This window comes from Oryza sativa, chromosome 3 (genome assembly GCF_034140825.1).
Source record: "Oryza sativa Japonica Group chromosome 3, ASM3414082v1".
Classification (NCBI taxonomy): domain Eukaryota; kingdom Viridiplantae; phylum Streptophyta; class Magnoliopsida; order Poales; family Poaceae; genus Oryza; species Oryza sativa.
The window spans coordinates 23,666,684-23,808,741 of NC_089037.1; the positions used below are offsets into that span (position 1 = coordinate 23,666,684).

At 42.2% G+C, this 142,058-nt stretch overlaps 11 protein-coding genes, 3 long non-coding RNA genes and 1 other non-coding gene across 23 annotated transcripts in view; 5 read left to right on the forward strand and 10 right to left on the reverse strand.

Moving 5' to 3' along the window:
• Positions 1-9,730: 9,730 nt before the first annotated feature.
• Positions 9,731-10,519, reverse strand: LOC4333418 (peamaclein). The gene is made up of 2 exons (XM_015773719.3): positions 10,280-10,519; positions 9,731-10,209 (listed from the first exon to the last, which is right to left on the reverse strand). The coding sequence occupies exons 1-2, from the start codon at positions 10,368-10,370 to the stop codon at positions 10,016-10,018; spliced, it is 285 nt and encodes a 94-aa protein (XP_015629205.1). The 5' UTR covers positions 10,371-10,519; the 3' UTR covers positions 9,731-10,015.
• A 4,211-nt stretch (positions 10,520-14,730) lies between these two features.
• Positions 14,731-14,802, reverse strand: TRNAP-CGG (transfer RNA proline (anticodon CGG)). Its single transcript has one exon. It is a non-coding gene; the product is annotated as a tRNA-Pro (tRNA).
• Positions 14,803-15,464: 662 nt separating this feature from the next.
• Positions 15,465-19,380, reverse strand: LOC4333420 (metal transporter Nramp6-like). The gene is made up of 4 exons (XM_015774476.3): positions 18,622-19,380; positions 17,537-17,673; positions 16,791-17,443; positions 15,465-16,179 (listed from the first exon to the last, which is right to left on the reverse strand). The coding sequence occupies exons 1-4, from the start codon at positions 19,260-19,262 to the stop codon at positions 16,003-16,005; spliced, it is 1,608 nt and encodes a 535-aa protein (XP_015629962.1). The 5' UTR covers positions 19,263-19,380; the 3' UTR covers positions 15,465-16,002.
• Positions 19,381-20,146: 766 nt separating this feature from the next.
• On the forward strand, positions 20,147-25,716 carry LOC4333421 (uncharacterized). The gene is made up of 6 exons (XM_015776952.3): positions 20,147-20,533; positions 22,020-22,225; positions 23,207-23,498; positions 24,546-24,653; positions 24,811-25,061; positions 25,155-25,716. Exons 1-6 carry the CDS (start codon positions 20,291-20,293, stop codon positions 25,270-25,272), a joined length of 1,218 nt encoding a protein of 405 aa, XP_015632438.1. The 5' UTR covers positions 20,147-20,290; the 3' UTR covers positions 25,273-25,716.
• A 906-nt stretch (positions 25,717-26,622) lies between these two features.
• Positions 26,623-27,092, forward strand: LOC136355524 (uncharacterized). Its single transcript, XR_010739794.1, has 2 exons — positions 26,623-26,690; positions 26,828-27,092. It is a non-coding gene; the product is annotated as an uncharacterized lncRNA (long non-coding RNA).
• Positions 27,093-37,887: 10,795 nt separating this feature from the next.
• LOC4333422 (cyclin-A3-1) lies at positions 37,888-40,474 on the forward strand. Its single transcript, NM_001418363.1, has 8 exons — positions 37,888-38,600; positions 38,698-38,930; positions 39,024-39,099; positions 39,223-39,299; positions 39,399-39,432; positions 39,539-39,688; positions 39,775-39,909; positions 39,996-40,474. Exons 1-8 carry the CDS (start codon positions 38,256-38,258, stop codon positions 40,065-40,067), a joined length of 1,122 nt encoding a protein of 373 aa, NP_001405292.1. The 5' UTR covers positions 37,888-38,255; the 3' UTR covers positions 40,068-40,474.
• Positions 40,475-43,702: 3,228 nt separating this feature from the next.
• LOC4333423 (zinc finger protein 1) lies at positions 43,703-44,712 on the reverse strand. Its single transcript, XM_015773135.3, has one exon. The coding sequence runs from the start codon at positions 44,581-44,583 to the stop codon at positions 43,846-43,848; it is 738 nt and encodes a 245-aa protein (XP_015628621.1). The 5' UTR covers positions 44,584-44,712; the 3' UTR covers positions 43,703-43,845.
• Positions 44,713-49,451: 4,739 nt separating this feature from the next.
• Positions 49,452-52,257, reverse strand: LOC4333424 (WD40 repeat-containing protein HOS15). Its single transcript, XM_015773656.3, has 3 exons — positions 52,070-52,257; positions 50,280-50,416; positions 49,452-50,192 (listed from the first exon to the last, which is right to left on the reverse strand). The coding sequence occupies exons 1-3, from the start codon at positions 52,143-52,145 to the stop codon at positions 49,977-49,979; spliced, it is 429 nt and encodes a 142-aa protein (XP_015629142.1). The 5' UTR covers positions 52,146-52,257; the 3' UTR covers positions 49,452-49,976.
• Positions 52,258-56,234: 3,977 nt separating this feature from the next.
• Positions 56,235-56,809, reverse strand: LOC4333425 (uncharacterized). Its single transcript, XM_015774519.3, has one exon. It carries the CDS (start codon positions 56,721-56,723, stop codon positions 56,451-56,453), a length of 273 nt encoding a protein of 90 aa, XP_015630005.1. The 5' UTR covers positions 56,724-56,809; the 3' UTR covers positions 56,235-56,450.
• Positions 56,810-66,574: 9,765 nt separating this feature from the next.
• On the reverse strand, positions 66,575-69,730 carry LOC107280218 (uncharacterized). Its single transcript, XR_010740411.1, has 2 exons — positions 69,453-69,730; positions 66,575-67,356 (listed from the first exon to the last, which is right to left on the reverse strand). It is a non-coding gene; the product is annotated as an uncharacterized lncRNA (long non-coding RNA).
• On the reverse strand, positions 67,934-68,332 carry LOC136355869 (uncharacterized). The gene is made up of 2 exons (XR_010740412.1): positions 68,196-68,332; positions 67,934-68,083 (listed from the first exon to the last, which is right to left on the reverse strand). It is a non-coding gene; the product is annotated as an uncharacterized lncRNA (long non-coding RNA).
• Positions 69,731-85,145: 15,415 nt separating the features above from the next.
• On the reverse strand, positions 85,146-88,242 carry LOC4333426 (uncharacterized). The gene is made up of 3 exons (XM_015773657.3): positions 87,943-88,242; positions 85,997-86,817; positions 85,146-85,510 (listed from the first exon to the last, which is right to left on the reverse strand). The coding sequence occupies exon 2, from the start codon at positions 86,812-86,814 to the stop codon at positions 85,999-86,001; it is 816 nt and encodes a 271-aa protein (XP_015629143.1). The 5' UTR covers positions 86,815-86,817; positions 87,943-88,242; the 3' UTR covers positions 85,146-85,510; positions 85,997-85,998.
• A 15,834-nt stretch (positions 88,243-104,076) lies between these two features.
• Positions 104,077-111,282, reverse strand: LOC4333427 (protein ALP1-like). 7 transcript variants are annotated; one of them, XM_066308726.1, is made up of 5 exons: positions 111,139-111,282; positions 107,102-107,156; positions 106,956-107,013; positions 104,838-105,168; positions 104,077-104,759 (listed from the first exon to the last, which is right to left on the reverse strand). In XM_066308726.1, the coding sequence occupies exons 4-5, from the start codon at positions 105,159-105,161 to the stop codon at positions 104,250-104,252; spliced, it is 834 nt and encodes a 277-aa protein (XP_066164823.1). In that variant the 5' UTR covers positions 105,162-105,168; positions 106,956-107,013; positions 107,102-107,156; positions 111,139-111,282; the 3' UTR covers positions 104,077-104,249. The 7 variants fall into 7 exon arrangements, with proteins under 7 accessions (XP_066164823.1, XP_066164821.1, XP_066164822.1 ...); XM_066308728.1 differs by lacking the exons at positions 104,077-104,759; positions 104,838-105,168; positions 107,102-107,156 and adding exons at positions 105,321-105,951; positions 106,036-106,261; positions 106,353-106,859; XM_066308729.1 differs by lacking the exons at positions 104,077-104,759; positions 104,838-105,168 and adding exons at positions 105,321-105,951; positions 106,036-106,261; positions 106,353-106,859 and having other exon boundaries at positions 106,956-107,156.
• Positions 111,283-123,061: 11,779 nt separating this feature from the next.
• Positions 123,062-129,901, forward strand: LOC4333428 (uncharacterized). Of its 3 annotated transcripts, none has more exons than XR_001544804.3 (10): positions 123,062-123,370; positions 123,480-123,590; positions 124,002-124,129; positions 124,202-124,485; positions 125,160-125,229; positions 125,315-125,445; positions 128,813-128,933; positions 129,023-129,109; positions 129,234-129,399; positions 129,486-129,901. XR_001544804.3 is itself a non-coding variant. In XM_015777321.3 (10 exons), exons 1-10 carry the CDS (start codon positions 123,241-123,243, stop codon positions 129,508-129,510), a joined length of 1,212 nt encoding a protein of 403 aa, XP_015632807.1. In that variant the 5' UTR covers positions 123,062-123,240; the 3' UTR covers positions 129,511-129,901. The 3 variants fall into 3 exon arrangements, 2 of the variants coding, with proteins under 2 accessions (XP_015632807.1, XP_015632809.1); XM_015777321.3 differs by having other exon boundaries at positions 129,275-129,399; XM_015777323.3 differs by lacking the exons at positions 125,160-125,229; positions 125,315-125,445 and having other exon boundaries at positions 129,275-129,399.
• Positions 129,902-140,283: 10,382 nt separating this feature from the next.
• The window catches only part of LOC4333429 (uncharacterized), a 3,077-nt gene continuing 1,302 nt past the window's right edge, over positions 140,284-142,058 (forward strand). Inside the window, exons 1-4 of the mRNA XM_015773931.3 lie at positions 140,284-140,568; positions 140,695-140,838; positions 140,926-141,107; positions 141,963-142,058. The exon at positions 141,963-142,058 is cut by the window's right edge and continues 726 nt beyond it. Coding sequence (XP_015629417.1) covers positions 141,963-142,058 — 96 coding nt within the window. The 5' untranslated portion in view covers positions 140,284-140,568; positions 140,695-140,838; positions 140,926-141,107. The remainder of the gene's footprint in view (positions 140,569-140,694; positions 140,839-140,925; positions 141,108-141,962) is intronic.

Sequence of the window (142,058 nt, forward strand, 5' to 3'; positions counted from 1 at the left end):
AGGCCAGTATTCTCCGTCAAATCAGGCAATGCATCTATGTCACGCATCCCTTTCCCTTTCCCGGGGCCCCTCTCTCTCTCCCTCTCTCTCTCTCTCTCGATGGAGACAACGAGAATTGCCATGACGGCCCACCAACGTCTCGAATTCTGGATTATTTGCCACCTCGGAGATTCCCTATATTTGTTGGTTTATCATGATCGCACGATCCGGGTGTTCGATAGAAGATCATCAGTGGCAAGTGGGGCTGGATATCGAGCCAGCTCGGCTCGGCTCGGCTCGCTCCAGCTCGTTAGGATAACGAGCTGGCTTGAAAGCTCGAGCTAGCTCGTTTAGCTCGTGAGCCAGAGCAATAAAACAAGGGATGAGCTTAAGCATAGAAAAAAACATAGCAAATCCTAACATCAACACGCACATAGCAAGCACAAAAGCATTCGCATCACTTCATCACATAGCAAGCACGCAAGCATCAGCATCACTTCATCAAGCAAGAAGTCAAGAACATATAAGGCCAACTAGAAACAAAAAGGGTTGTAGCTGATGCAGTCGTAGCAAGGTCGGCAGGTTTGCTTGACCCTGCCGAAGCTTGCTCGTCGTCGACGCCATTCATGCCGACGCCATCCTCCATCCGGTGGCCTCTCCTTGTTTGTTGCTTGTTGCCCACCGTTCTCCGCTGGTGTTAGGAGGGTTGGGGGATTGGGGCGGCAGGCAGGAGAGACGATGTCACGATCTTGATAGCCTGAGGGGAGAGATGTGGGTGGAGGGCTGGCGGTGGCGGCGCAGCGAGGGGAGAGATGGCGGGTGGCGGTGGCGTGGAGAGTGGCGGTTGGCAGCGGAGAGTGGTGGTTGGCGGCTTGGCGCCTTGGCGCGGTCACGCTCACGTGGCGGCGCCGATGCCCGATGGCGAAGGGGGTTGGCGGCGGCGGGGACCGGCGTCGATGTGCACGATGGGGAACGGCGCTATGGGGAATCAGGCAATCGGCAAGGGGATGCACTGGTCATTGGTGGCAACTAGGGGTATTACCGTATTAGGGTTAGGGTTTTTGATGCAATATATATTTGGGCCAATGGGCCTTCCGTGTGTGGGCTGCCTATGGATCTGTGTGGCCTGGTTACCCTAGCTCGTTAAGGCTCACGAGCAACTCGCGAGCCAGCTCGAGCTGGCTCGTTATCTCTAACGAGCTGAAATGCCAGCTCGGCTCATTAGGAATATCAAACGAACCAAGTCGAGCTTGTCATGAGTCGAGCGAGCTAACGAACCACGAGCTTCCTGTCCACCCCTAGTAGCAAGGGTGAAGGCGCTATAGCGTTAGGTCGGGAGAATGGCAATGGTGAGCTAGAGCCTGACTAGGTGGAGGGCTGCGGCCTTCCTCCTATGTCGGAGGAGAGGCGCTGGATTGCATGGGTATGGAGCAATCCAACTATATTAAAGAAGGGGCGTATGCTCTTTTTACGTGCCAGAATATGACTACACAGCTAGTGGTAGCTGGTTTGTCTAAACCAGCTACCACTCCATCTATAAGAGACACCATACACCTATACTTTAAATACAATTTTCTCTTAAACTACTCATCCAATCTACGATCCGATTACACCGTTGTATTCGTACCAATTAAATCTTTACAACAAGATCTCACATGACTATATTTTAATAAAAAATCACAAATTACTTTTATGATATGTCTAAATTACTTTTAGATTTCACTAAGTTACTTCTAAGACATACAAAAGTAAATTTAGTAAAGCTTAAAAGTAATTTACATATATCATAGAAGTAACTTATAACAAAAAGAAAAAGAAAGTAACTTTAATTAATATTTTTTTTCATTGAACAAATTATCATATATATAAGTTATTTTTATATTTGATTAAAATACTTCCTAAAAGCTCTGAGGTGATTACTTTTATTATTGTTTTTAGTTAATTCCATAATTTGTGCTGATTAATTTAATTTCTAGATAGAGTCATGTTTTTATCTCTACAATGGATTTACTTCAAATGACATGCCAAAGTTACATTCGTTTTGTTCTAAGTTACTTCTATAATATATGTAAATTACTTCTAGGCTTTACTGAATTTACTTTTGTATGTCTAAGAAGTAACTTAGTGAAATCTAAAAGTAATTTAGATATATCATAAAAGTAATTTGTGATTTTTCATCAAAATATAATCATGTGAGATCTTGTTATAAAGATTTAATTGTTACGAACACAACGGTGTAATCGGATTATAGATCGGATAAGTAATTTAAGAGAAAAATTCATAAGAAGAAAAAAATATGCACAACCTAATAGCAAAAACTACTTACATGCATGTCTGTAACGCTAGTAGTACTTCTCACGTAATTATCCGTGTCGCTCGTTAAGTCAAAATCGAGATGCCTCTCGAAATAGATTTTACGGCCAGAATATGTAAATGAAATATAACTGATGGTTCTGTCGATATTGGATTGGTTCAAGCACGTGGCACGATAATTTACGAGTGAATTGGAGAATTCAACAGTATAGGAAAGAAGAAAAATAAAAAGGCACTCTAGCGTGTGTGTCCGCTGGTCGGTGCCTAACTGGGTAAAAGCTTAAAAAGGTCATGCGTGCCTGTCCTAATTGTGTTGCACCCCCTCACGCCATTCGTGCTAGAGTTTCTTGTGTGTGACCGCCTCGACTAATCGTGCATGCAATGGGTAGATAGAAATTAAATACTTCCTCCATTTTCCATTTTATATTATAAGATCTTTTAACATTACCCACATTTATATATATATTAATAAATCTAGATATAGATGTGTGCCTAGATTTATTAACATCTATATAAATGTGAGCAATGCTAGAAAGTCTTATAACCTGAAACGGAGGTAGTAGCAAGTAAGCAAAAATAGCGCAAAGTTTTAAAAAGAAATGAGAAAAAGAAGTTGGAATATTTTTTAAGAAAGAAATCTTTGCATAAATATAGTATACACTATATTACGGGTTAAATCTGAAATTAAGATGTTGTTAGCTTCATAGTCTCAACTTGCCACGCCTGAGTTTAGTTGTGCCACAACTTATTTGGTAATCGTTTAATTGTTTGCCACAACACTCACCACACTTATAGTCCCACCTGTCAATAACTTAATTTGTAACAAATTTGTATAAGGCGTGGTTAAGAATTTGCTAAGCACAACTTTTATGGCAAACCACAGCTTACCTCAAATGTGGTTTTGCAAAGTTAATCACTACTCCCACCATTCAAAAGTCTTGATTCTATTTTATTTCCTCTTTTTCCCAATAAAAAGAGCATGTTTGTAGTCTCCATGCATTTAAAACTTAAATGGAGTTATCATTTTGTTTTGTCGTGATAAATTAAATTGTTGACTCAACACGAGCAATCGTCTTAATATTTATTGGTTGCATGCTTACAGTTTCTTGGTTTTTGTTACACGATGATGAGAATTTTTTTTAAGTCTTGTTGACAAAAGAAATACCATGAATTAGATTTTTGAATAGAGGAAGCCCATAAATATGGAGAGAGCCCACAAATGGAAAAAGTACACCGAAGGTCCCTCAACTTATCATCGAATTACAAAATCGTCCCCCAACCTAAAACCAGATATATAATATCCCTTAACTTACAGAACTGTTCGTTTTACATCCTTTGGTAGTTTTGACCTTGGTTTTATCCTACGTGGTGGGTGAGTCAGCATGGGACCCACGTGGGCCCCACATGTCAGGACACCACATCATCACCTCTCTCTTTCCCCTCCTCTCCCTCTCTCTTTCCCCTCCTCTCCTTTCCTTCTCTCTCTCTCTATCTCTCATCTTCCTCTGGGCAAGTTGGCCGGCGGTGGGGAGGAGGTCGGACGGCCGGCTGGTGATGCGGCGGCGGCGACGTGGCGGCGGCAACACGGGAAAGGGGGAGGGAGGTGGCTGCGGGAGCACGGGGGAGATCGAGCATTGACGAATGACGCCGTCATCGCGAGGAAGGAGGAGGTAGGGGGAAGCGGGCGGCAGTGGAGGAGCTTCATCGTTGCGTTGACCGCGGGTGCGACGAGCTGCGTCAGCGGCGGTCGGAGGTCTCCGCGGCGAGGGAGGAGAGAGGAGCGGTGGAGAAGCGGGAAAAGGGGAGGGAGGCGGCGACGGGAGCACAGGGGAGATCGAGCACAACGGCCGGCGGAGCGGCACCGCGCGAAGCCGGCTCAGGTCTGCCATCGCATTGACGAACGACGCCGTCGTCGCGAGGAAGGAGGATGCGGGGGGAAGCGGGCGGAGGTGGAGGAGCTCCGGCGTTGCGTTGACCCCGGGCGCGACGAGCTGCGTCGGCAGCGATCGGAGGTCGCCGCGGCGAGGGAGGAGCGTCCTCCTCCTCCTCGAACCTGTTGCCATCGTCGTCATCATCATCCGCCACCGCCACCGCCCTGCCCCGCTCCGCGCCGCCGGCTTCGCGCGCCACCGCCTCGCCGGCCTTCTCTGCCCGCCGCCACCTCGCCGGCTTCACGTGGTGCCGCTCCGCCTCGCCGTTTCCCCACTCTGTTCGCTGTCGTGCTCGATCTCCCTCGTGCTCCCGCCGCCGACTCCCTCCCCTTCTCCCGTGTCGTCGCCGCCGTATCGCCGGCCGGTCGTTTGACCTCCTCGTCCCAGCGACCTCCTCCCCACCGCCGGCCAGCCTGCCCAGCGGGAGATGAATGAGAGAAAGAGAGGAGAAAAGGAGAGGAGAGGATAAAGAGAGCTAATGATGTGGCGTACTGACATGTGGGGCCCATGTGGGTCCCGCGCTGACTCACCCGCCACGTAGGATAAAACCAGATTAAAAACCGCTGAAGGATGTAAAATGAACGGTTTTGTAAGTTATGAGATGTTATATATCTGGTTTTACGGTTGGGGTACGATTTTATAATTCAATGACAAGTTGAGGGACCTCCGGTGACAAATACGATGCCAAATGGGCAAATTGGGCCAGAAAACCAAGCACGTACCGTACCAGCTCCCTGCCTCCCTGTTGCTGCTGTTCGCGAGATGGACCAACGCCCACGGCTTATCGGTGCTGGTGCCGCTTACCTGATGCAAGCTATATCTATGGCCCAAGACCAATGGAGCCCAAGCAGCCCAACAGCTCTCCTCTAATCTTCTTTGTTTTTTTTTCTTTTTCATCAATTATTTCGAAGCATCACAGAGCTCCCATGAACTGCTTGAGATGTCTACCTCCGTGTTTTTAGTATACGACCGCAGTTGACTTTTGCATAGTTCATTTGACTATCTGTTTTTCATAAAATACTTATGACATACTCCTTTTTCCCATAAAAAAGTCAACATAGTAAAAGATATGACACCTTATTCTGGATAGCTAGATTGGTTTTTTATAAAATAGAGGAAATATATGCTAAAAGTATTTTTGAGGATAGATCTAGACGACGCCAATCAAGAATATTATCATAAACAACTCTATGGCATACTATGGTGAACCTTGAATCGAAACATTATTTTATTAGAGAATTTTAGAATTTTGTCTGGGTCGATTAACCCCGATGAAAAGATCTAGCTAGCTTCACCCTGTTTCTTTTCATTTTAAGTAATTTAATAAATATCATTGAAACTACGTCATAAAATTATCATATATACTTAAAAATATTGGTAAAATCGGAAGGTACACTAGAAAGTAATGAAGCCTAGCTGCTAGATTTGCCCCAGAATATCCTATATTTCTAGAAAAAAAAATCAAATGGTAGAAACAACGTAAATTAAAAGATTGTATGAAACTTTGTAATCCTGAGAATGATTTTCACAATACGTTTTTCTTTTTGCAAAATACTACAAATCCAGGAATTATATGTAAAACTTTCGTGCTTTTTGAAATTTCTGTAATTTTAAGAAAACATACTTTCCTTTTTTTTTTAACCCTAATAGCATCCATAGTAGCTCATCAATGTCGAACAATCCAGCCATTCAACCCAACAATCACTATAAAAAAACGACTTTTCTATACAAGAACCCTTACTTATAGGTTGCAAGCGGATCGCAACAGGTCACGTCCGCAAAAGTCAAATCACCATTTTCGCATACGGCTCCTTAAAAGACCCGTATGTAAAAATCTATTTTTACACGAGGGTCACTTAGGGGCTGCATGTAAAAATAAGCATATTTTTCTATACAGTGCTCTTAAGGGACCGCATGCAAAAATAGATTTTCGCATGCAGGCCTCTTAAGTGGATCGCATGGAAAAATACCTCCCTTCTCCACAGATATTTTCTCCCCTCCTATCTCTTTTAATTCTCATAACTTCAAAATTTTCAACTCTTCTCCTCTCTCTCTCTCTCTTCCTTTCCTCTCCTCTCCCTCCTCTCTCTCTCTTTTTCTCCTCTCTTCGCCTTCTCACCGAGGGGTAGGCGGTGTTGGCGCGTGCGCGAAGAGGGCTGGCGGCGACGGCAAGCGGGCAGCGGCCGGCGTGCGGATCCGTCACCCTCCAACCTCGGGAACGGGCGGCCAATGGGCGGATCCGTCATCCCGACCTCGGGAATGGTGACAGCGGCAGGCAGTGGAGGCGGGAATCAGGCTGCCTGCGCACGGATCCGCCGCCCCCGACCTCGGGGGCAACGACAACGTGTGGATCCACCACCCCTACCTCGGGAGCGACGGCGGTGCGCGGATCCGCCGCCCCCGACCTCAGGAGCGGCGGGCGACGATGACAGTGACGGGGGGCTAGGGTTTTGGATTTTTTTTCACCAAATTTATTTTCACATATGGTTGGTATTTATGGCCGCAAAGATTTTCGCATACGGTTGCGCTGGCCGCATAGAAAACTTCAAATTTTACAGACATTTTGGTGCAAGCGGGCCACTCATCTCCATACAAAGATCAGATCTAGCCGTATGGAAAAACGACTTTTGTAATAGTTAACATTATTGACCAGCATATATGTTATTAACCAACAGCTTTTTTTATTTGTTTCAACCAAAATTTAAATCCATTAAAAGTTCGTTTTGAAAGTATGTCATAAAAGATTATATAAATTTTCTATGTTTTAAATGATGGTTTATGCTTTACAGTATGCTTAAAGCCAACAGTCGCACTGATTCTTACTAGGCTTAAGCCGTTCACAATATAATGTTAAAATATATAAGAGACATTGTATAAAGTGACATTTTGAAGTGTGTAATCATGCTAGAAATTATGTTCGGAGCTGAACTTACCAAAAGTTGCCATAGATTTTAATCTAACTTGTTTAAGGTGTGCCTAATAAAATTGAAGCCACAATTTAACTAGCAAGAGAAAACCTTGCTATACTTTTTGTGCTATTGACATGTAAGACCAATTTGATGAAGAAGAAAATGTCCCCCAAGTGTGGCTATGAATCAAACACATGGCTAATATGATGTGACCATCAAGTATATACATACAACGAAGCATGAGAAATATAAAACATTGCCAAAGAATACATCGGATAATTGGAGAATCTACGAGATATTAAAGTCTAATGAGTTTTGAAATCCAGTTTGACCTCTGGAGACAGTACTGACTTCAAACGGACCTAACGCCTTTATGCCAATTTCGATTTGGGTGATCTTGGACTTCGTGGAAAGCTTATCTCGATACCTTTTAAACGCATCCGGTCTCATGTCCAAATTTATCTCGAGTCAACGGGAATCACCAAAACAAGCTAGTGCTGTTACTGAAACCGAACTTGGGCCTTGGGCCTTGTAATAAACTAGGCCCATCTCGAAAGTGTCTCCCTCCACCTCCACGAATTAGCACTTAGCCCTAGCTTTATTTTCCTCTATAAATAGCTTTGTACATCCTCAAAAACAATTGGGTTTTGTTTAGTTGAATTTTGCCAAGTGCCATTCACCTTGTCTCTAGTCCTCGTTCGATTAGTTGGCGACTATTGGTTCAGAGCCCCCAATAGTTGGTGTGTTTATTTGCCGGGTCGATTAGATCTACCACTTCAATCGCAACTATTCCTTTGTGCTTAATTACCTATTCGCAATATTTAGATTGCATCTTATCTTGTTCTTGCAGTGTTCTCTCGTTTGCATTGCAGGAATCATCAACCGCGCGTCACGGTTGGTACGACATCGTTTGTGGTGTAGCAATTGTACGGCGTCCTGGACTTATTCTGGTTGGTAGCCACGTCGCAAACGTCGTACTCGATCAAAGCGAGAGTTATCCCCTCACCAGAAGATCGGGCCACAAGAGAGAGCGTCATCAGTTTGGTATCAGAGCTGGGCCCTTGTTAAGGGGGTGGGAATGATGAGGACATCCTCCACTATTACCCGCTGGCAAAGACGCAAAAGTCGGACGGCGACCGTGCGAGCCTCTGAATAATCCCACCTTGCATAGCTTGGGAGGAGGAAGCCACCTTAAAAGGGAGAGCCACCCTTCCCCTATTGGACTAGTCTTTTAGGGTGATTGGGCCTTTCCCCGAGTAGGTGTGCCTATGAACTGTTGGGGTCCGGGCAACCTTAATTTGTTGGGCCTCGGCTAACCCTATATGGGCCGGATTGTTATCATAATATGGTCAAACATCACACTAAAAAACAGCTATAGGTGCTAGTTTTCCCAACCGACACCCATCCTTTGAGATTCTATGAATAAAAAAAAAGCTGGCTCGATGAAGCTCTCTCCATCTTTATCATTTCTAAGATCAACATCATCCCCATCAACCAAACACAATCAAAATCATCAGCAAAATCATCCAAACACAATCACAGTCACTAGAATCCCCTGGCTTCCCCATTGTCGTGCCGTCAATCTAGTTGAGTTGTCCCTATCGTCATGTCAGCCAGCGACGGACAGGAGGTTGCGCCCCACCGCGGTGGAGAGGGGAAGAGCAGCAGTGGGACGCCGGGGAGAGAGAGAAGAGGCGAGGGACGGAGAGGAGGAGAATCGCCGTTGTGGGGAGCCCATTGCCTCCCCTCTCGCTAGATCTGGCGAAGGAGAGGGCGCTGCCACTACCGCCGCCTCCCCTGACCAGATCTGGAGGAGGGGAGCCCGCGGCCTTCCCGCTTGCCGAATCTGGTGGAGGGAAGAGCGTCGGTGCTACCACTGCTCCTCTCTCGTTGGATCTGGCAAAGGAAAGCCCGCCATCGCCAGTGGAAGCCGCCGATGCCATTGCCTCCGCCTGATCCGCCGCCGTCATCACGGAGGCCACTGCATCCCCTCCCACCACCTTCCCTTTCGCGCAGATCTGGTGGATGGGAGGATGTGGCCGCTGCCTCCCCTCCATCGGATCTGGCGAAGGGAAGCGCATGGTCGTCGCCACGAGAGAGACGTTAGAGAGAGATAGAGACGTGAGAGAGAAAGAGAGAAGTGTGGGAGAGAGGGAGGGCAGGTGCTGACGAGTAGATAAGGTCGGTGCTTGGCTTGCTGGCTCGGTTCGTTTTGGTAGCTTTTTCAAAAAAAACGACATCTACAATATGGTGTCGGTTTTTGTCAGGAACCAGCACTTCCAGTTGTTTAAAGGTGCCAATTTTTTCTATTTTCAGCAAATGGAGATGGTAAAACACTACTATGTGTCAGTTTTAACTGTTTAGGTACGTATAGGCCCGATCTCTAATTGTTTTTTTATAGTGCTTGCCTCACTTGAGGTGTGAAATTGTGGCATATTATTGTTATCAACAAAAAAAACACCTAATATTTTATCAAACCCCGTTCTAAAAACTAAAAAGTAGCATTTCATTCATTTTTTTTCCTCAGGTAAAGCGCATACGGCATATCCCCTGTTCATAGTTAACACGAAATTTAACAACAGACAAACAAACAGTACGTGCGCTGCAAGTAGTACAACTACCTACTAGTACAACTTTACAAATCGACACAGGCACACAGCTTAGCTAGCCATACAGCCATATTAACAGGCATCAACACGTACGTACTGGAGTAGGTAGGACTACTAACTATAACTACGCAGCATGACAACATACGCATATATATACATACATACATACACACCTGCGACGTATACACAACCACGTACTAGTAGCTAATTTCAAGTACAAGAAAATGAGATGAAGTTGATGGTAATCGATGAGATGGAGATGGATGGGGAGGATTCAGGGGCACTTGGGCCTCTTCCTGGGGCCGGCGGTGAGCATGTCGCGGTAGCAGGGGCACTCGTCGCGCGTCGACCCACTCCCCGTGGGCACGCAGTTGCACTCCTCGCAGCACAGCCCGCACGACCTCAGGCACCCGCTCCCCCGCCCCCTCCCCCTCCCGCACCGCACCGCGCACTTGCTCCCGCAGAACCCTGCAGCAAACGCCAATTTGTAGGCAACGGCACCACGCACGCATCGCAAACTCACAAATCGATCGGTTACCTGAAGCAGCGTCGCAAGGCTGCGGCCACGAGGCGGCCGCCACCACCACCAGGAGGAGAAGCATTAGCAGCGCGGCCCGGCGGGTCTTCATCGTTCGTCTTCGAACACACTCACGCAACACACACCTGAGACCAGCTCTCAGCTCGATCGATCTGCTCTTCTCACCTTGCAAGCCAAGATGGCTAAAGTCGTGGAAGGGGAGCAAAGCAAATATGCAATGCAGCTCAGGTCCGGAGGAGTACTAGTACAATTACTACTATCCCACATAAAGAGGCCGCTGGGCGCTGTGGGTCTGTGGGCAGGGAAGCATCTGGAGAGCGAGCGACGTGTCGAGCAGCTCGCGTGCCCGGCCTTGGCCAAAGGCGCCGGTGTGGTGTGGCCCACGCTTGCATGCTACTACTCCTCCAAATGTTGTGCCTGACCGGAAACGCTCATCGGTTGCCGCACCGCAACAGCGCGTAATCCGGTCCGTGAACGAGGGCCGCCGGATAATAACGCGCGCGTGACGCGTCCAGCCAAAAGCCCAAAGGTGTTTTCATCAGTAGACGTAGCGTACGACCGTCCGTCCCCGGTGGTAGCTACCTACTGTAGCATGAGACGGTACGGTGTGAAGTGCGACGCGACGCGCGCGGCCGGCGGCACGGGTTCTGGCACCTGCTCTTCAGCTCGTGGTACCTGCTGCGCCATCCGGCTTTTGGTCGCGTCGCGTATCGACTACTATTATTGGGAGTTACTACCACACCAACGGTCCAAAGCAACGGACGATCGATGTGGCAACCGATCGCGTGCCGTACGTCGGCCTATAGTAACTGTACAACAGTAAGAACCAAAAGCTCAGGAAGGATCGACGGTTTTCAATATACGGACAGTGTATTCTCTCGTCGCGGAGATTCGCGAACTAGACTCACCTCTAGTCGGCTCCGCCCCGATTACGATGCTAAGCAGGCGTTATTGAACAACGGAAATGTTTGTACCGCTGGCAGAGGTCGTTTTACTCATTTTGCTCTTCGCAAGGGAGTTGGAGCTTTATGGCTCCCATATTTCCCATCGATTGAACTACAAATAATAAGACAGCCCTAAAAGAATTAATGAGTTCTACTTTTATATTTGTATTAAAACTAAAAGCTAGACGTATAGATTGGATTTAGTCTTATGTTTATAGAATGATATATATGACATTGTAATTTATGTTACCAAATTTTTCCGCCAATATTTTAGGTGTTATGCAGAGTACGAGTGCATAATAAATGCTTGAGTTGTAAACTAATTTTCCCTACTGCTAAAGCCACACGGAGTGGTTTAATAGCTCCAATCGCCATTCACTGTCTCACGGCTCACCCCTTGAGTCCAAATAAATCGATAGGGTGGTGAGGCAGGATAGAACGAAGGTTAATGGTCAATACCTCAATGATGATGATTCATCAAGAATGTGGTGACTAATTAGCTATTTGGAGGTTTATGACGTCATACACTGCACTTATAGATCAAGAAATGGCTAGATCAAGAAGTGGCACTGCAGGATGATAAACAATAATTTTGGATATTCCATCTGTGCCACAATGTAATTAGTTCTGGGTTTAAATAATGTCCCAAATCTTATGACTTAAGTTCTCCTTTTGCCACTAAACTACCAATTCTTCCCCTAGAGTATCATCATCACAACTCACAAAAGAATGGCTCCATCCTCAATCCATCGTCGAGTAGATAATAAAGGCACACTAACAATAAACTGTTTTCAAGAAGATTCACGCCCCTCATCAAGGTGCACAGGTTGAATGGTAACTCTTCTATTTGATACAATAATCTCGTATGTGCACTCAACAAAGGATAAATCATCATGTTCTATAGCGCGCATGCTCTCTCTCTAAGCCAACCTATCGGATGTGGAGCAGAGCATGAATAAAGGAAATCAGTAGTCGTACATAGCTTATATATTAAGTACATTGGTGGGGCGAGGTGTATTCATTTGTGGAGGAAAACAAGTGAATTGCATGTGAAAGCACGCTCTACGGAAACATGGGACAAAGTTTGTAAACCTAAAAACAAAGAGGAGCATTTGCAATGTCAAAACATTCCAGTTTCATTGAAGCATTTGCATAAATTTTACAATACAAAAAATCTGCAATAATGGGTTTGATTGGTGTGGCTAGAGGTGAAGACGGGGCGGGTACGGTCGGATCACAACATTCCCATATCTTAACTCACATCTTACTTTAAATTCAGAATCGGGTACAGGTAGTATCGGATAACCCATCACCCATCCCGTATCCTATCTCATATTACTTTTATCGAATCGGATTCGGGAACAAATATTTTTTTATGTCCACTTCATGGATATTTAATGTAAGAAGACAATTAAAGTGCTAAAAAAAGATACATCAAGGAACAAATTATATAATATTACATGTGAGCTCATAAAAATAGTGATTAACTAATCTTTTATCATGTTTATAGGTGAATTTAAAATAGATTTTCACATATGTTTTATAATATGGGACATACGGGCGGATACAACTCTTCCCGTATCCTAACCCATATTTTTTACGGATTCAGGTTAGAACTCGGATAATATCGGGTATTCCGTTTTCTCTCCCATATTCCTCCCGCAATCCTCAGGTCGGTCAGGCGGACGGGAAATATCCGCCCCGTTTTCAGCCCTAGGTGTGGCAGAAAGCCACCAGAAGTATTCCTCAGGATCTCAACCGCACGTGCTTGTAAAGAAAAGGGTTCTTTTTGGGGAAGTATACACATATCAGAATTTTACTAAGTGATGTTGTGAAGATTTAGTCCTTGAATGGTTGAGAAGGAAGAAAATAGCAAACCCAAGACTAATTGTGGAAATACGGCATCAAGACTCTATGGTAAATGTAATTTTTCGATTTATTGAGTCTATGGTTATCGTACTATTGAGGGAATGCCACGAATTAGCTACGATTCAACCTTAATGTTCAGCGAACAATTTTTAAGTTTTCTTTCATTTGGCATCCAAATATTCAACGTGTCGGAATTTCCATTTTTCGTATGAACTAAACTCTCATATTATCACTTATCAAAAGTGATCGGAATATTTGATCCAGTATCAGTTTTTCCGAATAACTTAATTCTATGTTTGCGCATAAATTAATTGTTGATTGAAATTTCTGTTATGCTTCTCAGAATATCCGATGGATTGGACAATCTGTCTTTCAAGGGAACTGAGCTCTCTGTTTGGCTCAACGTGTTTTATTGGAATATTCGACTTAGTATTCGGAATATCCGATCGTCTGCAAAAATAGCGAGGCGCCTATAAATCGGGCATTGTTCTATCAACTAGATCGGAATGATTTCACTAAGTAGATCAAAAATGTTTCAATCGTTTAAAAGGCTGAAACACAACCAAATCACCTTATGAAATATTTTGCTAGAACGTATGAAACAACGGTTTTTTAAATATGTTTCACCATATATAAAAACAATGTTTCAGCAAATAGCGAAAGAATATTGCAATTTACTACAACATTTTATCTATACATAGTGAAACAACACGAGTATACTTGCTGAAACATTATTGGTGGAATAAAAAAATGAAACGGATTCCTTCAACAGAGCATTTCCGTAATATGTGGGTGATTTGTTGGAACGGCACGTGTGGTGGGGACGGCGCGGAGGCGCGGCGCCCGATTTTTTCAGCAAGGCGCGGGCACCCGATGCATGCGCACCCGCATCGGACGACCGATTTAAAGAATTTTCGGAAAAATAGGTCTGATCTTTCGTGTTTCTTAGCTTATTTTTTCAATCAAAGTTTCCTATTATATCATAATCGGAATATTTGACATGTAGTTTTTAAAAGACCGGAGTAGGCTTTTATCCGTTGACCGTTAGGAGTGCTTTTGAACTGGTGGGAACTTTTCAAGAAAACTCTTCTGTTTCAATCTTGGATCAGGTCGATCAGACATATGTGAACTCTATCAGTATCGTGGTACTCCTCACATGTACAACGAGATCTGAACTGATCTAAAAGAAGAAGAAACAGCTGGAGCCCACGCCAGGTACAAAATGCTGCTGAACTAATTATGGATGATGGCTGCGCGACTTGAAATGCACGTTCTAATCGCGTGCGTGCAGGGAGAGATCTTTACATACAATATCCATCGATTGCGACAAACTAACACTCAAAACAAGGAATCTGAATGTTAACACACAGGATGAATTCAGAGCAATTCTGAGAGCAAGAAAAAAATTCTTAAAAGATGAATTCGGAGCAAGAAAATACAGGATTAATTCTTTCAGAGCAGTTCAGAGAGTAAGTTCTTTTTTTTTTTCAAAAATGAATTCAGAGCAAATTTTGAGAGCAAGAAAAAAAAAATCTTAAAAAGATGAATTCGGAGCAAGAAAATACAGGATTAATTCTTTCAGAGCAGTTCGGAGAGTAAATTTTTTTTTTCGAAAAAAGAAATGGATACAGCTTACACGGGGTGTTGGGAGAATCGAACTCCCGACCTCTCGCACCCGAAGCGAGAATCATACCACTAGACCAAACACCCAACCTGAACTTTGGTTTTTCAAAAATTTAATTGTACTATTTTAGCTGTAACCTACTGTTTGTCTTAACCTTTAGCACCAATAGCTACATTTACACGGTTTCAGCATTTAGTTCCTTTTGCCTCTGCTACCCGTTCTAAAATATAACAAACTCTTAGAATTTAAATTTTATATCAACATATAATATTATTCTTCTCAATCAATTGTAACCTCCCATCTCTTAATATTTCCACCTACCTCATCTCGTAAAAACGTAAACTAATCACAATTAATTTCCCGCGTTAAATTTCACGCACTTTCTTTTTACCCGGATCTAACCTTTAAACACCTTATATTTTGGGCAATGTAGGAGTAATACTTCTAATCAAGAAGGGGTTCTTAGTTAATAGCACTAGGTAATTGTTGCATTTCTGAATCTGTAATAATGGCATAGGTTTAAAAAAAAAACATCGGCAACGGCCAGTCGTTGCAATCTATCGGCAACGGCAATGTGCAATGCATGTCGATCTACAGACTACAGGTCAGTCTGTCAGTCAGAGTTAGATCGAAACATGTCACCGTGGGAGAGAATTGAAGACATGAGAGATCGAAGAGATCGATTTATGAGATGAGATGATAATCCGTGACGAGAGAGGTCACAGCATTTGGAGGGACGCACAGCTCATAAAGTGAATAATCTTGCATTTGATCACATTAGTTTCAGACATGCGTCATTACACGGAGTAACTGAATACTGTAATCAAATGCAACAAAAGGTTATCTGCTTATATACATCCCCGTACTTTAACTTCGACACCTGCTGCTCGGTCGGCCGATTAACTGCATTGCACTGGGTGTTCAATCTACCAACATGCAGAGGAGCAGATGGTCTGTGTGCCTTTGCTCCATTCTGTCTTTCTATTTCACTACTCATTAATCCATCAATTCACACATCAGACTAAAGAGTTTCAGGATATACAACTAACACTGGATAAAAAAACCTCCCCAGTGTTTCCATCTGCAGCCAGTTATAACGGCACAACAGCAGCTGCACTTCTTCCCAACAAACTGAATCATCTCCGTCCTCTGTACAGATACAAAATGGTCATCCCCAAACCTGTAAATCTCCTCAATTTTACACCAGGCATCATCACAAATGGAGGTTTTTCATCTAGTCATGTATGTCCTCTTCTTTATCATGTCAAACTGTTGGTATGTTTGTGCTATGAAAATACGGCAATACCCCGGAAGATGAGATACAGTAGGAACGAGACATAAGCAAGCACCGCTGCGAAGAGAACTAAGCCGGATAATAGGCCTTTCACTTCTGAAGAGAAGAAATCCAACAAGAGGCAGCCATTGATTATTATCGGCACGGATGCGACTGCCCAAGTTGCAATCTGCATCAAAGATGACAGAATTCAGAATGCTCTACATACATGTGTATCTGTAACAATTAGGCAAAAACTAAACCTACTGAAACAGTAATACAATTGGCATCTGCTGATGATACAGAATCATAATGCAAGATCTAATAGATATTACATAGTCTTGGATTTACATAGGCAAATCAATTTCAAACAAAGCAAGAAAATCCAGCAGATTTCCATGACATAAGTGAGACTCCATAAGAAAACTCAAATATCACCAACCCATGAAGAACCTATTCAGAAGCTTGCAACTTAACTGGTTAACTTTGCGGCATAGAAAGATCTAGCACTCATGATAATCACTAGAAATGCTGTAAGGTGTGTAGCTAAGGCATATAACCTACAAGTACACCCTAATCATAAAGTGTCATCAGAAGTCAGAACCACAGTAGTCCTATACCACATTGATATTTGATGACTGCTTATCTTGACAAAAGAAAACTCTTAAGTGATTTATATAGTTCAACCAATTTTTAGCCTAAAAAAGGTTCGACCAATTGTTGCTTGTCAGTCACAAGTTTAAAATTTTAAATCCTGAAATGTGTTGATTTCTTACAAACATCAACACATGAAGTACTTACTTGCGTTCTCGGACCTATCTTAAACACTCCCATTACTTGCTCCTTGGATACCAATGTTATCAATGGGATGAGTGCAAATGGGATCTGAATTGACTGAAGCACATTAAGCCACTCATTCAGAACATCGAGTGCAGAATCAGATGTGTTAAAGTATACAGCAACAGTTATAGTTGGCACAATCGCAAAGCTTCTCGTGATCAATGCTCTGATCCATTTTTTCAACCGCCAGTTCAGGAATCCACTCATTATAAACTGTCCAGCGTAAGTTCCAGTTATGGTACTACTTGTGCCAGCTGCTAATAGCCCAATTCCCCAAATATAAAGGATAGGGAAAAAATCTTCCCCAAACTTCTCTTGTAGAAAATGTCCAGCATTCTCAAGGCCAATGTTACCTGCTTCTTTGGTTCCATAAAACCCTTTTGCAAACACTGTTGTGACAAATAAATTTATCATGAAGGGCACTACCAACGCCATGGTGGATTCAATGGTATAGTACCTCAGCGCTTCACGGACTTGATATTCCTTGTGTGGATCGATCTTTCTTGATTGTACAAGAGCAGAATGAAGGAAAACATTGTGGGGCGTGATAACACATCCAACAAGCCCAACAGCTTGGCTTATCACTCTTGAACTCAGCCTAGGAACCAGAATACCTACAGTACATAGTTTACATCACGGTCAGCTCGAGAACAATAGTACCAGAGAAATGTAGTCAAGCAAAGGATGCAAAAGAGAGAGATACACACCAATAATTATGTCTTTCCCGTTAGGCTTAGTTTTAAAAAACATCCAAGCAAACGACAAGGCCATTGTTGCTATCAGAACGGCAAATACAGCTTCCAACTTCCTCACCCCATAGTTTTCCAGGGAAAGAAAAAAAAAGCTGATGAAAAGTAAAGTTAGAAAGGAGTTTCGTAACTGTAGTGGAACAAACCCAATGATTCTTCTTCACAAAAGAAGAAGAAGAAGAAGAAAAGGAAGAAATACTACCATTAGTTGTTACAGGTGCTACATGCATTTATTCAGATCATATGCAAGAATGTGAACTCGATTTTCAGTTCTATTCGTATACGACAAGTCAACGTTTGGCCTCATAATGTTGGAGACTAGGGCTGTGTTTAGATCCAAAATTTGGATCCAAACTTTAGTCCTTTTCCATCACATCAACCTGTCATACACCCACAACTTTTCAGTCACATCATCTCCAATTTCAACCAAAATCCAAACTTTGCGCTGAACTAAACACAGCCTAGATAATGACTCTTGTCTAGAAGTTGTCTAGTATTTAAAATATTCTAGATAAAAGTAACTACTGTACATTTGAAAAATGCAGACAAATAGTTTCGTACGTGTGCTTTACGTTCTGAAGTTTAACAAAATGCATGTATGTTTTAAAAAATTGGGAAAAACATTAGGAACCTTTTCTGGACTATCATTCAGTGAACAAATTAGTTTTCACAATTCACATTCACCACTATGTCCATTTGTTATATTGGAATCACATGTAAGTGCATAAGCATAGCTAAGCTAGACCAGGACATAAAAACGGAACTACTGATTGTACAAACTGAAACTTGCTCGATCACGCTTAACATTTCGAAACTTATTAATGCAGCGGCATCGCCATTTTTTCTCTCTGTTTTTTAAGAATCACACTACAAATATGCAATGACCTAAATCTCAAAATTTTGGAAATATTGAGATGTAGTAACAAAATCTCCCGAACATCTCATCGTTTGGACAAAATGCCTACCAATGTTCGATAATTGGAAGTTTTGAACTCACAATGGCATCTGATCAAAAACCCAGAGAAAGAGGCGACAAAGCTTACCAATCCAATGCGGTGATGACAACGCCAACCCAGATGGGCAAGAAGCCGTTGCTGAGGATCTTGATGGCAATGGCGCTCCCGATGACCTCCTGGATGTCGGCGCTGACCATGGAGACCTCGGCCATGAGCCAGAGCGCGCGGCGCGCCCAGTCCGGGTACTCGTCGCGGCAGAGCTCGGCGAGGTGCTTCCCCGTGGCCACCCCGAGGCGCGCGGCGAGCAGCTGCACGAGCAGCCCCATGGCCGTGGCCCAGAAGAGCAGCCAGAGCAGCGTGTCTCCGGCGGTCGCGCCGGCCTGGAGGTCGCCCTCCAGGTTGCCCGGGTCCAGGAACGCGATGCTCATCAGGAACCCGGGCCCCGTGAAGAGCCACAGCTTGCGCCACGAGAAGGGCGGCGCGTGACCGCCGTAGTAGAGGTGCTCGTCGTCGGCGTCGGGGTCGTCGGGGTCGCTGGAGATGGAGACGACGATCTTCTGCGCCGGCTCGAACGCGCGCTCGACGAGGTCCTCGTCGGAGTAGGCGGAGAACAGGGACGGGTGGAGCAGGGAGCGCTCCTCGGCCGCCGAACGGCTGCCGAGTCCAGCGCCCGCGGCGCGCTCTCCCGCGGCGTCGGCGTCGGCGGCGGCGGCGGCGGCGGCGGCCATTGGACGAACAGGTGACCCGAACGCGCGAATGGTGGTGCCCCCCCGTCTGCCCGCGCGTGCTGCTCGTGGCGCTAATCAAGTGGTGGCTACCTCCGCTCCGCTCGTTTCGGCGGGCACCTATTTTTGGTGGAAACGCATGCTTGTTTTAGCCTCTCCAATGCTATCTCAAGCCATCTTCTCCGGCGCCGGCAACACGGGGGACGGCCGTCGAGTCGTGAGTCGCCGAAGAAAATTTGAAAATATACCGTCTATTTTTTTCTCTCACAAACATCCGAAATGTTATTTTATTCGCACAAATATATCGTTGATGTTACAGTGTCGCATGATGACGCGAGACCGCTTGCGCGCGGTGAGTTCGTGAGACCGAGTGGTCTCGCATACCCAAGCAGCGATACCGCTAATCACTGATTAATTATCTTGATTAGTGATTAATCTCTAATCATTCAATTACCAAAACGCTCTTACGAGGTCTCGTGCCGTCTGCTTGTGAGACCGTTTGGTATCGCGTCGCTGCCACGCGACACCACGGTCTCGCGTTATCATCGTGCGAGACCGTCGCATAACAGTTACCATAGAATATTTGTGCAAAAAAATGCATCAAAGAATATTTCTGAAAAAAAACAGAATTGCTATAAATATAACGCTATATTCCTTCCGAGTTTACTGTCGATTTTTTTCACCGTGCAATTAGTTTAGAGATTCGTTCATGTCCGGTTGGCGCTGGCGTGGACGAACGAAACAGGTGGACGGCGTCATCCACGCAAATCCACCCACACACGGCCGGTCCAACCGCGGCCGTCCACGAGTTCGCGCGGGGGTGGCCCACACGTCAGCGACGCGGGGTGTGGGGGGGAAAACCTTGCGAAGGGTAGGAATCCGAGTCCAGCTTTTGCCACCACACCACCACAAGAGCTAAAGAGGCCTATCGCCACCGGCGCGCGCGGCCCCGAGGGAAGCGAAGGTAAGGAATCGCTCGCGTCGCGTCGCCTCGACCCCCACCCACCGCACGCCGGCGACGGGAGGCCCACATGCCGACCGCCTCCTGCCTCCGCCCGCCGCTGCCCCACTCCTCCGCCGCCGCCTCCGCCTCGGCGGCGCGGGGGCTCCGCGTGCCCCTCCCTCCGCCGCCGCCGCCGCCGCAGCAGCAGCTGTTCCAGGCGGCGCTGCGGCTGCCGCGCAGGAGGCTCGCCGGGGTAGGGGTCGTGGCGGCGTCCGCGTCGCCCTTCGACGAGCTCTACGCGCGGGGGAGGCCCGCCCATGGCTCCTCCAAGGTAGTCATATTCCCCCTTCCTTGGTCGTATCGCCCACCCTCTGTCCCCCAATTGATTGAACAGTTCGATTGGTACTATTACCTGTTTATTTCTTTAAAAAAAATTCACGGGTGGTTTTTTTTGGGTATGGAGAGGTGATGCTTTCCATTTGCGTGCGCCTCAGATTTGGCTCGGTGAGCCCCCCTTTGTTTTGTTTGGCCCTCGCGCTGAATGATGCCGGGCGTTTGTATGAAAGGCTGGTGTTTTAACGCCACTAACTAGAAAATGATCTCGGCTGTGTGCAAAGATTAATATTTAGGTCTGTCTCCACCGTGGATGTTCATTACTTGTGATCAAAGTAAGGTTGCTACTTCCTGCGGATTCGAATACACAAGTGGAAGTTTTATTGACAGAGAGAGTCTGCTTCAATATTCTGTTGAGATTTCATGCTAGCCTCTGTTCTAGGCTTAGAAATGTGTGACTTACTATTCCAAGGATTCTGAATAGGTGTGGTGTGTTGTAAAGTAGTAAACCGGTGACTGCTGCAAGTCCAAATTTCAGATATGATTCTTGGTAGATCATTACAAAGAGTAGGCATTTAGCTACCTTAATTTATGATTGACTGGTATTTTAGTCCATGGTGTAACATTTTTTTTCCCTATTGTGGTAATGATAGAGTGAGAGAGATTTGTGTTTTCACCTGAAAGGGCATATTTGTTTTCACCTGTAAGGACACAGCCCGGTCTTGTTAACTTCAAGTGTGAGTTATGAAATAAAAGGTACAAATATGCAAATGCAAAGAATGGCAATTGAATGTTGTCAGCCTGGTTGATGTGCTGTGTGCTATATTGGTGAGGAACCATAAGCAAAGGAGCTCCAGAAATGGATGTATGGCCCTTATTTATATTTTAGTCAAAATAGTATTGATTGTTACATACATAATCTATATGTTTTTTTATCATATTTCTTTAATTCTGCTTAGGATAATTAACCTGCAAGTACTGAGTGACGCTAGGCCATATTGTTCTGGACAGTTGACATGCTAAGTCTGTGTCTGTAATGGCCTACCATGTTTGGATGTTCGTTGTTGTGTTGATATGATGTTGCACTCATTTCTCAAACTATCTGTTAGAATGAACAATTCGCCATCACTAATTAAATGCAGAATGTGAGCTAGGGAATGACAGTCGTGATCTCATGAAATGGAGTTAACAATATGATTTTCCTTGGGTTATTTCTTTCTGAATGGAGTAGCAGGATCACCTCTCACTTGTCCTATGTGCATGAAACATGATCATCTCAGGTGTATTATGCATCTGAAATGCTTGTCATGTTCAAATTGGTGAAGGATACATTGCAAAACTTATGCTTTGTTCAGGGATTTTTACATGAAGAAATATCTGCGTAATCTTATTAACTCTCATCAACAAAACTTAATTCTATTGGGAATTGTTTTGGTGATTCTATAATGCTGCATTTAATGGTTATTTGTATGATCTGCTTGTAGAAATCTATCCTATGGAACTTGATCCAAGACATAGAGCCTTTGGATCTAAGTGTCATTCAGAAAGATGTTCCTCCTGAAACAGTTGATGCAATGAAGAGGACTATCTCTGGCATGTTGGGCCTGCTTCCATCAGATCAGTTCCGTGTTGTTGTAGAAGCCCTTTGGAATCCCTTCTTCAAGTTGTTGGTATCTTCAATTATGACCGGGTATGTTTTTAGTTGAAGGATACCTTTTGTGTTATTTTTAAGGAAGTTTGAGGTATTGGTAGCTGGTCAAATAGAAGTCAGAGTCAACATTGATCAGCTTTCTGAAGTTCTAAATCACCATTGAATGACCTCATGTGAAACTTCAAAAAAAAAAAACTCTTTTTGTTAAATAGTGAAGAACAATTGTGTGTGGACAGCATATACTGAAAATGCATGTATTTAATAATTTGTGTTACTGGTACCCCTGGTATATTATTATTTTTTTAAAGGGGTCTCATTTCCCCCTGGAAAGTGATATTATCGTGCCTCTACAATACCATGTTGATTTCCTGGTTCTTTCTTCTTGGAAGTTGACAATTGACCACATTTTTTAAATGTTGTAGTCGTGCCTCTACAATACCATGTTGATTTCCTGGTTCTATCTTCTTGGAAGTTGACAATTGACCACATTTTTTAAATGCTGTAGTCCATCCTGCTTGTATAGCTTCTGTTTGCATGAACTGTTTGAGGTTAGTGTTCTTTATTGTGTAATTCACTGCTGCTTGATGTGGCTGGGATTCCTTGTTTGTACTATCCAGGATAGAATACATCTCTCATGTTTAGTTTTCTTGATAGCGTTTGAGTTGGTAGTTAATACCTGACCCTTCATTATTTTTACTGCAAACTGATAGCAACCTGCTTAAGAAGGTTTAAAAATTTCGATTGCCTTTCCATCAGATCTACCGGCTTATATGATACAGACCTATCTACCATGTGGTAACTGATAATTCTTGTAATAATTTTTATAATACTTATATACTGTATATATGTAATTGCTGAGATAGCAAGAGCATGTCTTATTTTAAGCATATATTGTCAGTAATAATACTGAATTGTTTATTTATTAATGTGTGTGTACCTTCAACAAGAGCGCAGATCTATGCATGTGCTAGGACCATAGGAGGCTTTAAGACTTACTAATTAATTCATCTGTTCATCCAGGTATACTCTGCGTAATGCTGAATACAGGCTCTCTTTTGAAAGAAACCTAGAGCTTTCAGAAGAAGATTCGGAAGGTCAAAATAGAGATATCTCTGAAGACAATCATCATAACATCAATTTGGGTAGCCCTGTCACAATTTTCAGATTATCTGAAGAAGACATGCTACAAGACACTGAAAAAAATGATGAAGAATTACCATGTGAAACTGTGGGGGAAGATCTTGGTAACTTGACACCTCAAGCGGAAGATTACATAATCCAATTGCAGTCTCGATTGGATGCCATGAAAAAGGTGATTGAAGTTTCATTCTTTGTCTCCCTGACTAGGTAGTCGAAATAGTGGTGGATAAAATTTGTTCTATTTTTTGTTATTATCTCCACCATTCTACTACTCTTCCCAGCATCAGTCCTGAAAAGATCATCAAATTCATTGTTCGCTATCTTTTGGGAATTGTTTATGTATTAACTGTGTTAATTATGGCTCGTTTCTCCCTGCTCTTCATTTTGTTCATAAGTCCTTTTCACAACCAAGCCAAATATCAAAATTTGCTTGTAGTATATGTAACTTGTCAGACCCTTCTATTTTTCTTCTGTAGCCATTAGTTATTGCAAGTCATTGCAGATACATGATTTAGTATTGTGCATATGCACTAACCAAATTGCACCGGCAGTCTGAAATATTATGATACTCAAAACATCATAAAGAAGTCTCCTATTTTGAGATTTTTTTTTCTTTGCTTTGCCCTGTTGAGATTTTATCTAACATTCATTATATTTTGATTTTAAGTAGATTCGCAAAACTGTACTACAATTGCCAAAGCTATCACAAGACCATGTTTTTACCAAAAAAAATAAATTCAGTGAAGGGCACATTTTGTTGCAGAACATTTCAACAAAACTACATAAAACCCAGCAAGCCTCTGACGTCCCAGGGCCAGTCAATAATGTTACATGTGGGCTGTTTCTGTATCTTGTTACATGGTGTTGGTTGCAAAACATAAATAATTCATAAAAAAAAAGTGTAGTTTTGCAGTAGTTGTGGCAATTCTTAGTGTAGTTTTGCAAATGTTACTGTTATATTTTTCTTCAGTTGTGGAGGCATACTGTGCATGGTGTACATCAGCATCATTATAGTTGCATTCCGCTTGTCTCACAGACCTTTAAGCCTGACGTCCTGAGCGCTTGTGAAAACAGCAAGGGATTTTGCAAAGCGACACGCAAGAATTAATCCATATGCTAAAGTGCATGTTGCTTTCTAATTCATGCCAATGTTATGAAAAATATCTTGTTTGATAATTTATCTTCTGACGATATGCATTTTCTCAAAAAAAAAATGCAGGAATTGCATGATCTTAGGAGGAAAAATTCTGCTCTGCAAATGCAGCAGTTTGTTGGAGAAGAAAAAAATGATTTGCTGGACTATCTAAGATCACTAACACCAGAAAAGGTTTGTTCTATGTTGACACTCTTGAAAACTTCTGATGTTACATTTCAATTGCTTAATGATGATACATTGTTGGTAATATAATTTTCAAACCCACAAAACAATAGATTGATGTCGGGTTCCCTATCTGTTCAATGTCCTAACTAGCTGCTTTGCACAGGTTGCTGAACTCTCAGAGTCTACCTCTCCCGGAGTGCAAGAGGCTATCCACTCCGTGGTGCATGGTTTGCTTGCAACTCTTTCCCCCAAGATACACTCGAAGGCCCCTCCTCCACTAGGTAATGCTTCTGGGGGTGTACTGAATCTTGGGGGTGAGGATGATGACTGTGCAGAGCTTGTGGAGAATGCATCCCTACCTTTTCAGCCCCTAATATCTGTTCCCCGTGATTACCTTGCACGTTTGCTATTCTGGTATAGAACACAAACTTTCTTGGCCTTGCTTACTTGGAGTTGTTCTTACTATCATATCAAAGTGATTGACCTTTTGCTCTTTGTGTTGTTCAGGTGCATGCTCTTGGGTCACTACATCCGAGGTCTTGAGTACAGGTTAGAATTGGCGCAGCTTCTGAGGATATCTACCGATGTAGAGTCTTTCCCCAGTGGTGATGATCTTATCATTTGAGAAAGCTTTGACCGGTTGATCGATGTTGTTAACCAATCCCAAAGGAAATGGTTTGGCTGAGAGATGGTGGAGGCGGCCACACTGCATTTCTCCTCAGAAAGATGCTCTAACCAGTAGAGCTCGGAACCCCGGCAGGTCTTGTAAAGTCAGGCAAACAGCTATTCGGGTGTAAAGTTAGTGTTATATATTGATGCGAATAATCACTCTTTTCTTCTTTTATTTTATACTGTGAAATATGAAAGGAACTTGGTTGCTCTTATTGTTAATCATATGATAGATCTGTGGATAGGCATCTTTGTATTCTAGTTTGTATGTATTTGGTGATGTGTTCCAGCTTAGTGCTGTTACATTTTTGAGCCTCGAGTTTGACGTGAACATTACGTCCTTCTGTACTGTTTTGATGGATGAGCCTAGCTATGCAGTCGTACTATTCATCGGGGAGAATTTAAATTTGGCATCTTAGAAGAAAATCGGCTTGAAAAATACCACTTCAAATATTGTAATTATTCAAATTTCACTCTTCATGATTTGTCAATTCTATGTTTGCTATTACTCCCGTTATAATACGATTGTTTGCTAGCACCAATTGACGTTTTAGTTTGCTAGCACCAATTGACGTTTTAGTTCCCTTCGACCAAACTTTGGTTTGGAATTTATTTTAATATATTTATCATTAAAGTGGCATTGAATCGAATAACTTGTGCTTCAAAGAAAATCAATGAAATATGAACTATAAAGCTGATGTGATGTAGGTTTTCACAAATTTTGGATATGAGAGGCACAAGGATATAAATTTCCTAGTCAACGTGGAGAAAATTGAATGTCACTTCAAAGATTACCAGCTCCAAAAAAAATGCCACTTCAAATATTATGAAATGGAAGAGTATGAAGATAACACTGAATCTTCAATCTTCAGCTCCTTCACTTGCTAATTCAGGTGTATTGTCTTTAATCAGTGCATGTTTTGCTAGAAGGAGGCCATCAGCAATAAGATAATATGTACTTGGAGGATGAGTTGGCCTCAATTAATATGTAAAACTTCAGGATTCTTGATTGGTGGAAGGTGGCTGGGACACAATATTCTACATCGAGGAAAGTAGCACGAGACATATTTGTCATTCCAGATAGCACAGTTACATCAGAGGCTGCAATTAGCACTAGTGGGAGGGTTCTTAATTAGTGAGCACCATAGCCGACACGCTTTAGATATCTTGGAGGCCTTAATGTGTTCCCAAAATTGGCTACGAAACAAGTACAAAGGTGTATATGTTGTATCATTCATTCATCTTGTGTTCAATGATATTTTCCAATGTCATGGTTGCATAATAATCATTACAACTATGTGTTTGTAGATGCTGATAATGAAGAACCTGCAAGCTTTTGGAGTTGTCTTCAAGAGATCCAAGATAAAGATGGAGGTATTGTTTTAAAACTGAAAATAATTGTCTAATGCATTGTACTCTTCTCATTTCCTTGCTATCAAATAATTGACTAATGCCCATATATTTTGCTTGTTCTTGCATGCATGGACTTGCACTGGCCTTGAAACATGAAGACGGTGCCTTCTAAGCTACCTCATATAGTCCGTAGTACTTCTATATTTGGGTCATCAAGTGCCTTGATGTTGTAAGCTTTTGGCATCACTTTTGGATATTTGGCACAAATACTGTTGTTTTGGACAACCTTAGCATGTGCATGCATGATGCTTATTTGTGTATTTTGTGAATCATGTTGATCCACTGGATGTTGGAGCCCTAGACTCATTGTTGCTGTCATTTTGTGAATATGTGCTTATTTGTGAAATTTGTGCCCTAGACTCATATATCATTTTGTGACTCATATGATTCTTATTTGTGTTTTGCCTGATGAAGTAATGATGAATGATCCTGCGAATGTGACCTACAGTTTGTTGATTTGTTGAGTGGAGTATTTTGGATATATATTGATATGATGTACTGTTGATTTATGATCCTATGACCTATAGTTTGTTGAGTGGATTATTTTGGAAAAATATTGACGTGATGTAGTGTTGATTTGTGTTCCGTTGCATATTTATGTATGATTTGAAGATAGATATGTTGTTTAAGCAGGACAGGGCAACGGCGGGGATAAATTCACCGCCCCGGGGATAAATTCACCTTGCGGGGATCAGGACTGGATAAAATATAGCCCCGTCGTGGTTGGCGGGGGTGAGGACAAGGACAGGGATGCATATGTGATCACCGACGGCGAATTCCCATTGCCATCTCTAAGTCAACTTCTGTGTGATCGTGTTAATCGGCGTGCATACACACATGCAGTTGATAGGCCTCGGCCAAGACCAGGGGGCACATGGTGGACGGATTCCTAACGTGCGGTGTAGCCCAGCGGCAATTCTCAGTGCCGTACAGATGAAGCACCTCGCCATGCACGAAGACGACGCAATGGCGACAATATGCACACGTGTGCGGTTGCCGATGAGCATGCCATCTGGTTAGCGTGTTGATGTCCTAGTAGCTGCTCGTAGCCATCCTTAGTAGGCGTGCAGGCGTGCGCATCAGCCGTCTACCCGAGCGAGTCAGATTACACGCCCATCGCACCTACGTGTGCATGGCCATGTTGGAAGCTCGAGCTCGGCTCGTCTGGAGCTCGAGTCGAGCTCGAATCAAGCCTAGAATGAGTCGAGCTCGAGGAGCTCGAGATCCTCGAGCTTTTTTGACAGGCCTACTGAGTATTGAGGTGGGCAGTTGTCACACCCTAAAAATCCCAAATATATAATTTGTTGTTTAATTGGAATTATTAGAATTTATTTTAAAAGCCTAGAAGAGAAGATCTAATTTTAAATAATAAATTCCAATATAAAATTGGGCCAGATAAAATTTTATTAAATACTTTACTTGATTCTATAGTTCCTAGATTTTTCTGGGATTTATTTGAGCCAAGGAAGTATTTTTAATAAATGGAATTGCATTTCATGAATAATTTAAATTGAAAAAGGTTTTAAAAAGTTCTCTTTTGGCTTTGGGCCGAAAGTCGGCCCAAACCTCTCTCTCTCCCTCGGCCCAAGCCGGCCCGCAGCCAAGCCGCCCGCGCGCGCGCGTTCGCCCGCTGACAGGTGGGGCCCGCCTGTTAGGCCCGTCGTCTACCTCGCGCCGTCGCCGCGGCCGAACCCTAGCCGAGCCACCGCCGTCTCCTTCCAAATTCGGCCGTGCCTTTCCGTTTCCGGTTGAATCAATTGAGGGGAAACGATCTTCTCGATCTCCTCTATCTTTTCCCTTTTGGAATCATCGGCTAATTCGGTTTGGAAATCTGTGGATTCGAGTTTGATTCGGATCGATCTCTCTCCTCCGAGCCCTAACTTTCCATCGCCGCCGCCGACCGCCGTGGGCCTTCGCCGCCGCCCCCTAGCCCCTATAAAAGGACCCCCAAGCCCTCCGCTACCCGTCGCCACCCTCGCCTTCGTCTCTCGTCGCCGGTAGAGCCCTAGCACCGTGCAGCCGTGCGCCGCCGTCACCGCCGCTGGTCCAGCCGTGCGTCGCCGTCGCTCCGGTCGTCGTCGCCACTCGGGAAGGTCGCCATCGTGATCGCCAAGCCGTCGCCGACCTCGTCTGCCCCTCCGTTTTCGCCGAGGACCGCCGGAACATCGCCGCCGTCGTCGAGCCGAAGGTCGCCGCCGTTTCAACCTCATCACCGTCGCTGTCCGTTGATCTTCCGCCGCTGCTTTGGTCACCGGTGAGTTCGCCGTGCTGTCCGCAACCTGTAGATGCCTTTCGTTAGCGCCGTCGTGCCGTAGTTCGCCGGCGAGCTTGCGCCGTCCGAGCCGTCGCCGGTGATGACGTCATCGCCGATGTCATCGTCGCCGTGTCTCGTGGAACGGCCGTGGACCGCTAGATCTCGGCCGTTCGTTTGGTAAGGTTAGATCTCGACCGTTCGTTCCCGTGAGCCGCCGCCGTGCACCCGGTCCACCTTGAACCCTAGCCGTTGACGCAATAATCCTCTTTTCCTTTTCAAAAATAATTCATTATTGCGTCATAATTCCATTAAAATCTATATAAATGATTTAATCCGATTTAATCTTTGAAAATTCATAACTAATTCATCTTAGCTCGGATTTAGTTGGTTTAAGTCTCTAAATTTTTCTAAAATTGAGATTTACATGTTAAAAATATCCACATGTACTGTTCATGCTTGTTTATGTGTTGTTTTGGTGATTTTGTTCTTTTCTCTTTAGATTCCGAAGTTCCCGGAGAGTCCGATTTTGCAGGAGAAGACTTTGAGGAATTCCAAGGCCAGCAAGGCAAGTCACACAGATCCCAAACAACCCTTTGAGCATATTGATCCCGTTTAAAGCTATTGTTTCTATTCAACTATTGCATTTATTTTCGAATGTCATTGGGTGGAATTAACCTATTGTTTGTTATAGCCCTTTTGTTCTTGATTACTTTATTCCTTGATACCTTGGGTTATTGTAACTTGACTAGTTGAGCTTTATATATGGGTTCAGCTGGATATTAGATATAATTGCTTAGCCATGCTTAGAAACATTAGCACACTATTGGGATAACTTATGATTCACTATTATTTAATGATGGCTTAATAATAGCTCACGATGGTTAATCGTGATTGGTTAATTAATTAATTTGCCAACTAAAACCTGACAATGGTGGGTTGTGAGCATATGGTTTTGATGGTTGTGCTCATGACAATTAAGGACCGGTTTACGATTTTCGGTTGTGAAACATTAACCGTGCCAACCACAAGCCAGCGTGGGCAACGGCTTTACTTTTTGTATAGTATGGTTCATAGTAGAGCACCAGACTGTGAAGTGGCGGAGATAAGCCCACGGGGGTCGCTGGGGAGTCCATACCTTACTTATAAGGGGGTGATTATGATCCGGGAACGGTGTACTACTTTGAATTGTATTATATAGAGGGTATTGTCACAATCTCTATTCGGGTACTTGTCAAATATCGCGACGCATGGTTGACATGATGTTGAGGTTGTGTCTTGTGGGTACAGTGATACACCTCTGGCCAGAGTTTAAACTATTCGAATAGCCGTGCCCGCGGTAATGGGCGGGTCTAACAATGTCTTTCGTGATTAGTCTCACACTTCTCACCCTATTAAATGATGATGTTTAGCTCCTGGTTTGGAATGATTAATTCCTGGTTTGGAGATAGAACTGTGCAGCCAGGATTGGTTGTTCAGAATGGTTGGGCCTATGCAACAGGGTATGTTGTATAGCGTTGGATTAATATTGTTTAATTATTACTTAACTGTTTTATTAAATTCTGAAATATTTATTAAATCCTGTTTATGCAAATGAGACCATATTATGCCATCCTTTGTTATCCTGTGCATTTGCATTTGCTGCGTGGCTTGCTGAGTATGTCATATACTCACCTTGCAATCATTCATCAGAGGAGGAGTTCTACAGTGATGCTGATGGAGTGGATGATTAGGCGTAGCCCTGGTCAAGCTGCCTGTGGAGAGGAGACGCCTGCGCTGTTTCTTTTAATTTTTCGCTGCTTAGAACTTTATTGATTGAGAGGAACTATCTACCTCTGTAATGACATTTTATTCGCTTATTAATTAGAGTAATAATTGTACTCTATTATCAATTTGTTATTGTGTGCCTCGGCTGATTCCTGTATGAGGGTTTACACACGTGTAAGCGTTTGGAATTTTGGATAGAAATTCCGGGCGTGACAGTAGTAGAATGTAGATATCTTTTTCTAGTATGGACTTTTGCCTAGTGATTCTTTTTACTAGGCAATGGCATACTGCTTACGATCATAGATGAATATATATCTTGTTATAGTTCTCCAGGAAAGTGAGGTATACAATTATAATCAATCGATTAAAAATAGATATGTCAATTTATTGTTTTTTAAAAAATAATGAGCGACTAAGAACCTTTTTTCTTAGTTATTTTTTTAGTTTGACCAAATTTATAGAAAAATTAGCAACATTTATGAACCGAAATTATTTTCATTAAATTTAACATTGAATATATTTTGATACGATGTTTGTTTTGTATTGAAAATAATACTATATTTTGCTACATACTTCTATCTGGTTCTAGCTTATTATATTTTAGGATGGAGTGAATATTTGGTCAAACTTATAATATGAAACATCAAACAACTTATAACTAGTTGGATGGCCCGCACAATTGTGCGGCTAGCTTCCGTACAAAATTATTGAATCTTTTTACACATGATTTTCTTTTAAAAAATTTAAACAGTCATCTTGTTGTTTCAGGATTTTAAAAAGTTCAACATTGTTATCATTAGGTTTTCAATTTTATAGTCTTTAAAAATCAGATCAGTATCCACCCCTTACTTCTATGCCACGCTTTATTTGGCCTGCCATGACTTCATTTCATCCTCATTGGGATCTTTTAAAAATCAGACCCTATAGTTTTTATAGTTTATTGTCTTATAATTTCGTCTTTATAATTTTTTAAATTCCATCAAATGCCGCCTGTTGCACAACCTTGTTGAGATTTTAAAAATCGAATCCGGCCACTGTTTTTTTTTTTACTTTCTAGAAATCATGTCAACTGTCGCAACCCCACGCCTTCACGGTCTGCCTGCCGCCCCTTCTCTTAATTATCATTGGGATTTTATTTTATAGTTTTTATATGTCCCATCAACCACTACCACCCTACTTCATTAGCTTTCCTGGTGCCCTCTTCCTCGTTTATTGTTATTAGCCATCATTGTGTTTTAGACAGATTGCTCTTTTAATGTTTCTTATTTTTTATTCTGATTTATTGTTATTTCTAAATTATATTTTTTACTTGAACTCTCATTTTTTCTAACTTTGGAATTTATTTTATCTTTTATTTTTATTTTTAATTAATATTGTTTTGTTTCCTACACATATTGTTTCCGATATTTCTTATTTTTATTTTAAATTTCAGTTATTTCTAAATTCAATTCCTAGTTGAACTCTCCATTTCTTTTTCTATAATTAATGTGAGAATTTATAGACTTCACATATAATAAAATTATACAAATAAACTGATCCCTCTTTATTGACTACTACTGTTGTTTTTTCACATGAGATTAATGTGGGCCTAAAATTATCGTGCGTATTTTAGTTGACAAATTGATAAAACATACTGCATAAGATGGATCGGCGCATGTGGTCACAGTGGCAACTATATGTCTGCATGAATTTGGAGCGTAGATGAACTTGCTTTGAACTCTGCTTTCCCCCCCTTTTCTTTCTCTCTCTCAATCAGAGATATTCTAGGCCAAACACTATCAGGACTTGACTCTACGTATATACGTACCGGATAGAGTTTGTTTCATATTATTTTTCCTATTCGTACAGGATAGAGTTTGTTTCACAGTATTTTTTCTGATAAATCTATACCTTTTAATCTAGATCTATTATAATCTAACGAAGTAGCTTTTTTTTTTCTTTTTCTCCGATTAACGTGGGAATTTCTAGCATCCACAGCGAACGTAATGTCTCCTTTCAAGATATTTTGCTACATACTTCTATCCGGTTCTAGGTTATTATATTTTAGGATGGAGCGATGTCGCGTCCCAAATCGATCCTAAAATACATCCTTTAAATTATGCCTAGAATAATTAAAATGCCTGTGAAAGCCTTCAAAAATTAAAATGTGCAAAGTTAAAAGTCAAATAGGGCTTGGAGGATTTTTGTATATTTCCTAAAAGCCTAAAATGTGTAAATAAATTTTAGTGGAATTTTCAGAGCACAAATAATAATTATTAAGAAATAAACAAAGTTAAAATGATTTTATAAAAAGAAAAACCCTAAAATCCCTCCTTCTCTCTAATGGGCCGAATTCGGCCCATCTCCCTCCCCCTCTCTCCTCCTCCCCGCGGCCCACTCGGCCTCCTCCCCGCGCGCGTGTCGCTGACGGGCGGGCCCGCCCGCCACCCTCGCTGACGGGTGGGGCCCACCCGTCATCCCCTTCCTCCCGCCGCCCCCGCTGCCTCGCCCACGCCTAGCACCGCCGCCGCCGCGAATCCCGCCGCCTCCCGCCGTCCCCGCGCGCAATAAAGTGGGGGGAATTATTCCCCGGGATCCCCTCCCTCTTTCCCCTCATTTTTCCCTCCCTCTCTCCCTCGGATTCGTTTGGAAACCTCTCCCCTAACCTCGCCGGCGCCATTAATGGCGGCCGGGTCTCCCGCGCCCATTTCCCCCTCCTCCGGCCGCCCTCTCTCACTCCCAACCCTATATAAACCCTCCCCGAGCTCCCCACCTCCGTTTCCGCCACTCACCGCCCTCTCTCCTCGCCGGAATCGAGCTCGCGCCGTCGCTCTCTCTCTCCGCCGTCGCCGCCGAGCTCCGGTCCGCCGCCGTCGTCGCCCCGGACCACCTCCCACCTCGGCGCCGCCTCCTTCGACTTCGCCGCATCCTCGCCGACCTCGTCCACCCCTCCGTTTCGCTCGCCGACCGCCGGAGCGCCGTCGACCCCGTCCACCCGAGCCGCGCCGCCGCCTTCCTCCACTCCGGTCGCCGTTTCCGTCGTCGCCGTTGCCCTCGGGGTGAGCCGTGGACCGCCGCCTCCTTTCCCCCTTCCCTCCCCTCTCTCGGCCACTGCTCCGCCGTGCCGGTGGTCGCCGGTGGCGACCATCGGGACGCGGGCGCTGCCTCCCGCCGGCCGCGTCGACGTGGCCGCCTCCGGGCGCGCCTAGCGGCTGCCGCATGGGGCCCGGCTGTCAGCCGCCCGCGCCCTCGGGTGTGGCTGACGCGTGGGGCCCACGGCGCCGGCCGGTGTGAGCCGGGTGCACCCGGTCCACCGTGGACCGTGAGACTGCCGCGTGGGTCCCACTCCCGTGGACCCGGTCCGCGCGCCCTCTCCCCCGGTTGACGCAATAAATCTCTTTTTAATTAAAATTTAAATGAAGAAATTCGTAAATATTCATTTAAAGAGCATATAAACTTCAAATGGCCATAACTTGGCCATTTGAACTCGGAATTGGACCGTTCAAGTCTCTAATTTTTCCTTAAGAAGTCAAGAACTCATTTTTGTGCTTTGTTCCTGCTTGTCATATGGAGTTTATTAGAGTAAAAGCCCTTTTCTTTTCCGTTGGTCGTGTAGACGCTGCAGCTTCGGAAGATCCGCTCTTCGTGGAGGTTGAAGCCGACGTTTGGGAAAGCGAGCAAGGCAAGTCACATCATTCTTTGAACATATTGGATCCTAGTTTATAAAATTATTTTGATTTAAATTATTGCATTATCGCTTTATTTAAATTCCCGCGTTATCACTGTTTTATTTAGCCATGCCTATTTACCTTTGTTATGACCTTATTATTGTTGTTATTGTTATTATTACCTTGTTCACCCTAGAATAAACAAAACCCCAACTAGTGGGCACTCTATTCATGGTTCCACTAGTATGAAGTTAGGTAGATGCTTCGCTGATTAATTAGGCAACATTAGGTGGTTTTATAACTCTAGACTTTAATATTCATATCACTTGGACATATTGGAATGGTTGGATTATTGTGGAATTGGATGCACACCTCCCCCTCTATTCAAAACTCTCAAAATGGTTTTAGGCTGGGCTTGGGGTGCATGGATTTGATAGTAGCACCTCGGCCACATAAGGACCGGTCTTCGGGCCTCTGTTGCAAAGCACTACCGTACTTCCACATGTCTAGTGGGTAAGGCTTAGTTTGTGGCTCAGTCTGGTTATAAACAAAAGTACACGGATAGAGATGGACGAAGTCGGGGGTCGATGGACATCTCTAGGACAAATGAAGGCTACACGGGTTGCGGCCCGGTAGTCGAGATGTCATAGCACAGGGCTGGTGTCCTGCTGCTAGGGGCTCAATTCTGCCTGCCTGTCCGGGGGTTCCGGCCGTAGGTGGGTTGGGTCGGTACTCTTGTCTATGGCTAGGATGGGTTGGAAACTATGTCATGTCTTCCGTCCATATGCCGTGGTGGTATGTGGCACGTGGTTACACGTGAGGAAGACGTGTCTTGTGGGTAAAGATGTACACCTCTGATCAGAGTAAAACCTATTCGAATAGCCGCGCCCTCGGTTATGGGCAAGCCTAGCAATGTACCCAAGTTAGTGTTTTAAATTCTTAAAACCTGCTTAATAACTAAAATGTGGAATGGTTGGCCTGGGTTGGCTTGGGACGAGCTGGGACCCAGGGTCGGGTTGCCAGTTCGGTCTGAATCATCGTAGGCCTTGGGTTAAGGCAGGTTCGTGTGGGTTCACGACCTTATTTAATAATATTAAATAGTTATAGGATCGTGTTTTAAATTTAGCTTTGAGCAACTAAGGGTCTTTTAAATGCTGTTTATTGCAAAACATAACCCCTATATTATTATCTCCATTGTACCCCTTTGTATTTATGCTGCACTTGTGGGTGTGTCTTGTTGAGTACGGTGGTTGTACTCAGTCTTGCTCAATTTTTTCCCAAACCCAGAAGAGGAGCTCCTGGATGATGAAGGCTTTGGTGTCTAGCTCGTGCCTGCCGTCAAGCGCCTGTGGTCGTCGCCTTAGTCTTCCGCTGTTTTTCGTTGTCTTTGAGTGTGCTGGGCCGTCGCTGCCCATGTAATAATTAACTATTTACGCTTCCGCTTGTTAAACTCTGAATTGTATCAACTTTTGGTGTACCTTGCCTCCTGGGACAAGGAATAATACACGCACGTAAGGAACGCCCGTTGGGTTATTTCCGGTCGTGACAAGCGAATATTTGATCAAACTTATAATACGAAACATCAAACAACTTATGTCGGTGACATGGGACCGGGAGTATCATGACTAGAGGCTTGGGCAGGAGCAATCACCCACGTGGCCTGACCCCCTCGGGGGGGTCGGGTCCGAGGGTGATGTGGCCGCCCCCCTCTTTGTCTCCCCGAGGGGTCGGACCGCTCCCGTTTCGGCCCCGAGGGCTGAGGCGCCCCGACCCCTTGTGGGTTTTGCGCCGCGTGTATGGGTTAGGTGAGCACAACGGGGCTCACCTAACCGCATTTATTGCGGTTTGAACGAGCGCGTCACGCCGCATGTAACGCAGTGCAGCGCGCTCGTTTATCCGGTCTGTGACCAGTCACAGACCGATCAGATCGTTGGTTAGGTGGCGACAGGCGGTCTGACGCACGCCTCGCCCCATCCCGTCAGGATGAGAGCCTCCAAGCATTCGTCCCTAGCCGGAGCCGGTGTGTTAGCTCCTGGAGATGGCACGTTGGTCCCGGTCAGATATATGCCAGGCTTCATTCCAACCATTACAAGCAAGATATTGTATGAAGAGGGGCAAACATGCAGATTGCTAGACTGACACGTGGTGGACAAGAATGACCGATTTGTGACCGGTCTGACACTGGTCATGTCGTCGGCAGACAACCATGTTCCCACGTTGCACCTGCTTCCGGCGGAGTGGAGGTAGGTATGGGCCATCCCATCAGAAGGTCATTCGGACAGCAGCCATTGCAAGTCTCCGCCCATTTATGAAGAGATGACAGGGTGATCCCCGAGGTCAGACGAGTGAGAACGCGTGGCCACACTAAAAAACAAGCAGTGTTTTTAGCTTTCTAGAGAAGGCAAGCCAAGTTTGAGTAAAGATAGGATAAGTTCCCCACCAGAAAGAGAGATAGGGAGAGGTGGTGCATGTGGTATCCCCTTGAGATATAAAAGGAGGACCTTGCCCACTTAGAGAGGGGGACGGGAAGGGGAGAGGATCTGGAGAGTAGATCCCAGGAGAGGAAAAAAGGGAGAAGAGGGTTTCTAGAGTAAGGGCTCTCTGGCTCTCCAGCTCTCTGTAGCTTCTTCATATACAGATCCACCAGAACACAGGAGTAGGGTATTACGCTTCTCAGCGGCCCGAACCTGTATACATCGCCCGTGTCTTGTGTTTTTTCCACTCTCGCGAACTTTCCACAGACTAGGAGCTTAGAATCTCACCAGGGCCCCCGGCCGAACCGGCAAAGGGGGGCCTGCGTGGTCTCCCGGTGAGGAGCCCCACGCTCTGTCAACTTATAATATGAAGCAGAGGGAGTACATCTCTACATTGATTTGAGATTTGAGAAGCTTAGTCAGAGTTATTTTTTATATTTCGAGAAAATATTAATTACCGTATTCTCTCCGATTCGTATTAGATTCGTGTCTGTATTTGATAATATTCGATTCTATTTTCATATTCAATATTTTTAATTCCAAAAATAATATGAAATCATAAACGGTAGAGTTGGTGTCCATCCGTTTCCGAGCCATTTTCATCCCTAATCGATACTACGGACCTACTCCCTCCGTCCCAAAATAAATCAACCTCGTATAAGTACGAGGTTGGTTTATTTTGAAATGGATGATACTACCTATCGAATATCGTTGAGGATATGTTCTCTTGTTTTGTTTATATCCGCGTAATCATCCATCCAAACATTTGCGGGTAATAACAGCCGTTTTTGTGTTTTTCGGAAGAATTTCGCCACCCACGTTCAGAAATCCGAAACTCCCAAAATTTCGAGGGAAACAAAAAAAAAAAAAAACGAACCCGCCCAGCAGCGAGAAAGAAAAGAAAAAAAAATCGCAATGCAAAACCCCCGCCCGCTGCTACGCGGGGCCGCGGCGGCGGCGCCACGCCCAAATCCCCAAACGCAACCCGCCTGCGCCACGCACCACCCCCCTTGTTTCATATTCACATTCGCCCGCTCAAAATAATTCCCGCGTCCCCGCCCGCCGCGGCCTCTCTCTCTCGATCGAATCTCTTTCGAATTTTCCAAAACCGCACCAAACGCCCAAAAATTTCCCCCAAATCTTTCCCTCCCCCCTCCACCGAATTTCCAAATCCCCAAATCGGAGGAAATGGCTTCCCTCCAACTCGAATTCCCTTCGAATCTCATCTCCCTCCCTCCCATTTCTGTTCGCGCACCGGCTACTTAATCGTCACACCTGATCCCCCGCTGCCCAATCCCTCCTCCGCCTCCGCCTCCGCTTCCGCTCCGCCGCCGCCTGCCTCGCCGCGCCGCCGTGCTAGGAGGAGGAGGAGGGAGCAGCCGCGGAGATGGCCGGCAAGGAGAACGCCGCGGCGGCGCAGCCCCGCCTCACCCGCGCCGCCGCCAAGCGCGCGGCCGCCGTCACCGCCGTGGCCGTCGCCGCCAAGCGCAAGCGCGTCGCGCTCAGCGAGCTCCCCACGCTGTCCAACAACAACGCCGTGGTGCTCAAGCCGCAGCCGGCGCCCAGGGGCGGCAAGAGGGCCGCCTCCCACGCCGCCGAGCCCAAGAAGCCAGCTCCGCCGCCGGCGCCGGCGGTGGTGGTCGTGGTCGACGACGACGAGGAGGGGGAGGGGGATCCGCAGCTCTGCGCGCCCTACGCCTCCGACATCAACTCCTACCTCCGCTCCATGGAGGTACGCCACATCTCTCGTCCATGTCGCCCTCCGCTTCCTTCGCCCGCCGTCGCCATTTCCAAGATCTAACGAGGCGCCGTCGTGCGTGCGTGCGCAGGTGCAAGCGAAGCGGCGGCCGGCGGCGGACTACATCGAGACGGTGCAGGTGGACGTGACGGCCAACATGCGAGGCATCCTGGTCGACTGGCTCGTCGAGGTCGCCGAGGAGTACAAGCTCGTCTCCGACACGCTCTACCTCACCGTCTCCTACATCGACCGCTTCCTCTCCGCCAAATCCATCAACCGCCAGAAGCTGCAGCTCCTCGGCGTCTCCGCCATGCTCATCGCCTCGTAAGCGCCGCCCGTTTCATCCCCGCCCCTCGCTGAGATTTACCCATCAGTTCAAGAATCGATATTTACTTCGGATTGGTTTGGTGGATCCAGGAAGTATGAGGAGATCAGCCCCCCAAATGTGGAGGATTTCTGCTATATAACCGACAATACCTATATGAAACAGGAGGTGGGTACTGATCTGATCTCTCTTTGTTCATGTGCCTGAGTACGATTTGGTTTCAGATCTTGCAAGTGTTTGATGCTAAATTGCTGATTGAGTCGTGTTCTTGTTGCTTGTGTCGATGCGTAGGTTGTCAAGATGGAGCGCGATATACTGAATGTTCTCAAGTTTGAGATGGGCAATCCTACAACCAAGACGTTCCTGAGGTAAAACCACAAACCAAGTTAATCTGAAATGTTTCGTGTTAATCACCATGGATCTGTATCTGACCTTTTTCTCTCTGTTTTTCCCTACTCTGTTTTCAGGATGTTCATCAGATCTAGCCAAGAAGACGATAAGGTAGCAATCCACAAATCTCATCTTCTATACTCCTTGTTAAATTACTTGATTACTCTGTAGGAGTACATGTTTGTTGATCTCAAAGTATTTGTGATTCTTGCTGCAGTATCCTAGCCTTCCCTTGGAGTTCATGTGTAGCTATCTTGCCGAGCTGAGCCTGCTGGAGTACGGCTGTGTTCGGCTCTTGCCATCCGTTGTTGCAGCCTCAGTGGTGTTTGTTGCAAGGCTAACCCTTGATTCAGACACCAATCCTTGGGTATGCAAACAATTCCATTGCATCCAAAGCTTTCATTGAACCATATTTTGTGAAATGGCAATTCATCTGTTTCTGTGTGGTTGCAGAGCAAGAAGTTGCAAGAGGTGACCGGCTACAGGGCATCTGAGTTGAAGGATTGCATTACCTGCATACATGACTTGCAGCTAAACAGGAAAGGGTCATCTCTAATGGCTATCCGGGACAAGTACAAGCAACATAGGGTAAGCTTGAATCTTTTACAATTGGAGAATCTTCTTGACATCTTATTCATTTAGTACTAATCTAATTGCGCATTCATCTCTAACAGTTCAAGGGCGTATCAACATTGTTACCCCCTGTTGAGATCCCTGCATCATACTTCGAAGACCTAAACGAGTAGATGTTACTGGATGATGATGTGGTGAGATTAAGATTGAGCTTTCCTCAAGATAGATCCATGGTGACTGAAGTTGAAAGGGGGCTTGTCAGTACACTCAGTACAAGAGATGTCCTACCTTGGATGCTGGACTGTCAAAGCTTAGCTAGGAGCTCTTAGGGTTGATTTATTAAGCTGAAGCTTAGTACACTTCAGTAAGATGCTAGGCATGTGGAGAGTTGTACCTCTGTATCATATTCATACATTACAACCTGATGCCTTAATTTTTGGGCCAGAACTGCAATACTTGATTTGCTAGTCCTCATGCCATTTTTTCTTTGCTATTGATTATTTGATTCTTTTATTCATATAGCTTGGCTGTTAGCCTGTTACTACTATAGTTAAGATGCCTTTTAGTAGGCAGTTCCACATTAGAGGTCAGAATTACTTATCTAGCTGCAACTCTAAACATCTTAGTATGCACCAAGTGATGTGCTCTTCACATTACATGTATCTTCATATGACTGGTGATCATTTCTAGCACAATGTTTTTGCCAGTAAGAACATCTGAATTCATGAGGGTTCTCAGCTATTTTCATAGCGGAATTTTGCAGATCATTTATTAACTTGTGCATCACTTGAGGTGGTTTGCTGCAATGCATTGAATCTTCTAATATGCTGGACCAATTTTTGTCTGTGCCATAACCTGAGTTTATAGCCCAGAACTAAGATCATGGTGCTGATTTTTGGGTGAAGTTTTGTTACTCAGTACAAAACATGTGGTCCGGATAATGTCTTGCTAATGATTTTCCCATAGTTTGCTCATGTTCTTACTTGGTACTTATTACAGTGACTCCATGTTGAGAACCTCCATTTCTACAGCGTGTTCAGTCAAGTTTTAGACACTCTGGAGTCCGGTCTATACTGAAAACATGTTATTTTTCAAGATGATTTCAGCTTACCACTTGGCATAGAGTTAACAAAGTTCTGGCTTCTGAGCCTGTCTTTCACCAGTAGGTGTTAGGAGTCCTTTTTGTCCATCCTACTTCAGTTGAACAACTAAAAGATTACCATGTAAAACAATAATGAGTTTCTATTTTAGATACTGAACTCAGTTCAACGACTCAAATGAGTTCAGGTATGTACCATAAGTCTTTCAAAGCATAAGGTTTCCCTTAGTCCTTGTTCGGTTAATCCCTCTCCCAGGAGATTAACAAGCCCTTAATGAGGTAAAGAAAAGGGGAAAATTTTAGTTTCTTCAGTGGCTGACATTGTTTTGTGCTAATGAGAAATGAGTTTGATAGTATTTCAGAAACAAAGAAGGTAACATGCCAAAGAAAATTGGCACACAGGTCAATTCTTTCTCTTTTTGTTTCCCTCAGAATAAAAACACTTTGAAGAATATTTCTCCTAGGAGATTAACCGAACAAGCCCTTAACGAGGTAAAGAAAAGGGGAACATTTTAGTTTCTTCAGCGGCTGACACTGCTTTGTGCTAATGAGAAATAAGTTTAATTGCTTTTTAGAAACAAAGAAGGTAACATGCCAATCAAAAATTGGTATACAGGCAGCTTTTCAATTATCTCGTTTTGTTTCCCTCAGAATAAAACACTTCGAAGAACATTTCTTGACCCTGCCTTGATCACTTCAAAAGCTTTGCACATACTCCATCCGTCTCAAAATATATGACATTGTTAATTTTTTGCATAACGTTTGACCATTCGCCTTATTAAAAAGATAATATAAATGATATGCGAAAGGTCAATGGTGTCGTACATTTTGAGAAGGAGGGAGTAGATCACAAGTCCAAAACTACTTTGCGATTATGTTATTTGCAGGCACTGATCAAGTGATTATATAAATCATGTGAATAGTTAGAGTTCTAGGGCTAAAGTAGACCCTAAAACAGAATTGGTTTCTGTTGAGGGAAAAGGAGAACTTCTCCACAAGAGACTGCTTATTTGTTTGAAAATAAAAGTGAGGAACCAAAGTATAACAGAAACTAAACTATTCTCTGCTAGTATAACTTCCATACCAAGACACTTCTTATTTGTTTCTTTTCTTCAATCCTAATTCAAAAGTACAAGCCTACAAGGCGTGCATGAAGATAAAATGTTTTTTTTTGAAAAAAATGAAGATATGATGCATGTTTCTCTCTTTTAGCATCAGTTATCTTTCCTATATCCTCTATTTATGGGCGATTGAGTACACGCTCCTCACTTTTATTTTCAAAGTTTTAAAACTACTGATACGGTGATACCACATTCATTTCCATAATTGTCTCGATCCCCATGCAAGTGAAACGGCAAGGCATCTTTTCAAAGGCAGCTAAAGAGTAGCACAACCTGGTAGAATGTTCCTCCAAGGTTTCAATTATGCCCTTGTTTAGAACCAAACTTTTTCTTCAAATTTCCAACTTTTCCATCACATCAAAATTTTCCTACACACAAATTTCCAACTTTTCCGTCACATCGTTTCAATTTCAACCAAACTTCCAATTCTGGCGTGAACTAAACACAACCTATATCTTCATAAAAAAACACTGATTGTACCTACTATGCATCTATGATTAATTAAGGCTGTGTTTAGTTGGATCCAAAGTTTAGATTTTGGTTGAAATTGGAAATGATGTGACTGAAAAGTTATGTGTGTATGACAGGTTGATGTGATGGAAAATGACTGAAGTTTAGATCCAAACTTTGGATCTAAAGACAGCCTAAGTACAACTGTTTTAGAAAAAAAGAAATGGAGAAATCACTTTACAATTTCTCTTGAAGAACAAGGTGGGCTTTTATTCCCAACCTTGCCAGGACCCGGTTTTGCTACAGCCTGTAGTGAGACCGCAACTTAAACAGTTAACAGTCCCGCTAGGGCTATCAGATCTGAATCCAAGGGCTCAGATTGACCCAAGTACTAGGTTTACTGTATCAGATATGCTACTATCTTGGGAGATGCCAATACTTGTGGAACACCAAGCTAAAATTAGTGAACCAGGTATGCCTTTTCTTTTGCTGATATGTCTCCATCTTATCCTATTGCTGAGCCTGAGTAGTGGAATTGCAACTGCAACTTGATGAGCGGGAACATCTGGGAAGAGTTCTGTACTGTCCAATTGTCCATGTCAGGCTTGCATTCCCCGGACCAAAGTCAGATTTTAAAGGCCATAATAGTGAAGCACAACTAGCATAGCACCAAACTCTGCTACTGTTATCGACCAGTTCTTTGATTCCGACATGCAATTTTCTGCTAATATTAGGTTTGTCCCCTTTTTTTTTTGTTCTCTCTTTTGATATCCTTTTCTTCATAGGTAGTGCAAGATTTTGAACTGGTTTAAAAAAAAAAATTCTTTCTTTCCTAGTACTACTGCATATTTGTGCTCTACTTATGTGCCTTTTAAGAAGAAAAAGCTGCACATACGACACCACCATTAGGCAGTGCAGATTGCAGAATTACATCCTTTATTGTCATATCCTCTGTTATGACATAATTTCAACATGATTATCCTGGATTTCAAACTAAGAACATCCGCAGAGATGTACTTGCTGAATTTCACATCTGAAGAAAGAATAGAAGAACTGAACAGCAAAACCTTCAGAAGTTCAGAGGTGTGGTATCTGAAGAGGCAGACTAATCTCTTCCTGGAATCATTATATATCAAACTGAAGAATCAAACACATGATGATTATATACTGGTCAAATTAATTAGTACAAGAGCTAGCTCTACACCTAGGACATGCATGGATTTATATCATGATGATGATCAATTGATCACCTATCATAATCTACTAGTATAATCTCTCACATCACAGCCTGAGGCTCAAGTCTATCTTCTTACTCTGCTCTGATGGCGGCTCCTGCTCCGAGCTGGGAGGAGGCTCAGGCTGCGTTCTGAACCTGAAGCTCCCGGGCCACGACGACGCCGACGAGCTGAGCACCTCGTCGTAGGCGAGTGGGGCGACGGGCGCCCACGGCGTGACCGCCGCCGCCGCCGCCACGGCTGCGCCGTCGTGGAACCTCGGCGCCGTGGCGTCCTGGGTGATCGGCGGCGGCGGCTGGTGCTGCTGCTGCTGCTTGTGGATCGCCGAGCCCGCCGGGTTGACGCGGAGGGCGGCGCGCATGAACGCGGCGTGCGCCTCGAGCGGCAGGCCGGCGCCGGCCATCATCATCCTGTGGTGGTGGAGGTGGTACGGCGACGACGACGGCGTCCGCTTGGCGGCGCTGCGCTCCCGCTTGTGCGCGTTCTGGTGCCCGCCCAGCGCCTGCGAGCTGAAGAACTTGCGCATGCAGAAGTTGCACGAGAACACCTTGTTCGGCGCCGACGACGCCGCCGGAGAAGAAGGAGAACCCTGCTGCTGCTGCTGCTGCTGCTGCGACGGCGTCACCGTGTCCGCCTCGCCGGCCTCCGAGGACGCGGAGGAGTCCGCCGCCGTGACCGGCACCGTCTCAACGCCGCCGCCGCCGTTCACGCCTAGCCTGAGCTCAAGCCACCCCCTGTTCACCGACGCCTCGTCCCCTCTCTCCATCTCCCTATCGACTCGCATGCACACAGCTTGTTGAGCTCAGCAGCTTCTTGTTCTTGGCTGTTCTTCTTGCAGCTGATGATGCACTAGCTATCATGCAAGCTCGACGATGAGCTTAGCATCAGCTACTAGACAGATAATCTTCGGCTCGATCGTATCGGAAGCATCAGCTGGGTAGCTTTATAGGTGGAGGAGATGATGAGATGAGGGTAGGGCAATCATCCGGCAGGGTAACGTAGGGAGGAGGGAATAATTCTAATGGAGGCTTGTGGAGGGTCTCTGTGAGGAATCAGGAGGTAACTAGATAAGAAGAGAGAGAGAGAGGGAAGGGCACAACTTTAATCATTTTCAGAATTTCTGGCTGCGGCTGCTGTTGCTGCTGCTTATCTCTTCTTCTTTACTTTGTTTCCTTTCCCATCAGGATCATCATCCTGGCCCCATGTTCCTGGAGAAATGCTCGCTGATGTCACCCTCTCCTTCTCCAGCTATATATAGCTGATAAGCTGTTAAAAAAAAAGAACGAATCGACAAAAAAATATAATTTGTGGGTAAAAGTTTTATATCCGTGTCGCCAAATTCGCTCTCAAATAGTTTGTGTGAAGATCTTGGATGGTGGCAGGTCGGCAGGTTTGTGTGAGGGAGAGGGGTCTTTCTTCTCGATCTCTTGCCCTCTCCCTCTACAACCGTTTGCTCTGGCGATGTCCAGTAGGTCAGTTCCTTAGCTGTTTGGAGTCGGCATTAGGCGGTATAGCTGTAGCTCCTTATTGGTCTAGCGGCGGTAGGTTTGGTGCTAGTCCTTTCCTCAGTTGTGTGTATAGGGGTCGTCGATGTATAATGGTGGTGCGTTTGTATTTTCTTTTTCCTAACTATAGTCTTCCAGAATTATAGCTCGTAACTTTTTTATGTTTTATCCAATTAAACTTCATACTATCTAAGTGCCGGTTCGTTCGAAATTTTTTATATCCGCGTTGTTTGCGGTTTAAAAACCGAAGCTAGAATTTAGAATATGGGCCTTGTTTAGTTCCAAACTTTTTCTTCAAACTTTCAACTTTTCCATCACATCAAAACTTTCCTATACACGTAAACTTCCAACTTTTCCGTCACATCGTTCCAATTTCAACCAAACTTCCAATCTTAGCGTGAACTAAACACACCCATGATGGAAAAAAAAACTCCAAAATTTAGTCCCCACCCCACCCCCAGCTGCATCTATCTGGTGAGCACAACCATTTCATACTGTTGCTGATCAAGTGTCAAGTCTCAGCTGTTGTCGTGTACTCTGTTCCAGTCAGATTGGCCGTGTCACTGTAGCTCTTCTTTTTCTCCGAAAGATTGTATAACACACACACACACACTTGGAAACTTGGTATGAAGTTTCAACGACAGGGTTGCTTCCAATGGCGATGGGCGGACACGTGCCGTTTGGCCATTGGCCGGTGCAGGGCTTGATAAGAGTGATCTTCTTTGACGGTGAACATCAGAAGTATGTAACATTCAGCAGTAGATTCATGTGTTTCTGGACTGTAGCTGTTCTGTCCAATCAGGATAACTTGTTAGTCCAAACTCCAGTTAGATGATTGGGTTTAATTTGGTCTCGAAACATGCCATGCATGCATAGTCTTGTGGTAGTAATCAGCACAAGTATCACGCAATTGATGGCGCCATGCTGAAGTTACAGAGGATGTCTGCTAACCTGTGTCTGAAGGTTTAATGCTTACGCTAAAACACCATGATGATGTGATGCTTCATGTTTGTAGTTTAGTGTTTGTTCTCAAGTAAAATATCTACTTCAGTAAAATAATAGTAGAATTATTGAACTTGTTTGTTGGTTTTTACTGACAAGAATTTGGCCATGAGCTCTCACATCCATCTGTGAACTGTTCCTGGTATTGCACAGTGCTAGAGAGCCTAAAGAACTTGAGAAGACTGAGCAAGTGCACTTCAAGTTCTGTCATTTTCTGCTAGCACTATAGCTGGTTGATAAGCCTAATATACATTAACACTTAACAGTTCAGAGCTTAGATAAATCACTATGACTAAGTCAAACAGCCTTGTGCTAGTCACGCATCATGCATTTTTTCCCCATCTCTTTCATGTTTCAAACAATGTAAATTAGGTACTAGTAGTACTGAATAATGATGATTTGGCCAACAAGGTTAATTGTCATGCATCATACACATTTTTTTTTTCAGTAGTGGAGGACTGTAGTTGTCACAACTCACAAGTGCAGTGACAGAGGACCAGCTGTACTTTTGAGGAGGTGTTGTGTAGGCAGCTGAGTTCTCTACACTCTTTGGATGCAAATTCCAGAAATCCTCTTGTGGAAGTGTTAAGAGTTTGATGTTAGCACTGGGGGTTCAGACAGAAGCCTCTTACATTTGATCCTGGGAGTCAACTTGATCGATTTCTCGAGGATAGAAAAGGAGAGGCACCTGGGCTTCCTTCCACACAGTTAGCCATATCTGCAGGGGGCAGCTCCAACATGCGTCGCTTTCGGCGAGATATGAAGATCTACTTCCATTTCCTCAAGCACAATTTGATCAGATCGGGGGGGACCCATTGGCACCCAAGTTCTTTGCATTCCTCAAATCATCATCCTTTATTCCTAGTTGCCTGCACTGCATGTGTTCCCTTTCAAGAACTGAATTCTTTCTTTCTTTTTTTTTATTCTGGCTTCAGAAGGTGCACATAGTCTCTGAATAAGTGCTGTAATCATGGCAATTTAGGTATGGAGTAGTTCTCAGATCATGAAAACCTCTCTCAATCTGTGCTCCAGCTCATCATCAGTTTGTGTTGACCTCTCTGCGTTGAACTCTTTGAGGCACAATGATCTGAACATGATCATCGGGGAATACTGTGTGAAGAGCTACTGTTCCGTTCTTATTGGAGACGGCAATTTTGTCAGAAATCCTCTGCACGATTGATTGGACAGCTACTACTGGAAGCCAGCCAATGTGAGAGATGAGAAATTCTGGACACAGAATTCACGCTGTTTCCGGTGCTGTGTTGATGTCACCTTCAGTCCTTCACTATGAAATTCTGTAGTAGTAGTAGCCTTCAGTCTTGTACTTGCAGCAACACACAAGTTGTAGCAGCTTCAGTTTTTGTTTTGACCATGTACCTTCGACTTCAAGCTGAATGTGACAGTAAAAAAAAAAGAAGAGGATTTTTCCCCTATCTATACAGCAATTCCTCTCTTCAGACTTCAGAGTGCTGGTGAAACTACCCATATACTTTTTCTCTGAACTTGATTGGAATGATCAGAGGTTTGGCCATGTCATCATACATGAACAGCAATCTTTCTAATTGGACTCCCTCACATCACAGGTGAACAAGGTTGGTTAGTTCTACCTCCAAGTCCAAAAGGCAACTACTTTTTTCTTTCTTTCTCTTGGGAGTTCCCAGTGATGGCAACCCTTGTCTGCCACTTTGCTTGGTACTGCTACTGGATCAAGTGACCCATCATAGGATGAGAGGACAAGATCCTAAGCAAGAAGGTATCCTGAAATTGCAATCTTCAGAAACTATTATGTCCACTCACTCAATCAAGATTACAAGGCATCCAAACTAGTAGTAGTACTACATCTTCTTTGTCAAATGCATGTTGGGCATGTGTTATTCCTTGGACTTTGTTTGTCTGGCCACAGTGGTCACCACAGGATTCCATGGGAAGCTGCTCATGTCCAGAAGCCAAAAGAGGAGAAAGTGACAGCAAAAGCTTGCAAAATGTGCAGGATTAGTGGGCCAAGAAAACAGATAGACAGAGAGGAGCTTTGTTTGACAAGGAAGGAGACAGTGCAAAGAGAATATTGGGAAGCTTGATGAGGCCAATAAGTGCTCTTTCTTCCTCGGCAAATTCTTCACTGAAAGTAAAAACCGATCGATCGATTCTCGTGTGTCCTAATCGGGCACGTCTCTCTTCTCTGTCGTCCTCTCGTGCATTCCCTTTGCCAATCACAGTAATCTAATCTCTGAACATTGGACAGGGACGGCTCGTCGAGGCTGCACCTGTCGAAACGGGGAGAAATTAAATCTCTGAACATTTGGACAGGAATTTTCAGCACTTGGTTAGTTATACTTTGTGTAAAGTTTATATCTGAAAGGTGACATTACTTCGACGAAATCTGACGAGTGACAAGGCTCTTGAGCATGATTCAATGCATGGCGTAGTTTTGGTTTATTCAGGATCGAGGTGATCACAGACCGAAAGAGAGCATTTTGGCTTTACAAAACGAATCATCATGGAAAATTCATTTGCTGGTAGTGTTAGGCACCTTTGTAGCTTCTGTCTTTTTTTCTTTTTTTAACTTTCAGGTTTTCTTTTGACAAACCAGTCACTTTTTTCTCTTATCAAATTAGCTACTGTAGTAGGCTGTATTCCTCCAGATCACGTCTCATATGATCGTTCAAGCTTCAGCAAGAACAGTTGGGGAATGTTAGATTTGGGAGGCGAGAATCTATGTCGACCCAAGGAAAGATGAAGGTTAATCGTGAATGCTAAAAGCAACTCCAGTGAAATTCTTGACAAAACATATTTCACAGATGAATCTCTGGGTATTGTTTTGGAAAAGACAATACTCACAGATTGCGCCAAAAATGCTATTCCCTCTGTTTCTTATTTTTTTTATGATGGTGGTTAGTTAAAAAATGAACTAACCAACGTTTCTTTTTTTTTAAAAAAAGGATTCTGATATCCCATGTCAAAATAGATATGTTTCTTTCAAGCGAAAAAGGCAAAGAATGAATAATCAATGACAGCTAAAAGCCAATTCTATCACACAAGCATAAGTACCGCATGGATTCATAAAAGAAAAGGTGAGCATGTGAGCATAAAGCATAGTTGGAGCTGGGAAATTGCAAAGCTATCATAAACATACATTCAAATTTAACAAATGCAGAATGTTTAATAATATCACAGTGGTTCATGTCAAAATCCCTTTCACATGAGTTGCCAAGTATACCATGGAAAAGCAGTAACTATTCTTCTCAAGCACATCAGATACGCTCTATAACCCACATCAGATAAAATCGATCAAAATTTAAGCAGAGCAAAAAATGTTAATCCCATAGCCATCAATTGAGGTTACTCACTTGCTCTAGCAAATCCTGTAAAATCTACTTTCACATACTCAACCTCTAAATTGAGCTGCACTCCTCATCATGATATTTGCATTTCCTTACCCATGGACAAACTTACATTCTCTGATTCTCCCTTTTCCTCTTCCTCCTCCTCGCCCTCGCCGTCGCCTCTGCCCCCTCCCTCTCTGCACAGGCTGCTCCCTATGCACTGCGGTGGTATTTGGCACTTCGGTGGCCTTTGCCTTCTGTAGTAGCTGCTTCTTATGCGCTCTGCTGATCTCATCAGAATCGGAACTTGACACTTCGGTGAGCTGGACAGAGTAATCCTTCGCTTTTCACTTTGGCTGCATCCGACGCGGTATGGCGTCCTCAGCATAATCGCTCCCATGCGGTTCGACAGTCTTGACAGCGTCATTCTTTTTCTCTTTGGCAGTCTCAACAAAATCAGGGTTTGCACGGCCAGTAATTTGCATTTTCAGCTCACCTAAATCTTTGGTGAGTAGGTCTAGAGCAATGAAATGGTGGAAGTTTTCATCATCGGCAACATCAGCCTACAAAACCAAGCAGGAGCAAATATATAACAGCATTCCCAACATATAACATTGGAGTTCACATGCAAATTACTTGCACAAGCTTACATTGGCTTGAAACTCGATGTGTTCGAGGCCTTTGAGCACTACTCTGATTAGGGTACCCTGCGGGATCTTCTTTATCTCGATGTCATGTATATCAAGGTGTGACTCATGGTAGAAGTTGAATGCTGTATAAACAAATCCTACAATTTCAGGCAGAACATTAAAAAGGAATGCCATTTTATTCGAGGATAGGATTTTTCTAACCATTGTATGTTGAAAACACAAATAAAATGCTGAGAAACAGCAAAAAACAGTACCATGATTTAATGAACTAAAGAGAAGACTCTATCGAAATTTATGCCAATGGACAAATTCTGCAAATGTTTTGATCATACTGACAAAGCAATTGCTACACTTTACAATTCTATTTACTGGCTTTGATCAACCACACAAGTTTTCAAGACCCAATTGAACATTGTATTACTTTAAAAATGTAACTTAGCAAAGGCAAAAACAACTGTCAACAGTCGCCGCAATGTTACAATACTGGCCTCAAATATGCTGCATCATTGGTGTTACCTTCATGACTCATGCTGAACTAACTATTTGGAGTCAACCCTGAAAATCTAATGAAGTCATGAATCACCCAATAACTCCGAATAACACATGAAGCACAAAGAAATATAATGCTAGGTGAAACCTAATTATCCAATTCTTCTTCCACCAGGCAAACCAACCTAAAGCAAGACACTTTTTATCTTCTAGGTTATGATTTAACAGGAATGCACGTGCCCATTTTATTTGGAGATAGCTAATAACATCCTAATAATGGACAAAGAAAAGAACAGAACAATGGAAAATTAAATAAACAGGGGAATAGAATATCCCATGCCAAACCCCGCATCAATGTTAAGCTTTAAGAGTTATGAACCTGTCCTACAGATTTGGTAATATACCTTACTATTTACTACACCATAAGAAGATGGTGAATTTTGAAAGAAATGGGAAGTGAGCTGTTGGAGCCAACAAACCAGTCCTTTTGGACAAACCATGAAATCCTTTTGGATTTAAAGTGAGCATGATCAGTCCAATATTAGAAAAGCATGGCTTCTGTTTTATGGTTCAGACATAATAAAAATCCACATTGGTGAACTATTTGATGAACCCTCAAGGACACCACATTTTGACCAAAAAACAAACAAAAAAATCAGATTTAATAGAATGACATAACCAATAATGGAGATAAATATGAGAAAAATCCACCCATTATACCTCTTTCTGCAGATTAAGCAAAACTTTTTAATTGCTTTATTCAAACTAATAACAAATGATAGACATGGAACAATTGCTTTGCTTTCTACTTTGCAGTTATAAAGAACTAACAGGCCGATATACAGAGAACTCCCTATGAATAAGATGAATATGGGAAAAGAGCAAGAATGATTAATGCAGAATCCAATCAAGTATGCACAAGGCAGACCAATTTTCTTGGTACGTCAATCAATAATCTGCAGACTTTACCTCAAACCAATCAACTATACACCAATTTTTTTCTTCATATGTCGATTACCAATCTGCATGCTCCCATCTATTTGGCAAGCCCTAATATTGAAATGGATCAACTCAAGAAACAAATAGGAAGCAACCTACATAACATGGGCAGTCTATTTGCTGACTATTCTTCATATGTTCTAAGCCCTGCCATTTCAAAACCAAGAACTTTGTGCAGCTGATCATTTGGTCAATCGCCAATGAAGACAATGGCCATAACTGACCCAAAAAGGGACTAGGAAATGAGAAATCTCATTCTCATGCAATCAAGAGATGAGATAACTAAACTCAGGAGGTCAAACCTGACTCAAGGAGGTAGCGATAGACAGCAGCATTGAGGTCATTTGCCGTGAGATCCTCAGGATTCAACCCTGCCATTGGAGCCCACGCGAACAAAGCCAATGCTTTCTTGGAAGCTAGCAAAGAGACAAGACTTGTATAACCTACTAACAAATAATTGGGAGCTATGCGGCAAATGTGAACGATTATCTAACCAAAAAGTTTAGCGACAAATAAGATACTTGCACTCCTTGAAAGAATGCTTGCTAATGGCTAACACCAGCAATTTGTGTGACATTGTCTTCATCCAAACCAGCAAAGTTTTCTTTGCAAAATTTCACCAAACCTTATGATTCCATCCTTTTGTGATGAAAATGGTTGACGTGATTTGGCCAAGAATTGACTAAGTCAGAATTTTTGCGTCAAAAAACAAGACAGAATTTTGCAAACATTTCGGCAACAGATCGATCGTAGCCAATACAAAGGCAAATTTTGTCTTTTTCAATAACTTTGTTCTATTATATGGCCTATTTTGTTCTATACCGAGCAAGTCAACAGTTCATAAAAAAAAAGACTTATTTGTCACTATTTCTAAGTTCTGACCGTTGTCTGTTATCTGAATTTTGTTGATTCAAATGCATGATGTTTTATGGGAGCATAGCCTCGTTCTGAAATTGCCTTCTTCGCGACTCTGCTGACATCATCATCGCCATTGTATGTGTGTGTTTTATCCATACCTTTTTTTTTTTTACTTTCTGTGTCCTTTTTATCACTGTCTTAAGAACGATGGCAATATGTGCTGCTGCAAGTTAATCCTAACAACAAGATGAATTATGCAAGAATGGAACCTGATTTCTACAGATTCTGCTATACTTTTTTCAGACTGAGTAATCATAAGGTAGACAAGTAATACTTCTGTCTCATGTTTCAGAGTTAGCGAGAATTCATATGGGCCGAACTATTCAGTGAAACAAGAAAGAGATAGTACAAATATGCAATGGCCCGATCAATGACAACTTTTGTTCACAATAAGCAGGGAAATAAATGCCCGTCTCTCCTCACACGTGTTAAAATTCTTATCAAGCAAACAAACCAACAAATTGAATCCAGAAAGAACAATGGAATGAAGGAACAATCTACCATACGACCAACCAAGTAGGAAAATTTATTCATACGAAGCAGGATAAACCAAATGTTAATCAGGGAAAATTTCTTCTTCTTTGTCTTAATTAAGAATTCACATGAATATGTCTACTTGGCGAATCCAAAACATACTAGTGATATGATGAATTGGACCCAAAGAAAGAACAAACAAAAGTGAAATGCCACAATCCTATCAAAACAGCACAAAGGTAAGCATGTTCTTCTGTTCATACTACAAAACTCAATCCAACGCAACAAAGCAAGAATATCACCCATCTTTATATTTACTGAAACTAATCAAGAACTGACAAGCTATTTGCTGCTGCCCCACGCGTCAGGTCGGATCGACCAAAGAAAGAACCCCAAACGGCCGAAACCCACAATGCTGCAACACACAACGCATTATTCGATTCCAATTCATCCTGAGCCGTACAAACAACGCCAAGAAGATAACCCAGACGCGTCGCGAGCCAATTGGTGAACCCCAATTTCAAGAACAGGAGGGAGCGCCCCAATCGCAAAAACCAAGAAACGGAGAAATGCTAACGCGCGGGGGGGGGGGGGGGGGGGGGGGCAGTCGGGGTTCGGGAGGAGGGCAATGGAGCCAAACCTGGCTCTCTCCCCAGGAGGTAGAGGACCGCGTCGGCGGCGGCCACGGATGTCGCCGGACTTGAGCGGCCGCGGCCGGGGCCCTCCCCCCGCCTTTGCCGGACGACGCTACAGCTACACCCTGTCCCTCCCGCGCGCGCAAGAAGCCAACCCCCGCTTTCTTGGAGTCCGGCAGACGGCAGTCAGGCAGCAGGCGATGAGGTCGGGCTCTGGCCTCTCTATCTTGCTCTCTCGCTTTGCCGGGGAGAGAGACCTCGAACTCCAAATCCTTGGGGTTCTTGGTGGAAGACGAGGAAGAAAAAGGGGAAGGCTTCGTTCGGAGAAGACGAGGAGGCGGGTTTGCTTCTTGCGAGGCGAACAAATATGCACTGGGCTGTTCTATGTGGGCTTATTTTGGTTGGGCCAAAGGCCCAAATCCCAGGGAAAATACTACTGTACACTTCTTTCATTATTGAAAATAAAATGATTGTTTGTCCGTATAACCACCTAGATACCTTAAAGAAATAAGCTAAAATGTCAAACCCGGTATATTACAAAGTAAAACCTGCATGCGTATCTATTGTAGATTTTAATTTGATCTTTTGAGTAATTAATGGTGAAAACTTTTGATTAAATTGCATGAACTTGTTTTTGGCACAACACAATATGTTGATGAGAATGCAAGCACCGGGGTTGTGATTCCATTTACGAGTATTCAAATCCTAGTGGTTATAAATATTACACATACACATGCACTTTTAATAAAAATATAATGAAGTCAGTAATTTGTTACTCCTTCCGTTTGATATTATAAGTTGATTTGACTTTTTTTCCCAAAGTCTAATCAAGTTTATAGAAAAATATAGAAATATTTTCAATACAGAATAAACATATTATAAAAATATATTCAATGTTATATTTAATTAAACTAATTTGGTCTGATAGATTGATGTTGCTAATTTTTTTTCTATAAATTTAGTCAAACTTAAAAAAGTTAGATTAAGAAAAATGTTAAAACGACTTATAATACTCCCTCCGTTCTAAAATATAAGCATTTTTAGTTATAAATCTGGACAATTGTATGTCCAGATTCATAGTGAAAAGTTGTTATATTTTAGAACGGAGCTAGTATAAAACATAGGGAGTACTGATTTATGTCTCCTTAAGCATGTATTAAGTAACGTACTTATGGACATGTACACCTTTCATTTAATTGCGAAAAGAAAAATGATTACGAGAGAGGGGAGAGGGAAGTCCAGAGATTAGACCATCAGGATACAGGGACGATTGAGTTACACACTAGACGCAGATAAGCAGTGGTTGCAGGCAGGATGATGGGGAGCAAGAAACCCAGAACTCTGCATGTACACGGAAGGAGAACAATCCTCAGGCCGTACGGTACCGTAAATTGTTCAAATTGATCTTGGATTTAAAATCAGAGCCTCAGTCCTCAGAGGATGTTGCATCGCGGCAAAATCACAGAAATCTACAGCTTTTACCTTATTATGTTTGGATCCAGGAACTTAACTTTAATCTTTATATTTAGACACTAATTTAGAGTATTAGACTACTTACAAAACTAATTACATAAATGAAAGCTAATTTGCGAGACAAATTTTTAAAGCCTAATTAATTCATAATTAGATAATGTTTACTGTAGTATCACATAGGCTAATCATGGATTAATTAGGCTCAATCGATTCGTATCGCAAATTAGTCCAAGATTATGGATGGGTTTTATTAATAGTCTACGTTTAATATTTATAATTAGTGTCCAAACATCCGATGTGATAGAAACTTAAGGGCCTCTTTGAATCGTATGAATGAAAAAAACAGAGGAATAGGAAAAACATAGGATTCTGACAGGAATACAATTGTAAAACAGAGAATTGTAAAACACAGGAAAAACACAGGAATGACCATTTGATTGGACCACAGGAAAAACGCAGGAATCAGATGAAAGAGATAACTCAGAGGAAATGTTCCAAGAGGTTAGACCTCTTGCAAACTTTCCTCCAAAATGTGCATAGGATTATTCATTCCATAGGAATTTTAAAGGATTGGATAAGATTCAATTCTTTGTTTCAAAGGCCTTCATAGGATTTTTTTTCCATAGGATTGAAATCCTCCAAAATTTCTCTATTTTTCCAACAAATCAAAGGGGCCCTAAAAGTTTTAATCCCATATAAACAGGGTAACATTGAACAGGAAAGCTGGTCACCAGGAACTCTGCACAGATGTGATGGTAACCGCTCTACTATCGCGGTCACCAGACTTACCAAGCCGGGTATGAATTGAGAAATCTCCATGTAAACGGAATAAGTTAACAGAAAATCAAACAAAAAATTAACTTAAAAGTATAATATGTCCAGATTTTATCAGTTTTCATCGGTAGGTGCTAATCGACAAAACGCTAGCTAGGGAGCGGTTTCCAGTAGCAATCTGCAAATCAAGAAAGAAAGAAACGAATATGTATACCAGTCGGCAAAAAGAATTACAGTAGTAGTACACATCTGAACATACACACACGTAAAGGTGATCAATTTCCGAAAGATTCCAATGCAAAAAGATGACAAAGAGCCAGGAGATGGTATTGATAGAATCCAATGTAGTAGCATCCATGCAACGAAAGAAAGAAAAGGGGGGCAAAATTCAGTTGGCCATTTCCCCTTCTTAGAGTCCGAGGCCTAGAAGCAGCCTCCCCGCGAGGCGAAGCCCACCGGCGAGCAGGCCGCGGCCCTCGGCGAGCATCATCCGACCGCCGTGAACGTCCATGCCCGGTTCAGCCACCGGCGCCATCGCCGGCGCCGGCGGCATAGCCGTGCCCGTGTACTCCACGTCGTCGAGCAGGCGGCGCGCGTCGGCGGCGGCGACCATCCAGCCGGCGGCGAGGAGCAGGGCCAGGAGGCAGGTCGCCGTGGCCAGAAGCTGGCTCGCCGCCGCCATGGTGTATGAATCGATCTTGCTCGTGTTGCGTGGTTCGTGTAGACTAGCTACTCAATCCGTCAATGCACCTGTGACTGTGACACCGTGTGTGATCGAGCTTGTGACTATATATATATATATAGGCGTTCGATCGATCTAGCTGTGAGCACCAACAATTTGACGCCGATTCTTCGTGTGGGCGTGTGGCCTTGTCGTGTCGGTGCACGCATGCGTTCCGTTCCGGGGCGTAGTCAAAGCACGGCGCAATTGGCTAAGTTTGTGTTGGCCGACCGGACCGCATGTGCAGGCACGTTGGTTGAAAATACATGCGCCGCATATACATACATATTACATACACGCGGGCTCAGCTAGCTGGCTCCTGCACACATTATGCACCCCCACTAAGGTTGATTAATAATTACCTGATCGACTTGACCTGCATTACAGAGTCATCAATTCAACGGGCAACCGAACTACTCCCTCCATCTCTAAATATTTGACGCCATTGATTTTTGTGAAACATGTAAAAATATATAAAAGTATATATTTAACAATTAATCAAATGATATGAAAAGAATTAATAATTATTTAAATTTTTTAATAAGACGAACTGCTAAATATATTTAAAAAAGTCAACGATGACAAATATGACAGATGGAATATAATAGTTGTACTACTGCCGCATAACAAGATTTTTACCCCCCTTATTTTTTTCTTTAAGAAAAAGGCACGGGAGCCTTGCTGTAATATTGGAAGAGGAAACATGCAAGGGAAAATTTATAATGTACAACAATTAATTAGTACTCCCTCCTTTCCACGTTATAAGATATTTTGGTCTCCCATCCCTCGTCTAGATTCACTAAGGGGTTGTTTGGTTGGCTACTAAAGATTGCCATGCCAAATTTTAGGTATACCATAATTTGTCAGTATAACTAGGTTGGCTCCTAAAGGTTGCCATGCCAAATTTTAGTCATGCCATAATTTGTCAGTATAAGTAGGAAGGCAGCCCGCGCATTCACTCGGGCATACATCATAGGTTTCATTTGAAAACGGATCATATTTATTGGATAGCCTCTGTCATGTTTTGGAAGTACGTTTCCTCAACAAATATTTTTCGTTAGCATCACTTTGATAATTTCTCTAAGCTATATACTATATACTCCCTCCATCCCATAATATAAGGCATGGTCAAATTTGGCACAGTCTTCAAAACTAACATTTGATTTGTAATTATAATCATCTTAAAGTAAATTTAAATGTCTATCCAATGATATTAATTTTAGCAAATAAAATTTAATTTATATTATAATAATTGTTGGTCAAATATTTTTAAAGTTGAATCTTGAAATGTGTGCACGCCTTATATTATGGGATAGAGGGAGTACTTATATAGTATTTCATTAATCTGTATAAGCAATATCTATAATCTTCACTATCATCTAAAAAAGGAGCTAGACCTAGTTTGTTTAGAAAACATACTTATTAAATTAAAAGCAAGGTGTTTTTTTTCTTTTTTTTTATTGAATGCTTTGGGCCCCATTGGTGAAAACGTAAGACCTAGCTAAACTCATTGTTCCTTTTCCCCCGCCATACGGTTTTCATGCAGCTCCTAGTCACCGTGTTGAAATGTGGTCATTGCACCTATGGAGGTTGTCTTGTGATTCATCGTAGTGGTGATCACATTTTTGGTCAAGCTTAGTTAGTCCTATTTTCATGTCATGTTATATTGTAAAATCTAAATGGGTTCCAAAGTTAATCCTTCAAGTATATATATACAACAAAATAATATTCACAGACGATTAATGTCCATATATAGGGATGATTCACCTTTTGAATGGTCAATGCACAAAGAAAATAAATGGAGTTACCCGGAATACGTAGAAGGTTAGAACAACACGCTTGAACATAGATCAATGATATACTAAGAGTGCATTAAGCACCATCTAAAGTCAATTAAATGGTTACATAGTTTAGAGTAAATACATGAAAGATCATTTAGCTTGCTTGGATTATTTTAGCACATTTTTTAAAAAATCACAAAGTAATTAGATTTTTTGCTCTAACTAAAGCCATTGGATTTTCTATGCATTGGTGGTTTGGACTTCATATTTTAGTTAGTCCTATTTGCTTAGATAGTGTATATCTAATTTAGCTATGCATGTTTGAGAAACAACATATGATGATGCAACCTGTATTGGATTATTTTGTAATTCTTTTACAACAATTCAAATGACATGTAAAAGGGCAGGGGTGTTCTTCCTCAATAAAAAAATGTTTCATAGTTCGCTTTGTAATTTTTGTTTGGATATTATTGATTTAATTTAGCTATGCGTGTTTGCAGAATGATGTATAGTGATGTAATATATGTATCCAATTTGTTTAAGGTATTTCAATCATATTTGGATGGTATGAAAAGCGCGTGGGCTGAATGTGGTCGAATGTCATATTTTGTATATAGGAAAATATAAGGATATGGATCTTAAATTCCTAGTTTATTATAAACAGAGCAACAATTATGTTAGAAATCAGATGTGTAGCTCTTAAAAATTATGGTTGTTTTAATATATTGATTATCTCTCTTTTATAGTTTACTCCGACCGAAAAATAGGGATGGATAGGCAGTGGTCTGCGCGCATGTGAGGGGGGTGAGGAGGTATATGCGATTTATTTTTCGAACTTCTCCAAATAATGTAACTTAAAGCCAAAGATAATAGGTTTAATTTTTTTCTAAAAATTTCTAAGATTATTTCTGATTTTCAGGAATATTTTTCGTAAATTTAATCTAACTGTTGAAAATAATGGGTCCATCGATTTAATTGAAATATTTTATAATTTTAAAATGTGACATATGGTGACTTAAGTGTGCTCTAAGGCCGAGTTCTTTGGTTAACTTTCACAACTCACTTCCCTCGTTTTCATGCGTACGCTTCCTAAATTCCTAAACGGAAGTTTTTGGCAAAACATTTATATGTGGAAGTTGTTTTTAAATATCATATTGATCCATTTTTTTTTAAAAAAAATAGCTAGTACTCCCTTCGTCCCAAAATATATGTGGTACATTCTAGTATAACAAATCTGGACATACACCTGTTCAGATTCATTATACTAGGATGTGACACATCCAGTACAAGGTTGCTATATTTTGGGACGGGGGGAGTACTAATTAATGACATACTAATGTACCGCTCTGTTTTACGTAATTGGTGGGAGAGTTCCCAACTCTTGTTACTGAACACAGCCTAAAGGGTGTTTAATTGGTTTTTATTACGTATACTGATTTAATATGAAATAGTAAATGTTGTCATTTTGTTATAATTTTTCATTGTCATTCAGTTGCCCTGCAAAGGAGTATTTTAATTTTTTATATAGTAAAATACAACTATAATGTATATTGAATTATTTAATTAATTGTAAAAAAATAGTCCAAACAAATTAAAAATCAAATATAATTTTAGAAATTTTAAACCATTTAGCTATGTTTTTTAATATTAGGTTATTAGTTAAAAAAATAGAAGGGGAGAGGATCAGAGGAGGTATATGTACAGCAGGGTGATAGGCGGAGATTCGTTTTCCTTTGAGACATATTCCAATGGGTCCTAGTCTTTTGTTATCTATTTTTAAAAGATAGATGTAAAGATAAATGTGCTAGGCATTGTATTTAATAATATAAGCTAACTGTTGCCAATCATATGGTTTAAAAATCTATGTGATTTTTCTAAAAACGTATCGACTGACCAATTGGTAGTCTCAAGCAGTATAGGACCCAAAGAAATACATTTATTTTACTTGTTAAATGTAGTTAATTTGGGTATGGAATTCTAAATTTTATTGTAAATAATCTCATGCCGTGCACATATAAAAAAATAGATTTAGATGGTACATTTGTTTAAAATTTGTTATTATAAAACATGTTTTCCAATATTAATTAAGAAAATATTCAGTCAAAAAAATATTAATTAAGAAAATACTTGAAAATAGGAAGCCATGTCGCCCTCATGTATTAGGGTGAGGGTAGGATGTATGATACGTAACTATGTATGTATACCTAATAACGTAATGGATGGCATTGGTGGGGTGTGCGCCTTTCATTTTTTTTTCTTTATGTAAATCTGATGGTAGAAAATATGGGTCCACCGTATATTAGTGAAAATCAACGGTCATATGTTTTGTTTTTTTCTATAATTTGCTAGAGTGACACATGGTGCGATGAGAACATTTGTGGAATGTCACATGGCGGTTTGGAAGCGTTTTAGAATGTTTAATGAACTTTTAGTATATAATAGATAGATAGATGTTTGGTTGGTTGTCACACTTGTGTTATGTCTTTCCTTAGACGTAAACGTCGTAGACTTAAATTTTTTACCAAACTAATCACAATTGTGGTCAACAAATTGCTAACCTCACTTTATGTGGCATGATACACTTACAGCAAAGTGAGGTGTGTCAAACTTAGCCATCAATCAAACAACCCCTAACTTCCATATGAATTTAGACGCATATATATGAAGCACACACATAGGTTAATGAATGAATCTCTTCGAAACCCAAAACATTTTATGATGCAAAACAGAAAAAGCAAGGGCATGTTTGGTTCGCTCGCCCAGCTAGCCTAGCTCGGCAGCGCTAAACCATCTCTTTGCCAGCTTTCTATAGGCTTACCATGGCTATGGTTTTGCTTCCTGTGGCAAAGATTAATGACTAGCTGCTACAGATGAGTTTAATGGCAAAGATTAATGTATTTCTTTCCTGAGTTCTTCCGTGAATTGATTTTTTTTCTAGATCCAGACTGATTTGTTAGCTGTGTGTTTAAGAGTTGGTGGAGACAAAAATGCTAATTCGCGGCTAGTCACGCGAGCGCTCGCCAGCGCGACTGGACACACGTGGGACGTCTCGCGGAGGGGGGGGGGGGGCTTTTTTTTTTTTTTCTTTCCCCATTTCTTTGTCATTTTTTTGGTTTTTTATAACTCCTGTACCACGTCTTCTTCTGGTCTTCTAGCCATCACCATTTCTGAATGTGTTTACCTTGCCATTGTGTAAACATAGCTTCCATGGAGGCTCATAGGCAGGGACAGAGATAGAACGAAATGGAGGGTGGTGTCACTTACTTAATTTACTCTATATTAGATCAGGTTTAAGCTGATACGGGTGCTAAGTTTATATTGATAGGGATGCATACATGGTAAAAATAGATAAGGTATAGCTAAAAAAATATTCTTGACCGGTTTCCGGGGCATCCCTAATACACTCTACCTCCGCCCCTGCTCATAGGTCACAAGAAATTGGGCACTCGAGAAGAAATCATGAGAAATTGAGTAAACGAGGAGAGAAATCAATGAAATTTGGACCCGGGGGAAGTTAGAAGCGAATTGAGTTGTGGCCCGTCGTTGCCACCACGCCGTGCCGCTTCCCGGCTGCCGCCTGGTGAGGAAACGCACCCACCGTCCATCCCTCTCCCTTCGTGGTTGAGCAGCCCGCCACGGCCGGCACCGCCGAAATCGGCGTGGCGCCGCGCTCATGCCCGCACCAGCGCCAGAGCATGCCATGATCTGATAGGCTCCGGACCGAGCTGCACAAGCCCCTCCACTGCCTTTGAGCGGTTTAGTGCGTCGTCCTCTCGCCGGAAGATGCCTCTAGGAGCCCCATAGTCGTCCCCAGCCTGCGCGTCGCCGATTTTGCCCTGTCGCCGGTGTTTTGCATGCACCGTCGCCCCCGGGTAGAAGGCCGACGACGACCTCGCTCCTTCACACCATCCCCGGCAGCACAAAGCGGGGGAATCATCTCCCCTTGTGACGGTGAAGCTAAGCAAGCCGCGCCGCGGCCAATATTGGCTCGGCCCGAGCTAGCGCCGACGCTGCCATGACCGCCTCGAGCTCCCACTTTCGCCGCCCCTTCCAGCCACATCTTGCCCAGGTTAATTAGCTCTCGGTAGCACCTCCTAGGAACCCCTAGAAGCCCACCACCGGCCTTGGCTTCGCCGCCATGCACGCCGCTCAGCCCGAAGACTGTCCCCGCCCCCAGCCACCGTGGCGCTGCCCAGCGGTGGCCAAGGTTCTCCTAGGCCTCCCATCGCTAGCCGCACCACTCTCCAGCCTCGCGCGGTGCCGTGGGCGCCACCCCTAGCGCCGGCGGCCAGAGAGAGCTGACAGCGGGCCACACTAGGAAATGATTTTTTTTAAAATTTTTTTAATGAAGGTGATTATAATAAGTTAATTAGTTGGTTAATTTGTTAGGCTGACATATGGGTCACAACTGCTAATAACACCTACTTAAAATCATATCTAAATGTGTATCAATGATATGTGGGCCCAAGGCCATTGCCTTGGGCCCACATGTCATTGACTCATTCCTTTTCTTTACAAAAGTAATTGTTTAACTAAAGAAAAGGTTGTGGGGCCTATCTGTCAGTGAGACAATATATTTTCCTATAAAAATAATTCCAAAAATTGAATAAAAGGCAGAACAGGAGCTTTTCAATTAATTTGATTTAATTCAAATTTGAATCTTTGAAAGGCCATAACTCACTCGTTTTAAATTGTATTTCGGTGAAACTTTCACCATAATTCTTCTAAAATCAAGACCTACCCAATGGAACTATGTTTCCATTTTTTACCCATTTTTTTTCTAGGATTTTGCCCCTTGCGTTAGAAGATCGTTTTCACCAAGCAAGGTACGTCTGTGAAGGAGAAGCTGCAGCAGCCGACGAGGAGCCGTTGACTGGACAAGGCAAGTCACTACGCTCCCCACCTTGAGTATGTTGATCCTATTTTTGTAAATGTGTTGATTGCAAATAAAATTGCATGTTAATTATAAAATGTCTACCTAAACTTGTTTGTGAGCCATTCTTGAAATTGTTATCCATATTCCTTGTTCCCTGAGTCTAAAACTTTTGTGTGGTCAATTATTGACATTGGTTAGCATGGCTTGTTTAGACGATTATACACTTCATACTATCGAGCCCCCTTTTAGTGATGCGGCCAGCAACACATCCAGCCCGAGCTCCTCTAAATCATCAGGGTGAGACCTGGTCAGGGCCACCAAGCACGGCTCCTCTGGTTCAGGGGTGCCAATCTCTAGCGATGGAAATCGTCGACTATCATGTACGCGGTGACCCTGGCCTTCACCAATTCCATGATCTACTAAAAAACTGGGCTCAAGCGCCAATCGGGTGGTGTTGCGTTGGTCTATGACAGCAGGCCCATCGTGGAGGCAACAGGGAGGATGAGGCATTCGTGGGGATTCTACGCTGATGTAGACCCACTTCTGGTGCCACTCGTCCCACTTGTCCTTCATGGGGATGTGAAGGAATTCTTGAATAGGGCGTGCGGTGAAGGTGACGCATCCTATGAGCTCCAGCAGGCTGCTCATCTTGCTTTTCGGGGCATGTCGCACCACGAAGGTACGACAGAAGAGATCCACCAAAGGCAGGAGCCCGACGAACATCTTGTAGAAATGAGCAAAGATGGCCAACCATCACGGCATTGGGCGTCAAATGCAGCATCTACAACTTGAACACTTCCAAACCTGCAGGTAGAACTCGGAGAAGGGCGGAACCAAGTCGCCGCCGGCGTAGGCGGTGCAGTACACCACCTTGTTGGGCTCATGGGGCTTGGGGGCAGTTTCCTCCTTTCCGAATAGAGATTGCTGCCCGATGCGCATTGGGAGCGGCATCAGCTTCTGCATCTTCTCCTTCCTGTCGTCATCATCCATGAGAGATGGGGGAAGTGCGCTCTCTGCCAAGGGCTTGTGGCAGCGATGGTGTGGAGAAGAAAGGTGGCAGTGAATGCAGGGAACTTGAGGGCGGAGGTTGGTGATGGATATTTCACAGATGGGGGGCAATGGCGAGAGACATGAAAATAAGGAAGCGGAAAATGAATCGCTGTGGGAAGTAGGGTTTTTAGGCCCTCACCGCGCCGCTTAGTTTTTGCACCAGCAACACCTCGAAACATGGGGTAGCAGTAGGAAGTTATGGCCATGTATGATCGTGGCCTAAAGCTTGGAAAACCGTCCCTGACAGAAGATGAGACCGATGGGACTTGGCCTTGTTACATCCTCGCTAACAGGTGGGACCTGCAAGGCTGACTCGATCGATGGCTTTGAAGAAAAGGCCCGCACCCAGCGACAAACAATTTTCCATCCTAATTCCGAGGCTAGGGGCAACTGTTGGAGAAACAGGAACTGGGGTCCCCATTCCTCCGGGGCCCTGGGATACCGGGGGCCCACAAAATCACTTCCTACCACATATATAATTCATTGTCACGTCAGAAACCCTGGAAGTGGAAGATGACAATTGGAGATGAATGAGAACCAAGGCCCGTATCCAAACGGGGTTGGGGCACCGATGCTTTTAAAGGTTTTCATTTGGAAAGCCTCAAGAAGAGTGCCCAGACATAAATGATCTATATCTACAAGGTATCAAGAAGAGTGTGGAAACCTACAAGATCTGTATATTCAAGGTACTAAAGTGGATACCTTCGGATGTTAGCATATCCTCCAAGGTTATGTCCATCACTCCTTCATCAATATCTTCGAGAAGCTTGTCAAAGTTAACAAGAGTTCTTATCAAGCAGTGTGGGAGCGCACGGGACCTCGGGAGTACCTAAGGGCCTCGGCCACGGACCATGCCCCGGGCGTGAATCGTGCCCAGAAGAAGATTAGTCCCGAGGATGTAGCAGTTCGGGACACTAATACAGTTCGAAAGAAGGGCTTAGGCATGTAATTACTAGGTGTGGCTGGCAATGCATGTCAATTGGATTCGTCCGATGGTCTATGCAGGGTAGTGAGCCCAGCGATGGGACAAGAAGTAGTGGCATTAAGTCATAGCAGAGCGGCGCAGTGAGAATTACAGCTCAAATGACATGCAAGTAATCAAGCTACCTGCGTCACCCGAAGAAATAGTAGCAGGATGATGCGTTGAGCGCTGGTGAGCAGTTCATGACTTCGCCGTGAAGAAATAAGGCGGGTGGCAAATCTACGGTGTTCTCATTTGGGCCCACTGAGCCCAGTTTCAGAACATGTGGCGCTAGGAGTCTTCTCTAGTTGTCTCGGGCCCCTACTAAGTCCTTCTAGGGCACAAGCGTAGGCCTGATCAGTAGCAATGATTATGTTCAGACTAATGTAACAGATGGGACAAGGTTAAGAAGACCAAGTATAGTCGCTTTCCCATGCAAGAATGTACTCGTCGGCTCTACTTAGGATATAAAAGGATGAGTCCGGCTACTGAGAAAAGGGGGATTTTTTAAAAGAACCTAGCTCAAATAGAACCCTAGCTAATCTCGATGTAAGGAACCTTTTGTAACACAAACACACATAGTCCCAAACACAGGAGTAGGGTACTACGATTCTGAGCGGCCTAAACCTGTATAAGATTGTTTCTTGAGTTCATCGCACGAACATGCTTGACCTCAACTTGCCCCTTTGCTGAATCTCACCCGGGGGGGGGGGGGGGGGGGGGGTTGACGGTCACACCTTAGATTAAAGTTGACTATCAAGCTATTCAAAGATCTACTTTGTTCACTGCTCGACGCTTTGGGTTTTATATTGCGTTTGTTATTTGGCGTGCCATGCAGCGATGAGGTTGGATGGTGATAATTACTATTTGGGTTTTGTTTGAGACACTATCCAACTAAATATTTTGGGTTATTATGCTGAGTAGCTTACATAATATCTAGCATGGACGGAGTGCATGCATGAAGAAATTTGAAAAAGAGGATATTTACTTTTTTTTCCTTTTAATCCAACTACTCCCTCCATTTCATAATGTAAGACTTTCTAGCATTGCTCACATTCATATAGATGCTAATGAATCTAGACATTATATATATATATATATATATATATATATATATATAGTATTTATTATCAACTAATGGATATCCAACAAACAAGGAGGGGTGTACATATTTCTCCGAGTACAAAATGGCGGTCTGTATTGTAAATACATAATCAAAGTTTATATCATGTTTTGACACTGTAATAGCCATCAATGCTTCTTCGAGCTCAAAACTCGCTCGCTAATAGTCCTAATAAACTTGTTAATTTCTCTAAAGTGTAAAACTATATTGTGTCCAGGAATTTCCATAGATGTACTTGTACCAAGAGATAATCTTTGGATCATTCCTATTATATGTCCCGTCGATGACAATACAACATCAGATCTACCTACTGTATGCAAGTTTACCACCTGAAAGTGTTCCGTATCATCAACGATCCTTCTACAGTGACATACCTCTCCAATTGCATAAGAGTAGCTGCCTGAAAGTTCATGAAGAATACTGTATATTTCTTGACCATTAGTAATCTGCGTAGAATCATCTGCTACGTTTGCATAATCATATCCTTCTTTCTTGTTATCAGTTGGTGTAAGAAGCACGAATAACTTGCTACACTTTATCTTCAACCGCTGAAAAGTACCGTCGCTGACTTCTCGACCCAAAATGATACTGTTAGTATTTGGAACACTACTTGATGTGGTTAGAATATGGCCCACATTATTTATAAAAACTCCCGCGGCAAAATTTAAATGTTTTCCACTTCCAATCTTAAGTAGCCAAATACAAGACTTTTCAGAGAATCATAAAATTGTGCTTGTTCTTCTGTTGTTAGATCACGCCCTTTTCCAATATGTGTAAAGGCTTTAAGTGGCATTTTAATATCTCTGAAAATATACATTTGAAACTCAGAATTCATTAAAAACAACAATATTTTTAGTATAACAAATGCATCAATCCCATCTTAAAATACGAGAGCATTCAAGACACAAAAATGCTACAACCTAGAAATTTGTACATTACATGCGCTGCAAGCAAAGTGATATTTGTCTTATTATGAGTTTAATTGTTTAAACATGAGGTTATTCCCAAACTACATGAAAATGCAAGAGCAACAATAGCAAATGATAATTTCCGGCACAATGCAACAACTTACCTATACCAAATGGAACCTCTTGGACATTAGATGGAGAATAGGTCTTGGTTACCGACAATTAACACCAAGTAGATATAAATTACCAAAAGAATAACAGCTTTGGAGCAACACTTCAGAAGAAACACAACGTAAAGAAATTGATTCTTGTTTTTACCAGGAAGATAGATATATTGCTGCAACATGTACCAAATGCAACAGGTAGAATCAAGAAAGGATTGCAATTGTTACTTCCAACTAAGACAACAGAACAAAGCACTGCATGCAATCTTAGTGTGCAACTGAAAATACTACTATCTACTAGAATTAAATACGGACCAAAAGCTCATGCAACACCATTAACCCAAGGTTCAAAACTGTCAAGAAGTGCGTCTTGACTCGTGAAGCATGAAAAGCTGTGTCTCACTAATAATCGCGCCACCACCTAGCCACAAGAACAAAGAATCCCAAGTATTTACTTCCTGCAGATGTGACACGACAATCTACAGTTCAATAAAAATTGGACACAATGAACTTGCTGTTTTAGGAGTACAACGTTGGGAAAAATATCTAACAAGGGACATCAACACTGACCAAACAACAATTCACCACACAGGAATAACCAACATCAGCAAGGCTTCATCACCATGAAGTGGTATGAGTGACAGCACCTCCACAGGTCAGTGCCCACCTAAACGAATCCCACCTATATGAATCCAACAGTAGGAACATCAGAAATGCCACGCCACTAGAGCAGTAGTTCTTGTCCATATCATCCTAGGAACTTGCACCAATGTGTGGCAACAAGCTTGAGGAGCTAGCAGAGCCATATTGTTAGGGACCATGGTCACTTGCGATGACAATCATACGCCACACTCTGATGCCACTGGATTGGAAAGGGACAAGTGTTCTGCCAGAGCTTCGTTGCTGGATGCTTGCGCTTATGTGAAAATGCAAATTGGGTAGATGTGGCCGAGAGGAATAGGAAGGATCAAAAGATAGGAGGAGCACAAGCATCCAACCTTGGTGGACGGCACCATTTACTTTCAGGAGATGAGGTCAAATGGGCCGGACCAATGACTCCCATGATTTGTGCAAGGCTGCAACACAATCCACAACAAATGTTTGGCACCATCAAAATGACGTGTGTCCCTACCTCATATGTTCCAATACACTTGTGGGATACGAAGAAGCCAATAATCGAATATTTCAGTTAATAGTTTAGTTATATTATTTGAACAGTATATAACCTAGGGATGCACTGTTTGTCCATCCACATCAGTAAGCATGAAACATAGCGTGCAATAGACAGAAGAAGCCACAGAAGGTCTATAGATACCAATGTGCACTGCACAATTGCCTGGCTTGATTCACCTGACATTTGTGCATGGTTCACAGGGCTGCACGCACGAGTAAAATCAGGACTGGATACGCGAACATGGACTGATGTAGTTAGCACTCACATGCCAAATTGTTCACTAATGCTGGAACATATACCAACAAGCGCAATACAGCGATTTTGCATGTGAGGCTGTGTATGGTAACCAGTGTACCACCAAAATAGTAAGCACGTAATCCTGTATGTAAACTCTCCAGACTGTCATATCCTACTTGTTTATAATCTACAAGCCATCATGAACAAATGCTTCCAATTTATGAAAATTAACAATCTAAAAATCACAACACTGCAATTATTGTCTATCGATTCAATACTAAACGGGTATGCACTAATCAAATGACAACCATCCTACTATCCAAATGACAACCATCCTAAACAAGAGAGGGAGATTGCACAAAAATCACAGACCAGGCATACAGCAAACAAATCAATAGGAAAGGACGAGGACTCACCAATTCCTCAGGCCTATAGAATCAAATCGAGGACTCCCTGTCCCTGGAGGACCGGCTTGCGCGGGCGCCCGTCATCTCGGTGGCCATGCCGCATGGAGCTGAGACGAGGAGGCTGCCTACCGCCGCAGACCGGACCGGCCTCACGAAGTGGCTCCGCCAAGAACCGTCCGAATCGCCTCCCGTCGACCTCCTCCTCTCCCTCGCCTGCCGATGCCGCCGCCGTGGTGCCGCGGGTAGGGTTCCGCTAGAACTAGTGCCGAGGGCGACGCGGCGATCTCGATGCGGCCGGCCCACTGGCCCAGATTATTTTGGGGGAAATCCAACGATCCGTCGTAGCCGGCCTCTCTCGCACCGAGCAAAGGGCTTGTTTGGATCAGTGCTTGTGCTTTTTGGTAGTGTCAAAATATAGACAAGTTTTAGCACTACCAATTATTTGGTAGAATAAATTTGTATTCACCTTATTTAGTTTGCTACCAAAATGTAGCCAAATTATAATACCATAGTGAAAGTTCTCAATTGCTACCAAATTTACGATGGACATTACCAAAATATTGGTATCAATCCAAACAAATGGTGGGTACTATTTAGGCTACCAAAATATTGGTAGGGTAAATTTTGGTAGCAATCTAAAACTGCCCAAAATTCCAATGTGCTCCTTAGTTTTACCCCTTAGACTCGTTCAGAAGCTCCAAATCTAAACTACAACTTCTCCGTTCTCCATTAGCACGTTCCCAAACTACGCAAAAGTTTTTTATATAAAATTATGCCAAAATTAAAATATATATAGTTTATAGTTTTTAATAATTAATATTTGATTAATATTTTATAGTTTTTAATAATTATGTCAAAATGAAAAAAATATGACCTGTTTTGTTTTGAGTAACAACAAGACTAACCTCTAAAAGCAACGATCGAAAAGCAGCCTTAGTCCAAAGAAAATAGTATAGTACTGTATGAATCCAGCACGTTGCTACAGGAGTATTTTATAATATTAATAAAATAACAAGTAAAAGATTTACTCTTTATATAATTTTATCTCTGATTGGCTATTAAAAAGGTCTAAACAATTAAGATGATGATATAGTTTATAACAATTTAAATCAATATAGGATTGGTCGTTCAAAAGCAAAATTAAAGGTAATGTCGTTCAATGAGAAATGGAAAAGAAAGAGTGTAACGTAGATTTATTATCCAAAGGAAAAATTAAGGTGATATAATTTTATAAGAGAAGACACAAAGGAAGATGATTAGGACCATAGATCAGTCATTCAAAGCTAGAAATAATTAAGATGATGTGGTCTAATGAGAGAAGAGAGAAATAATATTAATTATACTTAGTGAGAACTTAGTGAGATGAACTTTATAGATTTACTTCTCTTAATTGACCGTGAGTTGCACATTATTTTTTTTTACCAAGTTGCCCTCTCTTAAAATGATAATCTGTATGAAAAATCAAAAGCCTCTTACAGACGAAAAATCCCAAATTAGCAAATATCCAGAAGGGTGTGGAAATCCAAACTTCCATATTCAAATAACTTCACCCCCCACGTTTGAAATCAAAATACAAATTCTTAAATGAAATTCAATCAAATTTGGACGATATTCAGAAGGGGCAAAATTACCAAAATCACCTTAACTTCCATCTTTCCCCTTGAATTTGAAACAGGATTTAATTTTTTAATTAAATTCAACCAAATTAAAAAACAGTGAACTGTGGTGAAATTAACCAAATAACCAAAAATTTAGGTAATTTTATGTAAAATAGGGAAAACGTTATCTTTTTTTATTGAATTTCAATCCAATTAGTTCACTTCAAATATGATTGAAATTTGTGCAAGAACTAATTAAATTTTGGTTTCTAATTTTTCTTGAACTTTGAAGTGATTTGGGTAATTTTTGTTTGCTTCAAAACATTCATACAATTGATTTTTTTCTTAGGGTTTTGTTTTATATAACAAAAAACTCATGAAACATAGTTCCATGAGGAGATTTATTTTGTCTCGGGACGATTAAAAGTTGTGATGGGAAGTTTACAAAAATGGAGTAGAAAGAAGTTTGGTTCAGTGAAGAAGGAGCTTGAGGGGCTTTGGAAACAACTTGATGCACTGCTCATGCAAGGGAAGGGTGTACAAGATCAGGAGTACCAAACTGTCTCTAGAAGAATGGAGGAAATTTTGTACAGGGAGTAGATGATCTTGTTACAGAGATCACGCATTGTGTGGCTCCGGGAGGGGGACCGTAATAGTACATCTTTCTTCCATCGCAAGGCTACTTGGCGACACAAAAAGAACAGAATTTGCAGGCTGCAGAAAACGGACGGCACATGGACTGAGAACAGAGAGGAGATGGCAAATGTGGCCACAAATTTCTTCAAAAATCTTTATATATACCAGCGATCCCACAGTTAATCTCTAGCCATTACTTGATATGGTTCAGGCAAAGGTTACAGAGGAAATGAATGCAGATCTCTGCAAAAGCTTCTCAGATGATGAAATCACCAGGACCGGACCGGATGGTTTCCCGGCAATATTTTTTTTAGAAAAAATGGGAAATCTTGAAAATTGATATTTGCAGTGCGGTCAAAAATTTATTTGAGCACCGTACCGAATATGCCTGAAGGGGCTGAATGAAACATCAATAGTGTTAATTCCACAGAAGAAGGATGCTAAAGAGCTTAGAGATTACATACCATCAGTCTATGCAATGTGATTTATAAAATCATTGCAAAATGTTTGGTGATCGAATCGTCTAAGACCAATCCTTCAGGCAGTGGCAGACGCAAGATGAAAAAAAAAAGATGGCGTGGATATGCCCGGTTCATAAGGACAACTAAATACAATAAATAGCATAATTGTATTGGAATCACATAAGAACATACTATAACCAATAAATTAAGGCAACAAAAACTATTTTCAAGTAAAGCAATAATCTTTACGCCATATATAATTCATCATATACCAAAAGATAATAGTAAACATGTCAATTTGCAAATATAAGTCAATTTATAAAGCATGGTTGATGGTGTGAAATCATTGTCGTCATTAATATTTGTGATGAACAATTATTTGTGATGAACAATTAGCTTTGCAAAATGATTTATTCGATGAATTGGTTTGAAAAGATACGTGGATATTGGTGTGAGTGCGTGTGATTAATGTGAGTCATGTTATGATATCTGTCCCCAGGAACGGTTGTTTTATCTGATTGTGTGCAGGTGACTTGAGGTCAGCCTTGGTCAATGGTGAGGACCGGGACTATGCTCAGGAAGGAGCAGAGGTGCAGTCGGTATACCATATGAGAAGATGACTAGAGTCAGGATTCTTGAAAGACAACTTCGGTCAAAGGGGATCAGGACTAGATTCAGGGAGGAGTTAAGATCCAGATGGTCAAGGATACCGGGTGACAAAGTTGGATACGAGATGGCATACGGTAGATGGACACCGTGTGGGAGAGATCTTCGCAACAGGCTTCACGTGGTGTGCGTGCAAGCGTCGGTGTTCGCGAATGGAATTGAAAGAGAAAAGTTGGAGGTATATGGTGCTACAGTACACAAGGCACTACTGTAGCACGCAGGTTATATGTATGCATATACGGTCCTGTACTTGTGTAGTTGATTGCTTGGATTGCATGTGTGTTGGCCGGCTCAGGTGAGGCAGCAGCATGCAACGGCTCGCATGGCAGGAGCGGCAGCAAGGCAGGAGGCCGACTTCGATGCGGATTTTGATACCGAGACGGATACGTGTTAATGGAGGATTCGTGTACGTCAATGGATGATGAGATTTGCTGTGGTCGGTTGTTGGCTGCAGGTTTGGTAATTGTATTTTGATTTGAAAATCAAGAATAGAGTCGTAGTAGAACTAGGAGTTGCACTCCTATTTTGAGTAGAAGATTTTCGGTATAAATAGAGAGAGAGGGTATGTCTTGAGGGTAAGTTAAGTTTGAAAGATTAGATAAGGTTTCGTGAGAAACTTGTAAGGAGTGCTGTGGTTATACCTTGTGAACAATATACTTGAGCAATAAAGACCATATTCAATCATCAAGACATTGACGATCTATTCCAGTTTTGTAGGTTTTATGTTTATGTTTGGTTTTGGCATTAACTTGTGATTATTCGTTTTGCTGCGATTTTGTTCAAGTTAATCCATCCAAAACCTTTCTAATACTTCATAGATTAGATTTGGAAAGTTTCGTCGATTGGTTCTTGTTAGATTTGAATTTGCTTAAGTTTTAGGTTTAGTTCACATGTGTGAAATTCTGAGACAGCTGACTTTCAAGGGTGTTTTCTCTTAAATCTTTTATTAGTTTGCAAATCCCTCCGGTGGAGTTATTTCTTAGTTTGTCTAGTTTATTATGTAAAGTTTGCAACTCGATCTAACGGTTGGTTTAAGAGAAATCATATTTTTACCTAAGCTCTATCGTGTTGTTTTCAGGCTGACGGTCAGACCGCCGAGTGACCTGCGGTCAGACCGGTCAGGCTTCGGTCAGACCGACCCTAGTAGGTCGGATAGACCGCCGAACGTGTGTTCGATTGGTTTTTGAGGTTGGGGTGTGTTTTGATCTATTAAGATTCGATTATTTGACTTCCGCTGACGTAATCTACCATTCACCCCTCCTGTGGTAGGCTTGGTTATTTGTGTTCGATCCTACAGATAAATATCTTTAAAAATTGATAAATATATGAGAAGTCATACCTTGATTCAAAAGAGAGAAACAACTAATCATTTGTTGCTCCTTATTGGCCCATTTGTAATAGTCAATCAAATTTAAAATTCCACAAGTGACAAGTCGATGATATACATTGATCTTTAAAACTCTTGCCGATGATATACTACTACAGGAACAATTTTCCTGTACAAAGAGGGGCTATATGTTCCAGGCGGGCCATAAGTAGCCGTGTGTGGAAAAAAGGGTCCCCCGGGGCCGGCTGATGGACCGCACGCGTAATTGCATTATTGTGTGCGGTCCTCCTATGGAACCGCATGCGATAATGCGCCCATATTACGTGCAGTCCACTTAAGCGACCGCGCGCGATAATGCTTTTTGACGTGCAGTCGCCTATATATTCATTGGTTGAATGCAGAGGTAATTGAACTTTTTAAAACATGTCTTTTTGAGCTATTTTTGTAATTTGTAGATCAAATATATTGTTTAACTGACCAAAATTTGTTTGGTAATCACTAGTGCATAATGGTCCACTGTATTGTAGGTCTAGTTTATAAGTAAAAGTTGTTTTCTCATTTATTTAAAACACATCTGCAATATAATATTTTTAATACTGTGGATTTTTATAGATGGACCAGGCATGGATGTACGAGATGCGGAGAACTCATCCGGTATTCATGAGGGAAGAATTTATTGATCAGGCTAGCACATGCATTGAGGGAGAATAAGAAGACTATTTTTTTTTGTCCTTGCTTTGATTACAATAATCAAAAGACGTGGAAAGATCCGAAGGTAAATTTGTGATACATAATTGTTGAGCATGGACACACACAAAAATATATATATATATATATATATATATATAGAGAGAGAGAGAGAGAGAGAGAGACGCCACCAGGCATGGCATTCAGACTCAATGGCCCTCATCGTCTTCGCTCAGCAGCTGCGATGTTTATAGTTTCCATCGTTGAATGTAAACCGGTACCACGGCCATATCATACCCATACCCATATCCATATTCAGGGTCTATTTGGGGAGTTTCTAGTTGCTACAGCTTCAACCAAAATCAGAAGCTCCTCCAAACAGTCCAGTTTTTTTCCAGATTCGGAAATAACCTAGAAACCTGAAGCTGGAAAACCCAACTTTTCTAGATTCTAATAGGCTGGCTACCAACCAGCTGCTTCTCAGAATCTTAATCTTCTCTAAACAGGCCCTCATTCTCCTTCCCAACTTCCGAACACTATTTCCATAGGCCATAGCGGCAGCTGGTAGGCCTGCTGCCAGCAACAGGCAACCAACAACCAGGAACAGGGAACCAGCGGAAGGGGCTTGGCTAGCCGGCTAGCCCTAGCCACCGGCCGGCTGGGGCTGCTGCTTGCTGCCACTGCATACGCATATATATGTTGTGTAGTTTCACGTCAAAATTAAAAATTCAAAGAAATTAGAACTATATAACGAAAAAATTAGAAGTTTGTGTATAGAAAAGTTCGATGTGATAAAAAAGTTAAAATCTAACCATGGCCATATATACAGCGTGCAAGCATTGGCCGCACGGCAAGGCTAGGACAGATGGCAAGGCAGCAGGCCGATTGATGACGGCGCGCGGCACGGCTGGCGGCGGCGTGCTGGAGTTGGCGTAGGTGGTGTTTAAATCCAAACTTTAGTCTCTATCATATCAGATGTTTGGACGCTAATCTAAAGTATTAAACATAGACTAATTATAAAATTAATTGCATAAATGAGGGTTAATTCACGAGAAATTTTTTAAGCATAATTAATCCATAATTAGCCCATGTTTAGTGTAGCATCACATAGACTAATCATGAATTAATTAGGCTTATTAAATTTGTCTCGCGAATTAGTCCAAAGATATAAAATAGGTTTTATCATTAGTCTATATTTAATATTTTTAATTACTGTCCAAGCATCCGATATAACGGGGACTAAACTATCCAAACAGCCCCGTAGTAGTCGCACACGGTGCAGATGCAAGAGCAAAGCAGGCGAGCACTACACAGCGAGAAAGGGACCAGAGCGACGCTGCGACAACCGACCACTGATCTGACGGAGTGACGGGACAATTTCGGTGCTACCGCGCTAGCGGCGTCAGTGACTCGGCGCGGCGGCGTGGATATGGAAGACGAATCGTGCGGCTTCGTGTGCGGCGTCGAAATAATTATGCCGCCGATTGAGGGATGAGGGTATACGAGACGTCGTGTCGTGTGTGTGTGGCATCACCGCATCAGCCTGATTGCGACAGTGGTTTCGTTGGGCGCTTGGGCTGCTCACTTGGGGTGCGTCTAGTACGCGACTGCTCGCGTCGAGCGAACCGTGCGTGTCTGCTCCTAGCTGCCTCTTGCGCACAAGTCTCTCTGCTCCAACCCACAACATAGCCTACGTACATGCAAAATCTTCCTGGGCCACTAGCTAGCTCAAGCATATCCTGACCTTTTCCTTTCTCATATAGACTAAAATCCAACATAAACCATTCTATTTTATACATGTAATTTTATCCGTATAAACTTTACATATACCTTTATGCATAGTAATTTTCAGTAGGTTTTTATATATAAGCTTTACACATGTAAACTTTCAACATAGATTTTTTTTCAAAAAAGTATGAGTGAATTTTAAACAACAAACAAAATAAGTCCAAGAAAAAAATATTTAATAAAGCTTATATTGTACATAAATGGGCCAAAGTAGAAAGTAGGATTTATTCAAGTATATTTGTAATATAGTTTTTAAAATAAAATAATTTAGACCACATGCAAACTTAAAAAATGGTATAAGTCTACCTTGCATGCACACAATAGAAAAGTCAGGAAAAAGTAGGATTTATTGTTTGCAGATGACAGCTTATTATTTTTTCAAGCGGAGGTGGAGCAGGCCAGGAGTATTAAGCATGCCTTGAGTTTGTATGAGAATAGCACCGGGCAACTAATAAACCCATCAAAGTGCTCTTTGTTATTTAGCGGTTTTTGCCCTGTTGCTACACAGGAGGAGATCAAGGGTGTTCTACAGGTGCAAAGGGCAAGCTTTGAGGAGAAATATGTGGGACTCCCAACCCCAGATGGACGAATGAAAGCTACACAGTTTCAACCACTCGGCCAAAGATTATAAAAAAGAATGACGAATTGGAATGAGAAATATATGTCGGCAGGAGCTAAGGATGTGTTAATTAAAAGCGTAGCTCAAGCTCTGCCCACATATACAATGGGTATGTTTAACATGTCTGATAAGTTTTGCGAGGAATATTCACAACTGGTCCGGAATTTCTAGTGGGGACATGATAAAGGAGAGAGGAAAGTTCACCGGATTTCTTGGGAGAAGCTAACCAGCCCGAAAACTTTTGGAGGAATGGGATTTCGGGATATAAAATGTTTTAACCAAGCTTTGTTGGCTCGGCAAGCTTGGAGACTATTGACCATGCCTGATAGTCTTTGTGCCAGGATTCTGAAGGCCAAGTATTACCCCCATGGAAACCTTTTGGACACTGCATTCCCTTCAGTTTCATCCCCAACCTGGAAAGCTATTGAGCATGGATTGCAATTGTTGAAGGAAGGTGTTATATGGAGGATTGGTAATGGAACAAATATCAAAATTTGGCGCCACCGATGGATACCTAAGGGTGACAAGTCAGTGGTACCGAGGAAGAATAACAGAAATAGTTATATGTGAATGAATTGCTAAATCCTGGGACAAAGGAATGGAATGAAAGGCTTGTTCGGCATGTCATGAAGGAAGAGGATGCTACTGAAACGCTGCGAATGAATCTGTCTGGTGCAATTGACGAAGATTTCCCTGCTTGGCAGCCGGAGCGGACAGGAATGTTTACAGTTAAAAGTGCTTATAGATTGGCATGGAACTTAAAGCAGCCAACGTCAGCATCTTCTAGTTCAGAAGCCGATGGGGAGAGGAAAATCTGGAGATGTCTTTGGAAAACAAATGTACAGCCTAAAGTTAAGATTTTCGCTTGGAAGTTGGCGCATGATAGACTGCCGACTTGGGAGAATAAGAGGAAAAGGAAAATAGAACAATCAGGCATATTTCCGATCTGTGCTCAGACGGTGGAGGATGGCTTCCATGCAACGGTGGAATGCACAAAAGCAAGAGCCCTGAGAGAAGGAATGCAGGAGATTTGGAAGTTGCCGGGAGAAGAATGTTTCGCTAGAACGGGACCAGATTGGTTACTGGTCCTACTGGATGCATCCGATGATGCGATGAGAGCTCATGTATTGTACCTCTTATGGCGATCATAGTATCTCCGGAATGACGTTATACATGGGTCAGGCATAGAAGGTATATCAAATTCAGTTATCGTCTTAGCCAATTATGTGGAGTGTTTGGTACCAACACAACAAAGCGTCGATGATCCGAAAGGGAAAAAACCCATGTATGAGATTGCCATGCCAGTAAGCAACGATTCAATGGGAAGCATTGTGACAGTGTGGCAGCCACCACCAGAAGGCCATGCAAAGCTCAATACTGATGCTACGTATAATCCAGAAACAGGGGAAGCAACGGCTGGGGTAATCATCAGAGATTGCAGGGGACTAGTTCTAATGTCGGCATGTAAGCGTTTGCAGAGATGTAATTCGGCGGTGCATGCTGAGGCTATGGCGTGTGTGGAAGGTTTACGATTGGCCACGAATTGGGTGCATATGCCGATGATTTATGAATTTGACAACTCAGAAGTGGTTGCTAACCTCGTGAAGAAGACTCAGTTGAGATCGGCGTGGGCTGGGACGATCAGGGAGGCACTAAGATGGATGGAGTGTCTACAACAGGTGCAGGTGCACAAGATAAAGAGAGAATCAAATGGAGTAGCGCATAAGCTAGCTAGATTAGTAGTAAGTTCAGGAATCTACGGTGAATGGTTGTTAAGTTCTCCTGCAGAACTCACTGAACTACTCAATCTAGAATGTAACCCCAATTTCAGTCATTAATATATTCTCTCTTTTCAAAAAAAAAAAAGAAAAGTCAGGAAAAACAATGAAGTGCATGGCAATACTTTATACATAAATAATAATCTTTCTACCTATAAACTTTATTAATAAATAATAGACTTTCCACATGTAAAGTTTATATAAGATTTAAAATTCCTTCTCTAAATAATAAAGAAAAAATTTTTTCAAACATAAATTTTGCTGTTGTGTTATGTTTTTAAAATAAGTACATATTTTGTGATCACAAAATAAATAACAAACTAGAATAAAAAATAATTTCACAAAAGAAACAAAAGAATTAAAAAATAAGATAAAGATGTCAACTTAAAACTACTATGGCCCATAAGGCCCATGCGGTATATCTCCATAATCTAATCGGATGGTGATCTGAAATTACAAACGACCTGGCTCCGCTTAGTATGCGGAAGCGATCCAGAAAAGCAGCGATCACGCGAACTCGTTTTCCGCGTGCACGTTTTTCAAACTACTAAACGGTACACGTTTTCCATGCGAATGGGAGGGGTTCCCAACCCCTCCAAAAGAACACATCTAAGTATAGATTGCTCTTTGGAAGTATATGTCGACAATCTTTTCAAGATTAGGGCTGCTCTCGTAAGTTGTTTCCCTCTGAAGTTCACCATGTTCTTTTTAAAATTATACTATAAAAAGTCATATAAATGTTCAGTTATATATTTTTTTTAAAAAATACCTCTTATGTCTCAATTCATCACGCACCTTCTGCCTATGTTTGTCGATTTAATTATATAGACTTATGGCATCAATCAATGTGTACTTATGCTAGATGTTGCATTTAGAAATATTAGAACTGCTTTTTTCAAGCAGGGACCATGCCACCAACATCTTTACCTATCTCTTTATGATTTGTAGTACGCATTCTTTCCATACAGTTTTCCTTAAATTACTGTGATTTTCAGCCTGAGTTGCCTATTTCTTTTTTCGTTTTGTTCAAGTAAGCTCTAGTTGTTTTTTTAAGATAATGGAATATAATTCCGGTCTTTTCTCAAAGAGTTACAATCAATTATTACACAATTTCACTTAAAAGTGATCACACGCTAATGAGTTCAACACACCACGGTCTTAACATAATGCAAACACAAACTAATAAACATCAACGCGAGATAAAGAATCCACAACTATTGAATCTTGTTTGTGAACCTCCACCTGAAATTGGAGAAAATCTGCATGACCGATGACTCAAGCTTACGACATGCATCATTTATTAGCTTGATGTCGTCATCACACCTTTGTAGTGGAGCCTAACACCGGAGCCAATGCGTTGACCTGAAAAGTACCTACATATAAGATTTTGAAGGTAATTTGTCAAAAACCATATCATTTTTACTCAGCTATAGAGCCCAACATATTGCAGATGCTCCTACAAGTATTAGTTTCTTAGTTTTAATATCAATTCCCACAAGCCGATTCCCAAAAATATGATATATACTATGCGGAGGATATAAACCAAAAGAAACATGTAACGCTCTACAGAGAAATCTAGAATAATGGCAATCTAAGAAAATATGGTAAATCATCTTATTTCATACAGAAACAACATCTCAAACTACCATTCCAATTCCTTCTAGCCAAATTATATTTTTGTTAATACTACCCCTTTAAGTAGATATCGCATAAAAATCTTGATCTTGAGAGGCATCTTGATCTTCCAAATAATTTTGTTTCTCTCAATATAACCATTATTAATTAAGGCTATGTATATAGATCAAACCGAGAATTGACCACTTTGATGGTAATTCTATCTAAAAATGTCATTTTCTTCTGTCAAATGAATATGTAAAATTGAAGCAGTGTAAAACCAAAATATTCCTTTATTTGTTCCAAGGCATGTTTCCTGTTCACCAAGCAAGTTGATGCTTTGTTTTAGGAAATATAGGACAGTTAAACAGATGACTGTTTTAGACAAGTACACCCTATCGATTGCATTAAAATCAGATGCTCAAGATGGATGACAGTAACAACTAACAACAAAGCAAGTGGGTCCTCCAATGTTTCATCATTTACGGAGGAGCTCATAAGGTAAACGAACGTGAAATGGTAACCAGATTTTTGAGTTAGTGATGTATCCTCTTTCCAATTTTGTGAGATCTTTTACTGCATTAATTTCATCTCAGCAGATGATGTAAATAATATGAGTCATTTAATGATATTTCTTTGTATACATTTTCATTTAACTACTGTTAAGTTTTGAGTATTATTAACAAACAGTTACGGTTGTTCCAACAATTTACGATATATCATTACACTAAATTAGGTGAGCATAGTGGGGACGCCCGGGGGGGGGGGGTGGAGTTGTCTGTTGGCAAGAATTCTTCTTGCAAAAGCATCATCACAATTTGCAAATAAATGGATCGCTGCTCATCCATGCTTATTAGAGCTCAATTTATGCATGTACAAAATTTTATATTTTTGAAGCTTCCGAACCCATGGCTAAATAACAATTTTGTTGCTTGCATTACAATGAACCTTCTTTGCACATGCGTCCATGTAAAATTCACATCATAATGCTGGTACTTATAGTCGAGACTCTTGGGAAAATCACACCAGTAGCAAACCTCGGCAAAATCACGTCAATAGCTAGCTGCCTAGCTATACTGCAAGTGTAAGCTGTGGTTGTGTCAAAAGACCTTTTTTTCTCATATTCTGTTCTCTCTTGAGAAAAATCTTTGCCTTGGCATTATTGTGAATTGTGATGTGGCTCTCTATTACCGTAAAAAAATGTGTTTATGTACAATTACATTTCTTCAGAGTTGTAGCACCAAAAAGTTACTTACGATAATTTTATCAGGTTCTTTTTCTGTTGACCCTACATTGGATTGTGATTGTTTATTGATATGGTAATAATAAATATGAAGCAGGGGCATGGCCAGGTTATGCCCATGCTTCCTTAGCGTATTATCGGAGCAGTATGTCATCTTCTATGTAAACCTAAGTGCAATGTAATCTTTTTCCTTCGATGTAAATCTGTGATCTTTGGTATCTCAAATTATAAGTTGATCTAATTGGTACAATGGTACCATAATGATATACACGTTCTTAACTGAATCTTTTTCACTTTCAGAACATTGATTGAGGGAACAGAGCCATGTGTTAGAAACAGTAAGTAAATGTTAGTATTTTTTTACAAATCATCTCGGCCTCTACTCTTTTGTTCCTTGAGACAATACTGACATTCCTAACAGCAGTATTAGGGACCCTTTGTTCAAAGGATATGTGAAGGAATTTCATAGGATTCTAATCCTATATGAATTTCTCTAATTGACCCTTTGATACAAATGATTGAAGCTTCTATGGAATAGCTCATTACACGTAGATTTGGAGGAAACTTTGCAAGATCTCCAACCTATTTTTGCCTATTTAAAAATTTCCTTTGAGTCTATCTGTCTCTCTCTCACCCGATTGCTATATTTTTTCTGCGGCCTAATCAAACGACCATTCCTATGTTTTTTTTGTGTCTTGCAATTCTCTATTTGAAACTTGTATTCCTATCAAAATCATGTGTTTTTCTTATTGCTACGTTTTCCAACCACACGTTTAAAATCCCGTGTTTTTCTTATTGCTCCGTTTTCCAACCACACGTTTAAAAGAATCCCTTTGCATTGTTTTTTGGGGTTGGTAGTGGTGGTTAACCATAGTTGCATGATATAAATTTGTGTCATTTAATACTTTGTGCTATGCCTTTTACATTAAGTCCAAGTAAATATAATACCAAATATATAGACCATACTATCCAACTAAAAAACAAATCGGTCGGTCACATACTTGCAACATATTTGATTTAATTTGTATTTTCTAACGTAAATTACACGTGCACGATTACTAGTACACAAGAAACAGTTTCCTATCATCGTCTTCCTTTCCGCATCAACTTGTAGCAAAGCTGCAAAAGTTCCTTGAGTCTTCGGCTAAGAGAAAATGTAAACTTAACATCAATATTTTTCTCTCATCCACGCCAGCATATTCTAGTTGGCAGTCTTATAGGCCAGTTGTTAGTCGATGCATGCTGTACAAGCCCTAACGATCAAATCCAAAAGTCTTGTCTTACAAACAAAATACATTAGGTACATTAGGGATTAGAATGGAAACTTAGGAATATGTAGGGATCGAAGCAAACCTTAAGGCATGGCGGAAGGGATTGATCAAAGACACGTACAAAGGGTACAAGAAGAAATTTCTTCCCTCTCCTATCTATGTGAATTTCCATTTCACTTGCATCCATAATCATGCTACCTCATAGTGACGTGTAGAAACATTTACAGTCACAAAACTAAGCATTTACACATTCATAAGCATTTACAGCTGCATTTTTATAGCGTGCTGGCTCATATGAAATTGTCATTTTCCCGTCACTGGCGATGGCATCAACATCATCGGTTCATATAACAGCCATCTGACTAGACCTCCAGTTATATATAACAGCCACTGCCGCTCACCATTCTCCGCATAAAAACCAAGACCTACTAGCTACTACAGTATCTATAGTAAGGGGAAAAAAAATGAAAACACACATCGCCATGTTACATGTTGGCTTAGTAATATTCCTTCGAAGATATGGCTTATCAAAATTGCAGCTCAAAATCAGTGACGTGAGGTAGGAGCTAAGGAAGCCAGTGGCCAGTTGACCACTAGGTTCATAGATACATCGCATGCATATGGTTAAAGTGACAGCACTATCAGCAAATTAAATGTGTACATATATGTCATAGGATTTTTCTTTTTTGTTGAACGAACCAAAAATGTTTGGAAACAAAGACAACAGCTCTGCCTCATCTTATGGATAAAAATGAGATACACATCAACCTAAGATTTTTTTTTATCGAAACATATATATGATGGGTAAAGATGATGATGCATGAGGCTGTAGCGAATGAACTATAAATGTCGTTAGCTTTCCTCAATTGATTGATTGCCTGCATAATATGTTGTCCCGTCGTCTGATCAACTGATGAACTCAACAAATAATCACGAGTCATCCGGAGCTTTCTTAGCCAGTGGATTGAAACGATCAAGCATTTCAGATTTTCAGTTCCAGTCTCAATTAGCACCGAACATACACACACACACACACACACACAGTGAACCTGTTCTGCGAATTATTGGCTGCATCATAGACATGGTTATAAGAGCCACCAGGATAGTTCACCACAGCACCAAAACATAGCAATGCCTGGTAAACACATTGAAGCAAATTAAGGAAAACATATTTTCAGGGACACAACCCTACTCCTTGGAGAGGTGATGGTGAGCAAGCTGGACAGCTGGGAATTCACAAGCAGCAGCAAACAGTTGCAAGAAGAGAACCACCTAAAAGAGAACACAGAATGATTGAAGACAACAGGAGAGGTAGCCCGCACAACTGGGCAAATAAGATCAGATCGCCTATAATACGAAGAGGGGCAGGCACACTTATCAGCAGGAAATGAGGAACCACGATAACAAGTCGAGCAACAATAACAGAAAATGTTATTGGGAAATAAAAGAAGAGAAACATTTCCTGCGCCAATATGGCCCACCAACGAAGGCCCCCAAAGCAGACACACAGCATACTGAATGCGGAACTAAACTACAAAAGTACCAACATGTCAAGAATGAACAGAAACTCAACAAATGGTAGAAATGAAACCACAACCCAAAGGAGCAAACAAAACCTACGAGAGAATAGCCACACACAAGCTGTTAGGAATGACTGACACACGGGAAGCAGCTTCACCAGGCTAACCAGACGAGTAAAGACTGAGGCAGCAGGACTAGCAGCAGTTGGCAACATAAATGCCAAAGAAGCCAAGCCCCAATATAGAGAAACCACTATATAACCATGAGGCAGCACCAACCAGATCAATTAGAATGCAAAGGAGGTGGCACGTACAAAAAAATACAGAAAGGAAAGTCTAACAGGCCTAAAACCATTTCCTGAAACATGGTGAGCCCCCACATCCCAACATCTGGTATGTACCGCTGACGTGCAGTGCCACCTGCATCGTGTCTCCTCTGTCTCAACAAGGAAGAAAAACTAGCAAGCTAGCTAAACAAAACCAGGAAAGAACCATGAAACAAATACCAACAAGGCAATAAGACAAGCAAGTTTGGCCGTGTACATTGGATGTAGAGGTTGGGTTTATCCCATTTTCTAAAAAAAAAAATTATACAAGCAAGTTTAATATAACAGCAGGAAACAAGGGGATCAACCTACATAGTCCAAGGCACCATGCTTTTGATGTTTAAATTTATGTTACTGTATTTTACCAGAATCCAGAGCATGAATGTCATGAAGCATGCATTTTGTGCAACAATGAAAAATTCTGGCCAGCTAATTATCTCGTCAAATCCCAAATTGACAATCCACGACAATGGATCGAATTGCTTATTTCACCATTGTTTGCTCCAATCTACTTCCTTAACATCATTTTTTTCCTGCACATACATAAGTTCATTTTCTTAGGTATATAAACAAAAAGAAAGACCAATTGCGATAAAGATGATAAACATTTTTCTCGTTGTGGAATCATGCAAAAAAAAAAGGGATTTATCAAGAAAATAATTTATTTTTCAGAAAGTTATGATTAGTTACAGTTGATTTGTTTTTCAATACAAAGATAATTTATTTTTTGGGCAGTGGCATGCTTCACACCAATGTCATACACTACCCATTTCAGTTGTTAGCTTAACAACCCAGTTCACCGTAGGAAACACTTCTCATCAGAAAAGGACTCATGTACAACATGTGGTTTCAAGAATTCACAACCTCAAAAGGAACATAAATTAAATTAGTGAAAGGAACTGCTATAAGTGCTTCATTAATGCACCTTCCTGTCTCTTTTAAGAAGAATACAAACATTAGCAACCAAATAGCAAGTCAAATAATAATTTGATGAAAGATAATGGAAGATTCAAGCATACCTTCACTTTTCATTCGATTTGTTGGATTCATTTTTGCCTTCATTTTTGTCTCTTGATTGCTTTTCGGAGGCTGCCAAATGATTCACCAGCTTGCTGTATAATTTCTTTGCTTCCTCAAAAGCTATTCGTAATGCTGACACATGCACTGCATAACTCTTTGAGAAATCTCCTGATGACATCATCCCAACAACTTTTCCTATGTGAAGAAAAATTGGGCCTCCTGATCCACCATGGCCAAGATGAATATTCCTCATTTCAATTATCGGTAGATCTTCATTAAATGGCAGAGTAAAAGATGTTTCTTTCTGTGTACGGTATTCAGATGTCTCTGAGGGTATATGGTCGGTTGGTTCTTTCCCAAAAGACCTTGGCGTCCTGTCAAAAGTTCTTACTGTATCACTGCAGGGATAACTAACCTTTCCACTACAGAAGGAGTACATAAGAGAATGCTGGTTTGAAATAGCATATACATCTTGGCCAGGAACTAAGGTCCCATCATTTGCCAGAGAAACAGCTGGATAAGCATCTGAGCCATTAGGCACAAAACACAGAATTGCAATGTCCCAAGATTCAATTTTGTGTAAAACATAAGCCTTTTGGAACTTCTTGTCGTTTTGCCTTGCTACAAAACAGGTTTTGCCACTCACACAATGTGCACACGTCATAATTAACCCACGCTGATCAATGCAGAAACCAGTCCCTGTCCCACTACTTTCATCACTCTCTACATGAATTACCCAGACTGCACTTTTTAGTTCATCATACAATTTTTGTTCATCTTGGCCATGGATTGATTGTGCACTCCTAGTGGCATCCATCTTCTGCCAAAAAGGAAAAAGAAAAATCTAATAAGAATTGTAAACCAAAAGATGTATGGCACATCCTGGTATCAAACATCTACATCCAAATAGTACATACTGTTTCTAGTTTGAACAAACTTTGAAAGAATTCTATAAAAACAACACACTTGAGATTAAATGAACTTTAGAAACAACACACTTGCAGAGGGAGTACCCATTTCCTTTGATCAGAAAGAATAAATGGTTCAAACTCCAAAGCAATTATTGGTTACGTAAAATAGATAAAATGCCATGGGAGAAGCTAACTGGATTGTGCATTCGATTAATAATATATGGATCAATCAGAGTATGGATATGTGAAACGAAGTAGACCCGTGAAATGCTCACCTAGAGTTGAGAAAATATGTATATATATAGTTTTGATTCATCCCAATCATTTCAAAGTACTCCCTCTGTCCCTAAATATTCGACGCCGTTGATTTTTTTAAAATAAGTTTGACCGTTTGTCTTATTCAAAAACTTTTGTGAAATATGTAAAACTATATGTATGTATAAAAGTATATTTAACAATGAATCAAATGATAGGAAAAGAATTCATAATTACTTATTTTTTTAATAAGACGAACGGTCAAATATATTTAAAAAACTCAATGGCGTCAAATATTTAGGGATGGAGGGAGTAAATGATTTAGCATGAGTGCATGACCAAGCAAGATATCAAAGGTTAGAGGAATCCATCGTGCTAACTACCAATTGCCTACTATATTATCACAATTCACAAACTGTGGTTGGCTTAAAAAAAATCGAGAAGCTAGCGCAGTGGCAGGGGTCGCCGACGTGGTTCGACTCTCGTTGAGCATGCTCACCAGAAATATTTACCTCTCCCTTTATTAAAACCATTGACACCAAGCCCTTCTTGGTGTCCAACCTTTAAAAAAAAATTTCAGCCTTGTAAAACTCAAAAGGAAAAGAAAATAAAATCTGCCTTGTGACCGCATTTCTCAATTAGCAAGAGACGAGGGTTCGGATTGCTTAAATGGTAAGGGAAGTTTGCTGCAGTAAGATACTCCAAATGAAGGAATTTCGGCAGAAGGAAAGTAATTAGTGCGAAAATCGAAAGGATTTAGGTAGACAAACTGAACGAACCTTCACACATGATCCGTCCGGACACGTGAAAGAGGAAACGGCGGAATGCGGCGCGAGACGCTAGGGTGTGGAGGGCGTCCGATCCGGGCGGCTGGAGGTAAGCGACAGGGGATCGTTCAGTCGGACGCCGCTGCTGCTGCTTCCGCCGAGCGCCGACGCCGTCGGGGAGGAAAGCGTGCGTGCGGGCGGCGGGCGGGGGAGGAGGGCGCGGCGGCGGCACAGCTGGAGGCTGGAGGCGTGGTGGTGTTCTAGCGAGGACAAGCGGGTGCCATGTACTGGGTGGGGACTGGGGAGAAGACTGCTTTCCGCTGGACCTGGAACCCTGGACGCATTAGACCAAGGCTAATGATACTTCGCTATAAGGGTAGTCCCAACTCAACTTAGGATGGTACTACAGTGCTATGTAGGACTTTTAACTTATATATGGCACTATATTAATTAAGAGAGAGAGTGAAGAGAGGAAGAAACTGGGCCTCATGCAAGACACAGGTTCAACACGAGAACCTATGCACTAGACACTATTAAGTTGTGCATTGGGAGAGAATAGTGTTTTCATAATAGATGAAGAATAAATATGATTGGTATAAAAGAGAGATGATGTATTTATTAATGGCCCACTTTAAGAAACCATGGATTGTAGAGTATAGTTACTATTGTGATGTCTTATTGACATGGCACCATAAAAACTATTTATGGACACTATGGGTTGGGACTGCCCTAAGATTCTTTATAACTTCTCTCATCCTATCCATGTACAATTAATGCATTGCCTATTTGTCTCTCTCATAGAGTTTCTTGGTTCTTGTGTCCAAGCCGGCTGCAAGTTTACAGCCCGCTTTTCCTCTCTCTCCTACCTTCTCTCCTCCACCTCAGCATTTAGCCGGCTTATAGCCTACTATTATACTTGCTCTTACGGTGTGTTCGCTACAGCCAGCTCCCAACGTGCATAGTACGCACGGAAAACAGAGTGGTCTATTAGCACGTGATTAATTAAGTACTCCCTCCGTTTTATATTATAAGACTTTATAGCATTGCCCACATTCAAATATAGATGTTAATAAATCTATGCAAATATATGTCTAGATTCATTTGTATGAATGTGGGTAATGCTAGAAAGTCTTATAATATGAAACGAAGGTAGTACGTCTTAGGGAGTATAACCAACTATTGTGGCTTCAAATCATTTATAGCCAATTTAATAGTCAATTTATACAGTTACATATAAGCATATACTCCCTCCGTTCCTAAATATTTTGACGTCGTTAAATTTTCTAAACATGTTTGACCGTTCGTTTTATTAAAAAAATTTAAGTAATTATTAATTCTTTTCCTATCATTTGATTCAGTGTTAAATATTATACTACTACTACTACTCAACTTTTGAATAATATTCACAAAAGTTTTTGAATAAGATGAACGGTCAAACATATTTAAAAAAAGTCTACGGCATCAAATATTTAGGTACGGAGGGAGTATAACACAATTTCTATATGGTCCCCCTGTTATACACACATGCATATTAAAGTCCGTGCTATAGCTAGCTACAAATCTGTAGCCCGCTGCTATTTTCTCTCCTTTTTTATCTTCTTGAAATATGTTTATAGCTGGCTTATAGTCTCCTATTATACCTACTCTTATTGAAATAAGTTTTAGGAATATTAAGCTTAAAACCACCTAACCAAATATACTCACTTTATCCACACTCTCAATTCAAGAGAATTCTTAGGCTATAAGAAAACAGAGGGATGGGAAACACGGAAAACGTGGCCCATTAACATATGATTAATAAAGTTTTAGCTTTTTTAAAAAAATGGATCAATATGATTTTTTAAGAAACTTTCTTATAGAATTTTTTTCAAAAAAAATACATCGTTTAATAGTTTAAAAAGCGCGCGCGGAAAAAGAGGGGAGTGGGTTCTCAACTCCAGGTGCCAAAGGCAGCCTTAAGCCCAATTTTAGGACCACATCTTTTGTGAGCAAGCTTCAAATCAGTCGACCGATATGACAGTTTATCAGGCATCTTACCTCTCCGCTCCAACTATGCATATGCGATCGTTAAAAAAATTTTTTCTTCTAAACTACTTATCCATCTAAAATTCGATTGCACCGTTGTATTTATTGTAATTAAAATTTTATAACAATATATCACATGATTATATTCCAATTAAAGAAAAACATATATTTCAAACCATTAATACTTCATGTTTCATACGTTATAGTGACATGTTTCGGCGTCTGTTTTTACTATGTTTCATAAAATTCACGGAAATGCTTGCCACTCCTCTCTCATCTCTCTTCACTTCATTAATGCTTGCATGTATGCATTTTAGCGTTCTTCAAAATGATTTTTTTTCTTCTAAACTGTTTATCCAATCTATGATCCGATCACACCGTTGTATTAATTGTAATTAAATCTTTACAATAAAATATCGCGCGATTATATTTTGATGAAAGAAAAATACATGTTTCAATCCATTAACTCTCGTTGTTTCATACGTGATAGCGAATGTTTCAACGTGTATCTTCACCATGTTTCATAAAATTTTTAAATGTTTTAGTTGCTGGTTTTTTCACCATGTATAAGTTAATGTTTTACTTGTTGGTTAACTGCAACATTTGACCGTCTATTTTTCTCTGAGAAATGGGGCGTCCTATAGGTAGTTTTCTCCCATTTTTTTTTGTCCTACAACGTACTCTTTCCATTCCAAAATATAAGATATTTTGATCGGATAGAATATACTATGATACTGCAATTCTGAAAAGGGAGCCTATCTGATTCACATTAATATGAAATATCTTATATTTGGGAACTGAGGGAGTGTATACCAATACCAAAAATTAAAGCTTAAAACTTCATTTTAAAGTTGATTTTAAAGTTTTCCATCCTAGTTTCTTTACGTCCCCAATCCAGGAGATCACACCATGTTGATTACCAGCGATGATATGTCATATTTTCAAGTTTTGAGAACTAAAATAGAGGCAATGTTCAATGAGGGGGTTCAAGGAGTGATTTTTTCTTTCCAAAAGCAATGAGGTGTCATGTTTCAATGTTTCAAGAACTAATATAGGGCCAATGTTAGAGCGGTAGGTGTTTTTTACCCTAAATTTTTGAATGCCTCTAAGCTAAAATTTTTGGGAGTCAGCAATCATAAAAGATGCTCCTACGTAGCATTGGGTACTTTTTTGCCTAATCTAAAATGATTCGGAGTTAAATTCTAGGCCAAAAATTGCTCAAGTTTTATAGTAGAAGTGTTTGTCATCCCTAATATTATACACATCATCAACTAATTAATTAGAAGGCAACATATACTACATATCATCTATTATATACTAGCCCAATACAAGAAAACTATTTGTTTTATGCACTTTCATCCAATCAACACCACAATTTTCTATTTCTAACTTAAAGTTTGTGAAGGGATTGCTCATTACATGAGGGATGACTCATCCTCTCTCTTTTCTTCTGTCCTCCTCCATCTCACCATTTATGTATATGTGACATGTAGAATTTGTGTTTAGATGCTTAGAGTACTTGCTCTTAGGTAACACTTGTTTTCAACTTCCGTGTCCTGGTATCATAAGAGAGTAAGTACTACTACTATCTTAAGAAGCGTTGGTTTGAACTGTCACAACGAGGAAGAAGTCATCGCTTTCTAAGCACGCTTCTCGAATTGATAAATAGTATGTTTTCTTAAAAAAATTTTAAAAGTTGCTTTAAAAATTTATATTAATCTATTTTTTAAGTTTAAAATAATTAATACTCATTAATCATGCGCTAATGGTTTTACGTAACTCCTCAATCTTTTTCTTCCCCGACCTCTCAAACACACATAAAGGAGCTTTCATTTTGAACCGAAAAGAAAGGGAAAGTCCCTCGTGTTTTGCTTGCACATTTCCCGAGCTACTAAATAGTGTGTGTTTTAAAATAGTTCTATAAGAAAGTTGTATTATTTTTTTTCAAGTTTAAAATAATTAATATATAATAAATCATATGCTAATGTCACTTTATTCTTAATTTTTCCTTTCCCCTTATCTCAAATAGTAGGAGTTGTATTAATATTCACTATACAACCACCTAACAAAACCACCTAACAAAGCGTACATAGAAATCTTTTTTTTTATTCCGCATCCGTCTAGATCTGATCTTCACATCCCACGGTTACTACCGGTCTGCTATGTAGGACTCACTCCCCACAAAATTGCGCCTCCCACCATTAATTGGATTATACCTAGCCATATCAGCAGCGATTGGATCGTACTATCTCGATCCATTCCCAGTAGCTGATTGAACCCGTTGATCAGTTTTTTCTATCCAACTCAATAATACTATTATGATACGTCCAATGAGATACTAATAAATTTTTTTTGTGAGACGGAAAAGGTACATGTTAGCGAGCGGCGATTGGATCCTCCCGCTTCACCACCGTTCCAATCCACCACACCTCTATCTTTAAATGTACGTGTCTTTATCACTAACATGTAAACTCAATGAACCATGAGTCCACTTGTTAGTGATAATCAGAGGATCTCAATCCCTCAAGGCGGCCATGCACTGGTGGAGAAATCATCTTTCGTCGGTCAGGCTAATTCCACAATAGTCCCGTTGCAATAAAAACCGGGACTAAAGATGATCTTTAGTCCCGGTTAAAAAGGGTAACGGGCATATTTGACACCAACCGGGACTAAAGATCATCTTTAGTCCCGGTTCAAATGCTGTCAGGGCCTGTCAGGCCCCCCGGGAACACCAACCGGGACTAAAGATCGTAACTTTAGTCCCGATTGGTGTTACCAACCGGGGCTAAAGATCCCGGCGATCTTTAGCCCCGGTTCATAACACCAACCGGGACTAAAGTCCCACCCCTACATATATGTTTTCTTCCTCCTCCAGTCCGAGCAAGCTTTAAAATTTCTTCAAAAAACGAGGGGAGGTCATGCCAAAATTTCTAGTGAATTTATTTTGGTAATTATATATAAATCGGAGGTGCCTAAAAGGTTAGCAACTTCATCCTCCAATGTTTTTTTTTCATATTACATTTGGAGCTATGTTTTGCACACTTTTTTATCTCCAAAATTTTATTGTTAGTTGATGAGAGAGAAAATTTGTGTGGAGAAGAAAGAATATATAGAAATTTAGTTTATTTGCTAAAGAAGGTTTTATAAAATAGTTGAGAAGGAAAATATAGTGAAAGTTAATCTTGAATAATAGAAAACAAAGTAAAATGAGAAATTAAAATAAGTACAACACATTAATATTCGTTTAAAACTTTATAAATAGTAAATATATAATTATTCGGTGTAATATTTCATAATTTTTGTATGAATAATGATATGTCATTATTGTGTGGCTGTTGAAAGAGTTTGTAATTATTTTATAATTATTGTATGACTGTCATTATTGTATGAATAATTATGTGTGTACGATTTTTTTTCATGTCATGTAGATGGATCGGCAATGGATGTACGCTGACCGGTGGTCCAAAGAGTTTATTGACGGCGTGCATTATTTTTTGAGAGTGGCCGAAGCTAACAGGCAAAAGGGTTTTATTTGTTGTCCATGCAATAAGTGTAAGAATCAGAAGGAGTATTCTGCATCCAGGACTATTCATTTCCACTTGTTTGGGGGGGGGGGGGTTTCATGCCAAGCTATAAATGTTGGACATCCCACGGAGAGCAAGGTGTTGAAATGGAAGAAGATGAAGTTGAAGACGACAATATTCCGGACTTTGCTCAGTACACTGGATTTGAAGGAAATCAAACGGGCGAGGAGGAAAGGGATGCTGATGGTAACGACATTGCGGATGATCTTGGTCAGATGTTGCAGGACGCCAAGGAGGACTACGAAAGTGAAAAGGGGGCCCATAAATTGGATAAGATGTTAGAGGACCACAGAACATCGTTGTACCCAGGTTGCGAGCAGGGGCACAAAAAGTTGGATACCACTCTGGAGTTCTTGCAATGGAAGGCAAAAAATGGGGTTAGTGACAAGGCATTTGGCGATTTATTGAAACTCATCAAGAACATTCTTCCGGAGGGAAACAAATTGCCCGAGACAACGTACGAGGCTAAGAAGATAGTCTGCCATCTAGGACTGGAAGTTCAGAAGATTCACGCATGTTCGAATGATTGTATCCTATATCGCGGTGAGGAGTACGAGAACCTAGAAGCATGCCCTCTTTGCAAAGCACTACGATACAAGATTAGACGAGACGATCCAGGAGAAGTTGACGGGCAGCTAACAAAGAAGAGAATTCCTGCTAAGGTAATATGGTATTTCCCTATAATACCACGGCTAAGGCGTTTGTTCAGGAACAAGGGGAATGCTAGAATGATGCGATGGCACGCTGAAGAGCGTCAACAGGACGGGATGCTAAGACACCCCGCCGATGGTTCGCAGTGGCGAAACATCGACAGAAAATTTGAAGACTTTTGAAAGGACGCACGAAACATACGGTTTGGTTTAAGTACGGATGGCATGAATCCTTTTGGAGAGATGAGCAGCAGCCATAGCACTTGGCCCGTTAGGATGTGTATCTACAATCTCTCCCCGTGGCTATGCATGAAGAGGAAGTACATAATGATGCCGATTATAATTCAAGGCCCCAAGCAACCTGGTAACGACATCGATGTGTACCTAAGACCACTGGTCGAAGATCTTAAACTGTTGTGGAAGAAGGAAGATGTCCCCGTGTGGGATGAGGACAAACATGAGGAGTTTAACCTACGAGCGCTGCTGTTCGTAACCATCAACGATTGGCCTGCACTTAGCAACCTATCCGGACAGTCCAACAAGGGGTACAAGGCTTGCACTCACTGTATGGATGAAACAGAAAGTACGTATCTTAAGCACTGTAGGAAGGTTGTGTACATGGGTCATCGTCGATTCCTTGCAGCAAACCACCTGGTACGGAAGAAAGGCAAGCACTTTGAACATAAGGCGGACTACCGTACGAAGCCTAAACATCGCGGCGGGAAAACAATGTTTGCTATGGTTAAAGATCTTAAAGTAGTGTTTGGAAAGGGGCCTGGCAGCCAGCCTATAGAGAGCGAAGATGGTCACGCGGCGATGTAGAAAAAGAACTCTATATTTTGGGAGTTACCCTATTGGGAATTCTTGGACGTCCGCCACGCAATTGACGTGATGCACCTCACTAAGAATCTTTGTGTAAACCTTCTTGGCTTCCTAGGTGTATATGGAAAGTCAAAAGATACACTGGAAGCACGTAATGATCTGAAGCATATGGAACAACGCGGTAACCTTCACCCGGAACCAAAGGAGAAAGGAAGCCATTACTTGAGTCCAGCCAGCTACACTCTTAGCAAGGCAGAGAAGGAAAGTATGTTTGAATGCTTGGAGAGCATCAAGGTGCCGTCTGGATACTTCACGAATATAAAGCGAATAATAAGCACGAAGGAGAAGAAGTTCACAAATCTAAAGTCTCATGACTGTCACGTGCTGATGACACAACTGCTACCAGTTGTAATAAGGGGTATCCTCTCAAACAATGTCTGGACAACAATAACAAAGCTATGTGCTTTTATGAACGCAATTTCGTAGAAGGTCATCGATCCTGATAGATTAGAAGCCTTGCAGAATGATGTGGTGCAATGTCTTGTCAGCTTTGAGTTGATATTTCCACCTTCATTTTTCAATATAATGACGCATCTGCTTTGTCACCTTGTCAAAGAGATCGGTATTCTCGGTCCTGTGTACCTACACAACATGTTTCCTTTCGAGAGGTACATGGGCGTTCTGAAGAAGTATGTTCGTAACCGTGCTCGTCCAGAGGCAAGCATCGCCAAGGGGTATGGAACAGAGGAGGTCATTGAATTCTGCGTAGAATTTATCGAAGACCATCGCCCAATCGGGGTACCTGAATCACACCATGAAGGGAGACTACGGGGAAAGGGGACTCTCGGAAGGAAAGCAATAATGATGGTAGACAACAATTTATTCCGTAAAGCCCATTTCACGGTTCTGCAACAATCTTCATTGGTGGCTCCCTACATCGAGGAGCACTTGGCTCTAGTTCGTGCCAGAAACATCGGTATGTCCGATGCATGGATTACAAGGCATCACATTGATACTTTCTCCACGTGGCTGTGACAACATCTCATGGGTAACGAGACGATTAACCAACAACTGGCCTTCCTGGCGAGGGGACCATCTGGCTCGATCGCGACATTCCAGGGATATGAAATCAATGGGTACACATTCTACACGAGGGCCCAAGACATGAAGAGCACGAACCAGAACAGTGCTGTTCGTATCGATGCCATGGGACACGATGGTACAACTGGCACGTATTACGGTGCCATCGAGGACATATGGGAACTTGACTATGGACCTCTCAAGGTCCCTCTGTTCCGGTGCCAATGGGTTAGGTTGACTGGTGGAGGCGTAATGATTGATGACAGTGGGATGACAACGGTTGACCTTAACAAGGTTGGATACTCGGACAAACCTTTTGTCCTTGCCAATGTTGTAACCCAAGTTTTTTACGTCAAGGACATGTCTAGCAAAGGAAAAAAGGCCAAAGGGCTTGACGAGCCGAAGCGCCACGTGGTTCTCCCAGGAAAAAGGAAAATCGTCGGAGTAGAGGACAAGACTGACGAGGATTATGATCAGTTTGATGGGCAACCCCCTTTCACGGTGACGATTGACCCTAGCATCCTCCTATCAAATGAAGACACCCCTTACTCACGTAGCGATCACAAGGAAGGAACAATAGTGAGGAGAAAGTACGTGCGGTCAACCGTCACCGCCGATGTATTGCCGTAATTGTTCTGTACACGATGTAAACTATGTTGGATGTACTGAATATCCATACAAATCAATTGTTGTATGGCATATGTTAAATATGTATGATTATTAGAATTTTTATCAAATTGAAATCATCCATATGCTAGTTATATATGATTATTAGATTTTTTATTAATTATGTATGATTATTAGAATTTTAATCAAATTGAAATCATCCATATGCTAGTTATATATGATTATTAGAATTTTTAAAGGTTTTAAATCATGCACGTGGTATTTACATATCTTAATTATAATTTTCAACAATTTAATATCATGATATGCTAGTTATATATGGTTATTAGATTTTGTATTAATTTTAAATCATGCATGTGCTATTTACATATGTTAATTAGAATTTTTAACAATTTAATATCATGCATATGCTAATTATATATGATTATTAGAATTTTTAACAATTTTAAATCATTCATGTGCTTATTATATATTATCCACGTATTCTAGTACATACAACAATAACTTTTCGAAGGTTTTATCATTAATTGTTCGACTTTAAATAATTGTAATGCATTATTTACTATTTTAGAAACACATATGCAATGAAATTCAAGACACATCTGCTATTATCTTTAGTCCCGGTTCCTAACCCTAACCGGGTTTAAAAAGAATTTGGAAATAGCGGGAAAAGATCTTTAGTCTCGGTTCGTAAGAACAACCGGGAGTAAAGATCTTTTCTTTAGTCCCGGTTGTTGTTACGAAGCGGGAGTAAAGATATTTTTACTCCCGGTTGTTCTCACCAACCGGGACTAAAGATCCGAGGGTATATATATTGCCGGTGCGCCCTCGTCTTCTCCACCAACACTTAGACGTTTTTCGATCTCGGCTCGATCTCCTTCGCCGCCACCGTGCCTAGGGCAACCCCGCACCGACACCGCCATCGTTTCTCGCTGTCGCTTGGCGGTCCTGGCCGCCGCCGATGCCTCTCTCTCTCGATCTCGATCTCGATATCTCTCTCTCCACGGCCGACGACCGGCTTCGATGCGGCCGCCGCCGCCGACGATGCCGTCGCCACTGCCACTCCGCCGCCCCCGCCTCGAGCTCGCCACGCCGCCGCGCCACGCCGCGGGGCCGCTACGCCATGCCGCCGCGACGCCACGCCGTCGCCACTGCCGCCGCGACGCCACAGCGCGGCCGCTGCGCGCCGCCGCCACGCCCGCACGCCGCCGGGCCCCGACGCCGCTGCCGCGCCCGCATGCCGCCGGGCAGGCCCACGACACCCCGACGCCGCCGCCGCGCCGCCACGCCACTGCCGCGCGCGCCCAACATTGCCGAACGTTAACGAACGTGATTGAAATGTGACCGAACGCGAACGAACATAACGAAACGTTAACGAACGCAAACGAACGTGCACGAAATGTTAACGAACGCGAACGAACGTGAACGAAACGTTAACGAACGCGAACGAGCGTAACGAAACGTGAACGAACGTGCATGAAACGTTAACGAACGCGAACGAAACGATTACGGAACGCGAACAAACGTGCACGAAACGCTTACGAACGTGAATGCACTTGTACTAAAAGTGTGAGAACGAACGCGTTTATACTAATACAATTTACTGGTAATACATATATGATTATATATGTAACTTGGCCTGTTTAGACTAATACATTTTCCTGGTAATGTTGCAGAGAAGACGTCGTCATTGTCCCTCAAGCCGAAGTGGTAGCTAGCCATCGAAGGAATTCGCGTAGGCAAGTAATGTAAAGAAGTGATTGTTAGATATTTAATATAAGACTGTTAGACTTAGCATACATGATTATTACAATTTTAATATAAGATTGTTATCGATTTAATATAATATTGTTAGACTTAGCATATATGATTGTTAGATATTTAATATAATATTGTTAGACTTAGCATATATATATATGACTATTACAATTTTAATATAAGATTAGTAGCGATTTAATATGAGATTAGTAGAGATTTAATATAAGATTAGTAGCGATTTAATATAAGATTGTTATACTTAGCATATATATATATGATTATTAAAATTTTAATATGAGATTAGTAGCCATTTAATATAAGATTGTTAGACTTAGCATATATATATATATGATTATTACAATTTTAATATAAGATTAGCCGCGATTTAATATGAGATTAGTAGAGATTTAATATAAGATTAGTAGCGATTTAATATAAGATTGTTATACTTAGCATACATATATGATTATTACAATTTTAATATGAGATTAGTAGCGATTTAATATAAGATTGTTAGACTTAGCATATATGATTATTACAATTTTAATATAAGATTATTAGAGATTAAATATAAGATTGTTAGACTTAGCATATATATATATATATATATATATATATATATATATATATATATATATATATATATATGATTATTACAATTTTAATATGAGATTAGTAGCTATTTAATATAAGATTATTAGAGATTTAATATAAGATTAGCAGAGTTTTAATATTACGGTACGCAAATACATCCTATATACCTAACAAATATTTTTTGTATGCACAGATGGCTGATCGCGATGAGGAACAGATACTATACGATACAATCGCATAGGGAAGCAGCCAGTACTGGAATGAAGGAGAGGGGAACGAGGATCCAAACCAGTACTTGAACGAGGAGGGGAACGATGAGGAGGAGGCTAGTGGAAGTCATCCACTGGACAGAAGAGGGCACGCGGACAACGAGGTACCGCGAAGAAGATAGAGGGTCGGCACATCATAACTGAGGTGGACGAAGACGGCCGACCTAGTGCCCCGGCAGAAGCAGCCAAGAATTTTGTACGCCACAGCGGTTGGGTTGTGAGGGACACCTGTCAGCACGGTGTACTGGCGCAGAACAAGGGCACGCGGGGATAATGACAGCTTTGTCCCGGACTCAGAGAAAGAGATGCTGTGGACCACAATGCTCGAGACGTTCATGCTACCCGCGGGTACGGAGAACATAGTGAAACAGTGGACTCTGAAGAAAATGGCAGAACAGTTCCAGAGCTTCAAGGGAGATTTCTACAAGAAATACATCCTGAAGGGACTAACACCGAACTTCGACGTATTCCCAAAGCTAAGGGATCATTGGGACGAGTTCGTTGCTTACAAGACATGGCAACAAGGGCAAGCGATGATGGCCAGAAACAAAGACAATGCCGCCAAGAAGAAGTACCATCACCACCTGGGGTCAGGCGGATATAGCGTCGCAATGCCGAAGTGGGAGGAGATGGAGGCAAGTTTGATTGAGAGGGGTATCGAACCGGCCACTGCTAAATGGCTGGATAGATCGAAGTTTTGGTACTATGCTCACGGTGGAACACTTAACCCAGTTGATGGCTCCCTTGTCTTCAGCGATCAGATACGCGAGGCTGCCAGTCGACTAACGGATGCAGTGGTAGCCTCTTCTCAGGGCACATTCCGACCCGACAGAGAGAAGGATGAGCTGTCACTCGCCCTACAGACTCCCGAGCATCCAAGACGAACACGAGGGAAAGGCGTGATTCCCTGGAAGATTGGATTTAAGGAGGACATCCACACGTATAGGAGTCGGATGAGGAGCAAGAGAGATACCGAGGCGAAGATTGCAGATCTTGAGTACAGGGTATCGAGCTACAAGCTCAGCACGCAAGAGGAGGTGGCAAGGAAGGTGGATGAACGTATGGCCGCACATCGGTCCCAGGATCCCCAGCCGTACATTCATCCTGCAATGGTCAGCCCATCAGGCAATCGTAGCAGCTGCGCCTCAACGGGGCAGGTCGGATCACAGAGCATGGACGCCATGCAAACCCATGACGAAACCACCTGCCCCGTTGATGAGATCGCGCAGCGGACACCACGTGAGCTGCATATTCCCTTCAAGAACTTATCAATCAAGGTATGCTCGTAGTTTGAAGATTTTTGACTTGTACATTCCGCAAGTTGCTGCTTAGGTTGATTACTAATAGATAACCTCTGATCACGTGAAGGTGGCGTCGGGAATGGCCATCCCAACGGACCCTTCCGGGACTTACCACTGCAGGCCGATTCCAGCAGGATACTCGAGGGTCGAAGTTGAGCTGGTGGAAGCCGCGTACGAGGACCTCGAGTTAGACTACCCAGGAGGAGACGGTGAGACGCATCTACGAGACACAAGCCACGCCATCATACTATGGCGCAAGCGGTACATCATCCTTCCTGGGTGACAAGCGGCGTCTCGTGCACCATCTCCTCCGGCTCCGCCATCTCCTCCTGCACCATCTCCTCCGGTTCCTCCGCCACGTCCTCCTGCACCATCTTCTCCGGCTCCTCCGGCTCCTCCGCCTCCACCGTGTCCGCCTGCACCTCCCAAGACAAGGTCTCGCCAAGCTCCACCGCCTGCACGCATAAGGGCAACGAACAAGGCGAAAGTTGACGCCACCAAAAACATGGAGCCACCATATGATTGCAGTCAAGAGGAGCTTGATGCTTATGTGGCAGGAGAGGTGAAGAGGCAACTCAAGCCTCGGAGTCCTAAAAAGAAGATACCTATTGACCCGAGCGTGAAGAACTTCTTCAAGGGAATGTCCATAACAAACAAGGAGGCGTTACAGATATCGGACTATGACCGAACACTTCAGAGAGCCTATCACAAGAAGTCCAAACCAGTCCCTCAGCTTGGAGAACAACCAAACCAAGAGGTCGAGCCGTTGGTGACCGGCAAAGATTTTGGCATAATGGAATTCATTTCAGACACCGGTCTAACTGTGGATCAGTTGGTTGGAGGCGCACCAATCCCGAAGGCGGAAGTGGCATACAAGTTTGAACTCGGTAAACCGCTTGTCAAACCTGAACAGCTGCAGTCCCTACCGACACAGATGTACAAATTCCATGAACGGTACATGGAAATGAGCGCCAAGGGTAGAGAGATGTTCGGAGCGAGGATCAGAAACCCCGACTTCTTGCAAGGAGAAGATGTTCTCTGGATCCATTTCAAGGATCTCTTCGATTTGTACCAGTTGGACGCCCTCGACGTCTCTCTTCTGAGCGCATGGATTTTGTGAGTATCTTTGAGTTCGATTTGTTTCGTTCAATAATTAGCTCCTGGCATATATGTAAGCAATAATACTTTCCTTTCATCGTTGTAGAATGGAGATTCAAAGGGCCCGACGGCGGAGGGTCTACGATACTGGGTTCATTGACCCTCGAAAAATCAACACCGAAATGATCGACAAGTACGAGAAAGACACAGAGGACAATCTCGTCCATCTCCTAACGCAGCAGCATTTCAAGATGTACATACTACTGCCGTACAACACAGAGTGAGTTTTTATTGTCGTTCGAACAAATTTCGTTCCCATACATATAGCATGTACATTTTCGATCATATATATCTCATCTCACGCATATTCCAGATTCCACTAGGTCCTGTTATTCTTCGACTTGGACGCATGTAGAGTCACTGTGTACGACTCAATGTATAAAGAGGAGAAGATTTTTGACAAGGTCTTCAAACTGATAGACAGGTAATATAATGCCATCTATTCCAAAGTCGCGGGGAATCTATTGCTATTATGTTGATCTCAGGTAATAATTAATTAATCATAGGCAACTGCATATGTAGGGTTTGGGATCGGTTCCGCCAATTGATTCGCGGGACTTAGAAAGAAAAACTTGGACGGAGGTTTCATTTTCCAGTGAGTACATGCATGATCCAAAATTATATTGAATTGAATCTCTAATTACAGTTAATATAAATAGTATATTAAATCTCTCATCGTTTCTCATGTAGTGTGCAAAGCAGGACCAGGGAACTAACTTATGCGGCTACTACGTATGCGAGTATGCCCACTGCCTATCAAAACAAATATGCACAACACGAGAGCTCGATGTACGTATACATAAACCATTCAAAATTTCATTGCTCGATTTGTTAAGTTGTTTATTAATTTCATATATTGATACGTCATTATTTTTTAAATGATAGCGTATTCACATGAGGGATAATCTCCCACACAAGGATTTTATGACGGCTGTTCAAGAACAACTGATGGGATTCATCAATGAAGAAGTCCTTAATCCCGACGGTGAATTCTACTACGACGGATCGACAATTCATAACGTCGGTCCTTCCTCTTCTGACATAACGCCGGCGTCGAAGTCGTAGCTATAGCTACCGAGCAAATGAATTGTACTATATATGCATGTATATATATATTTATATATGTACACATTTACTTTTGTGTTAATATATATTTTGGTAACATATATATATGCACATAAAATGTTAAGTGCTTTAAATTATACATATGTGTGTGTAATATATGATTTATACATACACACACAGATATATATATATATATATATATATATATATATAATCAACCATGCAGCAAACAGGGCCATGCAAATAAAAAAAATGGTGCACAGATCTTTAGTCTCGGTTGGTAATACAAACCGGGACTAAAGATGGTTTGGCCGGCCACGTGGCTGATCGATCTTTAGTCCCGGTTATTTCACCCATCTTTAGTCCCGGATTCGTAGTCCCGGTTGGACAACCGGGCCTACAAACGGTTTCTCCACCAGTGCTGGCTGGCGCGACGCCATGTCTTCCGCCGGCATCACTTCCTGAGGCAATATAAAACCCTGGTCGCCGGGCCACCTTGAGGCGCGCCGCAGAATTGCCGCCGGCTCTACCGCTCTAGTGACTCTCAAGCGTGGAGACAACAGTGTGGCTGGCAGCCGGTCATCCTCGATCGCTAATACAAATCTAACCGTATGTTGCTGATGGGGCCTACCTCTCATTTTTCTTTTCTTTCTTCAAAGCAATAATGTTCTTCCGTTATTCCAATTTCAAGATGCATCTAGTTACTGTATACGCTCCCTTTGGTTGGTACCAGCCATTGCACTCTTAGGGTGTGTTTGGTTCGTGGACTAGGTGGGATGGGTTGGTTCCATCCCTGGTTTTCAGGATGGGTTGGTTCCATTTTTCTGTTTGGTTGGTGGGATGGGTTGGACCCAGTTTTTTATTTGGTTGGAGGGATGAGATGGGATGGAGTGAACCCATCCCTTGTTTGGTTCAAGGGATGGAGGTGGGATGACAAGATATGATTACCTTCCACAATGAGTTGGTCAAGTTACCTCCCATCTTTCAAATACAACATATGAGATAGTAGGATTAATATTTAAATAACCTAACATATTTGTGTGTTTGTTTATACAAGTTATATTTAAAATCAATCTAATATATGAATATGAACATTTTGCAATTAATAACACAATGGATTGGACATGTTATCATTACCTATAACCACAACAAATAATGGAATTGCATATGTCATTTCACACCTAATTAGAGGCACACAAATGACAAGGCGCGATTCAAACAAAATTGAAATCCACAAATTTTCCAATTCAAAGTCTCACATAATAGTAGATAATTGCATGAAGTCTTACACATAGCCCAAATTAACGGTGCACACACAATACAAAATGAGAGGGTACAAATAGTTCATAATAGTGAAATAACCAATCTTTCCATGAAGATGGTATCCTACATAGCACCGGGAAACTTCTCGCTGATGTACATAGCAACCCAATCAAGTTTGTTCGCAAATGGAAGACCGTTGAAAGCTCTAGCAATATGTGGATTAGCAACCAAATAGTGATAGTAGAAAGAGATGTGATGTTGCTCAAAACCTGGAAGGCTATTCAAGTTGTCCCATAGATCATCAGGTAGTTCATTCCCAACTGTGCTAGACCTTATTATGGCATTTGCTAGTTTGTCACTAGCTCTGTCAAATGCACCAACCAAACCATCATCGTCATGTGCATATGTCTTTTGTCTCTTGGGCTTGCTAGCCGATGATCTCTCATCATGATCTATTGTGGGAGCATCTTCATTCACTTCATTCTCTGTACCCTCGACATCTTCAGTGCCTAGAACTGAGCTTGAGTCCTTTGCAAAATTTCCTATAGCCATGGTACTACCAAATATGGTAAGCATCTCACCATAGTTGGTAATAGGCCTGTTGAAAAACTCAGCATCGCTCTTGTTGTTATGCTGTCATGATTGTGAGATGCATTAGAAACAAGTAATTGAAGCAATTGACAATCATATTGAAGTTGGTAAGGTATATACCTGCATATAGTCATTGTAGTGCTCCTCGTCAAGGCTAATAATGAAGTTCTCTTCGTCCCAAATAGCTCCACTCACCTTCCTAAGACGACTAATCTTTTGAAACTTCTTATGCCATGTCTTCAAATGATTTCTAATCTGATCCCCGGTGAGTGTTGTCGAAAACTTTTCATTCACAACTCTAGCACATGCATTGAGATGCACCTGCTTAAAACCAGCCGATGTCCTTGTGCCACTAGCCACCAGATTGGCCAAATTGGAGAGCATCAAAGATGACATGGATGATGTCCATGAGGCTACAACTCCCTTTCCGTTGTTGGTGTCCATATCCTAGCTGCCATAATAAATGAAAATGTGGATTAGCAACCATACACTAGCCGTCATTCAAAAGTAATAAATCAATACATATGTTGTCATTCAAGAGTAATACATTCAGTAGTAAAAAAATTCAGCACAGTGGTCATTCAAGAGTGATACATTCAAGAGTAAAAAAAAATCAGCACAGTGGTCATTCAAGAGTAATACATCAATACATATGTTCGTACAATTTAAATTCATCATACAAGTAGTCCATACAAATAGTACAACTACAAATAAATTTAGTCTTGACAATACATCCACACAAAGGAATGCAAACATGTTTTTGAAATGCTAAATAGTACAAGCACAATTTAGTTTCCATGGTGATTTTGACGATCGGCCCACATCTGATCTGCAAGTCCTTGCCTAAATTGAACCATCCATGCGTGGTCGTTTGGTTGGCCAACCGTAGAAGTATCGTTGTCTTGAATTATGGACTCATTTGGGCCCATCACAAGCTCATCAATATCATCATTTATCACCCAATTATGAATAATACAACAAGCTACAACAATGTTTACTTGAGTCTGAAAGGGGAAAAATGGTGTGGCATCATCAAGAATTTTGAACCTCCTCTTCAGTGACCCAAATGCACGTTCAACAGTGATACGAAGGGATGAGTGTCTAAGGTTGAACAACTCCTTCTCATTTTGGACCGGATTGTTTCCCCACTCATTTAGATGATACCGGGTGCTTCTAAAGGGTGGCAAAAATCCCGGTTTGGCTCCGTATCCAACATCAACTAGGTAGAATTTTCCTATAACGTGATTGGCAACTCATCATATTTCTACATATTAACAATTAGTAACCATAAAAATGATACACTAATTTAATCTATTACCTTGGGGGACATGAAGACCATTTTCACGTTCCAAAGCATCTCTTAAAACTACAACATCATGTGCAGCCCCCTCCCAACCAGCCAACACATATGTGAACCGAAGATCAAAATCTACTGCTGCCATTACATTTTGTGTAGCATGATTCTTCCTACCACGAAAAGACGACTCCATGTTCTTTGGGACAGATGCTCTAACATGTGTGCCATCAATAGCTCCAATACAATCCTAATTAATTTCAATGATGGGTAAGACAATATTTTTTAGGATGTACAATTTAGTAGCAAATGGACAAAAGAAGCGTCGATAAGTCTCACACCTTAATGTATGGATCCCATCTGTGGTTGCCTGCTATTTTAGGTGCGATGTCCAAAGATGGGGGCTTGATAAGATCATTTCATAACTCTCCAACCGCATGAAGTACCAAATTAAAATATCGACTAACTATTTCTCCTGACCTACGGAAAGTAGCACCAACTACCCTATTTCTAAGATTGTGTCCAATTGTATGTAAAAACATAGCAACTTGTTCCTCAACACACACGTTGATGGTATCTTCAAGCAAGCCACGATCTCTAAAAAGTTTACAAAATCGAAAGAAAGATGATTTTCTAAGTCTAAGCATGTTGATACAAGTTATATCATTTCTCCAAATGAGGTCATCGAGGTGTTCACTTATCTTTCTATCCCTTTCAACTAATGGGCCATATGTTATTCCTACTCTCCTTGGCACTCTCCTATTTCTAGACTCAATAATAAGGGCCATCATCGACACTAACATGTTTGCAGCAGCAGCAAAAATTAAAAGCCTGCTCCTTTGATCCATCTACAATACAAATGTTTGCAACGCATTTCACAATCCAGGTTTTCACTATGCAAATATATGAGTATGCAAACAATTCAACAAATAAATGGTTTTAACCTTGACAACACAGGAAGCGGTCCGTTGAAAAACAATCTCACTAGATCAGCCTCCTAACCTGCAAACAAACAACAAAAAAAAATCCCAAACAGTGAGCAAACAGGATCCCAAACAGCCAATAATTGTTAATTGAAACTCTACAGCACGCCGGCGGCCACTCCCCATGCCGGCGGCCACCTCCCCCCCTCCCGGTGTAACACCCTGAAAATTCGACCAACGAAAATCAAAACTCTAAAAATATGGGCCTTCAAAAAACTTTTTAAATAAATTGCATCATGCTGATTTTATTCGCTCATTTCATTGGAATTTGGTTTCGAAGTTTATAGATCGCGAATAAAGAACAATTGATTAGGAAGAAAACCTAAAATTAAATGAGCAAAATAAATAATTGAAATATAATTTGGAGTAAAGATTAGGTGAGGTTGGAAATAAATAAAATATTATCACAACCATATTAGTAACAATTGAATTCCAGTGCGACAGAATAAAAATTAGCCTAATTAGACATTCAAATAAATTATATAAATAAAATATGGGTAATATTAATCTTGGGTGAGTCCATTGGTTGGAATAACATAAAAATTGGGTAAACCTCATTTATGCAAAAATTTGGATTTATAGAATAGAATTTATATAGGAAATAGGCTAAAATTGGGATAAATAAGAAAATACATTGTTCATTGCACTCTAGGTGCTCGACGAGGTCCCTAGCCCTACCCCCTTCTCTGCCGAGCGTGTCTAGCCGCCCCGAGCCCCGTGCCACCGTCGCTGTCGCGTCCGTCATGTCGCTGCTGCCGCCAGTCGCGCGTCGCCACGCGCCGTCGCCGTCGCTGTCGCCATCGCCGTCGCGTCCTGTCGCGCCCCGTGCCGCCGCGCGCCGTCGCCGTCGCGTCCCGTCGTCGCTCTGAGCCGCGCGCCGCTGCTGCTGCGCCGTCGCCGTCGCCATCCCGCTGCCGCACCGCGCGTGCCGCCGTCGCCTCGAGCCCCGTCCCGCCGTCGTGTCGCCCGTTCCGTCGCCGCGCGCCTGTCCCCTCGCCGCCTCATCGCCCGTCGCCATCGCGCCGAGCCCCGTGCCAAGCCACGCCGCCCGCCCATCGCCATCGCCGCCTGCCGACTACCGCACCGCGCGCCACCCGTCACGTCGCCATGAGGGCCGGCCGCCCCCTCTCCCGCGCCCTATAAAACCCCGGCCCCTCCCGTTCTCCACTCCACACCCATTCCCCTTCCATCTTCTCCCCCCCTCTCCTCCTTCTCCACGCGCCGCCGCCGTCATGCCGCCGCGCCGCCGCTTTCGTGCCGCCGCGCCGTCACCTTGAAGCCGCCGCGCCGTGCATCGCCGCCTTGCGCCGCCACCGCTGCCCGTAAGCCGCTCCCCCCCCCCCCCTGTCGCGTCCGGTCGCCATCGCCGCCCGGGTAGGCCGTGAGCCGAGAGAGAGAGGTGGGCAGAAGCCGAGAGAGAGAGAGAAAGAAAGAAGCCGGGAGGGAGAGAAAAGAAAGAAAAAGAAAGAAAGAAAAAGAAAGAAAGAAAAAGAAAAAGAAAAGGAAAATAAATAGGAATTTGAGGGAGATTAAGAAGTTTAGAAAAAAATTAAAATAATTAGAATTTAATTATAGATTAATTATAGTCGTAGAATTGAAAATTTTAATATAATTATAGATTATTTTTGGTAATCTCTATAAGTAATCAATTCGCGGTAGGAATTTAGATTTATTTAAGAGCTAAATAATTATGTTGAAATCTTAGGAATGTACTTATAAAACACAAAATATCTTAGGTTGAGTAAATTAAAATAGGATAGTCCTATTTCGCAAATAATGTAGTTGATGTAGAATTCGTCTCTCGCGCTCGCTTTTCGATTTGGTCTTTATTGGATTTTATTTGAATTCTAATGGAATTCAAATCAATTCTTCGCACGTACTTTTAGACCCCGAGGGAGTTGCGGATCCGAGCGAGGATCAAGACCCGCAGGACTACGAGCAAGGCAAGTCATCACTATTCCTTGAATATGTTGATCCCAATTGCGAAATTATTTTGTTTACAAATAAAATTGCATGCAATGATGAATATCCTACTTGTGATTATGCCATGCCTTGATTATTGTGTACCCCTATTCCTTCGTAACCATATTTACGTATGAGTCCCTAGTCAATTATGACAATTGCTTAGAAATGCTAATCTAGAATCATGCATACTGATATTTATCAAATGCTATATGCTTGGGCAATTACCTTTGGGAAGGTAATTGAGATGCGGCATGTGGAGACATGAGCGCCACATTGCCATGAAATTGATGACATGATTTGTGAAAGGAAAATAAAGTGAAAACAACTGTTTTCGACTGGGGCGGACGGAGGATTTGGGTGGTATCTGGAAAAGGCTAGTACCGTCCCCGGTCAATTAAGGACTGAGCCATAAAGTTAAGCATGAAACGACCCCCGTACAACCGCACTTCTCGTATGGGTATAGACCTAGCGGAGTAGATAGCCGAGCGGAGGCAGTATCCCTGCATAGATGGTTCACCCCTGAGTGAGGCAGGTGCGCTTCGGTGGGATAGCCATTGAGGTAGGGCCGAGAGGTGTGCCCTACATCGGTGTCGCCATTGGTAGGACTGCCATGAGTGTGTGATAGAGAGAACTTAACTTGAACCATAATTTAATATGTGTGTGAGACTTCTCTTTCTCGGGAGCGCCAGAACTCCTCTCATTGCTAGAAACATGGACGCCTAGAGTGCATGAGGAAGTAAGTTCATGGAGCGGGTACTGCCAATGCGAGGTTATCGAAAGGCTTTGCCATGACGCGTCTCATGTGTTGGGACGAGGCTCATGTGTTGGGCAGTCACGGAGTGCGGGTAAAGTGTACATCCACTGCACTGTGAGTAAACCAAATCTATTCGAATAGCCGTGCTCGCGGTTATTGAGCACCGGGACATGTATTACACTTGGCTAGACTCTAAATTCTTAACTTGTGTGGGATGGGTTATTGCATGATGATTTTTATGCTGTTGGAGCCACTTCCTGAGAGGCGGGAAGGTGGACGTCCTCAGAAAACCATGACGACTCAATGGCGGGAAGCTATCCTTGGGATCACAATGGATGGTGGACAGAACCGTCGTTGTTTAAATGTGAACACTGGTACTAAAGTTTGATCAGTCAATGCTAGGTCTTAGGCTAGTGAAAAGAATTACAAAACTTGCTTTGCGCAAAAGAACCATAGCCATCCTTTGAAATACCCCTATCATGTGCATTGTTGCTGTGGTGGCTTGCGGAGTACGGTTGGTACTCACCCTTGCAATATACAAACTTAATCAGAGGCCGGAGATGAAGCTTCGGAGGATCCCTACGCTTACTTCCAGGAGAGTGATGAAGACGATGACGCTCAGTAGGTCTTAGTTATGGTCGTTGCCTATGGCAATGGCGTGCTGCTGCCTTAACTCCGCTGCCTTATCTACTTCTGCTTTTGGAATGTATTCTGGACCGCACGGTCTGATGATCTAAGACTATGCCTGCGGGCTTATGATGTAATAATTCGTGCTAGACTCTCGTGTATGTGCATTTGGTATTTCAGCTATGAACTCGTGTGTACCAGACTACTTGATCCAGGGAAATGGTACTGTTTACACGATTGATCCCTGTTATAAAAACGGGGGTCCACACCCAGCGCGGCGACCTCCCCCCATCATGGCGTGGCGACCTCCCCCCCCCACGGCGCGGCGACTCCCCCCACCCCCACGGCGCGGCGGCTAGCGAGCTCGGCCACCTCACCCCCCACGACGCGACGACCTCCCCCCTCACGGCGCGGCGACAACCCACGCCGGTGGCGAGCTCGGCCACCTCCCCCCCCCCCCCCCCACGGCGCGGCGGCTTCTTCCCCCACCCCCACCCTGGGCCACTCCCCTGCAGCGGCGAGCTCGACCACCACCCGACACCGGTGAGCTTGTCCCCCCACCACCGGCCACTCCCCGCAGAGGCCACGAGCTCGTTTCCCCTGGCACGGCGACCCCAATCCCCTCCCGGCCACGGCGACCTCTTCAAACCCCGGATCCGTCCCCTCCAGCGGTGGCGGCGCCGCTCTCTTCACCCTCCCCGGCCCCGGCGGCATGCCATGCACAGAAAAAAGGGGAAGGGGGCGACACTAGCCAGAGGGAGGAGAGGAAGGGGAAGGGGAAGGGGACGTCGACCTTACCTCCAGATGCCCGGCGCCGTCTCTACCGACCGTCAGCTCGAGCGCCCGCGCCGCCGCTCGCAAACGAGAGAGAAAGCGAGAGAAAGGTGTGATCCCCTCACCCCCCTCTCCCTCTGTGCGTGCGATGCGCCAGCATCCGGGTTCGCCCCGTTCCACCCCGTCCCACCGATTTGGTGGAACCATCCCACCCAGCATATTGAGAGAATATTCCCTTCTGGGTCCAACCCAACCCACCTGATCCATAAACCAAACACCACCTAGGATGGGATGGTCCTATCCCATCCCATCCCATCCTTGCAACCAAACACACCCTTAATTTGATTAGAGAGCACATGGCATGTAAAGAAAGTCAACAGACTGTCAAGATTCATAGTATTAGAAAATGTCCCATCACATCCTAGATTTTTATATTTTGGGACGAAGGGACTATATACTTCACATGAAAAATGTAGGTGATTATGGTTTGCTATGTGATGGTGCATAGTTGCATATGTTAAATTTCACCGACATCACCATGCTGCATGATGCGCACCACTACAATTAACTGAAGTGGTCATGGAAAAAAAAAGAGTTCTTTCAGAAATAAGCATTAGGTAAAATCCAGGTGATGACAGACAAGAAATAGGTACTAAAAAGATGCAAAGCTGTTGCGGTTAAGATGAGAACTGAATCTTAGCTTGGCCCATCAATAGCGTCAGGATATGGTATAGTACTACGTAAATACCCCAACTGGTCTGTAGACTGTACCTTACGATCGCCACTTAGCTAGTCAAAAATCTGAAAGGTCCCAAATCCCAACTAATATGGATTCTATCGGCTGCATGTGCTTGGGGTTTATCTGATTTCCTGACACTTCCCTATGAACAAATCACATCTTCTCATCGCCTTCTCACTGAATGTTTCCTGAAATTTGATCAGGAATAAATACATTTTGAGTGCTTAAATTAAAGGGAAAAACACCCACTTGAAGGCGAAAATTCCTAAATTCTTGTCAAACCATGGGTAGCTAGCTGCCTAGCTCTTGCTCTGAAAAAGAATCTGCAGGCAGCTCATTCTGCCGTTAAATCAATGTTCTTCTGTTTTTGCAGTTTCCTATTCTGCCGCCTCTTACGGTATTCTTTCTGTTTCTACTGAGGCTGAGGTCAAGTTTAGTTCTAAACTTTTTCTTCAAACTTTCAACTTTTCCATCACATCAAAACTTTTTTACACACATAAACTTCTAACTTTTCCGTCACATCGTTCTAATTTTAACCAAACTTCCAATTTTGACATGAACTAAACACACTGTGAGTTAAATTTCTTGTTCTGAACATCTGAAGTGATGACGTCACATACGTGGTCGCATCACATGGATTCGTTCTAAACCTAGCAGAAAGTTAAAGATCACGACTGTTGCATGTACCAGGCTGCCAGCTCCCAGTTTCTTTGCGTACTTGAGATCAAACTGCTGGTGTTCATGATGCTCAAGTGCATGTATAGTGGACAACAGTGCTTCTATGATCTACCTCTGGAAAGATGAGTAGTGTCTCAGCCCCTGGGAATATAACAGCATCCTTCTTTGTTGTGATAGTTCTGATTGGACATCAGAGTACTGAACCTTATTTGTGCGACTACATTTCAGGAATTCGCTTGCGTCTTGGATAAGCATGTAAGATCAAAGTGTGTTTTGATTCTTATTCTGTGATGAACAATTGGCATCGGTGATTATTGGTTTTGATATTTGAAGATTATTGTCGAAGTGGTTTTTGATATGATTGGATTTACAGGTTCTATCATTTTATGTGTCCGGTCTGACCGGTTACAGGTTCTATCATTTTATGTGTCCGGTCAAACCGGGCTAGTGTGGCCGGTCAGACCGGTGCTATGTGTGTGGTCAGACCGGCCGGCCCGTGGTCTGACCGGCCGATGTTGAGTCGGTTTCGGTTTCGGGTTGTTTCTTTGGATATCCGTGATTGTTTCATGGTTATGGCTTCTAGATGGGTTCTATACGTATGTAATACTGTTGTTTGCTACTAATGAGTCAAGTTGGGGATAGCTTGGTCTCGGAATATGGTTTCTTTGTTTGTTTCATGTGTAGGTGACTCCATGCCTCGGGAGAGTATTTGCGGTGATGGACCGGGAGTCGGCTTGGTGGTAAGACGATGTCTGTGGTGGTCAGATATCATGCGGGATACTAAGGCTAGAGTTGATGCACGTGGTTGATGGAGATTCCATATGGCATACGATGGAGGTATTGTGTGCGTATAGGATGCGGAGTCGAATTTGGAAGGAGTCCAAATTTGGTATGATTGGTTATGTAAAGTTTGTTTCTTGTACTAGAGGGTTTCCTAAGGTGTTTAGGACTCTTAGTATGAGTTTGGTTCGTGGCTTTAGGCTGCCTACCTCATGTATAAATAGAGGGGGAGCGTGAGGCTTCCCGATATCGTTTTTGTATAGCTTTTGAGAGCTAGTTTAGTTAGGGTTTCAAGTTTAGTCGAGATTTTTGTAAGGAGTGTTGTTGGTGCACTTTGTAAACACAGAGAGAAGCAATAAAGTTGTCATCCACTTTAAGAGTTCTTCGATTTGTGTTTACCTGGTTTCGGCGGTCTAACCGGTGATCTACCGGCAGTCAGACCGGCGGCAAGCGGCGGTCAAACCGGCGGGAACACGGCGGTCAGACCGGCGGCGGCGACAGCGGGCGGCAGGTGATCTCAGCGGTTAGACCGGTAGATCAACACCGGTCAGACCGGCGGCTACGCTTCGGTCAGACCGGCTAATCTACTCCGGTCAGACCGATCTCCATCGAGTTCGAGGGTAACTTTTATTTCCGCTAAAAGTTTTCGGTTTTTGGGTATACCAACCATTCACCCCCCCTCTGGTTGGCTTAGTTCTTGTGATTCGATCCTACAAGTGGTATCAGAGCCTTGTTTGCTTCTTTGGATTTTTATCGATCTAGAGTTTTTGCCATAGCTACTCCCGCTTGGTTTTCAACTAAGCCTCATGTTTTCGATGGAACGGATTTTTCTCATTGGTGTAGTAGGATGCAATCTTATATTATGGCTGAGAATTATGATATTTGGAGGAAAGTTTCTCATCCTTATGTGATTCCTGAAGTTATTAATACTGATGCTTTAAAAACTGAAGTTGAAAATAATTGCAAAGCTCGCAACATTCTTTTGAGTGGTATTTCTCGTTCTGATTATGATCGTGTTGCTCATCTTCAAACTGCTCATGAGATTTGGGTTGCTTTGAGTAATTTTCATCGAGGAACAAATAACATTAAAGAGCTTCGTCGAGATCTTTTTAAAAAGGAATATATTAAATTTGAGATGAAACCTGGAGAAGCTTTGGATGACTATCTTTCTCGGTTTAATAAAATTTTGAGTGATCTTAGATCTGTTGATTCTTCTTATGATGCTAATTATCCACAATCTGAGATTTCTCGCCACTTTTTGAATGGTCTTGACATGTCTATTTGGGAGATGAAAGTTACATCTATTCAGGAGTCTGTTAACATGTCTACTTTGACTTTGGATTCGCTTTACACAAAATTGAAAACTCATGAGATGAATATTCTTGCTCGTAAAGTTAATTCTAAGTCCAGTGCTTTGGTTTCTTCCTTGACTTCTTTGGATGTTGGTGCTTCTTCATCAAAGTCTTCTGTTCTTGCTTTATTTAATGCCATGTCCGATGATCAACTCGAACAGTTCGAGGAGGAGGACTTGGTTTTGTTATCTAACAAATTTTCTCGAGCTATGAAAAATGTTAGGAACAGGAAAAGAGGAGAACCGAATCGTTGCTTTGAGTGTGGTGCACTTGATCATCTTCGCTCGCATTGTCCTAAGCTTGGGAGAGGCAAGAAGGAAGATGATAGTAGAGTCAAAGATGATGAGATGAACAAGAAGAAGAACATGAAGGAGAAGGAGAACAAGAAGCATTGCATGCAGTGGTTAATCCAAGAACTCATAAAAGTTTTTGATGAACCGGAAGATGGAGATGAGGGCAAAGGTAAGCAAGTTGTTGATCTAGCTTTTATTGCTCGTAATGCAAGTTCTGATGTTGATGAATCTGATGATGATAATGAAGAAAAGCTTAATTATGATCAATTAGAATATGCTGCTTACAAATTTGCTAAGAAACTTCAAACATGTTCTATTGAGCTTGATGAGAAGGATCACACTATTGAGATTCTTAATGCTGAAATTGCTAGATTAAATTCTTTAATTCCTAATGATGATAATTGTCAATCTTGTGAAGTTTTATTTTCTGAAATTAATGCTTTGCGAGATGTTTATTCTGTTAATTGCAATAAATTGGAATTTGAGATTGAAAAATCTAAAAAGTTGGAATCTTCTTTTCCTCTTGGATTTGCTTTACATGCTCGTGTTGTTGATGAGTTGATTTTGACAAAGAACATTTTGAAAAAAATACAAAGTAGCTTTTTGTGCAAGTTCTTTGGTCAATGCTTCATGTGCAAATAAGGTAAAACAAAATAATGGTGTTTTGATTTCTCAAGATTGTTCAAAGTGTGTTTTGAATGAGTTGAAGTTGAAAGATGCTTTAGGGCGTGTTAAACACATGGAAGAAATTGTTAAACAAGATGAGGTGTTTTCTTGCTCAACTTGTAGAAAAAAAAAGGTCTTTTGGATGCTTGCAAAAATTGTGCTATTCTTACTCAAGAGGTTTCTTATTTGAAAAGTTCTTTGCAAAGATTTTCTGATGGTAAAAAGAACCTCAACATGATTCTTGATCAATCTAAAGTTAGCACACACAATCGTGGTTTAGGTTTTTATTCTTATGCTCATCATACTAGACATCCTCCTACTGTTCTGGGTGTTGCTAGGAGAGGTGAAATTTTGATTGAAACTGAGCCTAAGAACACTGTGTTTAAATCTGCTGGTATCATGTCTTCTTTGAATGCATCTTCTTCGAAATCAAATGTTGTGAATGCAAAACCTTCTGTTGTTGCAAAACCATCAATTTCAAAACCATCTACTTCACAAACTTGTCGTGAGAAGTACACTTGTTCTTTTTGTGGAAAAGATGGACATTTGGTTGGTTTTTGTTTTAGACTTGCCCATAAACAGAAAAAGGAAAGAGAAATTGCTTTTGCAAAACGACGTTGGCAAAAATTGGGTTTTAATTCGAGGACCACGGTTAGACCGACACTGACCAGTCGGTCAGACCGACCAGCGATCAGACCACAGGTGAACCGGCGGTCAGACCGGTTGCCAGGCCCGGTCAGACCGCAGGCACAGCGGCGGTCAGACCGGCCTCGGGGCAATTTTGTGCGAAATTCAAATCGGACTTTTGTGAAGCAAAAAGATAATTTTTCAGGTAAGTCTGATTCTGATTTTGTCAGTGCATATGTACCTACTGGTTTTACTGGTCGTGTGACTCAGTGTTGGATTCCAAAATTTCTTATTTCTAACCCCAACACGGAGGCCTCGACATCTTCTCGTTCGTAATTTTTGGCGGCATACTCCCCATGTGCATTCAACGTTGAGATGACGATTGCTTTTTATGGATCAATTTACTTTTGGATTGACATATTTTTGGTTCTACTCTCTCGATTATTAGCTTTTCATATGCCAGTGTTTGAGGTAGTAATTTTTGTTAATACAAGTGGATATATGTCGATTCATGAGAACTTTGGTGATATCATTTGCAATTGGATATCTTTTTCAAAATCTTTGATTTCTTCTTGATTTTTGTTCGGGGAGAATTGGAGGTTATCTTGAGGGGGAGTTAGTGCTTTTTATGACTTTCTTTTGGCATGATTTGAGGGGGAGTTTGTACCTCATGGTTTTATCAAGCAAAAATATGACAATGAAAAAAATAGCAAAAAGAGAGATTTTTTCTATACATATGGTATTTTCTTGTGCATGCTAGCAATACTTTGAAGGTCTATTTGTCTCTAGCATAGCTTGTATGTATTCTAGTCTTTTCATGAGATTTAGATTTTGCTCTTAAGGGAGATGATGCATGACACTTAAATTCTATACTTGAATTAAGAAAATATGCAATGTTGATGCTAGCATATGGTTTGATTTATAAATGCTCTATACATATGCTTTATTGAATTGTTATTCCTCAAATAGCTTTAATTGCTCATTGTGAAAAAGAGAATAAAAATATGAAAAAAATGAATATCGAATCCTTGGAAACAGTCTTGACGATAAGGACGTATTTGATGTGAGCAAAATAATGGGTGCCGAATCCCTGGAAACAGTCTTGACGACAGAGACGTACCCGGAATATAAAAAAAGAAAAATATGAGCAAAAAGGCTCAAGAAAAGAAAACGTTAAAAATTCTCTTTGTTATTTTGTGCTAAAGGTTATTTGAGAAAGAGTGATAAATACAATAGGTATATGTGTTTAGTGTTTATTCTTCAATCTATGTGCTTGTTAAGATGTTGCATTATAAATCGTATGAAATCATGATTTTTGATTGTTGATTCAAGCTTAATTGTAAAATCTTTGGTTCATGGTTATACTTTAATGCATGCTTGTTCTATTATAGATGGGTTTATCTTCTTTCTATTGCAACACATGACTTGATATGCTATATGAATGCTAAGCTAAATCATTGTCAAAAGGGGGAGAAGTAATGTGAAAATTTTTAGATTTGGTCTCGGAATATGGTTTCTTTGTTTGTTTCATGTGTTGGTGACTCGATGCCTCGGGAGAGTATTTGCGGTGATGGACCGGGAGTCGGCTTGGTGGTAAGACGATGTCCGCGGTGGTCAGATATCATGCGGGATACTAAGGCTAGAGTTGATGCACGTGGTTGATGGAGATTCCATATGGCATACGATAGAGGTATGGTGTGCGTATGGGATGCGGAGTCGAATTTGGAAGGAGTCCAAATTTGGTATGATTGGTTATGTAAAGTTTGTTTCTTGTACTAGAGGGTTTCTTAAGGTGTTTAGGACTCTTAGTGTGAGTTTGGTTTGTGGCTTTAGGCTGCCTACCTCATGTATAAATAGAGGGGGAGCGTGAGGCTTCCCGGTATCGTTTTTGTATAGCTTTTGAGAGCTAGTTTAGTTAGGGTTTCGAGTTTAGTCGAGATTTTTGTAAGGAGTGCTGTTGGTGCACTTTGTAAACACAGAGAGAAGCAATAAAGTTGTCATCCACTTTAAGAGTTCTTCGATTTGTGTTTACCGGGTTTCGGCGGTCTAACCGGTGATCTACCGGCAGTCAGACCGGCGGCAAGCGGCGGTCAGACCGGCGGGAACACGGCTGTCAGACCAGCGGCGGCGACAGCAGGCGGCAGGCGATCTCGGCGGTTAGACCGGTAGATCAACACCGGTCAGACCGGCGGCTACGCTTCGGTCAGACCAGCTAATCTACTCCGGTCAGACCGATCTCCATCGAGTTCGAGGGTAACTTTTATTTCCGCTAAAAGTTTTCGGTTTTTGGGTATACCAACCATTCACCCCCCTCTGGTTGGCTTAGTTCTTGTGATTTGATCCTACAAAGCAGTCGACATGTCCGATTTCAGAAGTACTTGCTAAGAGTGCCCACAGGATGCAGCAGATAGAAGTAAATTAAATGTTGGAAATCAACCACTGCAACACGATTATCACCTTTTGCTGTCTCTGAAATATAAACTTGTACCGCAGCAGTTAGGCTTTCCCAACAAGAATATCTGTTGTTCTTACTGTTGGAGTATCCTTCCTTTTTGCTCAGGACAAATTCATAGAATATTCCGGGTGCCGCCGGAGTCGCTGATCACACTGGGTGCTTGGTTCTTGTGGAAACATCGAAATTACTACGTACTCAATGGAGCTTCTTCCCCTTACGTACAAATTCTGGAGGAAGGATACTTATGGTGTTAAGGAGCAAAGGAGGTTGGCTCAGCTGTCAGCTGGTTGTGGCTGCTAACTAGAGATGTGTGTAATTTGGTGGTGTTGGTTGTGGCCTAAACCTGTATCTGTTGCATTTATTTTCTTTTAGTTTATGGTGCTTGGGTGTGTGGGGGTGTTGTAAATATCCGTATACTTCTTCTTATTACAGTGATACGTAGTTCTCTTGCGTATTCGAGAAAAAATCATGGAAATTCTAGTGTTGGTACATTGTTGAAGTATGTGATGATCAAATATTCAAATATTTAGAGCGACATGTTTCTGATGTTATTATCTTAAATACTTGTGAGTTTTGATGCTAATTAAAAGAGTATGATTGATTACTCACTCTCTTACTAGTTCAACACTAATTCTTGTTGTTTCACGCTTTACATTTTATTATGTTTACGAACTTCACTTAGCAGAGGTTTGTGTCTATTATTTTTGTTATGTTCACTTCATGGTTTAATTTTTTATTTAGTTGGTAATAAACGTAAAGCAATGCCATTGTCTGATTCTGCCTATGCTTCCTGCGCTTGACCAGTAAAAGGAATTGTACTCTTAGGACAAATCAAACAAAATTATGAACCACAGTATGCCTGCAAGTGTACTTGTTTGGGTGTTCTACGGCCGACAAAAATGATTTATTATTTGCGAGGGCGATAAAAGGAATTCCACTCTTATACTGTTGTGTTCCGGTTGTTGGTTGAGGTCATTCCTAATAGTAGTATTTGTTGTTGGTAGATCATTATCGTGTGGTATGACATATAATATTTTGTTGTGCTTTTGCATGAAGATCCAAGTAAACATATTGGAGTAACATGTATGATAATACACTTTTTTAAAAAACAGGGCTCCTATATATAGCATGTTTAGTTTATTTTTTTTTTCAAATACATGTATTGCATGTGCATAATTACTTTAGTAGCATGTAAAGCTAGAAAGGCATTAAGCCGGCTAGAGTCCAGCGGTTCACATAGGGATCAATCCCCAACCTCCGCACTGAGTTTTAGCATCGCAAGGGTATTTTTTTCCTAGTTTAATCGCCGACCTGTTCATCTTTTTATTATTATGCATCCTACTAGAGTGATGACCTAGCTCAATTAAGATGTACCTATGTAACCCATTAGTGTTATGCACACTTGATTAGTTTCATCATCCTAGTTGAGTCAAAGTGGAAGTAACTTATAAAATTACCTTGTCCCTTCAACCATATCACTCAATTAATCATTTTAGCTCTCTTCAACCTGCTCATGGCTAGATCGATCGGTTTCGGGTCAAATAGGAAGAATGTAAATCTTCCTCCTCTGGAAAGCGCACAAAATGATGATGAAAGTGTAAGTGAGATGCTATGTATATATCTGCCGTCACCCCTTCATGAAAGCCAGCCATGGTGAGACATACTCCCTCCGTCCCAAAAAAAGACAAACCCTAGGTTTCAGTGTCCAACGTTTGACTGTCCGTCTTATGAGAAATTTTTTTATAATTAGTATTTTTATTGTTGTTAGATGATAAAACATGATTAATACTTTATACGTGACTTGTCTTTTTAATTTTTTCATATTTTTTTAAATAAGACGGACGATCAAATGTTGGATACGGAAACCCAGGGTTTGTCTTTTTTTTTTTTGGACGGAGGGAGTACACGCTGAGAAGAAAAAAAAGCGTTTGTAGGCCAGCTGCCTCCGAGTTTGGCTTTAATAAATCTCTTATTTACAATGAGTACTTTTTTTAAATTGCTAAACACCGTATAAGTCAAGACGGAATTAATGCACGATCAATGAAAGTATTAACTATTAGAGCAAGTTTAATACTACAGTCAACTACTAGCTCCAATTTATCTATAGTCAATCTAATAGCTCATTTTACATACTACGGAGTAGTACACTATTAATACATAGTCCTACCTGTCATATACACACTGCGTTTTAGAGTCCGTGCTACAGCTTACTAATCTGTAGCCCCTTTCTCTTCTCTCTCCTCATTTACCTACTTAAAATATGTTTACAGCTCCTCTTATTTTTCCTGCTCTAAGCTCGATTTGCGGTAGCGATGGGATATGTGATATGTGAGGCGCACCACTGTTGCTACAGTGATATGTGAGGCGCACCACGCAAGTAGTCCGAAACGGCGTCGCGAGGGAGAAATTTAATAATTTGACGCCTTTTCCCGTTGTGAATTTTGAGAATAACATGTGTAACTATCTTAACTAGATTTCAAACAGTGTTAATTATCAAATCAACGCTTTTAGATCGTGAAAAGTCACATGTCATGGAGAGATAGAGAGAGAAGAATAATAGACCGCATCTAAAATAGGGTATCGTGAACATAATACACTAATACCTTTGTCCCATAATAATTATATTTCTATAACTTAAATTTGTCTTAAAATAGTTGAATAGTGTAGGCTGAGTTCTTTCTCCAACTTTCTCAACTCACTTTCCTCGTTTTCTACGCGCATGTTTTTTAAATGGTTAAACGGTGTTTTTTTTTCAAAAGCTACTTTAAAAATTCATATTAATTCATTTTTTCAAAAAAAAAATAATAATTAGTATATATTTAATTAATCATAAGAAAATGCGTCGCTCCGTTTTACGTGTGCAGCCTCACCTCCCGAACACAGCTTAACGGTTCCATTAATCACTTTGTCGGGGTTATGGATACCACATACCTAATAGTAGTCGACTAAATCTCGGCAGGATCCACCACATACCATGTCCTATACGGAAACAGCCTGCGGATATAGGAGGAGTTCCGGATATGGAAAGACAACCAGAGTTCTACATGGAAACAACAAGGACTACTCGGATTGTATCCGTATTGGTTTCCCTAGTTCTACTTGGACAAGGAGACACCTATGAGTATAAATACAAGGCCCCTAGGAGGAGAGGGGACACAGACAATCAACACACAATCAACATAGACGCCACAAGCCAATACAAGCCAACATACGCCAAGACAAGACGCCAGATATCAATTTTAGGGATAAGCACGGCTAGTCCCCTACGGTATCTCCAGATACTGTCAGGAAAGACATAGCATTGTCTCTGATCTCGCCGGGCACGGATTCAAGGAGGAAGACTACCCTGTTGTCGACTACGAGTCAGAACTACAGACCGCCAAGTCGATAACAGTTAGATAGGCTACCCCAAATATTGTACTGGTGTGATTATGGTGAATAAGAGCAATACCGGCTTCGGCTAACAGGATATAGGGTTATTACCTGACAATTCAGGGGCCCGAACCTGTATAAAAATCCCCGTCTCCATCTCTTTTACCTCAGTCAGTCTCGCGTATACCCTAGTACCAACGATCCCCATACTATGCAAATACCGGAATCGCGACATCAAACTTCGACACACTTATCATCCAAATTTCTTCCTATTTTACGCTCGATCATCCTTTCACTCTTACTTATACATCATTTAATAAGGGGTATCCCCCGTCGACAGTAAGAAAATTTATGAAATTCCTCATTTATAAATATAGCACGTCTTATGCATACATGCACATCACATTTTAATCAATACTAGAAAAAAAAAGCCAGTGCGTTGCAACTGGTGAAAGCTATTTTAATCTTATTATTGTTATACATTTTAGTTAAGGTGAAATCTATTGTGCAAACTCGTTTGAATATATTATTTTAGAAAATCATGAACTTCAATTAGGAGTCTAATCGTTACGAGTTTTTTAAAGAGATTTCTTATACGATTCCTTATATATTTCAAAAACAAACCAACTTAGTCGGTATTTCCAAAAACAAACAAACTTAAAACCGACTTATGCACGGATGACGTACCAAAGTACTGGCAAAAATATCTTCAATTTTTATAAGAATAGAGCTAAGTTAGTTAAAATTAACCTTGTTAAGCCTTTGTAGTCATGGTTTTCACGAATTAAATAAGTTTGTGCACCAAAACAGACATTTTATAAGTTTACGTATTAAATTATACCTATCTAATAATAAATTTATGTATCACCAATATAATTATATTATTCTGTATGGTAAATTGGTTTATTTGAGACGGTGGGAGTAGATGAGATTTTTGGGTGTGGGGGTTTTGGTAGGCATCGTATCGACCCAAACGAAGGCCTTTGTCTTCCCGTCCCCTCGGCTCGGCGTCCTCCCACCACCCGTCTCGCCCCTCCTTGCGAGTTCGCCGCCGCCGGCGCCGATATCCATCCCGCGTTAGATCCATCCGTTCGTGTCCCGCGTTAGATCCGTCCGCCCCTGTTGCACTTGATTGTTGTTGCCTGCACTGCACACCGCGCGGAGATGTCAGCGAGGGATGCGGACACCGGCGAGCCGCCGGCGAAGCAGAGGGCGATCAACCCCGTCGTGCCCACGAAGCACCCCTGGAATCTCCCTGCCCAAATCCCTCTCCTCCACTGCTCCTGCCGCCCAGGTAGCCTGCAAAAATCCCATCTTTTTTTTTCTTTCTTTTTCCAAGCCTTAGTTTCCTGCTTGATGGTCGTCACCGGGACTAAAATTACTAATCCCCTGATTGAAATTAGAGGATCAAGTGTTGGTGATACCTCGAGAGGCTAACCTGCCCATAGACGCAGAAACTAGGAAGGTCGTGGCGCGGGTCTCCCAGGCGGTCGTCAGCGTCGTCTCCTTTGACGGTTCGTTCTCTCTCTCTCTCTCTCTCTCTCTCTCTCTCTTCTCGTACAAACTTGTAATACAATCTTAACTCTTAAATATTACATCATTATTATTATTATTCCCTAGCCTGCAATGAACTTCGATTTGCCAAAAGGATTTATATTTTGAACTTTTGACCAAGTTGGACAAAAAAAGACTACACATTTGTTAACTGTCGGATATGATGCTTGATTCTTCATAAGAACTGTTAAGCTCTTCTATGTTGTACACATTGAAATTAAACTTTTTGACAAAGATTACACCTTTTCAACGAGATACTTGGCCTGAAAACTTTAAACTGTTAATGATAAGATTTTATGATGCAACCAAGTAGGTTTCATTTTTTTGCGTGTTATTTTTCCCCTAATATATGAATATATTATGTCTTGTAGTTGATGGTGATCGACTGTATAAAGCTTCGGGATTTATTATAGACTTTGATAAATCTAGTATGATTGGGACAATAATTTCATCTGCAACTGTAAACATTCATGATCCTGCTTTCCCTGACGTTGAAAAGGTAACATTTTTTTTATTAATTCACATCTGTTTAGTTTTCTGTTACTAAACTTTGATACATAATTTATTGTAGATAAATATCTATCTATTTGATGGTGTCTCTTACGATGCTACCATAATAGCATGTGATCATCACTGGAATTTGTTGGTCTTGTCTGTTTTATTTTACCCTGTTGTCAAAACCATGAAGTTTGTGGAAATCAATGAGAGCAGAACTGCAAGGGATGCCTATCATGGTATAGCAATGCTGCAGCCTCACTCAACCCGTTACAAGCTTTGCCCTGGGGATACAATTATTGGACTTGGTCGACAATCTCAGGAGCCCTTTGGGCTTCAAGCGAATCGTGGAATTTACAGGTACTATAACAGCTAACTAGTTTCTTATCATGATCTTTATGTAAATTCATATTTCAGTTAATTTTTACATGTCACAAAATCAGTGGTTGTTTGGTTGCATGCCAAACCTTTTGTGCTAAGTTGTGGCATACCACCTTTTTGTGGCTAAGAAATCCTTGGCACAAGTTAATCAGAATTTGACAAGGAGTTGTGTTTATAACAAGTTGAGCATTAAGCTAAGATTTAGTTGCCTACCAAAAGGGTGATAGCAAACCAAACACTAGTCTAAGTTGATCAAACATACTTGCCAAAAGGGTGATAACTGTGGCTATGGACTAAACACCAACATTGTAGTTGGAATAGGCATAATTTATCTTAAATATGATCTTATAAAGAACGAATATATAAGAAGTGGTCAATACTTAAAGGAACATACTGAATTGCAAACAAAACGGTAAAACAAGTTTTGGTCTGTTGGATGAATAATTCTCCCCTTGTATATATCTTGTAAAGTAGGAATGGAGAATATAGGCAAGACTTAAAAAACATGAATTGCAAACAAAATAGTAAACAAACTGGTGGGTTGGAAGAATAATTACTAGTATTTTCTTTATATATAGTCGACTACTATAGATAAGGTTAAAGACATTATCATTGAAACAATCTATTTTTCTTATCCCCTTCTTTATTACTAGTGTTGAACGTTGGGCTGATCTACCTAAGATTTGTCAAGAAATGCTGAGAGCAACATTTATAAACACATTTGTAAGTATATTTTTAGTTTCTTCAAATATATTAGTATATTATCCTGTTCATTGCATAATACGGTTGTTTTGTTGTTTCCTTATAGACTGCAATAGGAGGCCCAGCTATAAACAAAAAGGGGAATGTCATTGGAATGCTTTTCCATAGTATGAGTTTTACTCCTTTCTTGCCGTCTAACATCATTTTGAAATGGTGGGACTATTTCAAAACAACCGGGTATTCTTTATGCTTTAAATTAATGATGATCTTCTTAACTGATGTTTGACTGGGGTCAGCGGCTCATACATGCTGGATGAGATGTCGTTCCTGTTTACTTGTGTGTGCATGTGTATGAGACTATCAATTTAGATGCAGGATGAGTGATGCAATTTAAGGAGTACTGCATAAACTCTGCAGTGCTGTGTGATGGTGCTACATGCCATGATGCCAACCTTCTTTCCTCCTCTTTTCCCTTTAAGGAAATGGCTGAGCATATATTCAGATGATTTTTGAACTTTAAAACTGGAAATATTGGACTGAAAAATTCGTCTTCAGACCACCATTCATATCAAAACTAAGGTCCTACATGCTTGTTTATTGTTTTATCTTATGCATGATTTCCTGTATATATAGTTTAAGTTTCTGTACATGATTAAAGGCACTAGGCGCTCCTTTAGTATGTAATTCAGCTAAGACTAGTGAGGCAGTGGCAGGGCCTATTTAAAATTAGTATACTAGTTGACAGAATTTCTGCTATAAGCACCCTTCAAGCCAATTTATCTTTCAGTGGTTATGCTGAAACACCAAATTACCTGAATGGGACCTGAGAAGACTAATAATTGCAGCATATTTTTTTTAGATAACTAGAAAAAATGCCCGTGCGTTGCAACGGGTGAAGTCTATTTTAATCTTATTATTGTTATATGGTTTAGTTAAGATAAAATTCACTGTGGGAGTTCGCTTGGATATATATTTTTTTAGAAAATCATGAGCTGCAGTTAGGAGTCCGATCGTCTCAAGTTAGCATGCGAGTTTTTTTAAACGGATTTCTTATATGATTCCTTCTGTATTATCAAAAGTGAACAATATTAAAAACCGACTCAAATACGGATATGTATTTCCAAAAGCAAACGAACTTAAAAACTGACTTATACATGGATGACATACCAAAATACCGGCAAAAATATTTTCAATTTTTATAATAGTACATATGTATATAAATCTGGCCTCTATATCCATACACATAGCCAAAAGTTATAATTAGGATATTTAGACCCTAAACCTCATAACTGAAAATAAAAGAAAAGCTAAAAGATTAAGCTTCAGATCTTCTTCTATGTCCTTGCTTCAAACTTGCTCTATCCTTGGTGCAACACCAACCCATTACATCACTTTTTTGCTTAGAAACTTTGATGTCAAAATCGCTCTGCCAAAAATATGCAATTTGCTGCTTGCTGAACCCTGTTGAACAAAAACCGCACTGAGGCAGTCTTGAGAAGTAGCTTGATCTACACTCCCTTAGTACATCCCACCCATCAATTGAAACACGCTGCCTCCCGTGGAGTTCCCCACCTTAGGCCCTGTTCGGTTACGCTTGGATTCAATCCGGGCTGGGAATGACAAGTATAGTAAGAAATTTATGATAGATACAATGAGACCATGATTTATTCCGGGCCGGGAACCAATTTACTCTTGATATGAACAATAAGAGACCGGGAATCAATCCACTAGTCAAGAGGTGTGGAACTAATCCCGGTCTCTTATTGTCCCTATCATGAGTAAATTGGTTCCTGGCCCGGAATAAATCCCGGTCTCTCATTGTATCTATCATAAATTTCTTACTATACTTGTTATTCCCGGACCGGATTGAATCCAAGCGTAACCAAACAAGGCCTTAGGCGGCCAAACATAAGGAGGGAGGGGAGAAGTGGATCTAGCCCACCCAACCGCCACCTGCCTGTCGTTGCCAGATCCACCAGTGGACGTGACAAGGGGAAGAATGAAACTAGCCCTTCCTGTTGCCCTGCCGCAGCCAGCCACCAGCGACAGCGAGGCGGGGGAGGCTGCGGGATCCAGCAGGCTTGATGAACCTGCTGCTGCCAGTCCCACTTGCCGAAAGAAAGGCTGCACAACATAGTCCTTGAACTAGGAAGGCACTAGGCCCTTCTCCTTCTGGAACTTCTTCTATGCGGAGTACATCTTCCATTCCCTTCTATTGCTAAGAGCATCAGAGTGCAAGCAGACATAAGCGTGGAGCAGGGAAATGGAAGCGTCAGCGCAATGAATTCGCACGGCCAGCTGGCAACGAGCCAAATCAGGCCAAGTGCCCTGCCATTACGTGCCGCCGCCTTCCATGTACACAGCCACCATGGCCTTGCCAGCATGCTGCCACGCTGCGGCATTGGACCCTATGCGCCACGTCGCCGCCAGGCGGCCACTGGTTGACTGGCCTCCTCACAGAGCTCTGCCAGAAAGCATCCAGATCTGGATCTGGAGAAAGGGGGAAAGGGGACAGGAGAAAGGAGAAGAGCTGGGGGAAGAGAGGCACCACCGCCGTTGCTGGCAGCGGTGGTATGAGCAATTCGGGGGAGCACTGGGGTTGGGGAGTTGTGGGGTTGCTAGACTGCTGGGGTCAGGGAGTCGTGGGGTCCCAGGAGCGCCTGGACTGAATGAGTCAATTGATAGTCATATATTATTATTCTGTGGCATATTTGATACTGTCCCTGTGATGTAGATCCACATACCTTCATAAAGAATGCAGGTAAGGCCTGTGGCATCAAAGGGTTGATGACAAGCATCATGGGGAGCATCTTGACCAGTCCTTTAGAGAGTTATTTGTGTTGGCCTTACTGCTATTTACTATTCTTATTTCTTGGAAAGCACAGGAAAGATGATATAATTGTTATCTGCAAATGTACTTCACTGGAACTGGGAGAAGGCATAACAGTGCCTAAGGCATAATGTTTAAGAAACATGAACGAACTGGAAAAATACTATCCGTGAAGACTACTAGTTAGTGAGTACACTTAAGTGAAAAAGAACAAAGAACTGCCTGGAAAATAGCTTCTTCCCAACAATGAGTAATTGAGTATGTACTGTCATGAAGGTGCTCAATGGTTGAAATGCAACACTTCTGAGATAAGCTTATGCCTCATATACAAAACAATTTGATGACAGGAACAACTAGGCCTTTACAAAACAATTCGATGACAAGAACAATGATATTAATGACGTAACAGTTCCTGTATTACCAATAATCTACTCGAAAGAGTAGAATTCAAGTTTCTTAAGTATACAGTGTGGTGAATGTTATAATAAAGAATTACTTTGTTGTTCTGACGATGTTCAGAGTAGAGTATCTGTAGCCGAGTCTTCTCAGAACAATCTGTTAGGTGAAGATAAGTGCTTAGTTTGAATAAATTGAGAAACTACGTATTTAACTGGTGCTAAAGTTGACTTAGCCATTTGCCGATGTTATTTATGGTATTATGCATGTTTTGTGCTACTTTATCACGGGGAAACTCTTGTAATATTTGACAATTTGTAGTTTGGTAGAAATTTAGTGGCATTTAATTATCTTGTTTATCGCCATGTTCTTTTACAGGAAGTATTGTCGTCCAATGATTAGTTTTGTGGGGTACAATTTGCATGTTGCACGGTCTTCACGTTGGGTGGATGTTCCAACTTCTTTGCATGAAGGCTTGGATGGGATTCTTGTTGAGATGGTATAAATGCACTGTCTCAATAAACAATATAAGTGCTGCATTTCATAGTTATTCTGTAATTGTCATCTTTGGTACTAATTTTCAACCAGGTATCTCGGGAGCTTTTATCAGCAGGGTTACAAGAAAAAGACCTTATTATTCGATGCAATGGGAAACGTGTTACTACGAATTTACAGGTACCAAAGTATCTTTATTATTATAGAGCAACTTATTGGTGTGACATTTACCACTCATTTATCTCTTGGCGTTTACTAGTTTTGTTGAAATGTGACCAGATATGTTATTTCTTTCACCTTGCAGTCTGCACTCAAGCCCCTTTTTTTTTTCTGTCTTGGCTTTAGTTGTTTGAAGTCTTGGTGGAAAATATTGCGAAAACAGTGGAGGTAACAATAGTCAAGGCTGAGAACTGCAATACTCAATCAATATATCTTCCTGTGGAGGAGGCTATCGAGAAATGCTTCTACCAGTAGTCACTCCTACCCCACGCCCAAAAAAGATTATTTCAATTTATTTTTCGTGTTCTTCCTGTACTCACTATTCTAACTGTATCAGGTGGCCAATTTCACGGTACTATTAGGATGGACGGCTCTAAGGACCTGTTTGTCACAGCTCCAGTCCAGCCGGACAGTCCACCTAAAATGGGAGTGGAGCTAGGTGGGGCGCTCTCACAAAATGAACTAGAGAGGTGGAGGAGCTGAATTTAGACTACTCCACAACTCTACTTCAAACTCAACTCCTGAACTACTTCAAACTCAACTCCTGAAGTTAAATTTAGGAGTTGAAGCTCTACCAAATAGACCTGTCACTACTGTAGCGGATTCGACTATGATTTAGGGCTAGTGGACATTTCATGTTTGCGGAATTATTGTTTAATAGCATATTAATAGTCCATGTGTTGTATTGGGATTTTAATTATCATTAACATGATATTACCATTTTTAATTATTGTACATATTTGTTATTACTCACATGTGGATCTTTTGGGCTCCACTCTTTTTCCCTTTCCACAAAAAATAGAGTTGAGTGGTAGGCGATGTACCCATCGACAGCGAGACGCCTGTGGCAACTTCGTCAATCTCAAGATATGCTGGCCCAGTCTTTCAGAGGTGCTCATAGGGGTAGGGTGTACGTGTGTGCGTTCATAGGGGTGAGTGTGCGCACGTTATGAGCGTCTGTGTTTGTACCATGTTTCTAAAAGAAAATAAAGTTGGTAAGAGTAATTGACATGTGGGTCCTCGAACATCACATGTTATTTTTATTCCTTAAAAAAAGTTGGTAGTTGGTAGTGGCTGGTGAAGCTGCCATCAGAAGAGACGATGTAAACATTATTGTAGGAGCGTGAGATGAGACCCATGTATTACGGTGATACGGTCGTACTGCCATTTTGTTAGGGCTATACAACACTGTTTATGCCAGGTTGCAATATTGTTTTTCTTTCAACGCAAACCTCGAGAAGGGCATGGAGTTTGTTTTATACCAGGTGAAACCTCGCGTATTACTGTGGGAATTTAACATGATAATAATAAAAAAAATAAAGTGTAATATAAGCTAGATAACATTAGATTAAGTAAATTAATATGGATTATGATAATTTAAATTTAATTAGTATGTAGAATGATGATTCAAACGTAAACAGTAAGGTGGTAGACTTTATGGAAGAAAAAAAATAGGGAGATTTATTGGACCGTAGATTAATCATCTAAAGGCTAAAAACAATTGATGTGATATGACTTAATTAGAGGAAAAAAAGAAGAAATATAATTTGTACCATAGATTAATCATTTAAGAACTAACTAAGTGAGGATGAACTATATAATTATATAGGATATCATAAAACATAATAAAGATACACATTGAAATATTATGTGAATTATATTGGATGATAATTTAACATGTTTGTATTTGAGAAGCTCTTAAATTATAAAAACTATAAAGATATAGCATGTTTGCATGATGTTTAAATGTGATGATTGTTAGTGGATGATGATATGGCATCTTTGCATGTCAAGTTTAAGGAGTTAGTGGGGGATAATTTTATAGTAAGATAGGATTAATAAGAAAAACGAGTTGACCTAGTTTATTATACAACCATACGGTTAATAATTAGTAGAAAACCAACACAAAAACCCAACTCAACTCAGGCACCGGAGCATGTCCTTACCGACCGGGGGAGGCTGATACGCCCCCTTCTCCAATAGTCGTCATGTACGTATGTACGTGTGTTTATGTACATATGCAAAGTATATAAAAAGTTTACACACACACATATATATATATATACACTAGAAAAAATATCTATGCATTACAACATGTGAAGACTATCTTAATCTTATTATTTTTATACGGTTTAGCTAAAGTAAAATTCATTATAGGAATTCGCTTGGATATTATTTTTACAAGTTAGCATGCGAGTTTTTTTTAAAGATATTTCTTACACGACTCCTTCCATTTTTATAAACGCGAACAAATTTAATAACCGACTCAAATACGAATATGTAATTTGAAAAACGAACTGACTCAAACACGGATGACATACCAAATACCGGCAAAAACATCTTCAATTTTTATAATTATAATAGTTCTAAAAGCGAACGAATTTAAAGACCAAATCAAATATGAATATGTAATTTCAAAAACGAATAAACTTAAAAACTGACTCAAACACGGATCACATACCAAAGTACCGACAAAAACATCTTCATCTCTACTATTATAAAAATTGAAGATGTTTTTGCCGGTACTTTGTTACGTCATCCGTGTATGAGTCGGTTTTTAACTTCATTCGTTTTTGGAAACACAAATCTGTATTTGAGTCAGTTTTTAAGTTCGTTCGTTTTTGAAAATACAGAAGGAATCGTATAAAATATATCTTTTAAAAAACTCACATGCTAACTTGAGATGATCGAACTCCTAATTACAGCTCATGATTTTCTAACAAAATATATATCCAAGCGAATTTAACACCATCAATTTCACCTTAGCTAAATCACATAACAATAATCTCTACTACTTAAAAAATAAGAGGTGCTTCCATCGTCCGAAAAAAACCGTGGGCGAAAAAACCGTGCGAAAAAAACTGGGCAAAAAAAGAAAAAAAACTATGTCCGATAAAAAAAACGGACGAAACAAACGAAAAAAAATCCGCGGGCGAAAAAAACCGTGTGAGAAAAAAAATCAAAAAGGGCAAAAAAAACCGACAAAAAAGAAAAAAATAAGTCCGATCCAAAAAAAAGGTGCGAAAAAAGGAAAAAAAAGAAACAAATCCGACTCGGTCTACACGGTAAAAAAGGGTGAAAAAAGGAAAAAAATCTAAACGAATCCGACCTCTGTACTTGGTAAAGAAAAGGGCCAAAAAGACAAAAGTATATGTCCGATTTCAAAGAAAATCGAATCCTATTATATGTGACATGGCGTGGTAAAAAAACAAATCGAATCTGATTCCATCGACGCGGTAAAAAACAAGCGTAAAATTTTTTTCTGTCCGATTCAAAAAAAAAGTTGCGAAAAAAGTTTTCCGTTTCTCTTTCTCTATCTATATCTATGTCTCTGTCTCTATCTCTACTACTTAACAATTAAAAAGTGTTTCCGTCGTCCATCCGTGAAAAAAAAAAGTGAAAAAGAAATCGGGCAAAAAAAATCGAACCTGATTATATGTGACGCGGTAAAAAAAATTAAAGACGTTTCTGACATCAGTAGTAACAAAAAAGGGCGAAAAAAATGAAAAAAAAGGAAAGTCCAATTCAATATCTATATATACCTAATTAAAAAAATTTGTATGGCTTATGGGTTATAGTTTTCGTCCGTAAAAAAAATTCCATCTCATGTGCGATCGATCCCGCTTCAATCGCTCTCCAATGGCAAAAATTAAAAAAAGAAAAGAAAGAAAAAAAATGAGAGACCGCATCAAATTTGGACCTAAATTATAAAGAAAACACTACTACAAGAATACAAGATCAGATTGAAGAACACTAAGAAAACGCCGACGCCAGACGGGGAGGGTGTCGTTGTTGCTGCCGAACCGCCACCGCCGTTGCAGGGATGTCGGTATGTCGGGCCGCTGCCACATTGTTTTGAGAGAGAGGGGGGAGGAGAAATGATTTTAGGGTTAGGGTTTGGGCTGTTGAACTTTTATATAGGTTGGGATGACCGTCTATCAGATCGGACGGCTTTGGCTTCTCCCGCGTCAGGCCAAACGCCATTCCCAGGCCGCCCACACGGAATAAGTTCACTTTAGGTCGCTTAAGTTGTTCCTCCCCGATTCTATTCCCATGCCGCCCACACTATTGGGCCGCCTCATGGACCACGTGTACGCTTCGTATGGAACAAGTTCACTTTAGGTCACTTCAGCTGAACTTTTTTATTTCATTATAAATATATTTTCTTAAAGAGCTCATATCATGTAAAACTAAACCTTAATCATATAATATTTTTATATTTGTTATAATTTTAATTACCCGTCGCAATGCACGGGCATTTTTTCTATGTCAAAAAAAAAAGACCACGACATACGAGTGAGAGATATATACCACACACACCCGCAGGCTCATGTTTAACTGAACTAGCAACAGATTTTCAATTACAGGTCTAATTGTTTTATTTTGGTGATTAAATTTGTTTTCATTTATATAATTAGTTTGCTCTATTTAAGCTTTTTGAAAATTGCTAAAATTTGAGAATAACTTTTCCTACCTCGTATTATATTATTTTTAGCTATTGGAATTAATGGTAAATTAATTATATATTTTCATCTTTTTGACCAAAGGTCACTGCAATTTTATTTCATTAATATTATTATTATTATGATTATGATTCCTTTATATATTTTCCCACCAGTATACATGATTAAAATTACCTTTACCCATTCCAATGCACGGGCATCCTTGCTAGTAAAATTAAAATAGCCTTCACCTGTTGCAACGCACGAGTATTTTTCTAGTTTTTATAATAGTAGACATATAAAGTATTTGCATATAAGCTTTGTATATATACATGTACCTCAAGCAAAGTGAGAAGCAAAACGACAACATCTCCGGGGAGGAAACCGACACCACAAGGCCTATCATTGTCAAGCTTGTCACAACCAACGCAACATCCTACTTCACCTTACTCCGCTGTTGCACGGGTACGCCATGATTGCAACCACACCTTCCGGCATACGATTCTTAGAACAAACGAAACATAACCAACAGAATTGGAAAGGAGCGTTATTGTTGCCAAGCTTATCCTCAACACAACACCTTCAACTCCGCTTCCTTCACAAATGCACACCCATGCCACTACTAGAAAAAGTATTTTTGCAGGTGGCCAAAAAGTAATTTTTCCAGGCGGGGGAGAGGGGGGGGGAGGACCGCCTGCAGCCCAACGACTGTGAAAATCATCAATTTTCGCAATCGGGGCAACGGCCCGCCTACGAAAATCCAGTGAACGGAAAAAAAAATAGCGGGCGCGCCTTGCCGCCACCGCCGCCGCCGACCTCCCCCGGCCGGATCTGGGAGGGGAGCCGCGCCGGGCGTCGTCGTCGCCGCCACCGTCGCCCCTGCCGGCCTCCCCCCTCCCTTCTCCTGCCAGATCTGGGAGGGAGGGGGGAGGGGAGCCGCCGCCGCGGCCCCGCGCGTCGTCATTGCCGCCGTCGCCCCCGCCCGTCTCCCCCCTCCCTCCTCCGGCCAAATCGGGGAGGGAGGAGGGGAGGGGAGCCGCCGCCGCGGCCCCGCGCGTCGTCATTGCCGCCGTCGCCCCCGCCCGTCTCCCCCCTCCCTCCTCCGGCCAAATCGGGGAGGGAGGAGGGGAGGGGAGCCGCCGCCGCCCCACGCCGTCGTCGTCGCCGCCGCCCCCGCCGGCCTCCCCCACCAGCCTCCCTCCTCCCTCCTCCGGCCAGATCTGGGAGGGAGGGGGGAAGGGAGTCGCCGCCGCGCCACCGCCCCCGCCCCCGCCGGCCTCCCCCCTCCCTCCTCCGGCTAGATCTGGGAGGGAGGGAGGGAGGGGAGCCACCGCTGGACGCCGCGCCACCCCGCCGCCATACGCGCCGCCGCATGCAGTCGCCGTCCCCGCCACGTCCGCCGCGCCGGGAACCAGGAGCCGCGTCCGCTCCCCCTCCGGTGGGGAGGGAGGGAGGGGAGGGGACGGGCCCGGTGGGGAGACTGGGTGTGTTGAGGGAAAGAGATAGAGTTGAGAGGAAATGAGTGGTTGGGAGGGGTGGGAGGAGAAGATAAGGGTAGAGTTAAGATTTTTTTTTGGTAGGTATGATTTTTGCAGGCCGACCACTTAAGCGACGTCTGTGAAAATAGATTTTCGCAAACGTCGCTTAAGTGGTCCGTCTGCGAAAATCATTTTTGCAGGCGCCGCTTAAGTGGTCCGTCTGCAAAAATAGATTTTCGCAGGCGGACAACGAACTTCACCCCGATTTATATTTTTGTAGGCGGTCATTTTGCTCCAAGGGTCATATCCGCCTATGAAAAAAGACCCCCACGTCAGGAAAAATACTTTTTCTAGTAGTGTACCACGAAGACCAAGTCTCCCACACATGATACCAAGAAGTCGCCGGTCACCGGTCCTCTGGTCAATAACTCCCTGCCGGCCAACAAGCCCCGTCCCTATGAGAGAGAGCTCGACATGAAGAAAGGAAGGAGCTAAAGGAGGGAAATGGAGTCCTAGCTGGCGAAAGAGGAAACTGGCACCCAACCTGACTACTTTGCTGACGCCTCCAAGTCATCTCCTGACGCCTCCAAGTCATCTCCTCCGACACTGCTCAAGGGGTAGAGCGGCTAGATACTGGCGTAGGTCCAGATCTGGCTGCTCCACCAACGACATGTGCCCTCACGTCCACACCACTGACCACCAAAGGTGCCGTCCGAGCCACAAGCGACCGAAGACGGTGTCTGACATAAACACAACACTCTACCTATGGCCGACCGCCACCCTCCAGGAAGCAACCACTCCGCTGACCAACTTCCTCTCGGCTGCCAACTTCACGACGAATCGGGCCCCACACAACCAAAGTTTGTTGCCAGCCAACTTCCGCCGCTGGCTACTACCGACGACATCCACACCAAGAAGGTGTGCTGTCACACCCTGAAGTTCTTCTCAGTTGAAGCTGTCTTGAAGAAGTTGGTTTCGTCGCTGCCGTCAAGGATGCTTGTGGAATGGAGTCACCCGTTGCAGGAGTCAAGTTTTCAGGCTTAGCTCGCTTTTATTTTTTCCGCTGCATTTGTAATCTTTTATTTTTTTTGTAAGACGTGGATCTGTATGTCAACAATTGTCGTTTGTGTACCCTGGCTGGTCCTGGACAGGGGTTTAATGCACATTCAGCTTAGAAATTCTGGTTCGTGAATTTCTGGGCGTGACATGTGCTATCCAGGGGCAAACAAGATCTCTCCCCACCACGGGCTGGGTACCCGAGGAACATGCTCAAAGCACATCGACATCTAGGAAGATCTGACATATGTCGAGAAGCCAGTCCGCATCCTTGAAACCAGTGAGAGAAGGACCAGAAACAAGGTGATCGGATTTTGCAAAGTTCAGTGGAGCCACCACTCAGAGGAAGAGGCCACTTGGGAAAGAGAAGACGAATTGAAGGCCACCCATCCGCACCTCTTCGCCAGCTCTTCTGAATCTCGGGGTTGAGATTCCGTTTAAGGGGTAGGTTTGTCACGCCGTGAAGTTTTCCCCTTTCTTGCTTTAAATTTGTTAAATAAATCGCCCGAAGAAATTGTTTAAATTAACCTAGAGCTAATCCATAATTAATAAATGCAATTAATAATTGGAATCGGCGTGGTGGAATTTTTTTAGTTCCCCATGCGCTAATTCATTAACATGATTTTTATTAGAATTTTCAGAGCCTTATAAATAATTTTAACCAATTAAAAGCTACAAAGTGCAATATAAATCCCTGGAAAAATCCCCTTTATTCCATTTCCCTTCTTTTTCTTTCTTTTTCCTCCCTCTCCCTTCATCATCGGCTGCTGGCCCATCTCTCCCGCCCCCTCCCAGGGTCCATCCCCCATCCCTCTCCCTCCTAGGGCGCTGACAGGTGGGTCCCACCTGTCAGTCCCTTCCCCTTCTTCCAGCCGGCGGAGGAGGCGCCGCCCCGCCCTTCCCGTCGCCTCGGGCCACGTCCCCCACCCCTCCGCCTTCCCCGCGCACCCTCGCACCCACGTCCTCCTCTCCCGCCCGTGCCCGTGCCTCCTGCCTCTCTGTCCTCCTCCACCTTCCCCCACTAACTCCAGCGAAATCGAGCCCTCTCCCGGCCACTACTCACCTTTCCCGCTCCTATTTAAGCACCCCCGCAACTCCCTCTCTCATTTTCCTTTTTCCACCAAGCTCAACCGTGCCCTCCTTTGCTCCTGCGCCGCTACACCCACCGCCACCGCCTTTTAGCCACTCATGCCGCCGCTCGCCGTTGCTAGCAGCAGCACCGAGCCGCGCCGTCGCCGCCGTCGGGTACACGCGGCCGAGGTCCACCTCGTCCACCACTCTCGTACCCAATTTCGCCACCGGAGCCCGCTTCTCCTCGCACTCTGGTGAGCTTCCACCAATGCCGCCGCCTTCGGCCATGGTTTCTGTTCACCGCGGACCTCTCTTCTCCCTCTAACCCCTCTCATCGTGCTCCCTAGGTCTCTCCCGACGCCATCCTCTGTTCGCCGACCTCCCTCCGATGCTCGCCGTCCTCGTTCGTCGTCGGTGAGGCCCTCCCCTTCCTCTCCTCTTTCTTTGCCGCTCCGCCGCTCGCCGCGTGCGCACCACCGACGTGTCGCGGTGCTGTCGCGCGCCGCCGGTTGCCGCCGCTTGCTCTGAGCGCGCCGCCCCGCCATGGCCGGCAAGCCGGCTTGGAGCCGAGCCAAGCCCAGCAGCCAGCCCTCCCCTTTGAGCCGCCGCCCGGTGGGGTCCATCTGCCAGGCGCCACCTCCCTTCCCCCTTGAGTCACTGACCCGTGGGGCCCGCATGTCGGCCCCACCCCCCTGGATGATGTCAGCAGGGACCTTTATTGCGCAATAAATATATTAAGGCTTTTCTTTTTAGAGTAAAAACACAGTGAATTTTCTAATATTCATAAGTAATTCATCCGAGCTCCGATTAAGTCCATTCAAGTCTCAGTAAATTCATAAAAATCCCTAGAATCCACTAAAAATGTTTTGTTTCCTGTTTCGGTAATCTTATAGCATGTTTTGCTTTTGTGCTTTGTTTGTCGCGTAGATTTCAATCGTTTCGTCGATCCGCGATTCCTCGAAGACGTTGCTGAGGTCCCATTAGTGCGAGAGCAAGGCAAGTCATGCATTGCAATTGATCATATTGTACCCAATTTGCAAATGTCCCACATTTCTATTAAACATTGCATTATTTTACAATATCATGTGGGATGGGTCCTATTAGTCAGCTATATGTTGTTTCTCGTACGCCATTGATAACTTGGGCATTAAAATGACTAGATGTTGGTTTAGCGAATGCTTAGCCATGCTTAGTTCAACTAGTACACAAATGGGGAATCACATTAGTGCATAGGCTTTGGTTATTAGCATAACTTTGGATTAGAGCCACCGCAATAGTGTTAGTTAATTAAATACACTATATGGTAGGCTGTGGGTGCATGGTTTTGCTAGTCGTGCCCATGGCAATTAAGGACCGGTTCGTGGGATGCCCTGGAAGAACTTATCGTACTTACCACAAGCCTATGTGGGCAACGGCTGGGCTTGTAGTGTAGCTATCCTCTAGCTGACGTACCCAGGCTATGGTGAGCGTGATGGAGTTGGGTCGGGCGGGGTGTTCGGTTGATTAGCTTTTGGATTCACCGTGGCACGAGAGGGGGCCACCTGTTGCCTGCTGGGGACAGGGGTGAAACCTGAGGTGTGGTGCCATTGATTAGAGGGGGTTATGCGAAGGGTCCTATCACGATCTCTTTCCGGTATGTCGTGGTGGCATGTCGGCGCACGAAAACATGTCATGGGGCTGTGTCTTGTGGGTACAGTTGTACACCTCTAATCAGAGTAAAACTATTCGAATAGCCGTACTCGCAGTTATGGGCGGTCGACTAGATTCACCGTAATTAGTCTCACCCCTAGTTAGCTAATGGATCCGGTTAGTTCAAGTGGTGGTTTGGGCCTGTCTCAACGTGGTGTAGCATTGAGCGGTGATTGGTTTAATAATGGTTAATTACTGCAACTGTTTTACTGCTTTCAACTCATGCTTCTAAATGTCTGCTTTATGCAAATGAACCTTTAGCCTCCTTTGGATATATCCTGCATCATACCCTCCATTCCGGTATGACTTGCTGAGTACAATGGGTAGTACTCAGTCTTGCTCTCTCTTCCCCACACCAGAGCTCAAGTTCTTTCCGGTTGGAGTTGTCTCGGAGAAGTTGGTTTCGTCGTTACCGTCAAGGATGCCTGTGGAATGGAGTCGCCTCGCTGCAGGAGTCAAGTCTTCAGGCTTAGCTCACTTTTATCTTTCTGCTGTATTTTTAATCTTTTATATTTTTGTAAGACGTGGATCTGTACGTCAACAATTATCGTTTGTGTACCCTGGCTGGTCCTGGACAGGGGTTTTAATATATATTCAGCTTAGAAATTATGGTTTGTGAATTTCTAGACATGACCGGCGGTGAGCTGCTTTCCAAGACCGATGGCTTCGATTTGCTGTGTTACTTCTTTTTTCTAGTTTTTTTTTTGCATGCGAGGAACTAGTGACTTACTCGAGGGATAAGAACCTCTACAAAGGTACGAGGGCCCACACCCTATTTCCTCCACAGCATCACGTAGCGTACCTAGCGGCATGAAGCAACTCGTCAGCGTGATGCAATGAACGGCCTTAGAGCAAGTTTAATAATATAGCTAACTACTAGCTTCAATTTATCTATAGCGAATCTAATAGCTTATTTATACAATAATTATCTATAAGCATATACTACACCATTAATATATGGTCCCACCTCTCATACACACATAATATATTGAAGTCCATGCTGCAGCTGGCTTAAAAATCTGTAGCCCATTTTCCTTTTTTTCTCTTCTTTTTTCTTCTCGTACTCACAGGGAGACTACCACTCTTGAGTTAAGTATGACTTGTGTGCTGCAGCCAAGCAGCGGACGGACACGGACCCGAGGCCCCATCACAATCTCCTCCTGTCCTGCCCGGTGTTTCCCAAACCACTAGGACTGGTGTTACCGCTCCCCGACAGTAAACACGGTTACCGTAACCGTAAAAAACCGTACGAAATCGTGCAAAATTTATCAAAAATTTATTTTTTTTAAATTTATTTAAATTTAAAGAGGTTACTATGACATTTATATTACCGTACCCCCGTAAGAAGAGGGGTAACCGCGACGGTAATGTAAACCCGCGCCCTCCCGATTTCCCGATACGATATCCTCCGCCCCGCCGCCTCTCCCGTCGCCACCCATCTCGCCGCGACCTGGAGATCCCCTTCGCTGTCTCTCACGCCGCCACCCTTCCCAGTCTTCCACTACCCTGATCTGATTGAAATGTCGGGTTCAACCCGATTCGGGTGTCGGGGTTGGGGGTGGAGGGGGGGGGGGGGGGGAAGCGACACATTCCCATCCCATCGTGCAACACACACGTAGCTCGGCAGCCGACTGGAGGAGTTCACCCCCATTCGACCGAGGCGACACATCCAGCGGCAAAGGAGGTAAGAATCGTTTCCCTTTTTTTTTTTCACTTACTGATTGATTGATCTTTTCAATTGTTGTGCGGTTTTGTCGATGTAATGGCGCCATTCGCCCGTCTCAACGGCGCCGATGTGAATCTTCTGCAGGCAGGTGGATCCAGAAGCGCTGGCATTCAATCGGAGGAGACGACATGGAGCCACGAAGCTATTGGCACCTGTAAGCTCACCACAGTGGCTCGTACGGATCGGAGGCGAGAACCCCCAACCGCGACAACGACCTCCTGATCTGTTGTATGTATCTGATTCAATTCCTTGTGTGAATTTTGACGCCATTTCGGTTGCCACCATTTTCTGAATGTGCAATACGCACTGCTGCAGGAAACAGCGCTGTTGCTAGCAGGCTGGCTGCTGCAGTGCAGCCCTGCAGCCAGCTCTTCCCAACGGCGCCATTATTGGCATTGCCCTAGCAGCTCAGATTCTTGCCTTTGCCTTTCCCAGCTGTGCTCGATCATCCTTCGTGTCTTGACCGCCGTGCTCCGGTTGGAGTTCCAACTTCCAAGGTTCGATTTTTTTTTCTCTTTCTCTGCTACATCGGTCCATATGTGTTCAATAGTTTATCGGCCGGCTTATCCAAGTCGAGCTATTTGATTCTTTTATCCATTGAATTTCGTACTATTTACTACCTTATACAAATGCATTGTCCGGTGTGGTACGGGAAAGAAAAATAGATAGATCGGCTTGTCATTTGCTCCTGTTGGTGATGAAGCATTGTGCAAGACTAGAACCCAAAAGGCCTTACCTTTTTTTCTGTTTCAGGGAGCACTGTAAAAAAAAAACTTTATCAGGATAAATATGAACTATATGTTCCCCTGTTTCATTTTGTAATAAATAGTTTGTTGATGGCTTTAATTTTCAAAATAGTTTTTAGCCTTCTTGTGTTCTATATTTCTACTTTTTTACTCCCTCTTTTATTATAAGATGTTTTGGGCTTTGAATAGATTCACGCTTCATATATGTATCCAAATTCATATGGATGTTAGTGAATCTAGATAAGGGATGGAAAGGCCAAAACATCTTATAATGTGGAGCGGAGGGAGTATATGCTATGTAAGGTGCCATATCAACTACCAAAAGCTTTGTGTCATTAGCTCATATTACACAGCATTAGTTTTCCTAACTTGAATTTTGATACTATGTGGCATGCAAACTACAACCTTTCTTTTACATTAACCAATGCCAGTTTAAACATTAGCATGTTGTTTAAAAGATATCATGTCTAAACAATAGTATGTGATTGCACTTTGTTTTACATTTACTGAATTATATGATAGGCACAACTCGTTCTTCCCTATTGTAGTATACTAGCATTTCTGTAATTACTTCATTCTCCACATTATAATTCCTATTGTTTATAGATGGCATGCAAAATATTTGAGGGGGTACAGATGGATGCATACCTTAATCAAGAACAAAGACAACAATTTTCAAAGCAAATATCTAGTGTTGTTTGG

What these genes read in the sequence shown, in the direction of transcription:
- LOC4333418 (XM_015773719.3), bottom strand. Translation starts at nt 10,370, where the DNA reads ATGAAGACCCGCCGGGCCGCGCTGCTAATGCTTCTCCTCCTGGTGGTG. An exon ending in GCCTTGCGACGCTGCTTCAG is followed by an intron (nt 10,210 to 10,279) that starts GTAACCGATCGA and finishes CGTTTGCTGCAG; the next exon opens with GGTTCTGCGGGAGCAAGTGC.
- LOC4333420 (XM_015774476.3), bottom strand. Translation starts at nt 19,262, where the DNA reads ATGGCCGCCGCCGCCGCCGCCGCCGCCGACGCCGACGCCGCGGGAGAG. An exon ending in GTCATCACCGCATTGGATTG is followed by an intron (nt 17,674 to 18,621) that starts GTAAGCTTTGTC and finishes ACTTTTCATCAG; the next exon opens with CTTTTTTTTTCTTTCCCTGG. An exon ending in CGGGAAAGACATAATTATTG is followed by an intron (nt 17,444 to 17,536) that starts GTGTGTATCTCT and finishes TATGTACTGTAG; the next exon opens with GTATTCTGGTTCCTAGGCTG.
- LOC4333421 (XM_015776952.3), top strand. Translation starts at nt 20,291, where the DNA reads ATGCCGACCGCCTCCTGCCTCCGCCCGCCGCTGCCCCACTCCTCCGCC. An exon ending in GTATCTTCAATTATGACCGG is followed by an intron (nt 22,226 to 23,206) that starts GTATGTTTTTAG and finishes CTGTTCATCCAG; the next exon opens with GTATACTCTGCGTAATGCTG. An exon ending in CTTGCACGTTTGCTATTCTG is followed by an intron (nt 25,062 to 25,154) that starts GTATAGAACACA and finishes TGTGTTGTTCAG; the next exon opens with GTGCATGCTCTTGGGTCACT.
- LOC4333422 (NM_001418363.1), top strand. Translation starts at nt 38,256, where the DNA reads ATGGCCGGCAAGGAGAACGCCGCGGCGGCGCAGCCCCGCCTCACCCGC. An exon ending in CCTACCTCCGCTCCATGGAG is followed by an intron (nt 38,601 to 38,697) that starts GTACGCCACATC and finishes GTGCGTGCGCAG; the next exon opens with GTGCAAGCGAAGCGGCGGCC. An exon ending in TCCGCCATGCTCATCGCCTC is followed by an intron (nt 38,931 to 39,023) that starts GTAAGCGCCGCC and finishes TGGTGGATCCAG; the next exon opens with GAAGTATGAGGAGATCAGCC.
- LOC4333423 (XM_015773135.3), bottom strand. Translation starts at nt 44,583, where the DNA reads ATGCGAGTCGATAGGGAGATGGAGAGAGGGGACGAGGCGTCGGTGAAC.
- LOC4333424 (XM_015773656.3), bottom strand. Translation starts at nt 52,145, where the DNA reads ATGGCAGGGTTGAATCCTGAGGATCTCACGGCAAATGACCTCAATGCT. An exon ending in TCGCTACCTCCTTGAGTCAG is followed by an intron (nt 50,417 to 52,069) that starts GTTTGACCTCCT and finishes CTGAAATTGTAG; the next exon opens with GATTTGTTTATACAGCATTC. An exon ending in ACATCGAGTTTCAAGCCAAT is followed by an intron (nt 50,193 to 50,279) that starts GTAAGCTTGTGC and finishes TTGGTTTTGTAG; the next exon opens with GCTGATGTTGCCGATGATGA.
- LOC4333425 (XM_015774519.3), bottom strand. Translation starts at nt 56,723, where the DNA reads ATGGCGGCGGCGAGCCAGCTTCTGGCCACGGCGACCTGCCTCCTGGCC.
- LOC4333426 (XM_015773657.3), bottom strand. Translation starts at nt 86,814, where the DNA reads ATGGATGCCACTAGGAGTGCACAATCAATCCATGGCCAAGATGAACAA.
- LOC4333427 (XM_015777147.2), bottom strand. Translation starts at nt 105,161, where the DNA reads ATGGACACCAACAACGGAAAGGGAGTTGTAGCCTCATGGACATCATCC. An exon ending in ACTACAATGACTATATGCAG is followed by an intron (nt 104,760 to 104,837) that starts GTATATACCTTA and finishes CAATCATGACAG; the next exon opens with CATAACAACAAGAGCGATGC.
- LOC4333428 (XM_015777321.3), top strand. Translation starts at nt 123,241, where the DNA reads ATGTCAGCGAGGGATGCGGACACCGGCGAGCCGCCGGCGAAGCAGAGG. An exon ending in ATGGGATTCTTGTTGAGATG is followed by an intron (nt 128,934 to 129,022) that starts GTATAAATGCAC and finishes ATTTTCAACCAG; the next exon opens with GTATCTCGGGAGCTTTTATC. An exon ending in ATCGAGAAATGCTTCTACCA is followed by an intron (nt 129,400 to 129,485) that starts GTAGTCACTCCT and finishes TAACTGTATCAG; the next exon opens with GTGGCCAATTTCACGGTACT.